Below are 121896 nucleotides of genomic sequence, written 5' to 3'. Positions count from 1 at the left end.
AATGTCCTATAAATATCAATTAAGTCCATCTTGTTTAATGTATCATTTAATGCTTGTGTTTCCTTATTTATTTTCATTTTGGATGATCTGTCCATTGGTGAAAGTGGGGTGTTAAAGTCCCCTACTATGATTGTGTTACTTTCGATTTCTCCTTTTATGGATGTTAGTATTTGCCTTATGTATTGAGGTGCTCCTATGTTGGGTGCATAAATATTTACAATTGTTATATCTTCTTCTTGGATCGATCCCTGGATCATTATGTAGTGTCCTTCTTTGTCTCTTCTAATAGTCTTTATTTTAAAGTCTATTTTGTCTGATATGAGAATTGCTACTCCAGCTTTCTTTTGGTTTCCTTTTGCATGGAATATCTTTTTCCATCCGCTTACTTTCAGTCTGTATGTGTCTCTAGGTCTGAAGTGGGTCTCTTGTAGACAGCATATATATGGGTCTTGTTTTTGTATCCATTCAGCCAATCTGTGTCTTTTGGTGGGAGCATTTAGTCCATTTACATTTAAGGTAATTATTGATATGTATGTTCCTATTCCCATTTTCTTAATTGTTTTAGGTTCGTTATTGTAGGTCTTTTCCTTCTGTTGTGTTTCTTGCCTAGAGAAGTTCCTTTAGCATTTGTTGTAAAGCTGGTTTGGTGGTGCTGAACTCTCTCAGCTTTTGCTTGTCTGTAAACGTTTTAATTTCTCCATCAAATCTGAAGGAGATCCTTGCTGGGTAGAGTAATCTTGGTTGCAGGTTTTTCTCCTTCATCACTTTAATTATGTCCTGCCACTCCCTTCTGGCTTGTAGAGTTTCTGCTGAGAGATCAGCTGTTATCCTGATGGGGATTCCCTTGTGTGTTATTTGTTGTTTTTGCCTTGCTGCTTTTAATATGATTTCTTTGTGTTTAATTTTTGACAGTTTGATTAATATGTGTCTTGGTGTATTTCTCCTTGGATTGATTCTGTATGGGACTCTCTGTGCCTCTGTACTTGATTAACTATTTCCTTTCCCATATTAGGGAAGTTTTCAACTATAATCTCTTCAAATATTTTCTCAGTCCCTTTCTTTTTCTCTTCTTCTTCTGGAACCCCTATAATTCGAATGTTGGTGCATTTCATGTTGTCCCAGAGGTCTCTGAGACTGTCCTCTGTTCTTTTCATTCTTTTTTCTTTATTTTGCTCTGCAGCAGTTATTTCCACTATTTTATCTTCCACCTCACTTATCCGTTCTTCTGCCTCAGTTATTCTGCTATTGATCCCATCTAGAGTATTTTTTATTTCATTTATTGTGTTTTTAATCGATGCTTGATTCATCTTTAGTTCTTCTAGATCCTTGTTAACTGTTTATTGCATTTTGTCTCTTCTATTTCCAAGATTTTGGATCTAGGAAATAGAATCTTGGATCATCTTTACCATCATTATTCTGAATTCTTTTTCAGGTAGACTGCCTATTACCTCTTCATTTGTTAGGTCTGGTGGGTTTTTATCTTGCTCCTTCTCCTTCTGTGTGTTTTTCTGTCTTCTCATTTTGCTTATGTTACTGTGTTTGGGGTCTCCTTTTTGCAGGCTGCAGGTTCGTAGTTCCCGTTGTTTTTGGTGTCTGTCCCCAGTGGCTAAGGTTGGTTTAGTGGGTTGTGTAGGCTTCCTGGTGGAGGGGACTAGTGCCTGTGTTCTGGTGGATGAGGCTGGATCTTGTCTTTCTGGTGGGCAGGTCCACGTCTGGTGGTGTGTTTTGGGGTGTCTGTGGACTTTTTATGATTTTAGGCCACCTCTCTGCTAATGGGTGGCGTTGTGTTCCTGTCTTGCTAGTTGTTTCGCGCTGGGAGGTCTCTTGTGGACCAGTGTCCTGAAGTTGGCTCTCCCACCTCAGAGGCACAGCACTGACTCCTGGCTCCTCAATTTGGGATGATTTGTTGTCTATTCATGTATTCCACAGATGCAGGGTACATCAAGTTGATTGTGGAGCTTTAATCCGCTGCTTCTGAGGCTGCTGGGAGAGGTTTCCCTTTCTCTTCTTTGTTCTCACAGCTCCTGGGTCTCAGTTTTGGATTGGGCCCCGCCTCTGCGTGTAGGTCGCCGGAGGGCGTCTGTTCTTCGCTCAGACAGGACAGGGTTAAAGGAGCAGCCTCTTCGGGGACTCTGGCTCACTCAGGCCGGGCGGGAGGGAGGGGCACGGAGTGCGGGGCGAGCCTGCAGCGGCAGAGGTCGGCGTGACGTTGCACCAGCCCGAGGCGCGCCGTGCGTTCTCCCAGGGAAGCCGCCCCTGGATCCCGGGACCCCGGCAGTGGCGGGCTGCACAGGCTCTCGGAAGGGCGGTGTGGAGAGTGACCTGTGCTCGCACACAGGCCTCTTGGCGGCGGCAGCAGCAGCCCCAGCGTCCCACGCCCGTCACTGGGCTCCGCGCTTTCAGTCGTGACTCGCGCCCGTCTGTGGAGCCCCTTTAAGCAGCGCTCTTAATCCCCTCTCCTCGCGCACCAGGAAACCAAGAGGGAAGAAAAAGTCTCTTGCCTCTTCGGCAGCTCCAGAGTTTTCCCGGACTCCCTCCCGGCTAGCTGTGGCGCATTAGCCCCCTTCAGGCTGAGTTCTCGCCGCCAGCCCCAGTCCTCTCCCTGCGCTCTGACCGAAGCCCGAGCCTCAGCTTCCAGCACCGCCCGCCCCGGCGCGCAAGCAGACAAGCCTCTCGGGCTGGTGAGTGCCGCTCGGCACCGATGCTCTGTGCGGGAATCTCTCCGCTTTGCCCTACCCAGGTATGTGGGAAGTTTCTTGCCTTTTGGGAGGTCTGGGTTTTTCTGCCAGCGTTCAGTAGGCGTTCTGTAGGAATTGTTCCACGTGTAGCTGTATTTCTGGTGTATCCGTGGGGAGGAAGCCATTATTTTTAAATTTCAAAATATTTAAAGTTTTGAATTTGCTCTTGAGCAGATCTTTAGATGATGTATTTCATGTTTTAATATGAAAACTTCATTTTTATTTTCTCTAAATAGTATGAAGTTGAGTCTGAATTGTATTTTACATCCAATAGTAATTTAGGTGATTGTGCATAATAATTTAATTTTAAAATGTATACAAATTTTAAAATGATTGACTTTGTTATCGAAATATCTGGCCTTTGGGTATAATTTCTTTAGTTAGTTGGGTGCTTTATAGTATTCTAAAATTATTGCTTCTATCAAGTTATCTGTATATTTCTAACACCTTTTTACATGAAATATTGCAAGGTTACATATTCTGCTAAAATGGGTCATGACTATTATATGGTCATTGTGAACCATGCTTATTGATATAAAATTATCTTGCTTAATGATTTGTCTTGAATTGTCTTTTCTTTGAAATTTAATATTTCTTCCTTTGCTTTTTGTTTCTACTTGCCTTATTACTTTTCATCATCTTTTGTTTTTTAATCACCTGTGTCACTACTTTAGATATGCTTTTACAAGCAGCCTGTTATTGAAATATCCTTTTTAAATCAATATGAAATGTTGCTTTGTTATAGGGGAAATTAAGCTATTTGTATCCATTTTCATAACTGATATAACAGTTCTCTTATTTCATACTTCCTCTTTAAAAAAATACTTATTTCTTTTGCATTTTATTGCATAGGCTAAACATTCTTAGCTTTTATCTACTCCAGTGATTTAACAATGATATATCCTGCTTTAAAATGTGCTGCTAATCACATTAAGATTAAAAAATAGAAATACTATAATTTTCTGATTACCAAAATCAATAATGAATTTGCCCTACCACACTCCAAGTAAAATGGGAATTTACTTATTTTTTTCTCCCCAATCTATATTTGTAAATATAATCTGGGAGTTCAATATATATTAGTCATATCAAATTATCATTTTTAATATTACATGTGTTTTCATTTAAGAATTACTTTTGATATTTACATATTTTAAAGCAATATTTTAAAATAATTGCTTATAATTTATTTTATATTGAAATGTTTTTCACACTCATCCCATTCCTCTAACACCACAGATTACTCATTTTGGGGTTATAAACCTTTATTTATTTTTGTGTTGACTTACATATAACTTGAAGTATTTCTCAAAAAGTATCCTTTTAGGGTAAATTCTCTGTACTATTGTGTATCTGAGTTTATTTTTTCATTAGCAACTCACGTGACCAACACCTTGACTGGATATAATTTTCTTTGATCAAAACTTTTCTCTTCAAAATTCTGTAAATATTGGTCCCAAGTGATGTCTGATGGGCATTGTTTCCACTTTTTGGTGATACATTTATGTACAAGTTTTTGTTTGAATACCTGTTTCAATTCTTCTGGGTATATTCTTAGAAGTGGAGTTGCTGGGTCATATGCTAATTCTATGTTTAGTCTTTTCAGAAAACTCCAAGCTGTTTTCCATAGCAGTTTCCCCATTTTACATTCCCACCACAAACTTCTCTACATCCCCACCAACACTTGTTAATCCTGGCTTATTATTATTATAGCCATTTTAGTGGGTGTGAAATGATATCTTATTGTGGTTCCACAAGGTTTTAATTACTCTAACTTATAATAAATTTAATACTCTCTGCTTTAGCAAGTATCTTTTCTATTTTTTGAAACAATCAGGTTAATTTTGTTTATTTTTAAATGACCTTTATATTAATTTTTTCAGATTGAAAAAAATTGATGTAATGATGTAATTTTCATTAATATTGTGCTAGTTTTAATGGTTAACTTAGGGAAGATTTACAACTTAACAATTTTCAAATATTCTTTGGTGTCTCTCAATAAGACTTTGTATTTTTCATTTAGATTCTGGACATTTTTATTATGTTTATTCCTAGTTACTTGACACCAACTGGTCTGGCTATCTTACAGGAAAGGCATTTACTGACATTGTAATTTTATTTTATTAACTGGTAATCCAAAGACTGAATCCAGACTAAAAGCAATCCATACTAAATACAATTATTTTGAATACTTTATTTTGAAAACTTCAATTAGCAATATTCCATGTCCTTTTGAAAAATTAAGAGATCTAGACAATTCCCAGAAATTACCAATAGGCTGGAACTAAGTTGCACTGTCCCCTTTGCATAGGAAATAATCTTTACTTTCCTACTTTCATCTGCACTACTTTCATCTGCACTACTCCTTGTTTTATTCAAAAACTAGGGCTGAGTAGGAAGGGATAAACATCAGTGTTCTTATGCTGTTGTTGATATAGTTTTTCTAGTAACAGAGTTAGAAAAGTAGAACTTTTTTTGTAAATGTGAGTCTTGGTTGGGTTTCTCAGAAAGCACAGCCTGTGACAAGGAGTTGAACGCAGAGAGTTTATTTGGGAAGGAATGAAGGAAGCAAGAATGAGGGAGTTAGGAAGACTGAGAAAGCGAAGGAGAGAAAAACAAGGCAATATCCTTTGCTGAACTGGTTACTGCAATAAACAATGGAGGCACAATCCTCCCCAAGGACCTCTGAGAACTGTGAAGATGTCACCTCAGAATTTTTCCTTCAAAACTGGTGTATTCATCCACTGCTTCCCCCTCTCTACATTAGTTGAGGGCTGCAACTAGGGACACTTCATTCCACCACTCCACCCCCTGCCCCACCCAACTCTGGGCAGAATCAGCTCCCTTAACTTTGGGGAAAGCCCTGAGGCAGAAAAAAACAGCGATACTGCTGGGGCTTGAAGTAGGATCAAGGAAGTATCCACCACAGTCACTTCCAAAATCAAAGGGTGGAGAGGTTGTGGCTGGGGAAACCCAGCAGCATCGACAAAGCCATTTTCCTGTCAAAAGTGGGAAAATCAAGATAAAAATCAAATGAATGCATGTTTGAGTAAAGTATCTCTGTGTCAAAAAAGACACAACTTAAGACTCCATTGTGAAGAGACCTTCAAGATGGCAGAAGAGTAAGACGTGGAGATCACCTTCCTGCCCACAAATATATCAAAAATACATCTACATGTGGAACAAATCTTACAGAACACTGACTGAATGCTGGCAGAAGACCTCAGGCTTCCCAAAAGGCAAGAAATCCCCATATACCTGGCATGTAGTTGACACGGTTTTGGTGCTCCGGCTGGGTGTCAGGCCTGTGCCTCTGAAGTGGGAGAGCTGAGTTCAGGACTTTGGTCCACCAGAGACCTCCCAGCTCCACATAATATCAAACAGTGAAAGCGCTCCCAGAGACTCCATCTCGATTAGATCCAGCTCCACTCACCAACCAGCAAGCTAGAGTGCTGGACACCCTATGCCAAACAACTAGCAAGACAGGAACACAACCCCATGCATTAGCAGAGAGGCCTTCTAAAATCATAATAAGGTCACAGACACCCCAAAACACACCACCGGATGCGAGCCTGTCTACCAGAAAGACAAGATCCAGCCTCAACCACCAAAGCACAGGCACCAGTCCCGTCCACCAGGAAGCCTACACAACCCATTGAGCCAACCTTAGCCACTGGTGGCAGACACCAAAAACAACAGGAACTACAAACCTTCAGCCTGCAAAAAGGAGACCCCAAACACAGTAAGTTAAGCAAAATGAGAAGACAGAGAAACAGCAGATGAAGGAGCAAGGTAAAAACCCACCAACCCTAACAAATGAAGAGGAAATAGGCAGTCTACCTGAAAAAGAATTCAGAATAATGAGAGTAAAGATGATCCAAAATCTTGGAAATGGAATGGAGAAAATACAAGAAACGTTTAACAAGGACCTAAAAGAACTAAAGAGTAAACAAACAATGATGAACAACACAATAAACGAAATTTAAAATTATCCAGAAGGAATCAATAGCAGAATAACTGAGACAGAAGAATGGATAAGTGACCTGAAAGATAAAATAGTGGAAACAACTACTGCAGAGCAGAATAAAGAACAAAGAATGAAAAGAATTGAGGACAGTCTCAGAGAACTCTGAGACAACATTAAATGTACTGACATTCGAATTTCAGGGGTCCCAAAAGAATTGAAAGAGAAAGGGACTGAGAAAAAATTTGAAGAGATTATAGTGGAAAACTTCCCTAATATGGGAAAGGAAATAGTTAATCAAGTCCAGGAAGAGCAGAGGGTCCCATACAGGATAAATCCAAGGAGAAACATGCTAAGACACATATTAATCAAACTATCAAAAATTAAATACAAAGAAAACATATTAAAAGCAGCAAGGGAAAAACAACAAATAACATACAAGGGAATCCCCATAAGGTTAGTAGTTGATTTTTCAGCAGAAACTCTGCAAGCCAGAAGGGAATGGCAGGCCATATTTAAATGAAAGGGAAAGGGAAAAACAACCAAGATTACTCCACCCAGAAAGATTTGATGGAGAAATTAAAACCTTTACAGACAAGCAAAAGCTAAGAGAATTCAGCACGACCAAACCGGCTCTACAACAAATGCTAAAGGAACTTCTCTAGGCAGGAAACACAAGAGAAGGAAAATACTTACATTAACATACCCAAAACAATTAAGAAAATGGTAATAGGAACATACATATCGATAATTACCTTAAATGTAAATGGATTAAATGCTCCAACCAAAAGACGTAGACTGGCTATATGAATACAAAAGCAAGACCCGTATATATGCTGTCTGCAAGAGACCCACTTCATACCTAGGGACACATACAGACTGAAAGTGAGGGGATAGGAAAAGATATTCCATGCAAATGGAAATCAAAAGAAAGCTAGAGTAGCAATTCTCATATCAGACAAAATAGACTTTAAAACAAAGACTATTACAAGAGATAAAGAAGGACACTACATAATGATCAAGGGATCAATCAAAGAAGAAGATATAATAATTGTAAATATTTATGCACCCAAACATAGGAGCACCTCAGTACATAAGGCAAATGCTAACAGCCATAAAAGGAGAAATCAACAGTAACACAGTCAAAGTAGAGGACTTTAACACCCCACTTTCACCAATGAACAGATCATCCAAACTGAAAATAAATAAGGAAACACAAGCTTTAAATAACACATTAAACAAGATTGACCTAATTGATACTTATTGGACATTCCATCCAAAAACAACAGAGTACACTTTCTTCTCAAGTGTTCATGGAACATTCTCCAGGATAGATCATATCTTGGGTCACAAATCAAGCCTTGGTAAATTTAAGAAAATTGAAATCGTATCAAGTAACTTTTCTGACCACAACGCTATGAAACTAGATATTAATTACAGGAAAATAACTGTAAAAAATACAAACACATGGAGGCTAAACAATACACTCCTTAATAACCAAGAGATCACTGAAGAAATCAAAGAGGAAATCAAAAAATACCTAGAAACAAATGACAATGAAAACACAATGACCCAAAACCTATGGGATGCAGCAAAAGCAATTTCAGTGGAAATTTCAGTCTTTTTTCTGGTACATTAACTTTTGTAACATGCATATTTTTGTACCACAGTTGTAGTTGACACTATGGTTTATTTCACAATGGAGTCTTTTTTTTTAACATCTTTATTGGAGTATAATTGCTTTACAATGGTGTGTTAGCTTCTGCTTTATAACAAAGTGAATCAGCTATACATATACTTATATCCCCATATTTCCCCCCTCTTGCATCTCCCTCCCATCCTCCCTATCCCACCCCTCTAGGTGGTCACAAAGCACCAAGCTAATCTCCCTGTGCTCTGTGGCTGCTTCCCACTAGCTATCTATTTTACATTTGATAGTGTATATATGTCCATGCCACTCTCTCACTTCATCCTAGCTTACCCTTCCCCCTCCCCATATCCTCAAGTCCATTCTCTACATCTGCATCTTTATTCCTGTCCTGCCCCTAGGTTCTTCAGAACCTTTTTTTTTTTTTTAGATTCCATATATATGTGTTGGCATACAGTATTTGTTTTTTTCTTTCTGATTCACTTCACTCTGTATGACAGACTCTAGGTCCATCCACGTCACTACAAATAACTCAATTTCGTTTCTTTTTATGGCTGAGTAATATTCCATTGTATATATGTGCCACATCTTCTTTATGCAAAATCCTTTAATAACTTTTAAATAACATCAGACTAATGGAATTCTTAAAAATGATTTCAATGTCCAGTCCTATAAATTAGGTAATTCATGTGGCTCTTTAATTATACCACCACATTAAAAATTATTTTTCACAGCAGCAATGTAGCCTCAATTTTAAGACTGGTGTTTTAATACTCTCTCTGTGCTCTTAAGCAAATGGTTTCACCAAGTTATAGATTTTTTCTATTTAAAATGACATAATAATATAATGGAATAATAATACAAAGTAAAGATCAAATTAGATCACTGATAAGCTTATGAATAAAATTTCAGGCAAGAGAATCCGATTTTCAGAACTTGATAAAGAGGTCTACTTGTGGTCAGATTCAATTAGTCTCAGAGTACAAGAATAGTTATTGGTAAAAACCTCTGAAAATGATAAAAGGAGACTCAGAAATCTCAGCGAAGACAGGATGGTTTATAGGATTGCTCAGACTCTCCAGAAAAGATCCACTATAGACACGATAGTGAAGAGCTTTGTTTGTCATGCTAAGTAGTTTGGACCAAATTTGAAGGCAAAGAAGAATGGAAATAATTCAAAAGCAGGTAGGTAAAATAGTCATAGTTATTTTTAGAAAGAAAATTCCACACTCAGTGTAAATGGTCAAAGTGGTGACTCTTTGGGAAACAAAGTGGTTTAAAAAAACAACAGCTAGGCAGCTATAGATCAGGTAAAATGTGATACTTGACTTGCAGTGATAATTGTAATGAAGAGCAAAATTTAAAAGCTTACATGATGGGACTCAGCAGCCATCTACCCTCTCCTAATCATCAGAGAAAGAATGGTTTATATCCATAAAGAAATGTGTCATTGGGCAAATGAAGTTTGAACCACACAGGCTCAGATGGTATTAATAGTTACAAATTTAATAATGGCACTCTTACCTACTTGCAAAATTTACTCAGCATTACAAGTGAAATGCTGAATTTCAGGGGGGTGGTCATAATTTTATAAAGAATTACTGGCAATGCTTATGAGAGTTGAATTATTTCCAAGAGCAGTGTTGTAATGTGATGGTGGATCATCTTCCATTCTTGCAGATGTTTTTCTTCTGAAGTTAGAGACATTAAAATCATTATTTTCCCCTCATGCTTACTCCACACAAATCAAAATTATGGGAAGTTTCTAAACACGTACAGGTGAATGACTGCAATGCCAGCCTGTAAGCTAAGTGGTTGATGCTGCTTCATTAGGTCAGATTGAATTGCTGAATCAGTTCTGAACCGAATCACAACCGATGATAGGTTCTCTTGACAGGTAAAGGCAAGCTAGTCCAAAATGTATTTCTATTTTAGTTGGACATGGCTATATTGGACTTAAATCAGTAGAGGGCCAACAACTTACCCTCAAAGCCAGTTGATACATCTTTATTATAGCACGAAACTACAACCGCCACACAGATCCAAGCTGCTTTTCACATCAAGGCCCTGGCACATGGAGGTCTTCTTGGAACACTCTTCCCAAACACCACAAGTTTCTGATTAGTGCAATTAATAAGGGCTGGGAGGTGTGTACCACAAACCAGAAAGAAGGTAGTATCCACAAGAGCCTCAGCTAGATCATCTGGCAAATGCTACCTCATGAGAAATGCCATTGTTTCTTAAGGCATTACTGAAAGCATCACTAAATGACAATTTTAATATCTGCCCAACCACAAATTGGAAAGCAAATAGCTATGTAGTGCTTCTAACTTTAGCTTCTTTAATTCTCAGGACATTTTTAAGCTCTCTGTTTTGCATTTTCTTTTGAGCATTGCTGTGAGGAAATCACTAATCTTATAAAACCAAAATCATAAAGTGATGACAAATGTCACAGTCTTCAGGAAACTATATCCAGTTGCTGTTTTTCACTCTTTTAATAGTCCAAGTTTTATAAATTAGTACATTTGGCACTGAGATTTCAGAATGATATATTTATTTAAAGAAGTAGCTAATTAAAACATTTTTATCTGTGTTTATGTTTGATATTCTTTGTAAGTCTCCCAGTAACCAATGATATATTATTCTTAAGAGGGAGAGGAACTGTCCTAGGTAGAACTGTGTTTTGAAAAAGCACAGCCTGGGCTTTTGCTTCTGTAGCTTTTTTCCCCTTTACCTTAGAAATACCATTTATTTGGACTTGTATAAAAGACCTTGTATTTTAATGCCTTTAGAATGAGATTTTGTGTTCAAGTGTTTTTATTTAGTTTTGGTCTATTTATTGTCTACTGTTATTCTAAAAATAAAATAAATAAAAACAACTCTTATAATTTACTTGACCCAAAAATATTAATGTTATATTTTATTTGGAAACTGAAAAGTCTCAGTACCCTCTGGGAAGCCAAAAAACTGACTGAAGATTTATTTTACCAGAGCAGGGAATTATTGTAAGATCAACTGGACTCAAACAAGAATGGAAAACACAAGGATCAAAAAAGATTATAAACACTGAAAGTGTGGGGAGGGAAATATAAAATTTATCCAAACAACCTTGTTAAAAGCTTTTGGTTAGAATTAAAAGGTAAGCAATATTTTCAGACTATGGGAATTTTGCCAGTCTACAACATAACACAAAAATTCCTTTGACACCAGTAAGAAATTTATAGCCATCTAAACCATGGCCTCACGTAGGTCTGCTTTGTCTTTTTGTATACAATTTTTACTGTCAATCTATATTATCCCATGTTCTAGCCACTTTCTGGATAGTTCTTACATTTTTCAGGTCAAATTTGTTTGGGGTTGGAGCAAAAAAAGTGTTTAGGAAAAGAATTAAAATACCAGTACTAAAACAGTGGTACAGTTTTGCACTGTCAAAAAGCTTCATGGTTCTTTGTGTGTTTCATATCATGCCATTTGTGGCTAGTTAGCCTAGTTGATTAGGCCAGTGATTCTCAAAGTGTGTTCCTTAGACCAGCATTGCCTAGGGACCTTCCCCTGGGATCTTGTTAAAAATGTAAATTCAGTGGTTCATCTCAAGACCTACTGAATCAGTCACTGGGATAGGGTCTGGCAATCTGATTTAGCAAGACCTCCATGTAAAAGAGATGCATACTAACATTTGAGAACCACTGGATAATAAACGTGAGGTAACATACTCAACTCTTATATGGTCCATCTACCATAACTTTATCTTAATGTCTCAGACTATACTCTTGTTATGGGTTGAATTGTGTCCCTCCAAAATGCGTATGTTGAAGTCCTAATTCCCCAGTCCCTCAGAATGTGGCTGAATTTAGAGATAGGGTGGTTAAAGAGTGTCATTAAGGTTAAATGAGAACTCTAAGGTGGTCCTTAATCCAATATTACAGTTGTCCTCATCAGAAGAGGATATTAGACATAGCAAAAGACCATGTGAAGATAAAGGGAAAAGACAGCCATCTACAAGGCAGGCAGACAGGCCTTAGTAGAAATCAACCCAACTGACACCTTGATCTCAGACTTCTGCCTTCCAGAAATGTGAAGAAATAAATTTCTGTTGTTTAAGCCACCCAGTCTGTGGTCCTTTGTTATAACGGCCCCAGCAAAATAATACACCTCCTCATTAACCCGCTTAACCTTAAGCTGGAAACTGTTGATGGTCACAGAAAACATATGGCAAACAGGAAAAATGACATTACATAAAATTATATTCTTTTCTGGAAAAACAATTGAAAGGCTGAGTCCTACTAATGATAGGTCTTAGTGGTATTGTTGAATACTAAAAGTAGTATTACTTTTGTGTGCTCTAGACAACTGTTTTCCATCCTGAGTTAATAATAGAGACCAGGTGAGCTGAGTGCAATATTTTAAAAAGCCTAATAGAAATCTACCCAAGACAAGACTTCAAGAATATAACTTAAAAAAAAAAATTCTGAAATTGCTAGCATGATGTTGGATCTATTGGTTATACATCTGGGATTTAAAAAGAAAAGTTAGATACCCATCTCACATGACATAAAAATATAAATTCCATGAAAACTACACAATTTAAAGATAAAAAACAAAATGTGAATTGTAGAAAGTGACATAGGGGAATATATTTATAACCTTTGAGGACAGAAAGACTTTCTAAACAAGAAACAAAAGAAGGAATCCATAAAAGGTTAGTTCTACCTAAGTAAAAATGTAAAATTCTTGCATAGTGAAAGACACCTTCAATGCAGAAGAAAATGGCAGCCTGGTACAAAGGTATTTGTAACATATATCAAAAAGTATTAATACCTGCTATGGACTGAATTGTGTCTGCCCACCCCCCAAAATTCCTATGTTTAAGCCCTATCCCCCAATGTAATGGTATTTGGAGATGGGGCCTTTGGGAGGTAATTAGGTTTTGATGAGGTCACGAGGGCAAGGTCTTCATAATGGGATTAGTGCCCTTATAAGAAGAGACCAGACAATTTGTTCTCTCTCTCTCTCTGTCTCTGGCATGTGAGGATACAGAAAGAAGATGGCTAGAAAGAGAGCCCTAGACCAGTTATCTAACTGACTGACACCTTAATCTTGGACTTCTCAGCCTCCAGAACTGTGAGAAATAAATTTCTGTTGTTTAAGTCATCCAGTCTATGATACTTCATTAGAGCAGCCCAAGCTGACAAAGATAATATCCTTAATATACACAGTCTTCCTGCAAGTCAAGAGGAAAAAATGAGTGTATTAAAAATAGATAAAGGTCAGGAACAGGAAATTTATAGAGGAAGCACAAATGACTAATAAATGTATGAAAACATGCTCATCTTCATTAGCAAAGTGAAATGCAAGTAACCTAAAGGATGACTTAAAATATGCTTTATTTTTGCCAATAAGATTGGTGACAATAAAAAGATTGCTGGAATACACAGTAGATGATGTCAGGAATAGGGCATCTTCTCTTAGAAGAGAATGGCTGAACACACTGCACAATTTAGCAATGCATATGAACATTGAAAATGAGCATGTCTTAAGCCAGCAATTCCACAACATACACACACACAAAGTAGAAAGGTGTGCATATCAAAATAGCATTATTTGAAAAAGGGAAATAACTGGAAACAAAAACAACGCTCCTTCAATAGGAAAATTGTTTATTTAAGTTATGGCACATTTATATTATGTAATACTATTTAGCTGTTAAAGAAGAGTATTCTGAATATATTGACATGGACAATTGAAATTAAGTGAAGAACACAATAGATGTCTCATTTTTTAAAGCTAAGGTGATGTTGTTGTATACTAGTGTTGAATTGCCTCCTTTAATGTGGGAAAGGTAGCACTGTAACAGCAGGATGCACTTTGTTAATTTGGAGTTTACCAATCAGACATTAAAAATAATTCAAATGAAATTAAATATGAAACTCTAAGACTGAGTTTACATCCTAAGTAAAAATGTAAATGGCACTTCAAATCCAAAATATAGTTCCTTTAGATTTCAATAATTCTACCTTTCCTTTTTATGAATAAGATGTATATAAAACAGTATTTTCATTATTCTTTCACAAACTATCTAGATTATTAACTAAAAAGTATACTTTAACAAATATGAGATTTTTGATAATGTAAAAACCTTCCAACTATTTTTTCATAATTGCATATCATATCTTTATCATATTACTTTCAGTTGATATTTTTGCAGGGCAGAAAGACAGCTCTGCTGGAAATTCTTTGCAATAACTCCCTACAGAATCTTTGAACAGGACACTTGGTATATATGAACTTATATCTCAAGATTCCTAAGATTTAAATTTAGCCAAGTTTCTGATTCATTTCATATACTGTCATGTTTGGGTTCAAAATGAATAGACTTGGAGAAAAAGAAAAGAAATGTAGTTTAATCTTGTTCTAGTGCTATTATACTACTTTGGGTTTTCTGACAGTTCGATAAAATTCAATGGCAAAGAGTATATCAGGGTATCAAAATATTCAATTATAAGGAGACTGAAAATTCAAAGGCAAAAATAAATTTCAAATATCCTCATCTATTAGAAAAGCAACTATTTCAGACAGTGTTGCAACTAAGTTATTCTTAGGCATTGTACAGAAAGGTCCCACTCCCTGCATTTTTAAGAACCAAGTTTTTCACTTTTTATTCTATGGTGTTTTGTTTTGTTTTGTTTTGTTTGTCATCTAAAATTTCTATTAATTTCAAAAAGCTTGTGGAATATATAATGGCATTCATTCTGTCTTATCTTTATAGATTACAAGATTCTTAGATTACAAGATTCTTAGGTGAATGAGATCTAAATGTTTTTAATCCCACGATGTTTCTAAATAAAAAAAAAAATTTTTAACCTGGTTCCAGTTTGAATGCCGTTAGAAAGGCAATAATGAAAAAAAATTACCTAATGTGGAAATCACTAGTGCTATCTACCAATTATTTTCAGTTCTCCTCCTGGACATTTTATAGTATTGCATTTACCTGCCCCGCTTGAAGTTAGTGGGACCATATTATTTGCTTTGGCCAGAAATGTGTGAGCAAAAGTAATATGTATCACCTCCAGGTGTAAGCTCTAAGAGCCAGTGCATGATTCACCAGGCTGTTTTTCCCTTTAGCACTGCAGACAGCAACATATAAGATGATGGCTGCTTTGTCCCCTGAGGTCTCTGAGTGGTTACGGTAAGCAGAGCTCCCCTTCTGAGTGGACAGCATCCACAGGTGAGATACAAACCTTTCTGGGTTTATGGCACTGAGATTTGCAGGTTGTTTGTTATCACAGGTATATTTGGGCCACTGTGTTTTGGAAATGATCAGATTCCCATCAGAATTATGACCTACCTACATAAAATGAGGCACAGGTAAAAGAAAGAAAGCAGATGTCACAGAAGAGTGGACAGGAAAGGGATAGCAAAAGGTAATAATGGAAAACAAGCTGAAATTCTTCCCATCTAATAGCAGGTAAAAATGGAAGTTTAGGTAGGTTCAAGAGTTCCAAGTTTTATATGATCTTCCTAAAAATAACCACTCTTGATAAACATTAGTCCAAGTTTATTTTTTAAAAATCATTTGTTTAAAGTTTTAAACTAGTCAAAGCACTAAAATTACATGAATTGCATACTGATGGAAGCCACAAAATACACATATCACTCTACTCTCTTATACAATCCAACAAGTATGAAGAGAACAAAATACATTTATTCACGTAACACATTTCATCTACTGTTAAAATATGTCAATAACAAGTTGAAGTCCAACACTATTCTTTACCAGGTGGTAAAATATTCTGACCTCCAGATGAAGAAGAAGGAAAATGTACACTCCCATCCTTTATATTCTCACCTTAGACAATTAATTTAGAGCAATAATGGTGATATAGGTGATGCTAGCAATAAGTTTCACAAAAAGTTCACTTTATTTATTTAACAAATAATCTTATTTGGATTCTAAACTCAGATTAGCACAAAACTAAAGTAAGTTTTTCATTTTAAGACTGAAAATAATCAAACAAGACCATCTGTTTTACAAGACAGATATATCTGTGTATGTATGTGTGTGTGTGTGTGTGTGTGTGTGTTTTACGTATTTTCCACTTCAGCAATACAGATAGTTAGAAGCAACTTTCTGCCTTTAGAAAAAATGTCTAAAGAACATATTTCTATCACCTGGTTAAATCCATCAGCAAAAAATCTGATGTTTTGGGATACACTTACAGCTAATTATGAATCAGCATTATCTGTCTCTGCATTCACAAGCATAAAAACCCATGTGCCGTTGGGGGTTTTTTGATCTCATTTTTTTTAGAGTTCACTAACACCAGAAAAAGTCTGGTATTTTCAAGTAATTTGCCTAGAGTAATATAATTCCTCAGAAATAATTTGATCAAACTACATGTGAAGTTGCCTAGCTACTACTTAATCCAATGAGAAGGGAAATTCAGTTACTCTGATGGTCTAATGATAAATTTTAAAATAGAGTGTAAAACTTCAAAACTGGCAAACTTGCTGAACACTATTTACTTTGAACAAATATATGAAAGTTATTGGTAGATGCTCCATTTATTATTCCTTATATAATAAATTGTCAAACTACACTGAAATACATATAATAACAGAAATAAAATTCTGAAGTCAGATATGCATATTGTTGTGTTCACTTTATTTCATTTTCTGTGGACAAAAAAGCCTAACACAATGTAAACACACATATTCTTTGACTAATTGTTTTTTCAATTTTTGGTGTTTATTTTTTGAGTTTAACAGCATCATAAAACCAATTTAGTTACCCTAAACCTACGCTCAGATAATAGAGATAACCCTTCCAGGTTATGCAGAGAATGACCACCCTGTCACTTCCCAAAATCTTGCATGCTAAGCTCATACTCTCCCACACATGGGCATGTCACAATATCTCCTCAATGCAGACACACATGGCCAGAGTGACATCATGACCAAGGGTCATGAAACAGAGCAACAATTCTGTCATTTGAGTAGAAGCCACAAGGAGAAGAGGCCTAAAACTCTGAATGAGGGTTTCTCCTCCACATCTCTCCCAGATCAGGCTCTATGGGAGTGTTCGCTGCAGCGTGCTATCCAGCCTGAGAAGAAAGGATGGAGCTTTGGTGCCTTGTGCCTCTTCTCACAAAACGCCAACACTCTCTCAAGCAACTGTAGGAGATACATATCTCCTCTAAACCATCTACAAGTTCTTTTAGTCTTTAAGTGCTCCTAAAACACATGAGAACATTTATGTAATACAACAACGATAACAAACTGCAATGGCTTTTTTTTAAGTATATACACTGAAGATATATATATCTTAAAGTAACCAGTATGTAATCGCCAGTTTAAAAATGAACAAAAACTTCGCACATCCATGCTCATTTGCACCAAGAAATTCTTTCCAGTTTTGGCAAGTATCAAGCACCTACTCGGTACTCTATATATGAGAATGACCTGCATTTGTATGATTCATCATTTACTGGTCATAAACTAAGAATATCATATGCCAATGTGTATATGTATGTTGCCCTACTTTAAATTCATTGGGAAAAAAAAGATAGTTGTCTTTAAGTCTTCACTGAGGCTATTTGCTTAATTTCTTTTTTTTTAATTAATTTATTTATTTTTGGCTGCGTTGGGTCTTCGTTGCTGTGCACGGGCCTTCTTTAGTCGCGGCGAGCGGGGGCTACTCTTCGTTGCGGTGCGCGGGCTTCTCATTGCGGTGGCTTCTGTTGTTGCGGAGCACAGGCTCTAGGCGTGCGGGCCTCAGTAGTTGTGGCACGCAGGCTCAGTAGTTGTGGCACACGGGCTTAGTTGCTCCGCAGCATGTGGGATCTTCCCGGACCAGGACTTGAACCCGTGTCCCCTGCATTGGCAGGCAGATTCTTAACCACTGCACCACCAGGGAAGCCCCAATTTCTTTTAATGTATTCATTAGAATTTACCAACATTGACCAAAGTTAACAATAACTTCCAATGTAAATTACCAGTCAAAAGCAAAAATTTGTGAAAATAATAATTTAAGTCTAATTGAACTGCACAGATTTCCTAGAGAATCTACAATCAGTCTCACGGGGAAGATTAATTTTAAAACAGACCCCAGTTAATGAAGGGACTCTTTTTACAGAAATGCATTTCCCTATTATAAAGCAGAACTAGCTACCCTATGCTGTGATAGACCCACTACATTTTGAATGATTACTAAAATTCTTTGGGTTAAGTTATACAAACAAGCAAAAATAAAGTTTAAAATATCACTGAGAAATTTGGGGAAAGATTTCAACCCTTGATCTCTTGGTTAGCCATTATAAGGGTCTCAAAATGCCTGCTAATTGCCAACCCTCTCCTTGGCACTGGTAGCACAGGCTTTAGAAGATGCCACATTACAGATTTAAGGAGCCCTCTGAAGTTCTTTGTGTGTGTGTGAGTGTGTGTGTGTGTATGTGTGTGTGTGTAAGTGGAAAGAACCACGCTAGCTGCAGGTGGTCTTTGAATATTATTCTCTAGAGGTTGTGTTTCTTTTGTTCCCTGACATAGAAATGACACTGTGTCAATGACTCTAAAGGTAAAGTGCATTTGCCAATGTTCTTTGCACCTATCACTTGGGGTTTAAGTTCTGTTTTGCATTATCTATGGCAGAGCTTCTTAGGAACTGCTATAATGCATGTCACCTATACACGTGCTCACAGAGCCTTTGTTTCTCTAAAAATGATTGACTATACACTAGAATTTTCAGAGGAAATGGTGATTACTTGAAAACTATGACTTAACAAGAATATCTTCAAACAACACTTGACCTCCATAATAATAAATGCAAGCAGTCATATCTGTCAAATATGACAAGGATAGGCTCATTCTAAACAGGCTCACAAGATCAGGCAAACTGACAGCCACACCTCACATACGTGGAAGTCATTATAAAAAGCCACAACGAATCCACTGTGACATGACAACACACTAATTGAGGCTACATAATCTGGGGTAAAACAGACCAGATCAAAAGAGGGCGCTCTGCTTCACTGTGCTTAGTCTATAAGGAACTGCTATAGAGCAGTGACACCCCCAAATAGCCATTTCACTGCACAGGTAGTAGGCCAAGTAAATGCTACAGGCGTCAAGAGAGTCACTTGTTCCAAAAGCATCAATAACACAGATAAGCCCCAAATTGTTTTCAATTTGACTCCTGTGGCATTATTTCATCACGTTTACCTCCAGTTGACAAAAACATGTGAAAATGCACAATTATACAGTTAATTTAACAAATTTCAAAAGCCAAATCTGACATAAGTGCCCCCCAAACTATCTGGCTGAGGGTTGATTTTTCCAGTTAGGCTTTCTATATTTATACATTAACTGAAATATTGCCAAAACTTTCCTTAATTTGGTCCTAGACCTACACTGATTTACCATCCTACTGAACTAGGTGCTTGTTTGCTGAGTTACTTTCTCTGTAACTGGTGACTCAGAAATAGCAGCAACCTTTAAGGAATTTTTAATGGAGCTAAGCTCCCAAACATGTAAGCTGATGATATGTACTCCACAACAGCGTCTGGTAAATGTGTAGAGACTCTTAAGGACAGCCTTCCGAAGAAGAATATACACCCAGGGATCTAAGATTTGATTCCATGTTGCCATTCGAAGAGTAAAAAGGGTTCTTTCACAGGCACCCATAAAATCTTGCCTATTCATTCCAATGCTGGCCATTGTCACCTGCAAAACAAAATACAGAAATCAGCTGAGAGACATTTTCTCAGTCCTATAGTTTTGTTTTTTAACATCTTTATTGGAGTATAATTGCTTCACATTGTTGTATTATTTTCTGCTATATAACAGTGAATCAGCTATACATATACATATATTCCCATATCCCCTCCCTCTTGCGTCTCCCTCCCACTCTCCCTATCCCACCGCTCTAGGTGGTCACAAAGCTCATTCCTATAGTTTTTTAACTGAACAAACTGCTTTATGCTACTCATTTCACTTTCCACAATGTGATGTTATTTTGCAAAATACTGAGAAAAAGAAATGAACAGTCACAGAAACATTGATGTAGACATCTGAATCCTTTGAATTCAAATTGACATCAGAACTACAAAAATGTTAACTTATCTGGCAAGTCAAATGTGCACAAATAGGTATGTGCACATATACCCAAGAGAGGACAAACACTGATCCTAGTAACAGACCTTTTCTTACTTCTGGGAAGAGAAAATTCAAAGCCAACACACATTTGTAAATTTCAATGAAAAAACTAAAGTTTATTTATGCAAATAAAGTATAGATAAGCTAAAGTTTGGATAAACTACAGAGTTTTAAAATTTTTATTTAGAGCATCTGATACTAATTTGCACATGGTATGTTATATTCTGGAATGTTACTTTTAGAATTTTCTGCTTGGTAACTACAATGATACCAATGTTTTCTCTTTCATATTCCCTTTCCTTCATCTCTTACCCTAACCTTAACTTGGCTAAAATATTCCAAAATGCAATGGGATTTCCTAAGGGCTTTGAGGAAATGGGTTCCCCTCTTCATTACCATTGAGACTTAACAATAACAATGTAGATTTTGGTCTCATGTGTCCATTTCCTGACCACTCATGATGTTAAAGAGATCATTTTGTAGAATAAGTTCCATAAACGGTCCCAGCTATAGGTTAGAACTAGTCTAATCACTGAGCCCAGCTTTAACTTCTAAATGAACAACTGCAGAGCAAACAAGATATCTTTGAAAACACCTAGGATATAAAAACAAATAACAAATAAATGAACAAAAGGTAAAACTGAAAACTTAAGGGAGACAGATTATTATGCCACCAGGATTAAGAGAATATGTAAAAGCCTAAAACCCAAATGAAAAGAAAATCAAGTCTTCTTGGTCTTCTTGATGGATCATTATCAAGAAGAAATATCTTAATTTGGCCTGGTGATACTAATGGTTTAAGGAAAAATGTCCCTTACCAAAACCTTCATTATCTACACAACAAAGTAGAAACTCCTTAATTGCCTTTTTGATGATGCATCTGAAATCCTCCTCTAAACCTCATCTCTCCTGCCAACACCCTCTGCTCCAACCGCTGTAAAGGCCTCATCTGTCCCAAATGCACCATTCCCTTCTGAACTTTGGCTTGTGTAAGTCTCTTCATTTTGAACTTCTACTCCCCCTTTCTCTGCCTGACAAACTCCTACGCATCTTTCAAACCCCATGTCAAAATGGGCTCACCTCCATGAAACTTTCTCTGGCTTCACCGAGATGAATTAGCAATTGTGCTGCCCCAGCACCCTGTCTATACCCAATTGTATCACTTGCCACACTGTCTGATAATTATGTATTATCCTGTATATCTATGATCATCTCTTCTTTGTATTTTTATTTCTAATATCTGGTACAAAGCTGATACCTAAGATGTTCTTAGTAAGTGCTGAAATGAATAAAATTGTATTATTTTTATTCATTGAGGCTATTTCTAGAAGCAAAGCAACTAGTCATCAGAGAAACATCTGCTCATCCATCACAAAGGTCTAATATTTTGAGGCTTAGAATGCTTCTAAAAGTTTTAACACAACACCATCCACTAGTAAAGGATTCCAAGCTGGTTTGTTGCCACTAAAAGGAACAAGATCTTGCAGTCCACACAGATCCTTTGGGAAATGGTTCTTTCCTTTATGGGTCCTTTTGTAGGGGAAAAATGTATCAAAGTGCAGGCTTCATGATTCTCTAGCTAAATAAGGCCGGCCAAGTTTCAACACAGAGAAAATTAGTCCCCATACAATAGTACCTGGGTCAGGTTCAGAGTCCTGTATCCCTGCTCCCCAAGTTAGCCAGCAGGATTGAAGAAATAAGCCTATATGAGCCCTGTTCCTCTCAGAAGAAAGCAGAGCCAAGCCCCAGTTGGCTATCGGATTGAGATATTGGGTTGGCCAAAAGTTCATTCAGGTTCTCCATAACATCTTACAAGAAAACCTGAACAAACTTTTTGGCCAACCCAATATTTTCACTTCATGTTTTTTCTTTATTCATCAAATAAGTGTTGATTACCTGCTATGTGCCAGGAAATGTGCTAGGCACTGAGGACACAGTGGCAAACAAAGCAGACATTCCCTGCCCTTATGGAACTTAAAATCTATTTTCTGAGTTTTGGGAGGGTTTTTTTGGTTCAAGAATGAAGGAATCAATCTTTCTCTTGCTTCATGAATATTAAGTGAATGCATTTCCTATTAATGACTAGGTGTGTTCCTGGAGATCTCAGAACCCAGCCAAGACATGGCTCTGTGTAGTCGGGAAAAAAGATGCTTGGTGCAATTGCATGGAACAGCTGGGCCTAGTTTAGAAACAACCTGAAACTAACACAACATTGTTAATCAACTATACTCCAATATAAAATAAAAATTGTTTAAAAATGCCTGAATTACATGACACACACTTCTCTGACTTGACTCTTCTCCCTCCCTGCAAGCAGCAGTGTGGTCACCAGCCGTGAAAAGCCATTGAGTCCTCTGCTGAGGGCAGCCAGTACTCAGGCTTCTCTCCAGAACACCAGAGCAGTGACCAGGCATTCCCTCTCTCTCCCTCCCTTGACCCCCAGCCCCAACCTGGAAGAGAGGTTGCTTTAGGGCCTAGCTTGGGAGAAGCACCAACCACTTACCCACCAGTAAAGACGTGGGTGGAGTGTTCATGTTAAAGAAAGATCATAGTATATTGTTGACAATAGTATATTATTGAAAATTCAGGACAACCAAGTATGCAACAAAGGATAAATTATGGTAGTTTCATGTAATGGAAAAAAATGAAAGCATTGATGTTTGTAAGATTCAGTTTGTAAGATTCAGTCTTAATTTTTTTTAAAGCAAGTTACCAAACTTCTCTGTACGGCACATGCGGCATCTTAGTTCCCCAACCAGGGATCGAACCCGTGCCCCCTGCAGTGGAAGCAGAGTCTTAACCACTGGACCGCCAGGGAAGTCCCACAAGTTACCAAACTGTATTCACTGTATGATCCCAATTTTGAAAAAAAAAAAAACAAAACATAATTTTGTGCATGCATAGAAAAAGAAACCTGGGGTGTAGTTCAATGTTTTCCTTTGTTAACTCCAGATAGTAGAACTACAGAGGATTTTGATTTTCTCCTTTGGTTTGTCTCTAATTTACTAATTTGTTGGATAGATTGTGCATTGCTTTTGTAATCTGTATCTTTTTTTCCCATGTAATTTGTTGAAATATACAGGCGTACCTTGTTTTATTGCTCTTAGCTTTATTGTGCTTTGCAGATACTGCATTTTTTTCTTACAAATTAAAGGTTTGTGGTAACCTTGTGTTGTCAGGTGATGGTCAGCATTTTTTTTTGTAATAAAGTATTTTTAATTAAGGTATGTACATTGTTTTGTTAGACATAATGTTATTGCTCAGTTAATAGCCTACTGTATAGTGTAAATATAATTTTGTATGCCTTGGGAAACCATAATTTCATGACTCATTGCGATATTCAGTTTATTGCAGTGGTCTGGAACCAAACCCATGATATCTCCAAGGTAAGCTTGTACTATGGTACTAAAGAATCAGAGCTATTGTTAATCATTTATGAATGTCTATGTGTATGTGAGAGAGGTGCTGCAGAATTGCTGGGGAATTTCAGCCCTTATAAGCCTGGTAGAAGGTTGGGAGTTGGGGTAAGAACAGGAATGTCTACCATTTTCCCGAGGCTCCATCAACATCCACCTCACAAGCCCTGAAAGCATTCTTCTCCAGCCAGCCCACCGGAACTTGGATTCCAGAGAGCCGTGCACAGATTCTCATCACACACGCAGCCTTTCATCTAGGTTCTAAGAGCTACCCGACACGTAACTATTGTGTGTTATTTTCTAAAATATTTTCCATTGGACCTTGGCAGGTTACAGTTGGTCATGTTTGTTTATGATTAGAATTCTAACTGAGAAGTGGAAAGGCCAAATGTTTGGATACTCTATGAAAACATAAGTGAATTAACCTGATACTTCTCAAGACACTCAACATTAAGACAATAGAGAAATAATGGAATCAAAGATGTGTATGGGCCAGAGTGTTTATGTTCATTGCTAGCTTCAAAGAGCAAAACAGACAGATGTTACAATACAATCTCCATTTATTTGGGCTCCATAGTACAATTATATCAACTGTTAAGGTCACCAAATTAATGAATCTACCAGGCTACTTTACTCACAGATAATAGAGCTCATGGTCACTAAAGTTTTGTTCTGGAAGTTACTCCATCATCCCCTACCCTAAGTCTGTATATTTGTTGACTGGTATCAGCACTCCAGTGGCTGTTCACAATTAAAAGCAATGGTAAATTCAAGAATTATAATTCTGTTCCTTTGAGTAATCACGAAAGTAAATCAAGCCAGCAGTGAGTAGTTTGAGTGTCTACTATGTCCAGGCCTTGTGGTAGATGCTAGTGATGCGAAGAACAATATTTAGAGAAATCCCAACATATGATATATTTTGCTTTGTCTAGTTTTTACTTCTGTCTCTGCCACTAAAATATCATCTTTAAGGCATGTATTTTTATCTGGTTCTCTGCTGTATCCCCAGCACCTGGCATAGAGTAGGGCAGGCCAATATTTGTTGAATGAATTAAATGAATGAAGTCCCTATGATGAGAGACTGACAAGAAAGCAAACAGTTATAATTTGTAAGTAATATAATAAAGACATATAAAAGGTACCACAGGCAGAGCTATTTGCTGGTATATGATCACAGATGCAGTAATTAAAATAATGAGTTTTTGCAACTTTTCTAGTACATCAAAGCTTCATTTACTCAGACTTCACTAATTTTGAATTTTGTTTCTGCTAAAGTTTGTATTTCTCCTTGGCACCATTTTTTAAGGAAATTTAAATGAATACATAATAAAAACATTTCTGGTAGAATGTCCAACTTCTTTAGATACGAGGCCATTTTCTAGCATTTTATTAACATCTATTTTCATATGAACAGTGTCTATGACAACTATACATTGTTCTCATCTAGTCACTAAAGCAGGTATTTTCACACATAGATTTCTTTTCTTTTTTTTTTTTTTTTTTTTTTTTTGCTGTACGCGGGCCTCTCACAGCTGTGGCCTCTCCTGTTGCGGAGCACAGGCTCCGGACGCGCAGGCTCAGGGGCCATGGCTCACGGGCCCAGCCGCTCCGCGGAATGTGGGACCCTCCCGGACCGGGGCACAAACCTGCGTCCCCCGCATCGGCAGGCGGACTCTCAACCACTGCGCCACAAGGAAAGCCCCTCACACATAGCTTTCTTATTCCAAGCAGACCATTCCTTTCCTCCTTTCTGTCATCATAAAAGACTTAGTTCAGGGACACTTTCTTTGGGGACTGAAAGCATACACAGAAGTACAGTTCACTGATTTGCAAGTTATTGTCCCCTATAGCATGGTCATCCAGAGACTGATCTTTAGGGTTGGCACTTGAATAACCACAGAGGTGGGGGCTAATTGTGATTATGTGATTACAACCCAGTCTTACCCGATGATGACAATGGTCCATCTGGAAGCTTTACCAAGGAACCATTTCATTACATCTCCAAGTTTGAGAAGTTCAATCTATGTGATAATTTGGATAACTAGTGAATAAAGAACCAGGTATAGATGAATGATTTTTAAATGTCACAGCACCTATGATTATTGCAAATTAGAAATTTCATTTAATTTAATTTCATTTTCATTTAAATTGCCTTAATGGCAATTTTGGAAAAGGTACATTATATAAATCACTGAATCCATCTCAGTACAACAGGTAACTCTTAGAGTTGAATATATTTGTGGTGATTTAACTCTAGCATTTATTCTTAAAATATAATATTTTATCTCTGCAACAGTGACTACAAGAACTTTGAGAAAAAAACTTACTCTAGTGTAACTCCCAAATAATAGATTTTTTTTAAGTAACAAATTGAAATGTAGAGGCTCTAACAGGATATATCTTTCAACTATGAACTTTTCCCATACCTGAATTTTATAAATTTCTACATTGTTGAATATAGAATCATGTCCTATTTATTGAATACTCATTAAAATTAAGACAGTATTTGCACATGGTGAATGATTCAGATATAAGTAAGACAGAAATATTATAGTGCAGGGAGAAATGGACAAAAACATGTGGTATTTCTTATACCACAACTCTAGAACAGCTGTGAAATGTTGTCTACCCCTAAAGTATACATCAGTGCTGCAAAATACAAACAGCTGTGAAATGTTGTCTACCCCTAAAGTATACATCAGTGCTGCAAAATACAAACACATGTACAATAATATTTTTTTTCTGTTTGATGTGTTGATAGAGGATTAACCAATGGTCCGACTGACAGCACATTTTTGTCTCTGCCTAAAGACATTGACAGTTACAAAGAAGTGAGAAAACAGGGCATGCTATATCAAGATAGCTCACCTTAGAATGGGGCTATCCTAAATCATAATATTTTGTATGCATCTTTGCTGCTTCATGCCGGCTGAGGAAATCAGGTTCAAAATGAAGAGCAGGAAAAATTTTCAACTGAACAGTACATAGAGAAGAAAAAAATTATAATACTTGAAAAAACAAATATTAATCTTTCTAGAGAATGTTCATTTGTAGAATCCGTGTATTTTCATTTTCTATTCCAGTATCTTCTCCCAGGCCTGCACTTTTTTTGAGTCTGTTTAGAGGGAAATTTTATGCCAGAACTCCTAGGACTAATCGTCCACGTGGTCCCCTGCTGCTAGGCCTTACAAAAAAAAAAAAAAAAAAGTTGTATTTTTTTCTGACACTTTTCAAAGGAATAAAATACAGTCATTTATTCCAGAATACAAAATATAACAAAAAAATTAAATAAATAAAATGTTTATACACACACACACACACACACATATACATGTATATCACATGTGATTTCTTTAAGGAAAAAAATATAGGAAATGTGAAATGAGTACAATCAAAAGATATGTTCTACAAACCAAATAGAGACTGTATTGAGCTACAATGAGAGAAACTTACTCATAAATGAATGAGAACAAACTATACAGTTAAGAGAACATCTTTATTACAACTGCAGACTCTATCATAGAACTGGACCACCATCAAAACACAGGCCAGGGCTTCCCTGGTGGCTCAGTGGTTGAGAGTCCACCTGCCAATGCAGGGGACGCGGGTTCGTGCCCCAGTCCGGGAGGATCCCACATGCCGCAGAGCGGCTAGGCCTGTGAGCCATGGCCGCTGAGCCTGCGCGTCTGGAGCCTGTGCTCCACAACAGGAGAGGCCACAACAGTGAGAGGCCCGCGTACCGCAAAAAAAAAAAAAATACATGAAACACAGGCCAGCATCAGGCCATAAGAACTGATCTTCCTGGCAGTTATGGGATCCTAAATCATGGGAAAGGCAGAAAGTCTCCTGTAAACCAGAGCAACATGCTATGCCACCTATGAGTGAGATACAGCCACAAATAATAACAACTAAAATTAGAACTGAGTACTGCCCTGTGTTAGGAAAGCTCTTTTTATGTATTAGGTCAAATAAACCTCACAATGACCATATGACATATGTACTATTGTTATCTACACTTTACAGATAAGGGAACTATGGTTCAATAAGATAAAAGACCAGTCCATGTTAAGTGTCAGGGCCTGAATGAAAGCATGTCCAGGGCCTGTCCTTCTAATTACTACACCAGACTGCCTAAGGGCCCTGCAATTTACTTGCTCAATATTCTTACCAAACTTCACTCTGGAGAGTAATCAAAGCTTCCTAGGGAGTGGGAGACACTGAGAGAGACACTTGCCTGAGGGAACAGAGATCTCACCACAACCAGGCCTGGAGAAGGCGGCCCCTGGAATCTGCTGCTCCAGCTGACCTCTCCGTCCACCCTGAGGCAGTGGTGGGGATGGAAGAAGAAAGCGGGGCAGGATTGAAGCCCTGTTCCAGTTGAAAAATACTTGAAGAAGCCCTTCTCTTTTTCCCTTCAGATTAACAGATATATCCAACTTGCCCCTATGAGAGGCCAAGAATAAGGCAGAGGCCATAAAACAAGGTTTAGGATTGATGTCTCTGAGTCAGAGGGGTCCGAGGTACTATGCTAAAGTTTCTCGGCCCAAATCTAGTCATGAGCTACAGTAAATGATTATGTGTTTTTGTGATCACTACCTCTAAGGCCTACGTTCATGTTTCAAAGAAAGCAAAAATATAATTTAACTGATCCTGAGAGAAGGGAAAACAAAATGTGCTTCATTTATTATGTACACATGTACCTGTCTACATCACTTCACCTGAGAAGACAGAATCACAAAATCTTAGTGAACACAGGAAAGTTTCCTTTATCTAGTCCAGTCTTCTTCACAAAGCACAAATTCCTTGCAAGTGTCCTTAAGTAACTAGTGGGAAAGACTCAGCACTACTCATGAAAGAATCTCTGCCATTTCAGGGCTTCCCTGGTGGCACAGTGGTTGAGAGTCCGCCTGCCGATGCAGGGCACACGGGTTCGTGCCCCGGTCCAGGAAGATCCCACATGCCGCAGAGCAATTGGCCCGTGAGCCATGGCTGCTGAGCCTGCACGTCCGGAGCCTGTGCTCCACAACGGGAAAGGCCACAACAGTGAGAGGCCCGCGTACCACACACACAAAAAAAATCTCTGCCATTTTAACTGTGTGAGTTGTTGAACATTCTCTATTATCACAAGCTAAAATTTACTCTATGTATCTTAATGTTTCCTCTCCGGAGCATCATAGAATAAGTGCACTTATTTAATGTCAGCCTTTCACATACTTTAAAGATAGCGCTGGTCTTATATTTTCTTCATTTCTTCAATTGCTCCCCATACAACACAGTTTGCAAACTCCTGGCTGTCTACTTCTTATACCCTAGTTTCATTCTTCCTTTTAAAAATTGCACTGGCCAGAAATAAAATTAACATTCTATAAATGGTCCAGTAATTACAAAGCTCAATGGAACAATCATTTCCTGTGATCTGGACAGACTACCTACCTGTGCTTCCAGGAGTATGTCAGCTAGTTTCTCCTTGGCATGCAGCTTATGAATGGATCCTAACTCCTAGCACATTACAGAAAATAAGCTTCTTACTTATTAATTGTACTGTTAGTGAATATGTAGAGTAAGATAACCTTCACTTTTCCCTGCTTGTTTCCAAATTATTCACACTTAGATGTATGAATGTATAAATATACATCAATATATTCATACATCTAAATATATGCAGAGTTAGAGCCACAGATTTATGACTCTGTCTGGATTTACTTCATGGTATAAACATCCAGTTCCAGAGCCTCACATGTCAAACCTGAGGCAGCACCAATGCATACGCTCTTTGACCCACTTTGATGATGTCCCTCAAACCCGCATCCTGCTCCCTCTTCAGTGTCCTATCACTTAAAAACCAGAACATTATATTACAGGCTCCTAACTGGTCTTCCAGACTCAACTTTTTTACTTATTCATTTATCTTATTTCAATTTCTTTATTCTTTTATCAAATATTTCATAAATGCCAAAAACATGTCATTTTCCTATCTTTCCCTCACTGGGAATGACCTATCCTTCTATCCTTCCTACCCCACCTACTCCAGGAAGCCTTCCCTAAGCTCTCTATAGCTTGGTAATCTCTCATTCTAAATACATTCCCATCATGCTTGGCACCACTTCATGAGCATTGACAGACATAGTATCAGTGTAATATGAAAAATATAATGAGATAAGGTCAGTATATGTATAATAGTCCTTCAATTATATTTTAAGTGCCTTGAGGGTAGGAATTATGTTTTTCACTTTCTCAAATCCTTCTCCTCCACCTTACATAGGACAATAGGGAAAAGACTCCCACAGCTTAGGTGAGAAAGACAAGAAGAAACAGGCAATTTCAAGAACAGAAGTTCAGAGATTTAAGCAGAAAGCAGGCCTGACAACCCCAGATCCAAGTCAAGCATTCAAAGTGAGAAACAACAGACATAAAAGAAAGCTTATGTGGACATGTGTTTCAAGGAATGCCTCAGATATTTGAGACCATTAAATTTTAGTCTGCCCAAAAGTGCTTATTTACTTAAAGGGAACTGGTTAGTTACACTGAGTTTTAAATATTTAATTTTTTAAGGTTAGAAATCAAACATCTCCCCAGAAATCTTTCCTGTCCTTAGGGAAGGGTCATAGTCTCTGGTCAAAACTGAGAATGATATGGGAGGGTGAAGAGGAGAGATACAGATGCAGAGATTTCCACTGGCCAGATCCCAGAAGGACTTGGGAGCTTGGAAATGGGAGGCAGGGGGAATGGGTGCATTCAAGGTGCTACAACAGAAACTTCTCTGTCTTAGAGGTTAAAAATCTTGTGCCGATTATCATACTAAGTGAGGTAAGTCAGACAGAGAAAGACAAATATCATATGATAGCACTTATATGTATCTAAAAAGATGATACAAAAGAACTTATTTACAAAACAGAAATAGAATCACAGACATAGAAAAGAAACTTATAGTTATTAAAGGGGAAAGGGGGAGAGGGATAAATAGGGAATTTAGGATTAACAGATACACACTACTATACATAAAATAGATAAGCAACAAGGACCTACTGTATAGCACAAGGAGCTATATTCAATATCTTGTAATAACCTATAATAGAAAAGAATCTGAAAAAAGAATATATATAAGAGTATATAACTGAATCACTTTGCTGTACACCTGAAGTATTGTAAATCGACTATACTTCAATTTAAATCAATAGACACCAAAAATACAAACAAAAAAGAAACATTGTATATCTATACAAGAAAGTACTGTAAGAAAAAAAAAAAGATGTGAGACACTCGATATTTTCTAATAGGGCTGTCTCCATGGCACATTGTTGGGGGTAAAAAAGCAAGGTGCAGGAAAGCATATATTACATTTTGTATGAAGGGGAAAATAATTTATACATATATTTATGTTTACCTGCATATTCATAAAATGTCTTTGGAAGAATAAGTAAGAAACTAATATCCGTGGTTGCCTGTCAGGGATGGGACAAGAGTGAGAGAGACTTACCTTTTTAAAGTTTTTGAATTTGAACCAAATCAAAACATAATGCAAACAGTAATTCCAAAGGAGACAAAACAAATAAAACTGAAAAAGTCAAAATTAAAAACTTTTCTGAAGCCCTGATAAAATAATTTTACCTTCTTTCAGATAAATTGTATAATCTTTAAAAATTGTGAATCACTGTATTGTACACCTGTAACTTACATAATATTGTACATCAACTATAACTCAAAGAAAAGATTTCAAAAATTGCCTAAAAAATTAGCTTGTCTAAAAAATTATCTCATTCTTTGAACAAGAATGTAATGTTTGCTACCATTTAAAAAGAGAGAGAGAGAGAGAGAGAGAGAGCTTGTGCCATTCCCGCACTTTCTACATAATAAGTTGTTAGATTCAACCACTGTTGAATCAAACTCACTGGTAATCAGTTTGATTTAATTTTAGAGAAGCCACCTACTGCTGGCCATTGGATATTCCATTCAGTGTCTGACACCCCCAGTCACAAGAGTGGTACAGGAAGACTAGGCCCACCTAAGGTGGCTTGGGCATAGTAGGAATAATGGAATTCCTTTACCCCAATCTATCTTCAATGGACGGTAGAAAGGGAAAGGAAAAGTCATGTTGGCACTAGATATATATTAACAAAACTCCCAACGGTAGTTACTATTTTTCTGATACTGCAGATAAGAAAACTAAATCACAAAGACATTAACTTGCCCAAGTTTGCACTGCTGGTAAATTGCAGAGGCAGGATTTAAATCCAAGTCTATCTGGCTTCAAAGCCTGTGATCTTTACCATTCCCAGTAATGAGACCAGTAAGTGCTATGCTACATTCATGAACAAGAAGATAAAAAGAGGGGCTTCCCTGGTGGTGCAGTGGTTGAGAGTCCGCCTGCCGATGCGGGGGACACGGGTTCGTGCCCTGGTCCAGGAAGATCCCACATGCCGCAGAGCGGCTGGGCCCGTGAGCCATGGCCGCTGAGCCTGCGCGTCCAGAGCCTGTGCTCCGCAATGGGAGAGGCCACAGCAGTCAGAGGCCCGTGTACCGCAAAAAAAAAAAAAAAAAAAAAAAAAAAAGATAAAAAGAAAATAACAATTAACATTTAGTGAGTAGTCACTATGTTCCAGGCACTGTTTTAACACTTTATACCTAATATCATTTTTAAACCTGTTAACTCTTTGAGGAAAGCAGTATTATCCCTATATTAAGATGAAGGAACTGAAGCACTGAGAAGTGAGGCAATTTGCCCAGGTCACCCAACTAAAATGTGGTGGGGTCAGGATTTGAGGAGTGGGATATGGTGAATAAGGATTCATGTACTAGTCTCCCTGGCATTGGTAGGTCTCATTTTTAAATCTTTAGGTTTCTATTTCTGTCTGCCTATGTCTAGTTGTCTTTCTATCTTATTCTAGCACTCTCTCACCTGGTATTTCTATTAATATACTTTCACTAGTAACTTTTATTTAAATCGGGAACATATGCTTATAAATGTATTGCTCCAAATCTCTTGTGCCATAACAACAGATGCAACTGACAGGTAAGTCATATGAGTTGGGTACCAACTGAGACTTAGAAGGATGGTTGTCAAAAGGCTGCAAGGGCAGAGGAGAGCTATTTATCCAGAAGGGAAAGGTATTTTTTTTTAATATTAACTAATAGATGTAAAGTGATAGAATAGACAAAGCTCAGCATTGTTTTTTTTTCTTTTTCTTCTTCTTCTTATCTACCCCATGATAAATGGCATGATTATCATTTTATTAGTCTCTTTCTTCTCATCCTTTTGACTGGTCATCAAATACCCTTTTGGATTTTTTTTTAATTATTTTTTTAATCCACACTTCTAGTTGTTATCCTTAGTCGATCATTTCTGTTCTTAGGCAACATTGAAAATAAAAAATCAGTAGGAAAAACTTTTAGGTCTTAGAAAAAGAAAACGTGTATGAAAATATGTATGTTTCTTTATATGTCCTACCTTGTTATAAAAGTGATTTGAGGCATTTTACTTTGAATTATGCTTTTAGCAGTATTGTAAACTCTGGTTTATTCTAGCTATGATTATCTACCTTAAACCCATAGTTAGGCTAAAGAAATATTGGTTATGCTATAAACATTAGCAACGAGAGATGCATAAGATATTTTCATCCTAATCAAGAAATGTTTATCTAAAATGTCACGACTAAGATAATTATTAACAACTCACCTATGATTTAAAGAGAGAACAACTGGTTGGAAATCAATTGTAATATTGGAGGTGCACTGTTTGGGGAATAAAAGACTATTTTGTTTGACTGCTGGCAACACTGGTTTTTTTTAACGTCTTTATTGGAGTATAATTGCTTCACAATTGTGTGTTAGTTTCTGCTTTATAGCAAAGTGAATCAGCTATACATATACATATATCACCATATCTCCTCCCTTTTGCATCTCCCTCCCACCCTCCCTATCCCACCCCTCTAGGTGGTCACAAAGCACTGATATCTCACTGTGCTATGTGGCTGCTTCCCACTAGCTTTCTATTTTACATTTGGTAGTATATATATATGTCCATGCCACTCTCTCACTTCGTCCCAGATTACCCTTCCCACTTCCCGTGTCCTCAAATCCATTCTGTACGTCTGTGTCTTTATTCCTGTCCTACCCCTAGGTTCTTCAGACCTTTTTTTTTAGATTCCATATATATGTGTTAGCATACTGTATTTGTTTTTCTCTTTCTGACTTACTTCACTCTGCATGACAGACTCTAGGTCCATCCACTTCACTACAAATAACTCAATTTTGTTTCTTTTTATGGCTGAGTAATATTCCATTGTGTATATGTGCCACATCTTCTTTATCCATTCATCTGTCGATGGACACTTAGTGGCAACACTGTTTTAATAGCAAAAGCAGACTGTAGCAGTAAGGTGTTTCAGGACGGATGTTAAGGTGTTTCAGTAAAACATCTGCCCTGAAACACATTATGTTTTTCCAAAGAGAAATTTCCTACAGGCAAAGTTGTTTTATTACTACAGAAGATCAGAAAGATTTTCTAAAGCCTTCTCTAGGTCTAGCACAATAATTTATTATGTAATGGGAATTTTTAATGAAATGAGTGTCCCTTTAAAGAGAAAAAACATCCACCATTTTTAAGAGAAAATCAGTCATTGAAAAAGGCAACCTAAGCCCACAGACCAAATGCAAAGGCTCTCAGCAACCTTATGAGTAAGTTTGTTACAAACTCTTTACAGATGAACAAATTGAGACACAGAACACATAATAGGTAGAGTCTGGGTCAGGATTATAACCAATGTCTATTTAAATCTAAAGCATAATATGAGTATAGTTCAAAATGAAATCAACATATACTTCTGGTCAGGAAAAAAAATCAGGCCTCACAGATTATCCAGTCAATTTAATTAAAAATAATTTCATTTCATGGCAGCACTTGCGTCAGTCTGGTTGTTTGGTCACCAAGATAAGACAACTCATTAATCATTGAGATTTCTTTTTTTACTTTCTGAACTTAATTCTCTGGAGTGATGTAGTTACACTTTTAATTTTTCTTTGAGGTATCTAAGTAGCAAACTGAAATTCATCTTCCTTCATTGTAAATCAGTGTATACACTAGCATTCTCTAGACAACAGTCTACTGGCCTAAATCCAAACAAGTTCACTCCCATGTGATTTTCAACACTTAGCCATAAAGCTCTGTTCCAAATCTGTTTCCTCTATGAAACAATCTAGTGCAATCATTATACTCCACATGGTTCTTTCTCATCACACTTTGTTAGGTATTACCCAATTTTCAACTGTTTCAGAAGCACATACCATGGATCCACTAAACAGTAAATTCTATCAAGAAAAAGACTTTGTCTTGTGGACTCCTTTATCCCAAGTGCCTTATTCAGTGTGTGGTACATAACAGGTGCTCAATAAATACCAAAAGAAAGAATGAATGAGAAGAAATTTTATGGTCCATGGAGGCCACAAGCCATGACTCTTATTTTACACTGTGCTGGGCACATAGTGAGTGCCTAACTGTGAATTGGTATACAATCTTCTCAGTAATGCAGAAAACCATCCCAATTTGCTGCAATGGCCACATCATATCATAAATAAATGAATAGCCAACACTCATCAAGTTCATGTTACTTTTATGTTCAACATCCAATAGAAGCAGAATTAATGGGTTGTAGGGTTTGGGGAAAGGGGATCTTTTTAAATTTATTATTTTATTTTATTTTATTTTAGGTAAGAGATTCAGTTATTTGAAGTGGTAAACTTAGACCTTAAAAGTTTGGCATAAGCCTGTCATTGATGTGTCTCTTTGACATGATTTTGGGAATGCAATTAAAATGACATTTTTGCATTCCATTAATCATCACTTCCTTAAGACCTCAGAAAGGCTGTCATTTACTGGTGTATTAGCATCATCGTCATCATCATAAAAAATTACAATAAATGTTAGTTTAAGATACAGTTAAGACTCAGAGGCCAGCAATCATTGTCTAAAAACTAAACCATTTTATGACAATATGAAAAATTACTGCATTTATACCATTTAAACCTTTAATCCCATAGCTCTTTTAAAAGTCATAAAAATTCAACTTTTAAATAAAACCAAAACTCTACAACGCAGTATATACAGTTATTAGGTTTAGTTGATGTTCTTTCTGAAATAAAGTACTGACTAGGGGAGCTTCAAGATGGCAGAGGAGTAAGACGCGGAGATCATCTTCCTCCCCACAAATACATCAGAAATACTTCTACACGTGGAACAACTCCTACAGAACACCTACTGAACGCTAGCAGAAGACCTCAGACTTCCCAAAAGGCAAGAAACTCCCCCACGTACTTGGGTAGGTAGAGCAAAAGAAAAAAGAAAAAACAGAGACAAAAGAATAGGGACGGGACCTGCACCTCTGGGAGGGAGCTGTGAAGCAGGGAAAGCTTCCACACACTAGGAAGCCCCTGCACTGGAAGAGAAGGGGCGGGGGGCTAGGGGGAAGCTTCGGAGAGACTGAGGAGAGCACAGCAACGGGGGTGCAGAGGGCAAAGGGGAGAGGTTCCCGCACAGAGGATCAATGTCGACCAGCACTCACCAGCCCGAGAGGCTCGTCTGCTCAACCGCCAGGGTGGGTGGGGGCTGGGAGCTGAGGCTTGGACTTTAGAGGTCAGATCCCAGGGAGAGGACTGGGGTTGGCTGAGTGAACACAGCCTGAAGGGGGCTAGTGCATCACAGCTAGCTAGGAGGGTGTCCGGGAAAAGGTCTGGAGCTTCCGAAGAACAAGAGACAACTTTTTCTTGCCTCTTTGTTTCCTGGTGCGCGAGGAGAGGGGATTCAGTGCACCGCCTAAATGAGCTCCAGAGACAGGTGCAAGCCGTGGCTATCAGCACGGACCCCAGAGACGGGCATGGGACGCTAAGGCTGCTGCTGCCGCCACCAAGAAGCCTGTGTGCAAGCACAGGTCACTCTCCACACCTCCCCTCCCGGGAGCCTGTGCAGCCCGCCACTGCCAGGGTCCCGCGATCCAGGGACAACTTCCCCGGGAGAACACACGGTGAGCCTCAGGCTGGTGCAACGGCCCGCCAGCCTCTGCAGCCTCAGGCTAGCCCCGCATCCGTACCCCTCCCTCCCCCCGGCCTGAGTGAGCCAGAGCCCCTGAATCAACTACTTTAACCCCGTCCTGTCCGAGCAAAGAACAGACGCCCTCGGGCAACCTACATGCAGAGGAGGGGGCTAATCCAAAAATGAAGCCCAGGAGCTGTGCAAACAAAGAAGGGAAAGGCAAGTCTCTCCCAGCAGCCTCAGGAGCAGCAGATTAAATCTCCACAATCAACTTGATGTACCCTGCATATCTGGAATACCTGAATAGACAACGAAACATCCCAAAATTGAGACAGTGGACTTTGGGAGCAACGATATATATTTTTCCTTTTTCTCTTTTTGTGAGTGTGTATGCATACGCTTCTTTGTGTGATTTTGTCTGTATAGCTTCACTTTTACCATTTGTCCTAGGGTTGTGTCTGTCCTTTATTATTTTTTTTTAGTATAGTTTCTAGTGCTTGTTATCATTGCTGGATTTGTTTTCTGATTTGTTTGCTCTCTTCATTTTTTTATTATTTTTTATTTTTTTTAATTTTTAATAATTATTTTTTGCTTCAATTATTTTTTCCTTCCTTCCTTCCTTCCTTCCTCCCTCCTTTCCTTCCTTCCTTTCTATCTTTCTCTCTTTCTTTTTCTTTCTTTCTTTCTCCCTTTTTTTCTCAGCCATGTGGCTGACAGGGTCTTGGTGCTCCGACTAGGTGTCAGGCCTGAGCCTCTGAGGTGGGAGAGGCGAGTTCAGGACATTGGACCACCAGAGACATCCCGGCTCCACATAATATCAAATGGCAAAAGCTCTTCCAGGATCTCGATCTCAACACTAAGACCCAGCTCCACTCAATGACCAGCAAGCTCCAGTGCTGGACACCCTATGACGAACAACTAGGAAGAAAGGAACACAACCACACCCATCAGCAGAGAGGCTGCCTAAAATCATAATAAGGTCACAGACACCCCAAAACACACCACCAGACACGATCCTGCCCACCAGAAAGACAAGATCCAGCCTCATCCACCAGAACACAGGCACCAGTCCCTTCCACCAGGAAGCCTACACAACCCACTGAACCAACCTTAGCCACTGGGGACGGACACCAAAAACAACAGGAACTACGAACCTGCAGCCTGTGAAAAGGAGATTCCAAACACAGTAAGTTAAGCAAAATGAGAAGACAAAGAAATATGCAGGAGATAAAGGAGCAAAGTAAAAACCCACCAGACCAAACAAATGAAAGGTAATAGACAGTCTACCTGAAAACGAATTCAGAATAATGATAGTAAAGATGATCCAAAATCATGGAAATAGAATGGAGAAAACACGAGAAATGTTTAACAAGGATATAGAAGAACTAAACAGCAAACAAACAATGATGAACAACACAATAAATGAAATTGAAAATTCTCTAGAAGGAATCAATAGCAGAATAACTGAGGCAGAAAAACGGATAAGAGACCTGGAAGATAAAATAGGGGAAATAATTACTGCAGAGCAGACTAAAGAAAAAAGAATGGAAGACAGTCTCAGAGAACTCTGGAGCAACATTAAACACATGAACATTCGGATTATAGAGGTCCCAGAAGAAGAAGGGAAAAAGAAAGGGACTGAGAAAATACTTGAAGGGATTATAGTTGAAAACTCCTCTAATATGGAAAAGGAAATAGTTAATCAAGTCCAGGAAGTGCAGAGAGCTCCATACAGGATAAATCCAAGAAAAAACATGCCAAGACACATAATAATTAAATCACAAGAAATTCAATACAAAGAAAAATATTAAAAGCAGCAAGGGAAAAACAACAAATAACATACAAGGGAATCCCCATAAGGTTAAAGTTGACCTTTCAGCAGAAACTCTGCAAGCCAGAAGGGAGTGGCAGGAAATATTTAAAGTGATGAAAGGGAAAAACCTACAGCCAAGATTACTCGACCCACCAAGGATCTCATTCAGATTCAATGAAGAAATTAAAACCTTTACAGAGAAGCAAAAGCTAAGGGAATTCAGCACCACCAAACCAGCTTTACAACAAATGCTAAAGGAACTTCTCTAGGCAGGAAACATAAGAGAAGGGAAAGACCTATAATAACAAGTCCCAAACAATTAAGAAAATGGTAATAGGAACATACATATCGATAATTACCTTAAATGTAAATAGATTAAATGTTCCAACCAAAAGACATAGATTGGCTGAATGGATACAAAAACAAGACCCATATATATGCTGTCTACAAGAGACCCACTTCAGACCTAGGGACACATACAGACTGAAAGTGAAGGGACGGAAAAAGATATTACATGCAAATGGAAATCAAAAGAATGCTGGAGTAGCAATTCTCATATCAGACAAAATAGACTTTAAAACAATGACTATTACAAGAGACAAAGAAGGACACTACAAAATGATCAAGGGATCAATCCAAGGAGAACATATAACAACTGTAAATATTGATGCACCCAACATAGGAGCACCTCAGTACATAAGGTAAATGTTAGCAGCCATAAAAGGGGAAATCGACAGTAACACAATCATAGTGGGGGAATTTAACACCCCACTTTCACCAACGGACAGATCATCCAAAATGGAAATAAATAAGGAAACAAAGCTTTAAGTGACACATTAAACAAGATGGACTTAATGGATATTTATAGGACATTCCATCTCAAAACGAAAGAATATATTTTCTTCTCAAGTGCTCATAGAACATTCTCCAGGATAGATCATATCTTGGGTCACAAATCAAGCACTGGTAAAATTAAGAAAATTAAAATCGTATCAAGTATCTTTTCCAACAATGCTATGAGACTACATATCAATTACAGGAAAAAAACTGTAAAAAACACAAACAAATGGAGGCTAAACTATACATTACTTACTAACCAAGAGATCACTGAAAAAATCAAAGAGGATTTCAAGAAATACCTAGAAAAAAATTACAATGAAAACACGATGACCCAAAACCTATGGGATGCAGCAAAAGCAGTTCTAACAGGGAAGTTTATAGCAAAACATTCCTACCTCAAGAAAAAAGAAACATCTCAAATAAACAGCCTAACCTTACATATAAAGCAATTGGAGAAAGAAGAACAAAAAACTCCAAAGTTAGCAGAAGGGAAGAAATCATAAACATCAGATCAGAAATAAATGAAAAAGAAATGAAGGAAATGATAGCAAAGATCAATAAAACTAAAAGCTGGTTCTTTGAGAAGATAAACAAAATTGATAAACCATTATCTAGACTCTTGAAGAAAAAAAGGGAGAAGACTCAAGTCAACAGAATTAGAAATGCAAAAGGAGAAGTAACAACTGACACTACAGAAATACAAAGGATTATGAGAGATTACTCCAAGCAACTATATGCTAATAAAATGGACAACCTGGAAGAGACGGACAAATTCTTAGAAATGCACGACCTTCTAAGACTGAACCAGGAAGAAATAGAAAGTATAAACAAACCAATCACAAGCACTGAAATTGAGAGTATGATTAAAAATCTCCAAACGCAAGACCACAGGCTACACTGGTGGCACAGTGGTTGAGAGTCTGCCTGCCGATGCAGGGGACAAGGGTTCGTGCCCCGGTCCAGGAAGATCCCACATGCCACGGAGCGGCTGGGCCCATGAGCCATGGCTGCTGAGCCCGCGCGTCCGGAAAAAAAAAAACACAAGCCCAGGAACAGACGGCTGCACAGGCGAATTCTGTCAAACACTTAGAGAAGAGCTAACACCTATCCTTCTCAAACTCACCCAAAATATAGAAGAGGGAGGAACAGTCCAAAACTCATTCTACGAGGCCACCATCACACTGACACAAAACCCAGACAAATATGTCACAAAGAAACAAAACTATAGGCCAATATCACTGATGAACATAGTTGCAAAAATCCTCAACAAAATGCTAGCAAACAGAATCCAACAGCACATTAAAATGATCATACACCATGATCAAGTGGGGTTTTTCCCAGGAATGCAAGGATTCTTCAATATACACAAATCAATCAATGAGATAAACCATATTAAATTGTAGGAGCAAAACCAGATGATCATCTCAATAGATGCACAAAAAGCTTTTGACAAAATTCAACACCCATTTATGATAAAAATCTTCCAGAAAGTAGGCATAGAGGGAACTTACCTCAACATAATAAAGGCCATATATGACAAACCCACAGCCAACATCATTCTCAATGGTGAAAAACAGAAACCATTTCCACTAAGATCAAGAACAAGACAAGGTTGCCCACTCTCACCACTATTTTTCAAAATAGTTTTGGAAGTTTTAGCCACAGCAATCAGAGAAGAATAATAAATAAAAAGAATCCAAATCGGAAAAGAAGAAGTAAAGCTGTCACTGTTTGCAGATGACATGATACTATACATAGAGAATCCTAAAGACTCTACCAGAAAACTAGTAGAGCTAATCAATGAATTTGGTAAAGTAGCAGGATACAAAATTAATGCACAGAAATCTCTTGCATTCCTACACTAATGATAAACATTCTGAAAGAGAAATTAAGGAAACACTCCCATTTACCACTGCAACAAAAAGAATAAAATATCTAGGAATAAACCTACCTAAGGAGACAGAAGACCTGTATGCAGAAAACTATAAGACACTGATGAAAGAAATTAAAGATGACACAAACAGATGGAGAGATATACCATGCTCTTTGATTGGAGGAATCAACATTGTGAAAAGGATTATATTACCCAAAGCAATGTACAGATTCAATGCAATCCCTATCAAACTACCAATGACATTTTTCACAGACTGCAACAAAAAAAATTCACAATATGTATGGAAACACAAAAGACCCTGAATAGCTAAAGCAATCTTGAGAAAGTAACGTAGAGCTGGAGGAATCAGGCTCCTGGACTTCAGACTATACTACAAAGCTACAGTAATCAAGACAGTATGGTACTGGCACATAAACAGAAACATAGATCAATGGAACAGGGTAGATAACCCAGAGATAAACCCACACACATATGGTCACCTTATCTTTGATAAAGGAGGCAAGAATATACAGTGAGAAAAGACAGCATCTTCAATAAGTGGTGCTGGGAAGACTGGACAGCTACATATAAAAGAATGAAATTAGAACACTCCCTAAAACCATACACAAAAATAAACTCGAAACAGATTAAAACCTAAATATAAGGTCACACACTATCAAACTCTTAGAGGAAAACATAGGCAGAACACTCTATTACATAAATCACAGCAAGATCCTTTTTGACCCACCTCCTAGAGTAATGGAAATAAAAACAAAAATAAACAAAGGGGACCTAATGAAACGTAAAAGCTTTTGCACAGCAAAGGAAACTATAAATAAGACAAAAAGACAACCCTCAGAATGGGAGAAAATATTTGCAAATGAAGCAACTGACAAAGGATTAATATCCAAAATTTACAAGTACCTCATGCAGCTCAATATCAAAAAAACAAACAACCCAATCCAAAAATGGGCAGAGGACCTAAATAGACATTACTCCAAAGGAGATATACAGATTGCCAACAAATACATGAAAGAATGTTCAACATCACAAATCATTAGAGAAATGCGAATCAAAACTACAATGAGGAGACTTCCGGGGAAGATGGCGGAAGAGTAAGATGCGGAGATCACCTTCCTCCCCACAGATACACCAGAAATATAGCTACACGTGGAACAACTCCTACAGAACACCTACTGAACGCTGGCAGAAGACCTCAGACCTCCCAAAAGGCAAGAAACTCCCCACGTACCTGGGAAGGGCAAAGCGGAGAGATTCCCGCACAGAGGATCGGTGCCGAGCGGCACTCACCAGCCCGAGAGGCTTGTCTGCTCGCCCGCCGGGGCGGGCGGCACTGGAAGCTGAGGCTCGGGCTTCGGTCAGAGCGCAGGGAGAGTACTGGGGCTGGCGGCGAGAACTCAGCCTGAAGGGGGCTAATGCGCCACAGCTAGCCGGGAGGGAGTCCGGGAAAACACTGGAGCTGCCGAAGAGGCAAGAGACTATTTCTTCCCTCTTGGTTTCCTGATGCGCAAGGAGAGGGGATTAAGAGCGCTGCTTAAAGGAGCCTCAAAGACGGGCGCAAGCTGCGGCTGAAAGCAGGGACCCCAGGGACGGGAGTGGGACGCTGGGGCTGCTGCTGCCACCGCCAAGAGGCCTGTGTGCGAGCGCAGGTCACTCTCCACACCGCCCTTCCGGGAGCCTGTGCAGCCCGCCACTGCTGGGGTCCCGGGATCCAGAGACGGCTTCCCTGGGAGAACGCACGGCGCGCCTCGGGCTAGTGCAACGTTACGCCGGCCTCTGCCGCTGCAGGCTCGCCCCGCACTCCGTGCCCCTCCCTCCCCACTGGCCTGAGTGAGCCAGAGTCCCCGAAGAGGCTGCTCCTTTAACCCTGTCCTGTCTGAGGGAAGAACAGACGCCCTCCAGCGACCTACACGCAGAGGCGGGGCCAAATCCAAAGCTGAGACCCGGGAGCTGTGGGAACAAAGAACAGAAAGGGAAATCTCTCCCAGCAGCCTCAGAAGCAGCAGATTAAAGCTCCACAGTCAACTTGATGTACCCTGCATCTGTGGAATACATGAATAGACAACAAATCATCCCAAATTGAGGAGCCAGGAGTCAGTGCTGTGCCCCTGAGTTGGGAGAGCCAACTTCAGGACACTGGTCCACAAGAGACCTCCCAGCACCACATAATATCACACGGCAAAAATCTTCCAGAGATCTCCATCTCAACAGCAGCACCCAGCTTCACTCAACGACCAGCAAGCTACAGTGCTGGAAACCCTATGCCAAACAACTAGCAAGACAGGAACACAACGCCACCCATTAGCAGAGACGCTGCCGAAAATCATAAAAAGTCCACAGACACCCCAAAACACACCACCAGACGTGGACTTGCCCACCAGAAAGACAAGATCCAGCCTCATCCACCAGAACACAGGCACTAGTCCCCTCCACCAGGAAGCCTACACAACCACTAAACCAACCTTAGCCACTGGGGACAGACACCAAAAACAATGGGAACTACGAACCTGAAGCCTGCAAGAAGGAGACCCCAAACACAGTAACATAAGCAAAATGAGAAGACAGAAAAACACACAGCAGGAAAAGGAGCAAGATAAAAACCCACCAGACCTAACAAATGAAGAGGCGATAGGCAGTCTACCTGAAAAAGAATTCAGAATAATGATAGTAAAGATGATCCAAGATTCTATTTCCAAGATCCAAAATCTTGGAGATAGAATAGACAAAATGCAAGAAACAGTTAACAAGGACCTAGAAGAACTAAAGATGAATCAAGCATCGATTAAAAACACAATAAATGAAATGAAAAATACTCTAGATGGGATCAATAGCAGAATAACTGAGGCAGAAGAACGGATAAGTGAGGTGGAAGATAAAATAGTGGAAATAACTGCTGCAGAGCAAAATAAAGAAAAAAGAATGAAAAGAACAGAGGACAGTCTCAGAGACCTCTGGGACAACATTAAACGCACCAACATTCGAATTATAGGGGCTCCAGAAGAAGAAGAGAAAAAGAAAGGGACTGAGAAAATATTTGAAGGGATTATAGTTGAAAACTTCCCTAATATGGGAAAGGAAATAGTTAATCAAGTCCAGGAGGCACAGAGAGTCCCATACAGAATCAATCCAAGGAGAAATACGCCAAGACACATATTAATCAAACTGTCAAAAATTAAACACAAAGAAATCATATTAAAAGCAGCAAGGCAAAAACAACAAATAACACACAAGGGAATCCCCATCAGGATAACAGCTGATCTCTCAGCAGAAACTCTACAAGCCAGAAGGGAGTGGCAGGACATAATTAAAGTGATGAAGGAGAAAAACCTGCAACCAAGATTACTCTACCCAGCAAGGATCTCCTTCAGATTTGATGGAGAAATTAAAACGTTTACAGACAAGCAAAAGCTGAGAGAGTTCAGCACCACCAAACCAGCTTTACAACAAATGCTAAAGGAACTTCTCTAGGCAAGAAACACAGCACAAGGAAAAGACCTACAATAATGAACCCAAAACAATTAAGAAAATGGTAATAGGAACATACATATCGATAATTACCTTAAATGTAAATGGACTAAATGCTCCCACCAAAAGACACAGATTGGCTGAATGGATACAAAAACAAGACCCATATATATGCTGTCTACACGAGACCCACTTCAGACCTAGAGACACATACAGACTGAAAGTAAGCGGATGGAAAAAGATATTCCATGAAAATGGAAACCAAAAGAAAGCTGGAGTAGCAATTCTCATATCAGACAAAATAGACTTTAAAATAAAGACTATTATAAGAGACAAAGAAGGGCACAGCATAATGATCCAGGGATCGATCCAAGAAGAAGATATAACAATTGTAAATATTTATGCACCCAACATAGGAGCACCTCAATACATAAGGCAAATACTAACAGCCATAAAAGGAGAAATGGACAGTAACACAATCATAGTAGGGGACTTTAACACCCCACTTTCACCAATGGACAGATCATCCAAAATGAAAATAAATAAGGAAACACAAGCTTTAAATGATACATTAAACAAGATGGACTTAGTTGATATTTATAGGACATTCCATCCAAAAACAACAGAATACACATTTTTCTCAAGTGCTCATGGAACATCCTCCAGGATAGATCATATCTTGGGTCACAAATCAAGCCTTGGTGAATTTAAGAAAATTGAAATTGTATCAAGTATCTTTTCTGACCACAATGCTATGAGACTAGATATCAATTACAGGAAAAGATATGTAAAAAATACAAACACATGGAGGCTAAACAATACACTACTTAATAATGAAGTAATCACTGAAGAAATCAAAGAGGAAATGAAAAAATACCTAGAAACAAATGACAATGGAGACACGATGACCCAAACCCTATTGGATGCAGCAAAAGCAGTTCTAAGGGGGAAGTTTATAGCAATACAATCCCACCTTAAGAAACAGGAAACATCTTGAATAAACAACCTAACCTTTCACCTAAAGCAATTAGAGAAAGAAGAACAAAAACCCCAAAGTTAGCAGAAGGAAAGAAATCATAAAAATCATATCAGAAATAAATGAAAAAGAAATGAAGGAAATGATAGCAAAGATCAATAAAACTAAAAGCTGGTTCTTTGAGAAGATAAACAAAATTGATAAACCATTAGCCAGACTCATCAAGAAAAAAAGGGAGAAGACTCAAATCAGTAGAATTAGAAATGAAAAAGGAGAAGTAACAACTGACACTGCAGAAATACAAAAGATCATGAGAGATTATTACAAGCAACACTATGCCAATAAAATGGACAACATGGAAGAAATGGACAAATTCTTAGAAATGCACAACCTGCCAAGACTGAATCAGGAAGAAATAGAAAATATGAACAGACCAATCACAAGCACTGAAATTGAAACTGTGATAAAAAATTTTCCAAGAAACAAAAGCCCAGAACCAGATGGCTTCACAGGAGAATTCTATCAAGCATTTAGAGAAGAGCTAACACCTATCTTTCTCAAACTCTTCCAAAATATAGCAGAGGGAGGAACACTCCCAAACTCATTCTACGAGGCCACCATCACCTTGATACCAAAACCAGACAAGGATGTCACAAGGAAAGAAAACTACAGGCCAATATCACTGATGAACATAGATGCAAAAATCCTCAACAAAATACTAGCAAACAGAATCCAACAGCACATTAAAAGGATCATACACCATGATCAGGTGGGGTTTATTCCAGGAATGCAAGGGTTCTTCAATATACGCAAATCAATCAACGTGATACACCATATTAACAAATTGAAGGAGAAAAACCATATGATCATCTCAATAGATGCAGAGAAAGCTTTCGACAAAATTCAACACCCATTTATGATAAAAACCCTGCAGAAAGTAGGCATAGAGGGAACTTTCCTCAACATAATAAAGGCCATATATGACAAACCCACAGCCAGCATCGTCCTCAATGGTGAAAAACTGTAAGCATTTCCACTAAGATCAGGAACAAGACAAGGTTGCCCACTCTCACCACTCTTATTCAACGTAGTTTTGGAAGTTTTAGCCACAGCAATCAGAGAAGAAAAGGAAATAAAAGGAATCCAAATTGGAAAAGAAGAAGTAAAGTTGTCACTGTTTGCAGATGACATGATACTATACATAGAGAATCCTAAAGATGCTACAAGAAAACTACTAGAGTTAATCAATGAATTTGGTAAAGTAGCAGGTTACAAAATTAATGCACAGAAATCTCTGGCATTCCTATATACTAATGATGAAAAATCTGGAAGTGAAATCAAGGAAACACTCCCATTTACCACTGCAACAAAAAGAATAAAATACCTGGGAATAAACCTACCTAAGGAGACAAAAGACCTGTATGCAGAAAATTATAAGACACTGATGGAAGAAATTAAAGATGATACAAATAGTTGGAGAGATGTACCATGTTCTTGGATTGGAAGAATCAACATTGTGAAAATGACTCTACTACCCAAAGCAATCTACAGATTCAATGCAATCCCTATCAAACTACCAGTGGCATTTTTCACAGAACTAGAACAAAAAATTTCACAATTTGTATGGAAACACAAAAGACCCCGAATAGCCAAAGCAATCTTGAGAACGAAAAATGGAGCTGGAGGAATCAGGCTCCCTGTCTTCAGACTATACTACAAAGCTACAGTAATCAAGACAGTGTGGTACTGGCACAAAAACAGAAAGATAGATCAATGGAACAGGATAGAAAGCCCAGACATAAACCCACACACATATGGTCACCTTCTCTTTGATAAAGGAGGCAGGAATGTACAGTGGAGAAAGGACAGCCTCTTCAATAAGTGGTGCTAGGAAAACTGGACAGGGACATGTAAAAGTATGAGATTAGGTCACTCCCTAACACCATACACAAAAATAAGCTCAAAATGGATTAAAGACCTAAATGTAAGGCCAGACACTATCAAACTCTTAGAGGAAAACATAGGCAGAACACTCTATGACATAAATCACAGCAAGATCCTTTTTGACCCACCTCCTAGAGTAATGGAAATAAAGACAAAAATAAACACATGGGACCTAATGAAACTTAAAAGCTTTTTCACAGCAAAGGAAACCATAAACAAGACCAAAAGACAACCCTCAGAATGGGAGAAAATATTTGCAAATGAAGCAACTGACAAAGGATTAATCTCCAAAATTTATAAGCAGCTCATGCAGCTCAATAACAAGAAAACAAACAACCCAGTCCAAAAATGGGCAGAAGACCTAAATAGACATTTCTCCAAAGAAGATATACAGACTGCCAACAAACACATGAAAGGATGCTCAATATCTTTACTCATTAGAGAAATGCCAATCAAAACTACAATGAGATATCATCTCACACCAGTCAGAATGGCCATCATCAAAAAATCTAGAAACAATAAATGCTGGAGAGGGTGTGGAGAAAAGGGAACACTCTTGCACTGCTGTTGGGAATGTGAATTGGTACAGCCACTATGGAGAACGGTATGGAGGTTCCTTAAAAAACTACAAATAGAACTACCATATGACCCAGCAATTCCACTACTGGGCATATACCCTGAGAAAACCATAATTCAAAAAGAGTCATGTACCAAAATGTTCATAGCAGCCCTATTTACAATAGCCCGGAGATGGAAACAACCTAAGTGTCCATCATCGGATGAATGGATAAAGAAGATGTGGCACATATATACAATGGAATATTACTCAGCCATAAAAAGAAACGAAATTGAGCTATTTGTAATGAGGTGGATGGACCTAGAGTCTGTCCTACAGAGTGAAGTAAGTCAGAAAGGGAAAGACAAATACTGTATGCTGACACATATATATGGAATTTAAGAAAAAAAATGTCATGAAGAACATAGGGGTAAGACAGGAATAAAGACACAGACGTACTAGAGAATGGACTTGAGGATATGGGGAGGGGGAAGGGTAAGCTGTGACAAAGCAAAAGAGCGGCATGGACATATATACACTACCAAATGTAAGGTAGATAGCTAGTGGGAAGCAGCCGCATAGCACAGGGAGATCATCTCGGTGCTTTGTGACCGCCTGGAGGGGTGGGATAGGGAGGGCGGGAGGGAGACGCAAAAGGGAGGGAATATGGGAACATATGTATATGTATAACTGATTAAATTTGTTAAATAAAATAATAATAATAATAAAAATAAAAAAAGAATAAAAAATAAACTACAATGAGGCATCACCTCACACCAATCAGAATGGCCATCATCAAAAAATCTACCAACAATAAATGCTGGAAAATGTGTCGAGAAAAGGGAACCCTCTTGCACTGTTGGTGGGTGTGTAAATTGATATAGCCACTATGGAGAACAGTATGGAAGTTCCCTAAAAACCTAAAAATAGGACTACCATACGACCCAGCAATCCCATTCCTGGGCATATACCCTGAGAAAACCATAACTCAAAAAGAGTCATGTACCACAATATTCATTGCAGCTCTATTTACAATAGCCAGGACAGGGAAGCAACCTATGTGTCCATCGACAGATGAAAGGATAAAGAAGATGTGGCACATGTATACAATGGAATAGTACTCAGCCATAAAAGAAACAAAATTGAGTTATGTGTAGTGAGGTGGATGGACCTAGAGTCTGTCATACAGAGTGAAGTAAGTCAGAAAGACAAAAAACAAATATTGTATGCTAACACATATATATGGAATCTAAGAAAAAATAAAGGTTATGAAGATCCTAGGGGCAGGACAGGAATAAGGATGCAGACATAGAGAATGGACTTGAGAACGTGGAGAGGGGGAAGGGTAAGCTGGTATGAAGTGCGAGAGTGGCATGGATATATATACACTACCAAATGTAAAATAGATAGCTAGTGGGAAGCAGCTGCATAGTACAGGGGGATCCTCTTGATGCTTTGTGACCACCTACATGGGTGGGATAAGGAGGGTGGGAGGGAGACACAAGAGGGGGGAAATATGGGGATATATGTATATGTATAGCTGATTCACTTTGTTATAAAGCAGAAACTAACATACCATTTTAAAGCAATTATACTCCAATAAAGATGTGAAAAAAAAAAGTACAGACTGCAACATTTCTGTGTTTTATAAAGCATTTTATCTTACCTAAAATTTCATAGTTGATAATATGAATTATATCAGCTGCCTCTGTGGCTGAAGTGTATGGCTTTTGGTAAAGTATAAGAAGAAGACTTTGAGAATTTGCCAAAGTGTTCTACTAGAAAAGAAACATGAGCCATGCTATCATTAATCCTTAACAAGAGCTACACGGCCTTGTGAGATCTGCCATTTATGAAGCAGATTGCATCCTCCACCTATTTTATGGGTAAGTCCTGGTTATCTCTACAATGAGCACAAGTGCATTCTATCCCTTTTAATGGGAACAGCAACCCATCCATGAAACATCTCCTTGACTCACTACTGACCCCAAACTTTTGCTCCACCAAAGACACTTCACTCACGTTACTCTCACAAATCACGGTGTTTGTTATGAGCATTTCCTTGCCATGCTACTGACTGAGGTATTGCTTACTGCCTCGCTGGTAGCTTGCCAAAGAATGACATAGGTGGTGACCCCATTCTTTCTATTTGTCCCAAATGAGGATCTACATCACAAAGAGTATACGAATATGCTGGTGACCTGGCTTCATTCCAATAAAATCATTGGTGTTCTTGTCATGACCCTCAGTGTTCAGGAGGACCTATAGGTGAAACTGTTTGGGACCCTGGATGTCTGTGGCAAACTGGATGTTAGCGCTATCCAGGCTACCTCTACTCTGTCCACTCACACCACACATTTCTATCATTCCTTGCTGACAAGTGACGTCAAACAAAGCAAAAGGCAAGAGCACTAAGACATGCCTAGCAGGATTCAGTCACCTCATTTAAGAATATCTGTAGAAATGCATCATGCCTATAATGGAGGTTCAGGAATGTTCCTGCCTTCCCCACTCTCAGTGTGGTGTTAAACTTGATGCTACATCAACCCTACTCTTAAGTAGCCTCTCGGAAAAATGTATTGGTTGTCTTCAATTGTTTATCCCTGAATAGGACACCACTTTGAAATAAAGATCTAGCAATAAGTTTTTAGTTCCAGTGAATAATTTAAATTGTGTATAGTTCTTGCAGTATGGGGCAGGACCTGGGATTTTTTGTTTGTATGTTTTTGCTTTTAAAGGCATATTGCCAATCTAATATAAATAAGTCTCAGTAATAGACCAAAATCAACAATAGTACTCCTTGGTGTGATCATTATGTAGATTTATTATATAAGCCTATCACTAATTTCAGAAGATGGCTTACAATTTATAACTAGCGAATTGAAACAGTTTCTAAGATTTCAAAATAGCAAACAAAATATTATAATACCACATTTGGTCTTGTAATATAAAAAAGAATTTGGGTTGCCATTGTCCCCTGGTTCCTGGGCAGGAGCCTCTAAGCCCTTAGAATTTCCCAAATGATAGATTTGTCTTTATTATTCATGATGGGCCCCTGGAATCAGGCCTGAGTTATGCTAATGAAGTGATTCATGGTGAACCCATAAATAATTTCAGGATGGGGTCAGGCCATGCTGGAAAGACGACTCATGTAATTAGTGGGTTGGAGCTTTGAACCACATGAGATCATCCTGATGTCCTGGAGATTGACAGGGTCAATGATTCAATCAATCATTACTAAGTAATGAAATCCCATAAAAACTCTGGACATCGAAAGCTTGGGTGAGCTTTCCTGGTTGGTGCAGCACCTTGATGTATTGGGAGGGTGAAACATTCTGAGGACATGTAAACTTGGTGTTTAGGACCCTCCCTGATCTTGCCCTATGGGTCTCTTCCTTTGGCTAGCCTGATTTTTATCCTCTACAGTAAAACATTAAACATAACACTTTCCTGAGTTCTATGAGTCATTCTAGAGAATTATCAAACCTGAGGAGGTAGTAGGAATGCCTGAATTTATTTCCAGTTGGTCAGAAATGAAGGTGGCCTGAGAATCCCCAAGCTTGCAGTTAGTGTCTGAAGTAAGGGCAGTCTTGCAGGGGACTGTGCCCTTAATCTGTAAAATCTGAAATAACTCTGGCCAGTCAGCATCAGAATTGCATTGCAGGTCCCTTGTTACATCTTCAAGCACGCTGGAAATATTATAACAGCCATGGACTGCTTCATTTTAGGCATCCTGATATTGATCTTACATGCTGGAACTGGTGATTGGGATACTATTTTCATACCATTAAAAAGCAGCCAGAGGATATACATGAACTTTTCAATTAAGCCATGTTGGATACCCTAGGCATAACTAGTAGCAAAAAAAATTCTTGCATTTGTTCAAAGTATAGAGTTTTAGATAAAGTTATTATGATCCCCTTCTGACTGACATAAGACAAATACTTTATTATAGAAAAGTAAAAGGTTAGAATTAGAAAGAACCTTAAAAATCATGTAACTTAAGTTGTTCATTTCACAGAGAAGAAAACAAATGAGGCCAAGGAGATAAGTGATTTGCCCAATAGATATTTAGTGTCAGAGCTGGGACTAGATCTGCGACATCTCAAATCATACTGTGACTCCCAAGCTCCTTGTGGCAAAACATATTCAGTTACTGAGGCAGATCTATTTTAGTCTAGTTGTCTTGCCAGTGAGAGAGAGAGCAAAAAATAGCATGCAGGATACAATCACATGTTTTGCCTTTCTTCTATTGATCATTAAAGTAGCCCTTTTCATGTCTTCTTTATATTTCTGCTGACTTACCTAACAAAAGAGGTAGCCAATGCAGATATTCACTCATTTCATAAGCATTTATAAAGCATCTATTATAAATCAGTACTAGGTACTTAGAGATATCAAGATTATTAAGCCCCTCTTTTCTAGTGAGAACTTCATCCTTCATTTAAAAATAAACACAGCTGTATAAGTCCTGTGATCAAAAGCTGGGGATATCATGGGTGGGTCTTTTCTGGCTGACTAAGGAATTTGGCCATTATTCTGTAGGCCTGACAAGCCATTAAAGGGTTTTAAGCAAAGCAAAACAAAAAACAGAAAAAAAAAAAAAACCTTCCCTAAGCCATACATGGGACATGACCTTGCCAACTTGCTTGAAGATCACAATAGAAATGCTTCCTTGTCTTGTTGCTTTTCTTTCTACATGCCTCAGCAACCACAATGGTTTTGCCAAAACTGTGAAGATGGCCAGATACACTCTAACTTAGTATTGTTCAGCCGCTATTATAGAAGTCTTATGGTAAAGGAGGTATAACAAATTCCTTGTCTGAACAGTTAAAACTCAGTTCTGTAATTCCTGGCTCAAGTGAGGGCCATGAAGAAATTTGAGCCAGATAGTAAAGGAATAAGGCACCCACTTGAGCATGTAAGCACATTTGACATCCCTCACGGACCTTCAGCCCACTGAGTCACTGAGGCACTGTCTGGGGGAAAAACAAGGAAAAGATTTCTGGCTGCAGGAGTCCTTCCAGCATGGAGTTCTCCAGTTCTATAAGAAACAGTGGGAGGCATGTTACCACTTATGTAATCCTTGGGTAGCGTCTCAGGATTCCAGGGACAAAGAGTGACACAGTCCATCAAAACAAACACACAAGTATAAATTAATTATACAAAAAAATGAATTCAATCTTTGTTAAGAGAACTAGCAATTAAGACTATCAGTTTACTATCCAGAGGCAAAGCCAAATTGAGGGGCATCCTACAAAATAAAGATAAGAATACATCAAAAGTGTCAAGGTCAAAAAAGACAAGGAAAGACTAAGAAATTGTCACAGAGACTAAGGAGACATGACTAAGGAGTCACAACAATGTAATGCTGGATCTTGGATTGGACCCTGGAACAGAAAAAGGGCATAGTAGAAAAACCATGATCCAAATAGAGTCTATATTTAAGTTAATTATCTTGTACCAATGTGATTTTCTTAGTTGTGATAATTGTTCTATGGTAAAGCAAGATGTTAACATTAGGGGAAGCTGGGTGAAGGGGATAGATAGATAGATAGATAGATAGATAGATAGATAGATAGATGATATAAACTCTCCTTAACATCTTTGCAGCTATTTAGTAAATCTAAACTAAAAAAAAAAAAAGCTTGTATAGTTTTTTTTGGTTTGTTGTTTTTTTTTTTTTTTTAAGGAATATAGGTTTTAGAGTCAGAGTCTTGGGTTTAAAACATAGTTTTATTTCTTACTAGCAATGTAGCCTTGGGCAACTTCCTTAATCTCTCTGTGCTTTACTTTCCTCATCAGTAAAATGGGAATAATAAAAACAAGTTTAGGGCTTCCCTGGTGGCGCAGTGGTTGAGAGTCTGCCTGCCGATGCAGGGGACACGGGTTCGTGCCCTGGTCTGGGAAGATCCCACATGCCACGGAGCGGCTGGGCCCGTGAGACATGGCCGCTGAGCCTGCACGTCCGGAGCCTGTGCTCCGCAAAGGGAGAGGCCACAACAGTGAGAGGCCCGCGTACCGCAAAAAAAAAAAAAAAAAAAAAAAGTTTATAAGTGAATAAGGTTAAATAAAATATTTAAACACTTAGTATTATGTCAGGTACATAATAAATTCCTAAAAAGTTACATCTAGTATTTGCTTATGAGCATTAGCATAATTATTAAAGATGTCATTATTATTGTTGATATTATTAGGATTTTCTGGTTTCCTGGAGTCACTTCAAGAACTAATAAAAATGCAGTAATACTATAGATAGCATGTATTTACTCTCTTCCTCATTCTGTTGGAGTCAGATGGAGTAAACTGGCTCTAATACCTTCTGGGGTAAACTAACTCATCAAGCCTGGGTATGTGCAGTTGCTGAGTGTGCTGAGTGTGGAGGCTGAAGAGGGCAAGTACAGAGATGGAGACGGTTTCACCAGCCTCTAACAAGTGCCCTCATCAAGTTATATCATTCTTTTTCAATGAATAGATGATTTTACTCAATAAGCTACTACACCAGCTGCCTAAAAGGCACCATCAAGATTAAGGAATCCATACACTGTTTTATGCTATCAATTACAACCAGATCTTTGTGTTCCAAAGAGCTGTTGAGATTTTGTTTCCAGAAATCTGATATTGATATTTTTGCTGAATTGGAGGCCACTTTTATACATGCTAGGAATACAGTTCCCAAGAGTTAGAAGTGTATCAGTACAACATTTGAACTAATGAGTGATCTGAGTACTTTAAAAACTCTCTGGATCACTTCTTTAAACAACGAACCAGAGACAGTCCCTGATTTACAAACTTTTGAAATAGCATTCATTTATCAGTTACTTTTTAGAACACAGAATACAGCTCACATAACAATGTAGAACCTACTTACTATATAAGCTTGTTTAAAATATTGTGCCATTGACACACAAAAAATTAACTAAAATAAAATTCTGTTGCAATGTTAGTAATCCTCACACACACAAAAAAAAGAGTTATTTTCTAAATGGAACTTTATGTCATATCTGAAAGCTATGTAGGGTTCTGACCCCTAGATTGCCAATTTCCTAGGTAGTCCAAAGGTACTCATACTTGTCTTTCACATTTTCCTTTTCCCCAGGTGCTATTCTCCAACACAGACTTCTATTCCTGACCACTTCCCCATGAGCTCTGAATTGTACTAATTCTCCCCCTTCCACTGCTTCAAGGTACTGACTACCCTGAGCTCACTCCCTAAAGATATTATTCCATAATTTTAAGTTTTATAAAAGGTAAGTCAGACTTCTGGGAGAAAGGAGAGGGAAATGTACAAACTAGTTCAATCTTTCTGTAGGACAACTTGGCAAAATACCTCATACATCTTCATAAGATATTTCCCCTTGAAACTATCAATTCCACGTCTATGAATTTATTCTAAGGAAGTAAATAGAATTAGTGTGCAAAAATCCACAGGATGCACACCTCAAAGTTGTTTATAAAACAGAAAAGCAGAAGCAGCCTCCAATAAGCAGGGATTTGTAAAATAGGTTATAGGATACCTACACAATGGAACAGTTTGTAGCCATTAAAATGATGTTGCCTAAGAATGCTTACAGATAAGATAAAACATTTATATTGTAGTTAAGCAAATAAAGATTACAAAATAGTAGCATTTTAGTTTGATTACTATAATAATTATAATAGCTGAAACTTATTGCATAATTACTACATACCTTCTGAAATAGGTACTACTAATATCCCCATTTTAATTATAAGGAAAAAGAGACAAAGTTAATTAACATTCCCAAGGTCAAATGGTTAGTAAAGATAATCTGGCTCCCAAAATCACACCCTTAATACAGCCTCTCTAATACCTGTGTATATGCTTTGAGAAAAGCATGGAAGAATATCAACAGTACTTAAGAGAGGTTCGTATGTAACTGTCGTAAGCAAAATTTTTACAATAGAATGATTCCCTAAAGATGTCCCAACACAATCCCTGAATACAATGAGATATGTCTCCCATGATTATGTTATATTAAAAGGCACAGTGGACCTTAACACAGTACAACTATCACAGGTGGACCTAATCTAACCACAGGAGCTCCTCTAAAAGCAGAGAATTTTCTTCAGCAGGTAGCGCGAGAAGCCAGGGAAGATTCCAAGTGTAAGGAGAATTCAGTACACCATTTCTGCTTTGTTGATGGAGGGGACCACATGAGAAGGGAGTTCAGCTGCCTCTAGGACCAGAGAGCAGCCCCCAGCTGACAGTCAGCCAGAAAATGGGGACCTCAGATCTATAGCTACAAGGAACTGGATTCTGACAACAACCTAATCAGCTTTGCAGAGAATTCTTCCCCCAAGCCTCTAGGTTGGGGCCCAACATCACTCTTACCTTGATTTCAATTCCCTGAGCAGAGAACCCAGTTGAACCCATCCAGACTTCTGACCTACAGAACTGTGAGATAATAAAGTGGGCAATTTTATGCTGCTAAGTTTGTAGGACTTTGTTATCTAGCCAAAGAAAACTAATACAGTACTTATGAGGGACTTAGAATTAGGAAACTAAAATTTGTGTATTAAAAACTTACAACAGCATTATACTTGATGGAGAAAATATAGATGCATTTTAAGATCTGGAACAAAATAAGAACATCTATTATTACTACCATTGCCTAACTTAGTATTATAATTCCTCACCAATGCTATTTTTAAAATGAGGTATATAAGAATTAGAAGAAAAAGGGTCAAACTTTGTTGTCTAGAAATGATTAGAATCAATAAATGACTGAAACCAATAAAAGAGTTCAGCAAGTTGCTGAATACATGACCAACTCAGAAAAATTAAAAACACTTCTCCTCACTAAAATTAGCAACCACAGAATATAAGAAAAATAAAAAAAAACATTCAAAATAGCATAGAAATTATAAACTATCTAGGAATTTACTTAATCAAGAAATAAACAAGCCCTTTAAAGGGGCTTACTTTTTTTTTTTTTTTTTTTGCCCTACGTGGGCCTCTCACTGTTGTGGCCTCTTCCGTTGCAGAGCACAGTCTCCGGACGCACAGGCTCAGTGGCCATGGCTCACGGGCCCAGCCACTCCATGGCATGTGGGATCTTCCCAGACCGGGGCACGAACCTGTGTCCCCCTGCATCGGCAGGCAGACTCTCAACCACTGCGCCACCAGGCAAGCCCAACTATATTTAAAATGGATAGCCAAAGAGGTCAAATTGTTTTCACTTTATAAACACATTCAAGGAAGGCAATAGAGACAACCTCTGTATACTTTAATCATGATTGATCCCAAACTGAAGGCAGTTTGTTGCCAGATGGCACTATTGATTCATTCATATCACTAAGAAAGGTCTAGTAGGTCTGAAAATGACCATCAAAAGTATCAAGACTGTTCTTCCCTTAGGAGACTGTCAGCAAATGCTCAGGAAATTTCATCCTTGCAGTACTGTCAAACTGGTTCCAAAGCCACTCCCTTCTTTCCAGTATATAAATTCTCTGTTATTTTTTCCATCAAGCTACCAAGTTTTGTGGTATTATTTGCAATACCAGAAAGCCAAGCCCTTCTTCTGTGGTTATATAGAAGACATTGGATTCCTAAGCGGTTTTGTAAATAACACCACAAAAATGGCCTTGCTTAAAAGAACATGATTTTTCCCAGAAATAAACAATAGGAGATAAACATATGTAATCAACAAGAAATTAGGCTTTGCATTCAGGTAAGTGTTTTGATAAAGAAGAGCTGAACTAGCCTCCAGATTTCCCTGATTGGGTTAACCAGTGAAAGATACAAGATCCAAAAACCTGAATTGCAAAGGTCCAAAATCCCAAAAGGTGAGATGATATCAGGTTGGCATCTTCAAGAAGAATTGACTTTATTAAATACATTCATATTAAGAAGCACATCATGAAAAGAAAGGAGGCAGTACAAACCAAAAATGGTGTTTACTACAAGTTTATGGAAAATAAATCAATGTAAGGAAAAGATGCGACCATTTAATACAAGGAAGAAAAGAAAACAGAAAGTTTATAAATCGATTGAATCAAAAGACAAGAATTGCAATTCTAGAAGAGAACTCTGTCTCATGATTGGTAGTTAAGCAGCTATTTCACTAAACCCAAAGACCACCAGAGACCACATAAGCCTGAAGTCAAGGGGGCTTTGGTCAAGAAGTCTCTACCTTCCATTGTTTGGTGTAGACTAAACATAGATGAAGTTTCCAGCAAAGCTGCTCCTTGGAAGGTCATGGGCACTTGCTCACAGAGTTCTTTTGTAATAGAGCCAGTTCTGCTCCTGCCTCCCCAAATAAACTACAGATTCCTTTGAAGTTAGGATCTCATTTTATTCATGTTTATATACCCATGTAGCACATGTGCAAATAAATGCTCATTGAAAGCACTTAGTGAATGTTTTTCAAATTACCACTGAGTTTTACTAGAGTATCATTTGGAATAATGGTCATAATAATAATCAAAACAATCAGCACCTTTCACTGGGTGCTTACCAGATGTCATGTGAAAATTCACAGGTTACTTGATTAAATCAGTATATAGATATAATCAATACTGTTAACCATATTTTAGAGAAGTTAAAATTGAAGCCTACAAAACTCCATAATAATTTGTCAAAGGAGATGTGGCTAGCATATCCAAACTTGGGTAGTGAGAAATTTCTGCAAAAGAACGTATATATATATATATATATATATATATATATATATATATATATATATATGTAACTGAATCCCTTTGCTGTATAGCAGAAATTAACACAACATTGTAAATCAACTATACTTCAATAAAATTTTAAAAATTTTGAAAAAGAAATTTCTGCACACTACAATAGGCTATGGGAACTCACCTAATTAGAAGTAGAGATTCAAGTATAGGCTACGGAGACTTAGTATAGTCATTATGCTGTGGAGTCAACACTGATGAAGATGCTCATTGATGTAGACAACATAAAAAATCAAGACATCTTTGACTATAGTAGGTGCCTGCTAAATATTTGGGAAGTGAATGCAGAACTAAAGTGGGAAACAACAATTTTTCCAAGTCAAAGAACTGTACTGAAGTCCTAACTATGCCATTCAACCGGGAATGAATAATGATCCTTTCTTCCCAGCAACAGAAGCTAGAGAATAGTTAAGCACCTTGACTCAGAAAACACAGCCTCTTCTCAAGTCAGAATTTGCTGAGGCTTGTTACGGTGGGGCTTGCTCTCTTTCTCTGCACTTAAATACTTTAAGGTCCTGTAGAAAAGCTCTGTAAAATAAAAGGATATGCCCCATTCCTGCTTTATACAGTTTAAACAATGGGAACTATAGTATTAAAATCAATAGTAAAAAAAAAAAAAAGAAAATGGGGCTTCCCTGGTGGCGCAGTGGTTGAGAGTCCGCCTGCCGATGCAGGGGACACGGGTTCGTTCCCTGGTCCAGAAAGATCCCACATGCCGCGGAGCGGCTGGGCCCGTGAGCCATGGCGGCTGAGCCTGTGCATCCGGAGCCTGTGCTTTGCAACGGGAGAGGCCACAACAGCGAGAGGCCCGCGTAACGCAAAAAAAAAAAAAAAAAAAAAAAATGTTTTTAATTCCAGAGTCAAAACCTAAAAACCCCAAACAAGGGATATGTAAACTCCTGGCCCATGGTCCGTCTGACATGTAATACACACTGTCCTAGAAATGCATGTACATGTGTGTCCTTCATACTGTTATCATAGACACAATAATTGCTGAACATTTTTCTTTTGTTGTAAAATAATTATTAGGGCATTTCAAAGCTGATTTCTCTTTGCAGCGGTCCCCATCCTTTTTGGAACCAGGGACTGGTTTCGTGGAAGACAATTTTTCCATAGATGGCAGTGGGGATGGTTCAGGCAGTAATGCAAGCAATGGGGAGCGCTGGGGAGCGGCAGATGAAGCTTCACTCACTCGCTCACCTCCTGTGTATGGCCCGGTTCCTAAAAGGCCGCGGACTTGTACCGGTCCCCAGCCCAAGTGTTGGGGACCCCTGTTCTAGGGTCAAGAAACAGAAAATCATTTGTAACTAAAGCATGGAGTTATCAAATTTGTGAGTGTGAGTGTGTGTGTGTGTGTGTGTAGCTATGCAAAACCAAAACCAAAAAAGATTACAATAATAAAGAGAATTAAAAGAGAGCCAAATAACCTCATCTCAAAAGCAAAATAGCATGGATAATTGCTTATTTCAACCAAATGAATGTTCATCAAATTGCCCTTTGCTAAGGCAGCAAAGAAGATGTACTGAGATTATAAACAAAGTAGAATAGATAAGATGTAACTAAATGTTTCCTTTAAAACTTTTGCCACACAATATAATTGTATTTTAAGCCTTAAGGAGAATTGTTTTGAAAGTGTTTCCTTTGTTACTCACAAGCTAATCTTTATTTAATAGTGATTTATTATTTGCCTTACTTCCCAATATAAGTTCTAGAAAAGCAATGTATACATTACTAATATTTCAAATGAGATTTTTCAAACAACTTTCTGCTATATTCCTGCTCTGTTGTAATCCATTCTCTATGTAGCAGCCAAAATGATCTTTTAAAGCCATACATCAGATCATATCTTTCTCTTGTTAAGAAAGCATTTCAACCTAATTTAATCCAAACTCACAGTGACCTAAAACGTCCTCGAAAATCTGACCCTTGCCTTCCTCTCCAGCCTCAAATCCTACCACCCTTACCTGTGATTAGGTAAACCAAAACAAATGGTTTTGTTTCTCATTACAAGAAGCTTATACCCACCACTGAGTTTTTTGTGCTGGTTGTTCCCTCTACCCGACCACCCTGCCCATGTATCTTCCTGTGGCTGACTCCTTTTTGTCATCCAGGGCTAACCTTATCATGAGGCCTTCCCTGACCATCCAATCTAAAAGAGCCCCAGCCTACCCTCTGTCATAGCACATACAGCTATAAGAAGTCATTCTGTTTATTTCTTTACTTCTTCTTCCTCTCTCTCTCCCTGTCTCTCTGTCTCTCTCTGTCTCTCTGTCTCTGTCTCTCTCTCTCTCTCTCCCTCCCCTCCCCAAATAGTCCCTACCCCTGGCTACCCCCACCCTCAGGAGAATGTAACCTCCATAAAAGAGGGAATATTGCCTGTCTTATCCAGCACCATGCTCCTAGAACACAGAACAGTCTCTGACACATGAAAGGCTCTAAGAAAAATATTTATTGAATAAATGAACATTTCTAAACATATTATATTTACGGATGCATTTTAGTTTTTTTTTAGAGTGAATTTTCACTAAGGCCATATCTTCAGCTCTCTCTAACAATGAAGGACCATGGCTTCTTCCAGCTGCAAACATGCCTGGTTATGACTGCAAGACATTCAGAACAAAGAGGCTGTTCACTGAGAGATAAACACATTTTCAGGATGAAAGTTTGTTTCACTGTAATCAAAATTCTGAAACTGGCTCTTCATGGCATGCTATTCTTGATATGCAATACCAACTAACAGAGCTGCTATTTTTTTTTTAATTTACCCAGATAAATTAGGACCCATTTAGCTTGGGGACAGCAGGGAAAGGTAGGAGACTAAGGATATTATCAATAGGAAGAAGAGAAGCAAATTTTTTTTTCTAATTTTTTGAAGGCAGACTTTTTTAGCAAATTTGTTCAAAGACTTACTCCCAGTCAGGCCTATGTCAGAAAAATAGTAGAGTACAAAAATAATCCTCCTTTTAATCCTGTCCATCTTTCTTCACAAATTACAACCATCTCAATGTCTTTGAGCTATCTTCATGTCAGAGCTCTTCTCTGTGAATCTTGACTTAAATCTGAAGATATCTTAATTTTATCTATATAAAATTTGCATTGTAACACATGGCCAGTGATGTTACAACTGCTCATGATGCTAAATGCAAATAATGTCCAGCTAAATGCAAATAATGTCCAAGAATACGATTGTATTCTTTGGGTAAACCTTCTGAACATACAGAATCGTAAATAGTTTCCACGTCTGAAGAAATATACAATTGAAAACGTAATAGGGATTCAGTGAGTTAACATCTGTAAAGTGCTAAGAGCTTTGTCTGGCATATGGCAGGAGCTATATAGATGAGAGGTTTTAATTAATTCTTCCACTACAAAACGAAATTTCTAGGCAAAAACTTTACTTTTAAAATGATCACCACAGTTATAGTTTCTAGTTACATTTCAAGAACTTTACTGCTTTTTTCCAAAACTAACCTTTAAAAATAAAATCCTTATGTGACATCATATGCATTTAATAACCATCATTATAAGGATGTTGCCTCATTCACTAATTTCTTTTGTGATTAAAGGATTCTAATGGATGAGCTGCATTTTCCTTGAACCTCTCCAAGTAGTGTACCATGCACCGCAAGAAATAGAGTAGAAACATATGGCCTTGACTCTGTCATTAGGGGCTCCCTGTCCATTTGATATATTAGACAGTCACAAGACAAGTAGTGCAAATTTATGACTATATAGAATTTGATGCTATACTTTATCCATAGAAAGAGAGATAAATGTGGGTTAGAATAATCAGAACAGGTTTCATGGAGAAAATCATTACAGATATAAATAAAAACAAATCAAGACTTCCAGAATTGTAATTTCTCTAATAAAAAGAAAATCAGATTTGCATCAGTGTAACATGCTATAGTGACATATTCTCCTAGAGAGATGATCTTTAGCCACGAGCCATATATACATTTGACTATACTTCATGCTAAACCATGCAATTTTGGCATTTCATTTATGAAATGTTAGACTTTCTTCAAGAAATTTTGGAAGGAAAAATACTTAAGTTACTTAATCAACATTCATATATGAGTGTTCTGATTTTAATTATGAAAGCATTACTTAAGGAACTGTATTCACCTGTACTTAAAGTCATGCTAGCATATTTATTCCTCCGTCCCCTCCTCAGGCTGGGTAGTAATCTGTCACTGAATAGGGAGGCCAAACTTCTCCCTCTACCTACCACAAAGAAAGCTCCTGTTTCCCACAGATGCCAGTGGCATTCAGTGGACAGGAAAAATGAGCTTAATTCCAGAATACAAACCTTCATCCTTCAAGCTGAAACGTTTTGGTTTTGGCTGTTGGAGAAGGGTCGGTAGTGGGGTGGAGGTAACAAAGAAACTCCTCAGGACCCACGAGGCTTTGTTACTCTGCTCAGGACCTGAATATAGAGGGCATCCTTCAGAAATCACTGTGATGCGTGATTTTTAACTGATTGCTTACTTGTCCCATTATCCTGTTTAGCAGACAAATAAGCTCTGGGCGAGTTGAATTGACATGAACTTGAGCTTTCAGCAACCATGTAAAACAAACCAAGAAGTCCAAGAGAAAGGTGACTCCAATGCTGTGGTTATAGCTTAAGTCAATTCATACTCAAAGCAGGTATTCGAGACAAGGGCACCGATATAGGTAAAGCTGGTTATTCATTGATCATAACAGCCAAATATAAAATGGCTTGCCAAATTAACCGTGAAATCCACGTCAATCTAAAACCATTGAAATAAGCAGGCTAGCTCTTGTATTACTACCATTTATTTTAGACAGACAAACCTAAAGTGGGCAATCAGGAGAAGGTCAAGAGCACACAACGGAAATGACTCCTAGACATACTGTTGTCTTCTCCATCATCCAGGAATGCTTTTAGCAAGCTGGCCCTGGCATCGTATCCACAGATGAGCCTGATACAAGCTTAGAGAGAAGAACTAGAAAGGCAAAGATGTCCTCTAAATGTCATGCATTTAGAACTGCCTAGTATTTTTTTTTCTTGATTGAAAACAGCAATTCTTTATATTCCCTTGAAATAAGAAAGTCTGCCTTAGCTGTCTTTGGACTTTCAATGGAAAAAACAATCACCACACATCCTATAATAGCTTCAAAACCACCTCATGCTAGCAAAGATTATAAAGACTATGGAATTTTTTTTTTTAGCTCTTTTTTATGTCAGGTCATTTTTTGATTCAGAAATAGTATATGAGAGAAACACTGAAATGGTCAGTCACAAAAATGTCATTATAGAAGCATATAAATATTAAACTGTATCAGAAACTAATTTTCTGTTCACTGCACTGAATTCAAGCATAATGATAGAAATATGTGTTGTTACTTCTGTGTTGCAATTTGGAAATAAGCTTTCATATTAGGATATGAGGAGAAAGAAGGCATTCACAAAGTTTTTTCTTTCTATATGCAATTCTAATCTGGCTTTCCCCAAAGAATCTGGCATTTCTAATTTAAGCCTATCCACAGGATATGCTGGGTTGGAGAAATATTCTCAGAAGTTTCTTCCTAGTGCATAGGTCTTGGGCAATTCCAAACTACAACCTGGAGCAGGGACAGGCCAGTTACAGGTGCTGAGGTCCACTGTGGTCTGTAACAAATTTGTGGGAACAGGTAGAACTGACCTACTTTCTAAACTGGAAATTAGCCATGCTCTTCCCTTCACTGACCCCCCTTCTGATTCAACTTCATGCTTCCCAAATTAGCAGAACCATCCACCAGAATACAGACTACAGAATATCAGAAAATGTACTCCCCATGTTGTATTTTCTTCAATGTCAGAATTCTAGAGCTCAGCCAAGAGGTATGGGGGGCATGACAGAGAGGGAGAGAAAAGCTCTTCTTGTTCTGTTTGAATGTTATGATGATGCTGTATTCCATTAATAAGAATGGCACAAAAAGATTCTTAGACTATCCCAATAATAGTAAACGCACAAACAAAATGCAAAATACCCGAAAAGTCTATTGCTTTCATTGCACTAATAATGCTCACCTTCAGTATAAGATAAAGAAGAATTCAAGGCAAACTGTTTTAAAAGTGAGAGGGAAGGTCGTTTTATGTTTATAAAAGGAATAATTTACAACAAAGAATTAAAGAATTAATGAATTAATTAATGAATTAATCCCGATGACATTACGTTGAAATCTAAATCATCGAAATCCAATGAAAACCATTAGAAATACAAATATAAACTAACAAAACACAAATATAATAAAATTCCAAGTTCTCATACACATTATTTGACAGAACAGTTAGAAAGGAAAATAAGAAAATAAGATTCTATAACCAAAAATCTTGATTTAATACCTATGTATTGAACTTTGTAACTTAAAAAAGAGTGTAAATTATTTTCAAATGCCCATGGGATATTTACGAAATCTGATAATAAGAAGTTAACTAAAAAAAAAAAAAAAAAGAAGAAAAAAAACCAAGAAGTTAACTAACTTGAAAACAGTAAGATTTGTAAGTTGATGTAAGGCATTTTTTTTTAACATCTTCATTGGAGTATAATTGCTTTACAATGGTGAAGCAACTGACAAAGGATATAAGGCATTTTTATACTGTTAAACTAAACAGCCCTATGGAAAGACTAATTTTACAAGAAAAATTTCAAATTTTGTGTTATGATGAAACTACAAAATTATTATACAAAACATGATTATGATCATGAAAGGGGACACTCTATATTGTAATTGATAAACTGAACACAAGTCTAAATAAAATGTGAAGAAAATGGTAATTGTACATAAAGTTAAAGTTAGATCAACAGGATGAAATGAAGAGTATAGAAAGATCCAAACACATTTAAGAATTTCATATATAACAAAGGTAGGAATTTAGAACAGCTGCAGAAAGACCATTTAATAAGTGATTTGGGATAACCGGCTAATCATTCAAAAGAAAATTCATGTTATTAACTTGCAAATTAAACCAACATAAACTATGAATGTATTAAAAACGTAAATACAAAAAAATGAAAAAGCAAAAGTGCTAGAAGAAAAAAGAAATGAATACCAATGTCATCTTAGCCTGAAAAAGTATCTCTTAACTTGAAACAGAAAGCAGTAACTACAAAAGAAATTATTGATTCATTCACTACTTGTATAATTAAAGTACTAAGTTAAAAGGTGAACAATGAATATGGAAAAACAATTGCTTTTATAACAATTGATTTTATAATTATTTTTATATATGAGCATTATCTGGTCTTTGTTATCCAAAAAGTTTTTGAAAATCATTTACAGATACCCACACATTCACAAAAGAAAGGAGATAACGCCCAATAATATAAGAAAAAAAATTCACTCCTTAATCAAAGAAATTAAACTAATATGTATTCTGTATCAGATGAGTAAAAGAATGCACCCAGTATGTTAATAGTGTTTATCTCTGGGTAGTCAGATTTGGAAGACTTTTTAAATTATAATGTGTAGTTTGCTGTACTTTCTTACAATAAAATTTTATAGTTAAAGAAAACATTGCATTATTTCAAAGTAGCTTGAGGGAATATAACACATGAAATTTAATATTCCTTAATAAGGATAAGATGTCCGTGGAAATAAAGGGAGGTCTTTCCTTTCCAACAGAGTTCCTATAACATGAGAACGCCTCTCCACCCTCACACCTATATATGTCAGCTTTCTGCTGCCTTCGCTGCTTCATCCCTGCTTCACTTCTCATTCTGCATTCCGTCTCTCTGTCATTTGTGTGGTTTTTATTTTCCTTGTTTTCTGGTCCTCTGCCGTGAACAAAAGTGCAAGAAGCAAAATAGGGGAAGATGTAATCAAAGTAATAACAACAATTACTGTTGCTGCTGCTGCTACAGCAATGTTATTATTTATCATTTAATACTAATACACTTTTGGGCCCTGAGGTTCCTCCACTATTACTAAAGCAATTAACCCTCTATCCTCCTCCCAGGCAAGGTCAGAAAAATACAAATAGTTTTATTTATGTCATACTAAAAGAAGAAAGAGAAGGAAAAGGAGGACACACATAAAAGAGATTGGAGGAGCGAGCACAAACGTTGTGGGTAAATTGAAGGAGCTAGAAAATATGATTCCTAGAATTTGGCTCAGGAAAATTTTCCCAGGTCATGTCTCTGTCTCTGTGCTTTACTATCCTCCTGGAGAGACACCCAGCCTTTTGTTCAGTAAAAACCTGCTCAAAGAATAAATCAGTGAGTAAATTAACAAGTAGATTAAAGAATAAATGATTTTTATATTTTCTTCATTTATATTATTAATGTTCATAGCAACTTGGTTTTCTTTATCTTCAGTCCTTGCTAACACTTTCTTAACCTAAATTCTTGGAAGGAATTATTGGGTTTTGTGATGCTTCATTTCACCAACATTTATTTCTCTTCTATACCCTGAGTCACTTCCCTTGTCAGAAGATAGTATAAAATACTACTTTGAATTATGCAATTTTTATTATCTGATTTAATTTTTCTACTACTCATATTTCATTACTTGAAAAATCTTCTAGCTTTTAATATTAATTTATTACAACCTGCTGTATTCTAATCTTGTTCGAGCCTGTCCCCAATACTAAAGAGTTTGTTATTCGTACACTTTTATATCTCTAGAAATTATATACATTATTATCTCTTTTCTCCTTGTTTTACCTTACAATTTACATTACTTGACTTTGGATCACAATTTTTTCCAGTAATATTTCCTTCTAAATGATATGCTATAGATATTTATAAGTTATCAAAAATAATCTCATCTACTACATTCATAACAGTATGCCTGCTACTTTTTTTTTTTTTTTTTTTGCCCATAGTTATTTTATTGTATTTTTTTCAAGCAAGAGCATTTATTTGGTTATCCATTTTAAACATAGCAGAGGGATAGTTTGGGAGTTTGGGATTGACATGTACCTGCTATTTTATTCTAACATAAATTATAATCAAATATCTTCATATTTCAATTTCCTATATATGTCTTCCTTTTCCCTTTTCTATAAATACTGTTAATTAAGGCCAGAGATATAGTGACCAATTAAATCACAGAGATTGTTATTCTGCATCTAGAACACTGCCTGGCACCTGGCAGGTGCTCAATAAACGTTTGTCAAATAAGTAGACAAATAATTCCTTGTGGACCACCAAATTGGAAGTAACGGCTTCCTACTACAGCAGGCTTATTCATTTAATAACTAATTAAAAAGTGCCTTTGATCAGCTTGTTGACAGATGATCTTTTGTTGGCTTTTATTGGTCGGCAGCATTAATATTTGCCAGTAAGAGCAACATAACGATAATAGTATAATAACCGAGGCATATGGTACTAGGTCAGACACTATTTTAACTTACATCTATTCATTTATTTAGTCCTCACAACAACCCAGTGAAGCGATACTATTACTCCACCTATTTTACATGTGAGGAAATTGAAGCACAGAGTGGTTAGGGACACACAGGAATCAGAAGAAACAGGACGTGAAACCAAGTTCTTAACTACTACATGACACTGAGCTAATATTTTAGCTCCTCGAGTATATCTTTTACTCCAACTAAGTTGTCAGCTCTTCGAGGAAAAAGCTTTATCTTTTAACTCCTGGAATGGGCACAGCCCCAATAGTAGTACTTTATACATAACAGTCTCAATAGTTTTTTGCTAATTTTAGCTTGGTTCAATAATGTATAAGTTAATACCTAATACATTATTATAATTATAATACTACATTATTAGATTATTTGAGTTCATATAAGATGTGAAAGATTAGCACAAAACGTCTTTACTTCTGGTGAGACAGTGAAATGAGGCACAATATCTGACCCTTCGAGGGACATTGTTCAGGAAAGTTTTCTGATCCCAGTGTGACCAAACCTTCTCAAGAGAGGAGAAATGGAAAACATCTGGAGTAAACACAGATGACTCTTTCTAATTGAGATGGCAGGTGGCAATAACAGCAATAGATGCTTGAGGCTCTGGGGACTGTGTTGAGCATCTACTGTATGCCAATCACTATGTTATGAGATTGTAAGGAGGACAAATCATATTTTCCAGTGGTACTTTTAAGTAAGATCTATTTTTATAATCAGTTCACGGATGTACAAAATTGGCTTAGAGTAACTGCAGGTCACAGCTAAGAGATGGTGGGGCTGGGACCCTGCCCCCGGCCTGTGCTTAAATAACTAGAGCATTCTAAAAGGAACGCTTGATTTGGGACTGTGCACTAAAAGCTAAAGGGAATCTTTTACACAATCCAGTTGTCTCTGTCTCCTTTGCCCTCACACCGCAGCCACACTCTGTTTTGGCATTTCACAGTCTGAATTTAATTTGGGGATTCAGTAGCTTAGAAGGAGTGAGAAAAACCATCTCCCTGTCTGTATAAAGCCACAACTGTACCCACTCCTCTGTGGCATTACCATCCTGACACCCAGGACGGAGGACTGACAGAATAACAAATTTACACAAGCTTTGAAAGGTAATATTTGCAAATATCAAAAGATAAAATTCTCCTACTGAATGAAATCCTCTCTAAATACAGATAAATGACATTGAAATAACAGCTAAAATCTGGTGTGGCTGTAAATGATTTCCGAAGCAAACATAAATGCAAATGCATTTTATATACCTCCTATAAGGATGAGACTAAGCAAATAAAGTTAAAACTGGCAACCCAGAGAGATTTGGGGCAAATCAACATCTTGAATTGTTCTTGAAATGTTTGGGGGCTTAATTTAAAACCCCAAAACACATTAAGCCAGAGGAGTTTTAGACCCATGAGGGTATAAATTTAATCCACATGTTTCTGATTCATTTACACTTGAATCATTCAAGTCATGTTTTGTAAGTGCCGTCTCAATGTCTGATATGTTTGGGAGTTTTTATGTCTCTCTCCTTAAAAACAGGAAGCCATATTTTGCCAAGAGTAAATAAACTTAAAATACCTAAGTATTCCAGACAACCGTGCACAACTAAATCAACAGATTTTTGTGTAAATTCTCAACGTAGTAGTGTCTTTTTTTTTAATTGATTGACTTTTGGTCCAATTTTGCACCACACTTTTCCTTGAAGGGAGATCATATACTCAAATGAGTTCAGTTCCAAAGGCCTATGCATAACTCAATATATTTACCAAATCACACTGTAAACCTATGTGTAATATACTTTATATTTAGATAATGTGTGAACAAATGGACTTCTAGAAAATGGTCCTAAACCGGATTCTGTGGGAAGCAGACTTTGAGACAGAGATCTACATGCAGGCATTTTTCTGAGGACAGTGAGGTGATGAGGAAAACAGGATTTGGCACAGGGAGAAACAGAGCTGGAATGGAGCTACAAGCTCTGAAGCACATATGACCCTTCAGAAATGTCCCAAATGAGGCAAGGGGGTAAGTGCTTTGGATCCCCACACCCACCTGTCACTGTACACAGAATGACCAAAGAGAGAGGGGCACAACCACGGGCAAGGCAGCTCCCTTGGCTGAGGGTATTTTCCCCAGGGGCAAAACTCACTCCAAAGGGGATCTGGGTGGGGCACCAGTGTCTACTAAGCAGGTCTGTTGGAGTTCTCTGAGAATTAATCCTCCATGAATATAAGACCTAATCAATCTTTTAGTCTGATTAGCAATACAAATTGAGCCATGTAGTCACTCAATCAGCTGGCAAAGGCTTGAGGTAAGCAAGCCCATTTTATAGAGAAATTTCAACATTTACTATGGAGATTTTATGACAATGAACAACCAGTATCTGCAGGTCTTTACTCAAAGAAATTTTTTCCTTCTGTCTCCTGAAGTGACCCCGTCAAAGATAAAACACCAATAAAAAATACATACATTTTGGGAGAAAAAATGTGTGCATGTAGAGAAAAAGGTGGTGCTAAAGATAATCATGGGGCAAAAATAACTATGAATAAGTTATATCACCTAATTGTTTCCTTTGCCTTCAATACTTTGTATTTAATGCTTGGTTCCTTAGTTCATTCATTCAATTAATATTGGTTTATGACCTACTACTTGTAGAAACTAAAACACAAACCAGTAATATAGCTCCTAACTACCAAGGACCACTGAGACTACCAGAGGAAATTGGCATGAAACATCATAACAAAATAATATCATTCCTAGTTTATCCATGATGCTGACAAAATTCCTAAATTCTAGCACCAGATGCAAATTGTAGAATGTTCAGGATTCTCCAGGACACCATTTCCAACTAATACTCCTGGGGAACCTCTGAACACACGTTCCCCTCTCAGACTTCTCCAATCCAAACCCCAATTCAAAGTATTGGAAGTATTCCCGAGGCTGTCCTGACCTCATCAGCAGACTGGGTCCAAACTGGAAATGAGGGCCATTATCCACTGAGCCCTCCTTTATGTGAGATTCATTTAGCAAATACTTACTGAGCTCAACTCTGTGCCAGGCACTGGTCTCAGAACTGAGGACACAGCAATAATCGTGGTCCCCTCCTTCAAGGAGCTTATATGCTAGAGGCAGAAGCCAAAAAACAACCAAATAAACAGAGAAATGTACCCCATGTTATCCGATACTGCTAAGTGCTATGAGAGTAAATAAAGCAGAGCAATGGAGGAGAGAAGAGAAAGGGTACTTTTTAAGATAGACTCCCTAGACAACATGATATTTAAGAGAGGAGTCGGGGGAGAGCCACATGGATGTCAGGAGGAGAGTACTCCAGGCAAGAGAACACCAAGGCTTCGGGGACAGGAATATGTTCCCAAATCTCTCAGAGCTGCTCCTCTGCCAGCTCCTGTCACTGAACTCACACCATGTACTCCATGTCCACCCAAACACAAGAGCAGTCTGAATTCCTATCATAGAAACTACATTTAATGTATCTCTAAAACATACCTTTTCGTCTGGATATGAATTTTGAGCAGCATGAGTCTGAGTTTTTTATGAATTTCCTAAAAGTAGAACCTAAGTCTTACCAGTCCTTTCTCCAGACATCATGATTGCTGCTTTCACATTCCAAACCGGGGAGCACTCCCACTTCACAAAGGAAACCAGCTAAAACAATTTCTTACAAATCACCTCTAAGATCAGCAGCAATGCAAGAAAAACCAGAAAGATCTGACATAAAATTATATGAGAGTGAGAGTCCATTTTGTTTTTAATTTTAGAATGAAACCCATTCGAAGCCCTTTTTATTTGGTATAATTAGATCCAATGATGGATATAATTAGTTAAATTTTTTAACTAATTTAAAAGTTAGTTAATTTTTTTAGTTTGGGAAATCATTCAAACATGTACACATTATGTATATACATATTTATACATTTTTCGTATTTTTCTTTTCACTTGAAGCATGTAACTATACATCTGTTCACCATCCTTTCGGTGTAGAGGCAGGTGCACAAGACACATACACAGATTTCTATTACACAGGTCTTAAATACAATAATGAGAACCAGCCTCTCCAAGAAAGCAATCTTTACTAGTAGTCAAAGTGTTCTATTCTGTTGTGTTGTTCCATCATTTGCCACTAGCCCTGTAAGACCTGGTCATTATGATGCCAATACCTTTAGTAATTCAGTAGAATTCAATTAACCATTCGTTTTTTGATTTATATCTGACAAACATCTTAGTGACCAAATGTTTAACCATATGACTAGCAGAAGAGTAACAACCTTAGAAAAATCAAATTCAAACACTACCTACACAAGGAAACACATTTTTTGGGTAAACTCACCTACATAAGATATCATTTTGCTCTTCATATACTTTATACTTCTTTTCCCAATTCAAAATGAACCTCAACCCTTGAAGAGAAGGTAAACAAACTAAATAGCCTTCCAGAAAAGATCCCTGAAGTTTAATTGTGTCATAACTCTACAGTTGCTGACTTAAGGAACAGATTAAAAATTACCATTTGGTTTCAATATTTGCTTAATTAACGCTCACCTACAGAACTCAGAATCCACATTCTGGTCAATCATTTCCAATCTCTTGACATTCATACTACTTAAGTTACAGTCAAGCAGTCAACAAGTATTTAATGCTCTGCCAAACTAGTGAAATAAGCATAGCAATAATAATAAATTCCTTTTAGGACTACATATTCTAGAAATGGAACATTAAAAAGAATCAGTACCTGTAGAAAGACAGAAGCAAAGACTATTTAGGAAATGTTACTTAGAAGTGCTGTTAAATGTCTTCATTTTCCCTGTCACTCTAGAAACATCAGAAAAAATCTTCAAGATTTATTTATTTGGAAAAAGTGATTTACCTAGAATGCATGCAAGACAATTTTATAATTGCCATTTGACTCTCAAAGATTTTTGTATTAACTTGTTGCTAAATGGAATTGTAAGCTAATAAGTACCTACTGTATTTTCCTGGACTTTTTAGTTGGGATTGTAATTAAATGAATTTATATGAGTTAACCATGTTTAAAACTATAAAATTCAGATATTGAAATTTTTTAAAAGTCATTAACAAGTTATATTTTAAACTAATATTACAATTGTACTACATTTCTAAATTTCAGTTCCTGAAAATACACACACACACACACACACACACACACACTTCTCCCTCTGTGGGGGAAAAAAAAAAACAAACATTAAATTTTAAAAAAACACCATAAGGGATTTTTAAGGTGGTGAAACTATTCTATATTATACTGTAATGGTGGACACATGTCAATATACATTTGTCAAAACCCACACACTGTACAACACAAGGAGAACCCTAATGTAAACTACAGACTTTAGTCAATAATAATGTACAAGTATTGGCTCATCGATTGTAATGAATGTACTACATCAATGCAAGATGTTAATAATAAGGATGACTGGGGGGTGGAGGGGTGGAGACATGAGGAGCTATATGTGAACTCCGTGTTTTCCACTCATTTTTCTGTAAACCTAAAACTACTCAAGAAAAATGAAGTCTATTAAAAGAGAGAGAGATTTCTAACAAACATCATGATCATCTTACCTTTGTATTAAAATCAATCATCAAACTTAATAAAGTATCCCCCTTTTCATCAGCTACAAATTTTAAAAGTTTTAGAAATTATGCCACTACTGATGTTTTGATGCAGTAAATCCTGCCAAACCCAGACACCATCATCTGCATTACTCACTTCCTCCTTTTAGTGTATGCACCTGTACCCCATTCCAGTTTGAGGCTTGAAAATGACAGTGAACACAGGTCAAAGAGTGTCTTCAGATGTTCATTCAAATGACAAATCCAACATTTCATCCTCATCAATTATAGAGAGAAGGCACATGGTGTAAAGTAGGCCATTGAAATGGAAGATGTCACAATTATAGTGCATCTATGGGAATTTAGAAGCTTGGTTTCAGAGGTATTTTTTTTAACTAAGAAGCTTTTAAAATATAGGGTGGAGAATAATGGCTCAGTCATTAATACCTATGCAGTTCCTTCTGGGCACTTAGGTGGTAAAGGAGAAATGGTTCAACAGAGGAATCAGTGTTGGGTATTATTTTGGCATTCCCAAGCCTAGGTTTTTCACTCAGGTTCCATTTAGAGCTGTCTGGTGGTCTTAATGTAATGTGCAAGGCACTTATGTCCAGGCCACAAGTTATAAATCCTTCAGCCAGAACTTGCCATGAAGACCCAAGACTCCACAAGAGAAACTGAAAATAATGCTTGAAACAACTTAAAACATCAATCCAGCAAGGGGTATCTGTGGTAGACCTACTACACATCTAATGCAGAAACAATTTCCACACTAAAAAGCATTTTAGAAGTATTGATACATTGGTGTCATAGGTGTAGCAATAATTCACAGTTAAATAGAACACAGACCTCAGAAGATGTTTCACAAAAATAAAATTATATTCCACTAGGAAATATGTTCAAAAGATGAATTAAATTGTAATATCTATTTTAACAGTAAAGAAAACCAAAAATTTAGGAAAAGAAATTAGAGAAAAACATAAATTCAAAATATCATGGTGAGGATGAAATTTTGTTACTTTCCATTCCCTTACCGTAGTTAACCTATAACTCCTATTTCTCAAAGTCAAAAGCCAGAACTAAGTAGAATTTAAAGGTGACTCAGAACAAGCAAAAACCAAAACACCAGTGATTAGCCCAGTTGTCCAGATTATCTGTGTCTCATTAAGTTCACTATTTCATGGTTTTCAGGTTTCCTCCAGAGCTAGGACCTTCATTTTTACATTTTCTTTAAATATTTTCAGCTACCTCTTTTCTCCCTTTCTTAGTATTCCCTTTCCAACCCTCAAATTAATTTCATTTTTGCTCAGACTCACTGTTTATTTTAAAAAGTTACTCTATTTAAAAGTTTAAGAAGAAGAGGAGCATTATTCTAAGGGAATTTCCTTTGTCAAGTAGCATAAATTAAACTCTCTAAGAATGAACACTGAAATAACTCGAAGTGTTGACAGAACTCGTCTCTGCTATTCAGATTCAAACAACTGAACTATGAGCTCAGATGAGACCCCTAACTGGGGTCACCCAAGGCCTCCTAAATTGACAATAAGCCAGCCTCAAAATGTTGACTTGCCATTGACCGATGTAGCCTATCCTATCCTCGGTTGGGCCCCTAGGACCAGTTCTGGAACATCACGAAAAAAATATTTAAATGATACAAAAATTCCAGAAGCCAAATTCAAATTGTGAGGAAATAACAGGGATAGAAATAAAGAAATATTTTAAAAGTAGAAATCTTTTTGCAGAATAAAATCAACTACCATAGGATCTGTCTACAGCAACAGCTCTCAAAGACTTTTCTGTTCACCAGGACCAGCAGGATTGTTTATTAAAACTCTACTGGCAACAGTTCTTGGACAATGGACCTAAGGGGGCCTAGAAGAACTGCATTATTAACAAGCACCTGCATAACACGATGCAAGGTATGACCATGGCCTTTGTGTTATGTCTACCTTTGTCTCACCCTTTTGCTTTACCTCTACCTGGGTATCACCTGTATTACTATCTTTGGATACCAATCTGTTTCACCACTGGTACAAAAAAAGGGATGAAAATAATCTTTACTGCCATCAGGAGCTACATACAGAAGGATGTTTTCTCTTTCGTTGTATGTTGTCACTTTTTCCTTCATAAAGTAAACTGTTGTAGAGAGTTATGGTCATACTTATCAATCATAAGTATTTTGTCTTCTACCTAGAAAGTCATATAAATGACTTATGTTTGTTGCTAATTCTTTAAACTTAGCCGTCATTTCCAAATAAAAATACCAAGATGTTAAATATAGCTGCTGGCTAAATTGAAAAAGAGGAAGGAATGAAATGATAAGAGAAGAATCCCTGGTTCTCCTGCCAGTCATACCCCTCCCTGCATTACTATTATCCTGGGTTAGTGAACTAGTGATTCCTTACCTTATCTACCCATCTAGTTCACCTGCACTATCCAACTATCTCAACTCATCACCTCCCTTTGCAAGCTGAGACCTGGTCATTGTGTGTTGAGAAGCAGCCAGTCTATAAATTACAAGTCCATGTGATTTTCTATCAAGACTTACTGGAGTCCATTCTAATATTGTTTTATAACCATTTTTTTTCACATTTTAGAAACTAGTCATATTCAGTATATTAAAACTATGTTACTTCTGTGAAAATTACTTTATACCACACTGCAACAGGTAACACTATGGTTAGAATTGTTTAGGGAGATATTTCTTTTAATTCTGGGCTTGTGGGGAAATAACCATCTATGTCATAAATAGCTTAATTCTCAGCCAGAGCTGAGAACTAAAGTAAGTTCTGAGTAGAAGTAAATTCCAGCATTTAAAAGATGAAACAGCATTGCCCATCAAGACTACCAACTTTGAAAAGACAAGAAACCTTGTATTGAATATCGATTAACTGAACAAAGCAAAAATTGTCAAAACCATAGGTCCTTACCAGAAACGGACTCCAGCAAACGCAGGAGACACACATTATACCCAGGAGCTGGATGACCATTTCAAAATGATGAGACCTGCCTTGTCTGTGCTGCTGACTTTTAAATTTAACTCTTAAAAGTGAAATTCCTGTGATGGCATTGCAAAAAAATGAAATACCAAGGGCTAGGAGCCCCAGAAATGAAAAAAGTAAAAGATAAAACCTATCTTCCCAGTCTTTGATGTGATCTGTTTTGTAGAAACACCAGGTCTTCGATGCTTGAATTTTATAGTCACGATGCCCAAGGATGGGCAGCAAAGCTACGAAAACAGCAAAGAAGCACACTCCACTCAACATCATTTTAACATGTTTGGATGTAATTTTCGTAGAGTGAAATATTGGTTGGGTGACTCCAATACATCGCTCAATGGCCATCACACTGCCTAGAAAAAGTGGGCACAGACCAGAGAATACCATGCAGATACCAAAAATACTGCAAAGGACATTTGATTTGTCAAAATGGATCCAGTCTTTATCAGAAGCATATACAAAGACTGCTATAGCTCCATTGATGAGGTGCCCAAAGAAATCTGTGATTACCAGAGCACTAGCTAAAAGCAAAAACGATGACTTGTACTTCTGTCTAAATCTCTGGTATGCCTTCATGAGAATAGCAATAGCAAGGCTGTTTGATAAGATTCCCACTGTCATGAAGGTTATCGAAAAAGATATTGAAAGCTCTTCTTCCATTTGGCAAGTTGTATTTGAAAGGAGCCCAGCTGCAGGAGACACTGGCTGTTTGGAATTGTTCGTGGACATTGTGGTGGAGATAAGAGCTGGCCACTCAAGTCATCTCCCTCTCAAAACAGTGCAGGCTTGCGGTCCAGAGATCTGCAGCATAAAGACAGAGAAATTATGAGCCCTGGATAACTGTTCATCCGACATTGAAGGCCAAAGCACCCCAGCACCCTGTGGTGGGAATCAGATTTATCTGGCCTGTCATGAGCAAGGTCGCATCATAATGAAAACAGCACACATCCGCCTGCAGTTCCACAGTTCATTTTCAAGGTAAAGAAGCTACCAGAATTGAGACCCCTTGGTTAACCTCTATGGCTACTCTGCCACTGGGCACCTCCTAAACTGCCTCCTGACACTTCACTGACACCTTAAAACTCCTAAGGTTTACGAAGTCGCTTAACAAGGCTAGATTTAAACCCAGTTGAGTTTTTAAAGTATAATAGTCTATTTTAATAACTAGGTGACTTTCTAAAGTTTCTGCTTTTTTCTCTGATGAGCTTTGTCCCCAAAGTGCAGATTATTCCTTTGAGACCTATGACTGTCAGGCAGACAAAATCATCTTCTCCAAACTTTGGGAGGGTGCAAAGTGGAACCACAAGCCCGCTGACGCTGCATGGGGCTTCTCTGAATAAGTTCTAAAACTATTTGATTTAGGTCAAATAACAGCAAACCACACGCATCAGTGACCCATGGAAGGCTCAGTGTTGAGTCTCTAGGAAGATTTTCTGGTCCAGCTACCACCTGTGCAGAAATGTTGGCTGATGAGAGCAAAGAAGGCGGGCCGCCCTCACTGTGGGCGCATCTGCCTAGATGCTGTTGATCTAAGTTACAGCTTCAGGGTAGCTACATCCCAGGCGAATTATTTATTTGTCGCTCTTTCCCTAGTGAGTTGAGGCCTGAGTCACAGACCCTCTATACCCGCCACCACTGCCACCCGCCCCGAGCTATTTCCACCGGCGTTTCCCCAGCAGCTTTCCGGGAGGCTAGGAATTCCGGAGCCAGCCTTTCCAGGGACCTGCCCAAGTGGGGCCTCCCGGGACTGCCCGGAGGGCGGCCGCCTCCTCCGGTCTTACTCACAGCTTGACTTTCGATCACTACTACCCCACCGCCCCCAGGCCTCTGCTTGCAACATCCTTCCCAAACCTCTTAACTGCCTGAAACTTTCTGCGATTGCTCAAACGCCAGGGGCCGGTTTCCCTCCCACCCCGGGGGGCGCCAAAGGCCTGCGCTGGCCAGGATGCCGGAGTCGAAGTGTCGCGGGCGGGGAAGCAAGGAGAGGGAAGGGGATCTTTTTCTTTACCCGTTTCCCTCCTCTGAGATCCGTTCTACCCGGTCCCCAGGCGCGCACCTCAGGCTCCAGACGGATCAGACATTGCTCTGCGGGTCTCCCCAGCTTGGGTCATCTGGTCCAAACTTGTTGGCCAGCTCAGGCTAAGGTGCCCTCCGGTGCCGCCGGCTGCTGCTGCCGCCGGGCATCCGAGGTGGGGTGGCTAACCCTCAGTCGGGTGGCCAACGCGTGGGAATCCAGCCGCTGAAAGGGTGTTTACCTTGGCATCCCGGGCCGCGGGCAGGGCTCTAGGTGGAGCAGAAGAGCGCGCGGGTCCGTGGGCCATCCCGCGCCCGGCTCCGCTCCGTCGCTGCCGCCGGTTCCTGGGGCGCTGCGCCGCGCTCTCGCTCCGGCTCCGGCCCGGGCTCCGGCCCGGGCTCCGGCCCGGGCTCCGACTGTCTCGCCGCGCGTGCTTCCGCGCGCTCGCCCAGCGCGGAACCTGCCGGGTGCGCTGGGCTCCTCCGATCCTTTAGCACCTAGCGGCGCTCACCGCCTGGGCGGGGTGGAGGGCGCGGTTGACCTCCGCCCCTTGCTCTCCGCCCCTTTTGCGTTGAGTCCAGAGCCGGACCCGGAGGGACTTGAACACCGCGCTCGGATGCTACGTCCCCCTCCTCAGCATCAGAGCGGCCCTCTCAGCTGCCCGACCACTTAAGGAGAAGTTTTGTTTTAAACTCATTCTCCAGCTAAAGGCGCCATCTCTACGGCTGTAAAATAGGAACCAGGAGAGCTGAGGAAAGCCTGCAGAAAGCTGTCGTGACAGCGTCTTGAACTGTCAGATTGCAGTTTGCAGACAGTTCATCCCAAATCCAGCTCAAAAAGGAAAAAGAAACCAGGTAGAAGGGAAGAGATGGTGTATTTGGGCTTAGGGACCGATATCCCCAGGAAGTTAAAAACAGGTATTCGGGCCACGTGTTGTCAATGGAAAGTCACTGCCTTAGGATTCACTGTCACTTAGAGGACTGGACTGTTCCTAGCTTTCTAAAGAATGTGAGAAGGGAAAGGGATAAGCAGTATTCTCACAGGACACATGCAGATAAAGCATTAGTAACATTTTAATGATCAAAAAAGCCCGATGGTGAGAGAATTTCTAGTGGTATGTTTACCCAAAGAGATGTGACTCTTAAATTTTGTGGAGATTATTTTTATGATCAAGTAAAGAAAAATCCACTACTTCATTAGCAATTATAATTTGAGCCATTTTAATGCTGTAACCACTTTTTGCTAATATTGTTTTGATCTGTACCTATTAACTATCTCATTTTTATAGCTAATCACTTATGGAAATCTATTACTGACCTTTGCTCTTTTTATCAGTAAAATATTGCCACAGCTTTTGTGAAAAACCAATGCCACATGGAAATAAACCCTCTTTTCTCCATTCTAAAATCAAAAAGGGCCTCTAAATTCCTAGAAATTGGAAAGGATCATAAAGTGCTACAGTGAGATAAAATAAATTAGCCATTAACTGTAGAAAAGAATGATTGCACAGCTTTCCCCTGTGGTAGATATTGAGGGTTTTTTTTTAATGATATGATCATAACTTGTAAAATAAACTGTTACTCAGGTATGGTCAGGGAATTGAAAAATTTGGTTAACCAAATATTCTGCTTAGTAGAGAAATATTACATCTGGATGAACAGTGTCCAAATAACAACTATGTAATAAACCACATGGAAAATGTGCATGACACAGAGAACTATTCTTTCCTTTAGTGATTAACAGCACTTAATCACATTAGATGCAATTACCTATTTACTTATGTCTCTCCCACTGAATTGAATTCCTGCAGAAGTCTCATTCATATCTCCATCCTCACCCAGGACTATGCCTGGTCACTTATCCAACGCTGTCTGAATTCATCAATGTTACAACCAACATTTCCAGTATCACACTTCAAAATCTTGAACAGTTCCCATCTCTCGCTGGCACATCTCACTAACAACAGCTGCTCAATCTACTGGGTAAAAAAAGAGAAAATTCGAGCTTCCCTGGTGGCGCATTGGTTGAGAGTCCGCCTGCCGATGCAGGGGACACGGGTTCTGCCCTGGTCCGGGAGGATCCCACATGCCACGGAGCGGCTGGGCCCGTGAGCCATGGCCACTGAGCCTGCGCGTCCGGAGCCTGTGCTCCGCAACGGGAGGGGCCACAACAATGAGAGGCCCGCGTACCGCAAAAAAAAAAAAAAAATTGAGAAAATTCTCGTTAATGCAATTTCAAGTCGTAATATTTATTATGTAATATATTCAAAACATTATTAATTTATTTTTCAAAGTACTAGATAAATCCTATTTTTTTTTAAAAAAAAAGCATCTACTTCACATGTATTCTTGGAGTTCCTTTTTTAGAATCCATTCCTTAATCAAGACACATTTCACCTGAGTCTCAATAAAAGATTCTAAAGCATCTACATCTCTTCTCAAGATAGAAAAAATACATTAGTATCAGTAGAGAAGGCTACTAATTTATATGGAAGATTAAACAACTAACTAACTACTCTTAAAAGAAAAAAATATATGTCTGGCCTTATCACACCCAAATCTGATCCCCTATTCCAAGTTCCCAATGGCAACCTCTGACTGCTTATATAAGGAAGAAGAACTGGCCAATCAGCAGATGAGAGAAGCAAACAGATCAAAAAATGTGTGTGGGGGGGAGGGGATGGTTGATAAACTCTTCTGAAAAGTGGTAGTTGGTATTGTTACTGCTAAGTGAACGCACATAAAACTCTTAATTTATACATTCATTCAACAAATTTCTTGAGCACCTACTTTGTGTCAAGCACTGTTTCTAAGAGACAGAGGTACAGCTGTGTGGACAAAGAATCCAAGCCCCTGCTCTGGTATGGCTTCTAGGCTGGGGGAGCGTACTTACTTTTGTGGAGCGTGTGTCCAAAGCCCTGATGTGATTTGGTGGCTTCCCTTTAATGGAGGCAAAGCTGATGTCAGCCTGTCTACAAGGAGATAACATACCATGACAGGTGTGTACCTGGCAATCACCTTCATTCAGGATTAGATGCAGAACACTTTGTTCAGAAGAGTGTGCACATTATAATTAAAGTCAGAGAAACTGGGACTCAGTGATGACACTGAGGCTGAAATTAAAACTCCATAAAAATCAAAGGAAGTGTTGGAAGTTGATTTTTATAGTTTTAATAAAACTGTCTAGGAAACCTTTTCTGGAACTTGCCATTGACATTAATACTAGAAACTAGGCGCAGTTTGGTAGTAATGAAACTAATAACAACTTCTTTTGTCTTTTTATTTTTATTATGTAACTCTTTGAAACACGAAAAGTAACATACATAATGCATTTGTAAGTTGTGAATTATAATATAAAATAAACACCCATGCACCTACTATCTAATTTAAGGACGGCATTAATTTCCTAAGACTGTTGTTACAAAGTACCGCAAACTGAGTGGCTTAAACAACAGAAATGTATTGTCTTATAGTTTGGAGGTTAGAGTCCAAAATCAAGATGTTGGTTAGTTCCTTCTGAGGGCTGTGAGGGAGAATCTGTTCCATAACCCTGGCCTAACTTCTGATGAATTTCTGGCAATTTTTATCGTTGCTTGGCTTGTAGATGCCTCACTCCAATCTCTGCCTTCATCTTCACAGGCCATTCTCTCTCTTTGTCCTCACATGGCCATCTTCTTATAAGGAGCCCAGTTATATTGGATTCGGGATCCACCCTACTCCAGTACGACCTGATCTTAATTAATTACATCTGCAACAACCCTATTTCCTAATACAGCCACACTCTGAGATACCGGGGGTTGGGATTTCAACATATTTGAGGGGTGGGGGAGTAATTCCATCCATAACAAGGGCTATACTAGAACATTACTAATATCGTTACATCTATCTGCATATTTCTGCCTCCATTTCATTCCTCTGTATCCCTCCCCCAGAGATAACCCCTATCCAGAATTGTTTGTCATCATTCCCTTGCCTTTTATTGTTTTATCACATAAATAACCAAATGAACCAACATGTAATTTAATTTTCCTTGTTTTGTAACTTAACCTTCTGTAACTTGTTTGTTTTTTGTTTGTTTGTTTTGCGGTACGTGGGCCTCTCACTGTTGTGGCCTCTCCCGTTGCAGACCACAGGCTCCGGACGTGCAGGCTCAGTGGCCATGGCTCACGGGCCCAGCCACTCTGCGGCATGTGGGATCTTCCCGGACCGCGGCATGAACCCGCGTCCCCTGCATCGGCAGGCGGACTCTCAACCACTGCGCCACCAGGGAAGCCCCAGTAACTTGTTTTTTAATGCAAGATTTATAAGATTCACACATATTGTATGCAGTAATAGTTATTCATTTACAAAATTCTATAGTCACTCAATGTTTGGATATCCAAAATTTTAGAATATCATCCTATTAATAACCATTGGGATTATTTCCAGTTTTTTGTTCTTAGGAAATAATCTACTATGAGTAATCTTGTATTTATCACTTTGTGTAGGAGTTTCTCTAGGATATATACCTAGAGTGAAATTACTGGGTCATAGCATATGAGAATGTCTAACTTGCCAAGACAAAGCTGTGCCTAAAAGTTTTCCTTTACATTTGTGATAACACTTGGAATTGTCTATCTCTTTAATTATTACCAACCAGATGGTTGTAAAGTGATATCACATTGGGGAACTAAATTATATTTCTCTTTGCATTCCTGTTTCTTCTTCTGTGAAATATCTGTTTGTCTCTTTTGTCCAAATTTTTACTGGGTTATTTGTCTTCTTATTAATTCTTTATGTGTTCTAGATACTAATCCTCTATCAGTTGTAGAGCAAACATCTTTTTCCAAATCACAGCTTGCCTTTTCATTTTCTTTACTATCATTTCTTTGCTATCATTTTTTTACAAGCAGTGCTTAATTTAATGGTGTCAAATTTAAATATTTTTAATCTCATATTTTATGTTGTGCTCTAGCATTTTTTGTGTCCCATTTTAAAACGCCTTCCAGAAACTTGATTATAAAGATATTCTACTATATATTTTCTAAATGTTCTAACATTTTTACCCTCCACATTTAAATCTTTAATCCCTCAGACAATTATTTTTGAGTATTTGTGAAGTAGGAATCCAGGGTTTTTCTCCATATGGATAATCAACATTTGTGGTGCCATTATTAAATAATCCCACTATTATGGGTTGAATTGTGTCCCCCAAAATGCAAATATTGAAGTCCTAACCCCCAGCACCTCAGAAAGTGACCTTATTTGGAGATAAGGTCTTTACAGAGGTAATCAAGTTAAAATGAGGCCATCAGGGTGGGACCTAATTCAATCTGATTAGTGTCCTTATAAAAATGGGAAATTTGGAGACAGACACACAAGGAGAACACCATGTGAACATGAAGATGACCCAATTACATGCCATGGAAAGAGGCCTGGAAGAGAATCATAGCCCTCAGAACAAACCAGTGCTGCCCTCAGCAGCCCTCAGAACGAACCAATGCTGCCAACACCTTGATTTTGGACTTCTAGCCTCCAGAACTATGAGACAATACATTTCAGTTGTTTAAGTCACCCAGTTTGTCGTACTTTGTTATGGCAGCCCTATCAAATTTGTACATACTCCCTTCCCCACTAATCTGAAACATATATCTCTCACGGACCGAGTTTCCATATATGCATGGGGAAATTATTATTCATTGACAGACCTAACATGCTCAGTGGTTCCCACTGGACTCCGGTCCCCCTCAGAAGTACTATTTGGGAAGTGCTATTGTCATCCTTAGGATAAACTCTGAATTCTTTAAGGGTGGTTTTCAAGGCTCTTCCTAATCTATCCCCCTACTTCTGCCCCAAGGTTTAACTCTCATTCCTCACTGCTCGACTCTTTACCTCAGCAACACTGTCATTCTCAACTCCTACAACCTGTCCCTTGGCTTTTTGCCACCTCTATCTTTAGCAATCTTCCTCCAACCCCTCACACATTGCCTGATCCCCATTCAGGCTTCAGTGCTCAAAAGTTGTTGTGGTTTCTGTACATCATGCTAACTGCATGTCTATCATTGCCATTGTATTTCCAGCACCTTGCACATGCTGTGGAAGTGCTCATGAATGAGTGAATGAATGAATGAATGAATGAAGTAGACATACTACAGAAGTGGAAACCCAAGCACAAAGAAGTAACTTGCCTGATTAGAGTGGCAGGTACATGTGACAAAACCAAGTCTGTCTGACCACAAAACCCATACCCTTCCCAACTCTTCATACTGCCTCCGGGTTTAATAAAACATAAAGTGTTGTCCTTTATGCACAGGGTTTGTTGCTGCTAAGCCTACCACAAGAAGGACAAATGCCTGTATTGTTTTTCTTTCGGTGCAAGAAGTTTTTCAATAATCCATCTACACCCTTTCACAAGATCCAAGACCCACAATGCCACTTTTTTAGCACTGATGTTTTTGTTAACTCTTCAAGACAGGCAGAATGGAAAGTCTATGAGGTGAAAAGATGGGAAAGGTTGGAGGGAAGCAGAAGAGCAATATAATATTTATCGATTTCCTGCCCTGTGCCCAGCACTGTGACAGGCTCTTTAAATGCACACATCAACACCACCAGATGGTCATTTTATCCTCATTACACAGAGGAGAAATGAAGAAACTGAAGCCCAGGGCTTCCCTGGTGGCGCAGTGGTTGAGAGTCCGCCTGCCGATGCAGGGGACACGGGTTCGTGCCAAGGTCCGGGAAGATCCCACATGCCACGGAGCGGCTAGGCCTGTGAGCCATGGCCGCTGAGCCTGCGTGTCTGGAGCCTGTGCTCCACAACGGGAGAGGCCACAGCAGTAAGAGGCCCACGTACCGCAAAAAAAAAAAAGAAGCATCTTGATTAGTTGCTAATAAAACTCTTTAAAAAAAAAAAAAAAGAAAGAAAGAAAGAAAAGAAACCGAAGTCCAAAAAACATAAATTCTTTGTCCAAGATCACACAGCTATGACGAAAGTGAGATGCAACCCAAACCATGAGGTGCTCAGCAATTTCTGCTTCATTCAGGGACAGGGGGCCATGCAGTTCCTCTTAAAACTCCCGTCTATTCTCACACCTCTCCATGAGCCTGGACCCTGCCCCTGGCTAGTGCCTCTGGAGCCGTGGGTGCCTATCACCATTCACTATTTATTCTACAAGTTTATTAGACTCAAACTGAGCAAGGTGTTATGCTAAGGACTTTTCAGATGCAGGCATCATGTAGCCCCAGCTTCTGCCTTCAAGAAACTTAAAATCTAGATTAGCATGCTAGTTCTTGTTAATGACCGATTTTTCACTTCTCTTTCCATTTCACCTTCATCCTTTTCCTGGCTCCCATTTGCCCTTTTGATACTTTTCTTCCTGATTTTTATTTGACTTCAATATTTCATATAGATAGCTAGGATCCAACAAAGAAGCAAATTTAATCTACCCAGTAAACTATCATTTTTAAGTGGCCCTGAGCAGGTGAGACACAAGACATATAGTGTTTGACAAAAGTGAAAGTGGCAAGCAAGAGTTTGCATCAGGGGAGAGAATGGACCAGATGCAGCATCACAGAAATGCCTGAAGGCACTGGGGAACCCACAGGGGCCAAAAAGGAAGACAGTGTTATGCAAATAAGCTTTGTCTCCTTCACTTTTTTTTTTGCATGCTTGCATATGAAAAGATATAGAATTTACATCTGTTGAGAATTGGCTGTGTCTCAATGCTAAACACTTTACATATATAGTCAATTAACTTGCCCTAGAACTCTATTAAAAAGGGCAAAATCATGATCTTCATTTTGCACAGAGGCAACTGAGGCACAGAAAGATTAAGGGGTTAAATTGCTTAACGGCGGAGGAGGAACTCAGTACCAGGTCTGTTCAACTCCTTGACCCTAACCCCTGGCCCGACCGCCTCCCTGAAAATGATAAGCAGTCAAGACGCCCCCGCACGCTGTGGTTGGACACGCAGGGTTTTCCCAGTATTGGCAGCTGTCACGGAATGTCCTTCTGTGGCTAAGTAGTTATCAGGGGTCATCTTGATTCCTCATCTGCATTCAGTGTTTGTCCAGAGTTTTCACGTGAATGTTGCTTCAGTGAAGTTTCAAAACACCCGCACCCAAATCCAGAGCAAATCTGAAACCACCATGAAAGATGATGAGACCGTCCTTGCTAAAGTAAAGAAAACCTCCCCTTAAAAAAACATTAAAAATGAGTCCCTTGAACTGCAATTTAAGTAAAGGGAGCTTGAAGAAGAAAATAGTGATAGGTTCACTGTTCCTCCAGCTCAGCAAAAAAGGGAAACTGCTTTTCTTGAAAGATGGAGCCATCTCAGCTGTGGAAACAATAGCCACAAGCTGAACTCCAGCGTAGGACTGCCTTCTTGGGCATGCAGCCAGTGCGAACTTGAAATTTCTTAATCATTTATCTTTGAACTTGTGTATTTAAGTGAAGTCCAGTGGGACAACGGAGCCTGCACCAAGGGCTTAGACCTCCAAATCCTGTACAATCCCACCTCCCTGGGATGGGCCTCCCTGGGATGGGTTCTTGGCCACCCATTCCCCTGTCCCAGACCTCAGCCAGTCTCCTCTGACACCCCCAGCAGGTGACTGCTGCCACTCTTTACCTGGGAAGGGGCCTGGCCACGAGCTTTGGTAGGGTGGAGATCAGGCACACACTCTGGCATCTCTGGGCCAAGCATGGCTGCTGCCATTCCCACTCCAGGTGAGACTTGTCTGGGCCAGGGCAGGTCAAGCCTCTCACCCCCTCAACCAGGTACTGAGCACATCCTGGCACAGAGGTTTAAGATCTTTAGGGGTCTCCCATCTACCGTGGGTTGGGGCAGTGGGCTCGTGGAAACAGGGAGCCACCTGGCTAGACTCCCATGGCCCAAGTCCCCTACTGGGACACTGCACATGGGTCCCTTGTTTGAGGGGAGGAGGAACCCAGTAGCCATCAGGCCCCAGCAAATGCACACACACCTCAAATCATGGAACAGGACCCTTGGGTATCTGTGAGGGTTTTGCACTGGCCCCTATGCCCCGAGGGCTCCCTCAGCCAGCTCCAGGCTGCCGGATTTTCTCTTCTTCCTTCCAACCTTCCTCATTCAGTCTTGAGTTTGTCTCTGACCAGCTAGAGGCACCCTTGAAGGACAAGCCACTAAATACAAACTGTGTAATTTCGGTGACTCCACCCTGAAGTGAAATGTGATATTTGAATTTGAATTGGCATTGCACCATATACAGAACAATAAAATTCATGCTAGTAATGTAATATTTTAGTTTCTATTTTCTTAGAACATCAAATAGCAAATAAACAATGCCAAGACAAGGCCAGAGACAGACCACAAAAGAAGGAAAAGCTTTATATTTTAGTACCTTTGCCCTTTTTTCTGCTTTTTGCATTTCTTTCTCAGCTTACACACATCAAATACTGGATCCTAGTCATCTGGGTACCCCTAGGCTATGACATACAATCAATAAATATTTGGTAAGTGAATGAATAAATTCCTGTAACAATTTTTCCCTTATGGCACTAAAAGCTTTCTACCTGCTAAACTGACAGAGAGGCTGTGTCATCTATATTTTTGTATCTTCCCTAAAACTTAGCACATTTCCTTTGTTGATGATCATTAGAGTGTATTGAATCACCACATACATTTGTGTTTTCCCTTGTCTCAGTAACCATTATCTCTCTAGACAATGTGAAGTGGAGATCAAAACTATAGACTGAATAAATTAAAACCAAAAAATACTCTCAAGTTATCCAACACACAAGGCAGAAAAAAAAATTGAGAGGAAAACTCATTCTCAGACTGAAATGTGCAACTAATTAGCCACGTTCTTCACAACATGTTTCCTACCCAGGCAGAGCTGAGGCATCACATCTCTTTTTCAAAAAGGCCAGTTAGAACTTATTCTAATGTGGTTGACATTGTTTCTTTTTCTATTGTAAAATTTTTTAAAAATCAAATTGCAAGTTGAAAGCTCTGTATGGTCATGAATTTTTTTTAATTCAAAAACATTTTGGCTTTCAGAGTGTGACTTTTCTGACTGTAAGAGGCTCTCGTCTTGTGAAAGTGTCAGCCAGAGCCATTTTTCACTAATCAGAGGGAACAATGCTGCTGTTAGAATGCTGCAACCTTGACAAATAGAAACTTGGCTCTTTTCACACATGCTGAGAGTTTGTTCTTTCACATCATCATAATTGAGAATAAATCTCTATTCTCAATAGGACAATCATCAGACAGAGGTGTCTCCCTTTCCGGAACACCTCTCTTGCACATTGACTACCTTCTGCGTCTCTGCCACAGCAGATGGTTTAAACACAGTTGAATGAGGGTCAAACTTTGTCTCAAAATGTGAACATTCTCATCATATCTCTGTTCATTTAGACAATCCCAGGTATCCAGCAGGTCAATATATTAGTCATCTTTGATGCCCTCTCTCTCCCTACCCCACCGATAGCTCAACATACCAACTCACTTAATTAGCTGATCATCTTGGACAAGTCACTGGCCTCCTCTGATCTTCAGATGTCTCATCTACACACTGGAGAACAACAGGCAAGGGAACAGAAAAGAGAAATGACTAGGTTAGAATGCTATTTAGGATTCTGTATTAGTTCTCCAGAAAAACAGAATCAATAAGGTGTGTGTGTGTGTGCGCTTGTATATGCGTGTGTGTGTGCTTGTATATGCGTGTGTGTGTGCATATATACATTATATATATATATTACACATATTATATATATAAATTATATATAAATATATATTATATACATATATATGTAATATACTACATGAGTGTTCAGCCCACAGGCAGAGACACAGAAGGACCATGCTCCAGTTCCAGTCTAAAGGCAGACCGCTGGAGAATTCCCTCTCACTTGGGGACGCCTGCCTTTTTGTTCTATTCAGGTGTTCAGTGTATATACATATACACACACAACTTAGTGGTTCTGTTTCTCTGGAGAACCCTGATACAAAATCCTAATCCTACTGCTTGGCCTCTACGTGAAAACAACCCTCTCATACATCATGCGGGTGGTCAGGGCACCAGCAGTTACATAGCATTCCATACAGAGAACCAGTCACACAAGGAACTAGAGGACAGAATAAGAGACCAAGGGAAAAGCCTGTTTGTAAAGAGTGGGTGAATGAAGTGGAATTAGTGTAAGTCAGCCCACCGGACACGCAAGTGCCTAGGACTCTTCCCACGTACCCCATGGGCAAGGTCCACTCCAGTTCCCCTTTGCTTGTGGTCTGAGTCCACTGACTGCTCCATCAGAACAAGCCCAAGAATCTGCTAGAGAATATTCCAACAAAGAGAGACACTCCCTGCTAATTCTACCACTGGTTTACTAATTTATTCAACAAATGTTTATGTGTTTAGCTTGAACAAAATTCTGGATACAATTCCAGACTTTCTGGAGTAAGTTTGCCATCAAATTATACAGCTAAAATTTAAGTGGGCAAGAGATCTTTGATAGAATTGGCATGGTAGACATCACCCAAATATAACATGTGAAGAAGAAAGAGGAGTTGAGCTCATAATCACACCACATCTACAGGTGATTTTAGAATTTAACCACATCAGGGTGTGGTATGGAAAACACTTTGGGTAAACCAGGCTGCCACTGAAAGCCTGAAGGTACTTGGAATATGAAATGAACCACTGGGCCAGGATTAGGTTGGCAGTCACTGTGTCATTGTGCCTTCAATTTACCAAGACATCTGCTTAAATTGGTCAGTCCAGGCTGTTCGGTCATGAGGGCCTGAGGCTGACCCATCCAACTAATATGTATTGATGGTTACCCCTGCCTCACATGTGGAATCTGCCAGTTTCAGGTACATTAAATCCAGATATAGACTATACCAAAACTGCACACTGTAATCCAAAAGCATATGCTAGAAGAAGAAAAAAAATTAAGAAGAAATTATTTCATCAGAATTGTGAAGTTTGACCTTAAAATAATCAATCAAAACTTTATAAAATAAAAACAGGCAGTGATATCTGCTGAAATTCAGTTTAAGTACAGTCCTTATGTATTTACACTCAAAAGCAATGGAAAACTATTGTCTCACACACATCATCGCTTAATTGATTTCACTCTTCCAAGCTGGTGTTTCGAAATTAATTTAGAAGAGGTCTCTGGGTCTAGGGTTATCCCCTAGTTTACCCTATCAAAATTTTTTTCAATTGAAGCCTATTTAACTTAACTGACCAGATATTTATTACCTTCTAGAAAATACCTTCTAGCAAACCTGTAAAATGGTTTCATTTTCCTAACAGTAGACTTTACGGAGGCTTACATGATCAGCTTGCAACTACCTCTCTAATCATCCTTCTCTACCTCGTCATCTTAATCACCCTGGCTTTTTTTCCTACCTTAGGGCATGTGTACTGTTGTTCTCTCCGACTGGAATAATTTTCCCACAGATATCTGCTTAGCCAACTCCTTTACCAACTTCATGTCTTTGTTGAAATCTCCCCTTCTAAATGAGTTCTATTCCTAGTTATACTGTAAACTGTTCCCCCCATGCCTCACCAGCACCCCTGCATGGATCAGACCCTCTCCATCCGTCTTACCATGCACTACTTTTCCTCTTATCCATAGTACTTATTAACTTCTAACATAATATATGATTTCTTTCTTTATTGTAAGTATTATTTGCTCTCTCCCCCTCTAGAATGACATCTCCATGATTGCCTTAGTATCCTATGGCTGCAATAACAAACTACTTCAGACTTGGTGGCTTAAACAACATAAATGTGTTCTCTTATGGTTCTGGAGGTCAGAAGTCCAAAGCCTGTTTCACTGGGCTAACACCAAGGTATCAGCAGGGAGGCTCTGATGAGAGGATCCATCTCTTTCTCTTTTTCAACTTTTAGAAGCCACCCTCATTTCGTGGCTTGTGGGCCCTTCCTATATCTTCATAGCACATCACTCCAATCTCCACCTTCTCCTCTCCTGAAGGAAAATCTCTCCCTGCCTCCCTCTTGTAAAGACACTTGTAATCACATTTAGAACTCACAGGGATAATCCAGGCTAACCTCTCGTCTCAAGGTCCTTAACCTAATCCTACCAGCAAAGTCCCTTTGCCACAGAAAGTAACATATTCACAGCTTTCTGGGACTATGATGTCAACTTCTTTGGTGGGCATTTCTCAGCCTATCCCAAAGAGGATAGGAATTCTGTCTGTTTTGTTCCCTCAGCTTATCTCAACCCAAACCTGGAACACAGTAAGGACTCAATAAATACCAGTTGCATTAGTAAAGTTAAACTGTATAAGGTGAAATCATACAAGTAGTTTAAAATATTTAGTTGAGAATTTGACTGCATCATATGTGATCTTGAGAAGCATTCACAGAGAATTTCACACTGTGGTAAAAGCACCCAAAGAAGCCATACTGCCTAGCTTTATTCACACAATTACTTTACCTCTGCCATGTCTTAGAACATTTCTTTCTGTGAAAGAAATGAAGTCTCTGTTGAATTGAATCACCCCTGAATGATTAGATTGAAATATGACCCCCTTTTGTTTCCTTTCTTTAAAATTATTCCACATTTTTGTTTTGTCTACGTGCTGTACAATCTCTGTGAAGGACTACTTCTCAGGGTACATACATTCAGAGCTACTAATTCAGAATGTTTAACTAACAAGTCAACAGTTATTGAATGACATATTAGTCTTGGCATGCTCTTAAAATGTTTATTACCTCACAGAATTCCAACTCCAGATAATAACCCACACTATTGACCCTCAAAAATGTATATTTTACAGTTGATTATTTGAGATTCATAAACCTTGTGGAAACAACCAGGAGCAGTGGTCACTCTCAGTTAATAACTATTGGATCTTTAATCCACCCTGTTAAGCAATTTATCAAGCTATGGATATAGGCTTTATTTAGTTATTCATTCATCTTGCTCCACAAAAGATCTGACTGTAGCCTAAAGGGGGTTGTTTTAATAAACAAATGGCTAATAAAAAGGCAAGTTTATTTTTTAACTTATTTTTTATTGAAGTATAGTTGATGTACAATATTAAATAAGTTACAGGTGTACAATATAGTGATTCACAATTTTTAAAGATTATATTCTATTTATAGTTATTATAAAATATTGGCTATATTCCCCGAGTTGTACAATGTATCCTTGTAGTTTATTTTATATCTAATAGTTTGTTAAATAAAAAATGCAAGCTTATAGTGGGAAGCAGCTACATAGCACAGGGAGATCACCTCGGTACTTAGTGACCACCTGGAGGGGTGGGATAGGGAGGGTGGGAGGGAGGCTCAAGAGGGAGGGGATATGGGGATGTATGTATACATATAGCTGATTCACTTTGTTATACAGCAGAAACTAACACAACTTTGTAAAGTAATTTTACCTCAGTAAAGATGTAAAAAAAAAAAAGACAAGTTTAGAATTAAAAATCAGGGCTGGGCAAAATACAAATAAGAGAGTAGGATAGCAATACCAGGGAAACTTATCAGCATTATAATGCAATTTATCAGCATTATAGAATTACTATATTTGAGTCTCATATTTGGATCTAAGCTTCTTAGTTGGTCTCTTGTAAAGGAAGAAATAGTCATATAGTTGTTTCAGACAAAGAAGGAAGGGAGAAATGCCAGTTCTTTAAGGTGGGGGCGGACTGTTCCTAGCACGTGAATGAGAGATACCATGATGGGAGATGCATAACATGATGTGACATGTAATGTGCAAAGGTGAATAAGCACACTAGAGTCATAAAGGTCTGGGTTTGAATACTGGCCCCACTACTTAACCTCTGTAAGCCTCAGTTTTCTCACCTGTTAATAGAGGTTTGTTTTTTTAAAGGCCCTACCTAAGAGTATTATTGTAAAGAGTAAATTATGTCTTACGTGAAAAGCAATTGAACATGGATAGCAATATCTACCTTAAAGTATTGCTGTACAGACTACGTGATGCAAGTGTGTCAGGCACAGTGATAGACACTGCACCAAAAGATTCAAGCAATCTTGGCTATTATTAACATCCACTAGCATTTTATGTCTAAGAAAAATGTCCTACCTGGGAACCTAACTGGAAGCTTAAAGTTTAATGTGAGTTTCTAGTGTACGGTTTTGTGTTAATAACAATGGGCTGGAATTAATTTGACAATTTCTAAATATATTGCCAACTTTGCTATAAATAACGGTAATATCTAATATTATTGAGTGTCTGCCATACAGCCAGACATTGTTCCCAGTAATTCATACATACCATATCACTGAATCCTCACTACAACCCTATAAGGAAAATACTTTTCTGTTCCTCATTGCACAGTTAAAGAAACTGAAGTTCGAGGAGTCTAAGTAGCTTGCCTAACCAAGCCCAGCAAGGAAGTAACTGATAACTCTAGTTCTCTCCAAATTTGATTGAACAAATTGTCACAACCTTATAATAATAGCAGACTGGAAAGTTCAATGAGAGAACATCTAATGTAACTCCTCATTTTAAAGATGGAGAAAGAAGTCCCAGAAGACACTGGGGACTTGTCCAAGATCCTCAGGTAATTATGGCAAAACTAACATAAGAAGATCTTCACTCTGTGGGGGAGAGTGTGTGAGTGGGGAGGTAGCCAATAACTCTCCAAGGCTGGGAGTGCATTCAAATGTATGAGGAGAATGGCTCCAGTACTGCTCTGCTGCAGCATACACTTTACCTTCAAAAACAATTCAGTGAAAAGAATTAATTAAACTTAATGTTTGACTAAATGTGATGCTTCTGTTCTAGTGGCTCATTTGATCTCCTCATTAGGCAGAGCCATTGTCTTATTATCCGCACGAACTTAGTAATGAAACACAGCCTTAATCATCAGGAGCACAGTAAGCCAGACCCTGTTTTGACACTTTGTCTTGATCTCCTGCTCTGCGATTAACAAGATGGCTAGATCTCATTCAATTAGAGCAGTCTCTTTATTTCTCTCAGTCATTCATCAGACATCTAATAATGGTTCTCATAGAGTATTGCACACTTTTCAAATTCTTAACATTGCCTGTTTTCTTAAGTAAACTTTAGGTGGTCATCTGCCTGCTTGGACTTTCAGAAGTAATCAACATTTTTGAGCATTTTCTATGGTCCCAAGAACTTTCTTAAGTACTTTACTTATATTAACTCGCTAACACATTTTATTCTCAGGACTGTACTATGAGGCAAGTGCTATTATTATCACAATTTTGCAGATGAGGAAATTACCAAGAGGATAAGTAATGTGTCCAGGGTCTCAAAGTTGGTAGGTGGTGGATTGAGAGACAAGTTCAGGCAGTAATATCCAGAGCTTGCATTCTGATTCAAATTCTGCTAACTAACCCCACAGCAAATATGTCAAAAGAAACTGGAATATATTATTACTGTCATTTTGTTCTAACAAAACTGAAATGATCAAAAGAGAAAAAGGCAATATGTAAGAATGGAATTCTCACTGAAGAATTTGTACATTGTGCCCTGAAAGGTTAGCTCATCTGCCTCTGTGTTGATCCGAAATTTTCAAACATTTGTACTTGGAACCAGTATTTATAGAGCACCCACTAGCTAGGCGCTGTGCTAGACATGGGACATGATAATGTCCTCTCGTAACAAATGAGTCCACAAGCTAAGACACTGCTTGGTGCTCCCTCAGAGCTTAACCTCACACAGAGCAGCTGCGCTCTCATTCTCTCTAATAAATCCAACATGGGATCAAGGATGAAATAATACACGGTCAGGAGGAGTAAGAATTAAAGGATCTAGCAAAACTTAGAGCACAATCACTGCATGTTGTTACCCATTTTATGATATACAACACTTTACGAATTCATATTATTTCCTCACATTAAAATTTTAATGATGGTGTTTCCCTGGTGGCTCACTGGTTGAGAGTCCGCCTGCCGATGCAGGGAACACGGGTTCGTGTCCCGGTCTGGGAAGATCCCACATGCCACGGAGCAGCTGGGCCCGTGAGCCATGGCCGCTGAGCCTCACGTCCAGAGCCTGTACTCCACAACGGGAGAGGCCTCACCTGTGAGAGGCCCGCGTACCACAAAAAAAAAAAAAAAAAAAAAAAAAAATTAATGATGTAATGTAAATTATTTATATTTAATATACATTATATATTCATAACATTTCTCACATTACAATTTCATTGAAAACTTTAATAACCTTTTCTCAATTTTTTTAACATCTTTATTGGAGTATAATTGCTTTACAATGGTGTGATACTTTCTAACAAAGTGAATCAGTTACACATATATATATTTTCCTGTAACTCTTCCCTCTTGCATCTCCCTCCCTCCAACCCTCCCTATTCCACCCCTCTAGGTGGTCACAAAGCACCCAGCTGATCTCCCTGTGCTTTATGGCTTCTTCCCACTATCTATTTTATGTTTGGTAGTGTATATATGGCCATGCCACTCTCTCACTTTCTCACAGCTTACCCTTCCCCCTCCCCATATCCTCAAGTCCATTCTCTAGTAGGTCTTTGTCTTTCTAACCATCTTGACCCTAGTTTCTTCATGAACTTTTTTTCTTCTTAGATTCCATATATATGTGTTAGCATATGGTATTTGTTTTTCTCTTTTTGACTTACTTCACTCTGTATGACAGACTCTAGGTCCATCCACCTCACTACAAATAACTCAATTTCATTGCTTTTTATGGCTGAGTACTATTCCATTATATATATGTTCCACATCTTCCTTATTCATTCATCTGTCGATGGACACTTAGGTTGATTCCATGTCCTGATTATTGTAAATAGAGCTGCAATGAATATTTTGGTACATGACTCTTTTTGAATTCTGGTTTTCTCAGGGTATATGCCCAGTAGTGGGATTGCTGGGTCGCATGTTAGTTCTATTTTTAGTTTTTTACTGAACCTCCATACTGTTCTCCATAGTAGCTGTATCAATTTACATTCCCACCAACAATGCAAGAGGGTTCCCTTTTCTCCACACCCTCTCCAGGCTTTAGTGTTTGTAGATTTTTTGATGATGGCCATTCTGACTGGTGTGAGATGATATCTCATTGTAGTTTCAATTTGCATTTCTCTAATGATTAATGATGTTGAGCATTCTTTCATGTGTTTCTTGGCAATCTGTATATCTCCTTTGGAGTAATGTCTATTTAGGTCTTCTGCCTATTTTTGGATTGGGTTGTTTGCTATTTTGATACTGAGCTGCAACAGATGCTTATAAATTTTAGAGTTTAAACATTTGTCAGTTACTTCATTTGCAAATATTCTCTCCCATTCTGAAGGTTGTCTTTTCATGTTGTTTATGGTTTCCTTTGTTGTGCAAAAGCTTTTAAGTTTCATTAGGTCCCATTTGTTTATTTTTGTTTTTATTTCCATTTCTCTAGGAGGTAGGTCAAAAAGGATCTTGCTGTGATTTATGTCACAGAGTATTCTGCCTGTTTTCCTCTAAGAGTTTGATAGTGTCTGGCCTTACACTTAGGTCTTTAATCCATTTTGAGTTTATTTTTGTGTATGGTGTTAGGGAGTGTTCTAATTTCATACTTTTACATGTAGCTGTCCAGTTTTTCCAGCACCACTTATTGAAGAGTCTGTCTTTTCTCCACTGTATATTCTTGCCTCCTTTATCAAAGATAAGGTGACCATATGTGTGTGGGTTTATCTGTGAGCTTTCTATCCTGTTCCATTGATCTATATTTCTGTTTTTGTTTCAGTACCATACTGTCTTGATTACTGTAGCTTTGTAGTATAGTCTGAAGTCAGGGAGCCTGATTCCTCCAGCTCCGTTTTTCTTTCTCAAGATTTCTTTGGTGTTTTGGGGGTCTTTTGTGTTTCCAGACAAATTGTGAAATTTTTTGTTCTAGTTCTGTGAAAAATGCCACTGGTAGTTTCATAGGGTTTGCATTGAATCTGTAGATTGCATTGGGTAGTAGAGTCATTTTCACAAGGTTAATTCTTCCAATCCAAGCACATGGTATATCTCTCCATCTATTTGTATCATCTTTAATTTCATCAGTGTCTTATAATTTTCTGCATACAGGTCTTTTTTCTCCTTAGGTACGTTTATTCCTAGATATTTTATTCTTTTTGTTGCAGTGGTAAATGGGAGTGTTTTCTTGATTTCACTTTCAGATTTTTCATCAATAGTATATAGGAATGCCAGAAATTTCTGTGCATTAATTTTGTATCCTGCTACTTTACTGAATTCATTGATTAGCTCTAGTAGTTTTCTGGTAGCATCTTTAGGATTCTCTATGTATAGTATCATGTCATCTGCAAACAGTGACAGCTTTACTTCTTTTCCAATTTGGATTCCTTTTATTTCCTTTTCTTCTCTGATTGTTGTGGCTAAAACTTCCAAAACTAGGTTGAATAAGAGTGGTGAGAGTGGGCAGCCTTGACTTGTTCCTGATCTTAGTGGAAATAGTTTCAGTTTTTCACCATTGAGGATGATGTTGGCTGTGGGTTTGTCATATATGGCCTTTATTATGTTGAGGAAAGTCCCCTCTATGCCTACTCTCTGCAGGGTTTTTTATCATAAATGGGTGTTGAATTTTGTTGAAAGCTTTCTCTGCATCTATTGAGATGATCATATGGTTTTTCTCCTTCAATTTGTTAATATGGTGTATCACATTGATTGATTTGCGTATATTGAAGAATCCTTGCATTCCTGGAATAAACCCCTCTTGATCATGGTGTATGATCCTTTTAATGTGCTGTTGGATTCTGTTTGCTAGTATTTCGTTGAGGATTTTTGCATCTATGTTCATCAGTGATATTGGCCTGTAGTTTTCTTTCTTTGTGACATCCTTGCTGGTTTTGGTATCAAGGTGATGGTGGCCTCGTAGAATGAGTTTGGGAGTGCTCCTCCCTCTGCTATATTTCGGAAGACTTTGAGAAGGCTGAGTGTTAGCTCTTCTCTAAATCTTTGATAGAATTCGCCTATGAAGCCATCTGGTCCTGGGCTTTTGTTTGTTGGAAAATTTTTAATCACACTTTCAATTTCAGTGCTTGTGATTGGTCTATTCATATTTTCTATTTCTTCCTGGTTCAGTCTCGGCAGGTTGTGCATTTCTAAGAATTTGTCCATTTCTTCCAGGTTGTCCATTTTATTGGCATAGAGTTTCTTTTAGTAATCTCTCATGATCCTTTGTATTTCTACAGTGTCAGTTGTTACTTCTCCTTTTTCATTTCTAATTCTATTGATTTGAGTCTTCTCCCTTATTTTTCCTGATGAGTCTGGCTAATGGTTTATCAATTTTTTTTTATCTTCTCAAAGAACCACCTTTTAGTTTTATTGATCTTTGCTATCATTTCCTTCATTTCTTTCTCATTTATTTCTGATCTGATCTTTATGATTTCTTTCCTTCTGCTAACTTAGCGGGTTTTTTGTTCTTCTTTCTCTAATTGCTTTAGGTGTAAGGTTAGGTTGTTTACTTGAGATGTGTCTTGTTTCTTAAGGTAGGATTGTATTGCTATAAACTTCCCTCTTAAAACTTCTTTTGCTGCATCCCATAGGTTTTGGGTCATCGTGTTTTCATTGTCATTTGTTTCTAGGTATTTTTTGATTTCCTCTTTGATTTCTTCAGTGATCTCTTGGTTATTAAGTAGTGTATTATTTAGCCTCCATGTGTTTTTAATTTTTACAGATTTTTCCCTGTAATTGGTATCTAGTCTCATAGCGTTGTGGTCAGAAAAGATACTTGATACAATTTCAATTTTCTTAAATTTACCAAGGCTTGGTTTGTGACCCAAGATATGTGCTATCCTAGAGAATGTTCCATGAGCACTTGAGAAGAATGTGTATTCTGTTTTGTTTTTTTGTTTTTTTTTTTTTGGATGGAATGTCCTATAAATATCAGCTAAGTCCATCTTGTTTAATGTATCATTTAAAGTTTGTGTTTCCTTTTTTATTTCCATTTTGGATGATCTGTCCATTGGTGAAAGTGGGGTGTTAAAGTCCCCTACTATGATTGTTTTACTGTCGATTTCCCTTTTTATGGCTGTTCATATTTGCCTTATATATTGAGGTGCTCCTATGTTGGGTGCATAAATATTTACAACTGTTGTATCTTCTTCTTGGACTGATCCCTTGATCATTATGTAGTGTGTTCTTTTTCTCTTGTAATAGTCTTTATTTTAAAGTCTATTTTGTCTAATTTGAGAATTGCTACTCCAGCTTTCTTTTGATTTCCTTTTGCATGGGGAAAGTGGGTTTTTTGGAAGTGGGTCTCTTGTAGACAGCATATTTATGTGTTTTCTTTTTGTATCCATTCAGCCAGTCTCTGTCTTTTGGTTGGAGCATTCAATCCATTTACATTTAAGGTAATTATTGATATGTATGTTCCTTTTACCATTTTCTTAATTGTTTTGGGTTTGTTATTGTAGGTTTTTTCCTTCTCTTGTGTTTCCTGACTAGAGAAGTTCCTTTAGCATTTGTTGTAAAGCTGGTTTGGTGGTGTTGAATTCTCTTAGCTTTCATTTGTCTCTAAAGGTTTTAGTTTCTCCATCAAATCTGAATGAGATCTTTGCTGGGTAGAGTAATCTTGGTTGTAGGTTTTTTTCCTTCATTACTTTAAATATGTCCTTCCACTCCCTTCTGGCTTGCAGAGTTTCTGCTGAAAGATCAGCTGTTAACCTTATGGGGATTCCCTTGCGTGTTATTTGTTGTTTTTCCCTGGCTGCTGTTAATATTTTTTCTTTGTATTTAATTTTTGATAGTTTGATTAGTATGTGTCTTGGTATGTTTCTCTTTGCATTTATCCTGTATGGGACTCTCTGTACTTCCTGGACTTGATTAATTATTTCCTTTCCCATATTAGGGAAGTTTTCAACTATAAAGTCTTCAAATATTTTCACAGCCCCTTTCTTTTTCTCTTCTTCTTCTGCGACCCCTATAATTTGAATGTTGGTGCATTTAATGTTGTCCCAGAGGTCTCTGAGACTGTCCTCAGTTCTTTTCATTCTTTTTTCTTTATTCTTGTCTGCCATAGTTATTTCCACTATTTTATCTTCCAGGTCATTTATCCGTTCTTCTGCCTCAGTTATTTTGCTATTGAACCCTTCTAGAGAATTTTTAATTTCATTTATTTTGTTGTTCATCACTGTTTGTTTGCTCTTTACTTCTTCTAGGTCCTTGTTAAATGTTTCTTGCATTTTGTCTATTCTATTTCCATGATTTTGGATCATCTTTACTATCATTATTCTGAATTCTTTTCAGTTAGACTGCTTATTTCCTCTGCATTTCTTAGTTCTGGTGAGTTTTTGCCTTTCTCCTTCATCTACGGTGTGTTTTTTTGTCTTCTCATTTTGCTTAACTTACTGTGTTTGGGGTCTTCTTTTCGCAGGCTGCAGGTTTGTAGTTCCCTTTTTTTTTTGCTGTCTTCCCCAGTGGCTAAGGTTGGTTCAATGGGTTGTGTAGGCTTCTTGGTATAGGGGACTAGTGCCTATGTTCTGGTGGATGAAGCTGGATCTTGTCTTTCTGATGGGCAGGTCCACGTCTGGTGGTGTGTTTTGTGGTGTCTGTGGCCTTATGATTTTAAGCAGCCTCTCTGCTTGTGGATGGGGTTGTGTTCCTGTCTTGCTAGTTGTTTGGCATAGGGTGTCCTGCACTGTAGATTGCTGCTCGTTGAGTGAAGCTGATTCTTGGCATTGAGATAGAGATCTCCGGGAGATTTTCACCGTTTGATACTAGGTGGAGCTGGGAGGTCTTTTGTGGTCCAGTGTCCTGAACTTGGCTGTCCCACCTCAGAGGCAAAGACCTGATGCCTGGCTGGAGCACCAAGAGCCTTTCATCCACACTGCTCAGAGTAAAAGGGAGAAAAAAATAGAAAGAAAGAAGGAAAGAAGATAAACTAAACTAAACTCAAATAAAGTTATTAAAAGAAAAAATAATAAATAATTATTAAGAGAAAACTTTTAAAAAGATTATTTTTTAAAAAAATGGACACACAGAACCCTAGGACAAATGGTAAAAGCAAAGCTGTACAGACAAAATCACACAGAGAAACACACACATACACACTCACAAAAAGAGAAAAAGGGAAAAATATATATATATCATTGCTCCCAAAGTCCACCTCCTCAATTTGGGTTGATTCCTTGTCTATTCAGGTATTCCACAGATGCAGGGTACATCAAGTTGATTGTGGAGATTTAATCTGCTGCTTCTGAGGCTGCTGGGAGAGATTTCCCTTTCTCTTCTTTGTTCTCACAGCTCCCGGGACTCAGCTTTTGATTTGGACCCGCCTCTGTGTGTAGGTCGCCTGAGGGCATCTGTTCTTCGCTCAGACAGGACGGGCTTAATGGAGCCGCTGATTCGGGGACTCTGGCTCACTCAGGCCGGGGGGAGGGAGGGGTACGGACGTGGGGTGAGCCTGCAGCGGCAGAGGCCAGCATGACGTTGCACCAGCCTGAGGCGCACCGTGCATTCTCTCGGGGAAGTTGTCCCTGGATCATGGGACACTGGCAGTGGCGGGCTGCACAGGCTCCGGGAGGAAAGGTGTGGATAGTGACCTGTGCTCACACACAGCCCTCTTGGTGGTGGCAGCAGCAGCCTTAGTATCTCATGCCCGTCTCTGTGGTCCACGCTTTCAGCCACGGCTCGCACCCGTCTCTGGAGCTCCTTTAAGCAGTGCTCTTAATCCCCTCTCCTCACGTACCAGGAAACAAAGAGGCAAGAAGAAGTCTCTTGTCTCTTCGGCAGCTCCAGACTTTTCCCAGACTCCCTCCCGGCTAGTCGTGGTGCACTAACCCCTTCAGGATGTGTTCACGCAGCCAACCCAAGTCCTCTCCCTGCGCTCTGACCGAAGCCCGAGCCTCAGCTCCCAGCCCGGCCCACCCTGGCGGGTGAGCAGACAAGCCTCTCGGGCTGGTGAGTGTTGGTCGGCACCGATCCTCTGTGTGGGAATCTCTCCGCTTTGCCCTCCACACCCCTGTTGCTGCACTCTCCTCCGTGGCTCCGAAGCTTTCCCCCTCCGCCACCCGCAGTCTCTGCCCGTGAAGGGCCTTCCTAGTTTGTGGAAACCTTTCCTCCTTCACAGCTGCCTCCCACTGGTGCAGGTCCTGTCCCTATTCTTTTGTCTCTGTGTTTTCTTTTTTCTTTTGCCCTACCCATGTACGTGGGGAGTTTCTTGACTTTGGGGATGTCTGAGGTCTTCTGCCAGCATTCAGTAGGTGTTCTGTAGGAGTTGCTCCACATGTAGATGTATTTTTGATGTATTTGTGGGGAGGAAGGTGATCTCCGCATCTTATCTTCTGCCATCTTGAAGCTCCTCCCTTCTCACTTTTTTTTAACTCAACATGTTTCCGTATGAAATATGGACTTACATAAATAGTCTTCCATACTTTTGCAAACTAAAAAAATATATACCAGACATCATTCTATTGCAATTTTCTCCTTCTTGGTTTCCGACAGTCATTTCATAACTGAATTTCTTATGGATGTCATTTGGGGTAAAGAATCAAGAAGCTCAATGTCCATTTTAGAGTCCATTGGTCTCCCTTCCACTCAATCCCTGCACTGTTTATTGAAGCTTAGGATAAGCATGAGACTCCCCTGGTGGTGCAGTCATTAAGTATCCACCTGCCAATGCAGGGGACACGTGTTCGAGCCCTGGTCCGGGAAGATACCACATGCCATGGAGCAGCTAAGCCTGTGTGCCACAACTATTGAGCCTGTGCTCTAGAGCTTGCATGCCACAACTACTGAAACCTGTGTGCCTAGATCCTGTGCTCCACAACAAGAGAAGCCACCACAATGAGAAGCCTGCATGCCACAATGAAGAGTAATCCCCGCTCGCCGCAACTAGAGGAAAGCCCACGTGCAGCAACGAACACCCAACACAGCCAAAAAATAAATAAATTTATTTTAAAAAGATAAGCATAACGCTAATTCTTAGAGAAATGCAAATCAAAACTACAACAAGGTATCACCTCATACCATTCAGAAAGGCCACCAACAAAAAGTCTACAAATAAATGCTGGAGACGGTGTGGAGAAAAGGGAACCCTCCTACATTGTTGGTGGGAATGTACATTGGTGCAGCCACTATGGAAAACAGTATGGAGGTTCCTTAAAAAGCTAAAAATAGAGTTACCATATGTTCCAGTAATCCCACTCCTGCGCAAATATCTGGAAAATACAAAAACTCTAATTCAGAAAGTTAGATGCAACCCAGTGTCATAGCAGCACTATTTATAATAACTAAGACATGGAAGCAAACTAAATGTCCATCGACAAATGAATGGATAAAGAAGATGTGGTATATACATTCAATGGAATATTACTCAATCATAAAAAGAATGAAATAATGCCATTTGTAGCAATATGGATAGACCTAGAGATTATCATACTAAGTGAAATAAGCCAGAGGAAGACAAATATCATATGATATCACTTATATGTAGAATCTAAAAAATGATACAAATGATCTTATTTACAAAACAAAAACAGACTCACAAACATAGGAAACAAACTTATGGTTACCAAAGGGAAAAGAGGGTGGGGGAGGGATAAATTAGGAGTTTGGGTTTAGCAGATACAAATCACTATACACAAAATAGATAAAAAACAAGGTCCTACTGTATAGCCCAGGGAACTATATTCTATACCTTTTAATAACCCATAATGGAAAAGAATCTGAAAAAGAATATAGATATAAATATATATAAAATATATATAGAGAGAGAGATCTGAATCACTTTGCTGTACACCTGAAACTAACACAACATTGTAAATCAACTATACTTCAATTTAAAAAATAAATAAAGCAAAATTTTAAACTGAAAAATAAAAAATAAAAGGATAAGCAGCACACATTTCTCTGAAGCTGTATTACACACTAAGAGCACAGGTCCTGGCACCAACATTCCTGTTTCAACTCCAGCTTCATCATGTATTAGTTGTGACCTTCAGCAAGGTACTTGATCTCTCTGTGCCTTGATTTCCTTAACTGCAAATTGGGGGATAATAACAGAGCTACCACTAGTACTAATACTCTTCAACATGCACCAGTATGGGAGATCTGGCCCTTAAAACATTGAAATACTTTCATGCCAGTAGATAACTAGCTGCCAACTCAAGCATTACAGTGCCCATGCACACAGCCTCCACCCAGGCCACACCCCCTGGGTCGCCTCTATATCGTTGAATTTATACATTGAAAAGCTAACGCTTTAAATAGCAGAAACCTGACTACCCTGCTCCAGCTCTGTGCCCTGAATCCATTCCAATGGGCCAGAACCCATACATAGCATCAATTCTTCAGGCTATTTGAAAGACAAAGAAAGTGCTTCTCAGACTAGTGAAAGTCAAGCAGTGAGAAGAATCCCTCTGAGAAAAGCTCAGTTGTAAATATGTGAGCTTATTAATATTAATAATACAAAACAAATAGCTTTTCTTAGAATTACAAATATGAAGGGGTTAAGAGTACATCCAATAACAAGTGATGCTGCTATGTGTAGCTATAGTTATATTTCTCAGAGTGTAAAATATGATCTTTTCAAACATAATAAATGCTTAATTAAAGTGTCTTTTCTCTAGAGCCCAATAAGAACTTAATTAACTAGTAAGAGCTCTTTAACACCAATAAAAAGTAAAAGTAAAGTTTTAAAATAATAGTTCAGAGAGGTTTTTTCTAAGTATTAGATTGAATATTTGAGCAAAAAAAAGTTGACTTGTATAGCTCAGTCTTTAAAAACATTTCATTTTAAAATTACTCAAAAAACTGTATTTATAACGTGACACCATTTTCTCTCTCCTACTGGTTCCCAGGGATCTAAGTTCAAAAACAGAATTTGCATAAGTTTGTGTGTGCAGTGTGGAGGGTGAGGTAGGCTGAAACTGGTACAGGCTAAAGTAACCAGCTACAAATAAGAAGTAACAACCAATGGCTCAAATGAATTCACTTTCTTTTAAAACCAAATAACAATTAAGGAAAAGATTTTTAATTACTGAAGCAGTAACAATCTTAACTGTGAAGCTATTACTATGCCCACCAGCATTTTCTGTCTATAAGCACTGAAGACAGATTTTATGATTCATAGCTCTCAAAATTCTTCCTTGGTATTTTTATGAGGTTCAAGATGATAATTTTATAAAAACTAAAGTCTAGATTCTCTGGACATCTTCCAGAAAAGAAAGGTTTAGGGATAATACGAAAAACAATGTTAGCCATTCACCAGCATCTGTAGAAAACTCAGGAATGTAGACCGAGTGATTCAGAGGGACACAAAGCAGAAGTCCAAAGACTCTGGGAGGACCCCCCCCCCAATTCGGGCTGTTCCCAGCAGCTGCAGGCAGCTGACCTGGCAGGGCAGAAGTCTGGCACTGAGCGGTCCCATTCTCCCAACCCACAGGGCCCATGGGGAGAAGTGAGTATTAAACGTCTCTGAACTGACTGTGCAGAAGGTTCCAAACAAATGCTTGGGTTTTATTCTCATTTCCCTGATTAAATAAAGGAAGAGATGAAAAAGTTCCATTTGAAAAATAGTCATTTTTCATTATTCATCAAAGGAAAACCTGAAAATATATATGATTCTAATTAGATTTTCTATTTTGTTGTTTAAAAAACACAGTTTATCAATGGCTAATGGAAACTTAGGAATTTTAGCTAATAACAATATGTTTTACTTATTATTTTTTAAGTAGAAGTCCAAAAACTTCAAAATAAAAATATATATTATGATTAGATTGAAAATATTTCCCAAGAAATGACAAGATAAATGTTCACGAAGAAAAAATATGTTCATGAAGATAAATTTTTTTTAACTTTTCCTATTATGTTTTAATGAATATTACAAATCTTAATATGCACACTTAAGAATAAAATATCAAGTTGCAAAAAAATTGGATCACAAAATATCACTCCCCTACTTCTCTCTCCTTCCCTTTTTGAAGTAAAAAAATAGTTGGTGGAAAGATCATAGAAATATAAAACATACTAGAAGGTAGAATAAAAAAGAATAAGATAGTCAAGGTAGAGAGAAGTAACACTGACAAAAATAATTATTTGCAAAATTTTCATAACTGTATAAAAAATTGTACAACAGAAATCCATAGGTTCCCTGTCATAAGATATCATTAAAAGTGAAAATTTATTTACTTAACAAATAATTTTTGAGGCATTGCTATGGCATTGGGTAACACTCAGAATATAGCAGTGAACAAAACACCAAAATCCCTTCCCTTTGGGAGCTTTCATTCTAATGGGAGGTGACCTGGACCCTGGAACTAGCTGTTCCCTCTGGCATAACTGCTCTTACCGTGTTTACTGTCGACTCCCTCTCGTACTTCAGGTCTCCAGTTTGGAGGTAACCAGACTAGCTCAGGAAAGATATGATGGTAGCTTGGAACCAGGTGGTGGAAATGTGAGAAGTGGTTGAACATATTTTGAAGGTAGAGTCAGTAAGATTTACTGATGGATTTGACACAGAGTGGAAAGAAGAGCCAAAATGCTTCCAAGATCTTGGCCAAAGCAACTAAAGGATGGAGTTTCTATTAGCTGAGAAAAGTAAGACTAGGGGTAGAGAAGGTTTGGTGAGGGAGACAGGAATTCAGTTGCAGATATGGTAAGTTTTAGATACCTGTTAGAACTATAGGTAAAAGTGTTGATCAGGCAATTGAATACATAAGCCTAGAGATCCGACTGAAGATGTAAATATGGGGAATGTCTACCTATAGATTATACTTAAAACTAGGGAACCAAATGTGATCACCAAAGGAGTAATAAGTATAGACAGAGGTAAGAAGAGGAAGGGCTTTTACACTGAGTTCAGGTTGATGACGAGGGAACAGAAAAAACAAAACAAAGATGCAGCAGATACGTAGAAGGCAAACCAGACAGATGTGATATTCTTGGGGGGGCGGGCAAGTAAAGAAAAAAAAGTAAAGGTAAAGGACAAAAAAGTAATCAACTATGACAGATGCTACCAGGGGGTCAAATAAAGTTCTAAGAATTGATGTTTAGGAAAGTAGAAATATCTGGTGACTTTGACAACAACAACTAAATACTATATTAAACTAAATATTATACTATTACTATGTATATTAGTATACATACTATACTAAGTACCGTATATTATGAACTACATACTATATATAAATCAATATATATTAAATACTAAATACTGTAATTTGTTCTTTGTGCCGTATTATGAGAAAGTCTAGAAAGTGAGTTATGAAGTCAGGTCTCAAACCCAAGTCTTCAGACCTCAAATTTTGTTTATACAATTTATATAATCTTAGTATGTATAGATAAGTGCCAACGATATTTTGATCTGCAGGTCATTCGTATGTGGCTGTTTAGGTGCCCAACAAAGGGAGCAAGTGGGGCCCTAACTGTGTGAATTTGCAAAGCTGGGATCACACTGTGCACTATCGTGTAGGCTACTTTTCTCTTGTACCACATTGCAAACATTACTCATGCAGTCACATTTGGAGATTGTTGGCATGTAGACAGTGTTTAAAATCATAGGTGAGGGCTTCCCTGGTGGCTCAGTAGTTGAGAGTCCGCCTGCCGATGCAGGGGACACGGGTTCATGCCGCGGTCCGGGAAGATCCCACATGCCGCGGAGCAGCTGGGCCCATGAGCCATGGCTGCTGAGCCTGCACGTCCAGAGCCTGTGCTCCACAACGGGAGAGGCCACAACAGTGAGAGGCCCGTGTACCACAAAAAAAAAAAATCATAGGTGAGAGTGAAATAACCTTAGAAGAAATAAAGATAAGTAAAAGAGGAAGGCTACTAAGATGTTGAGCATAAGAGAAACAAAGAAAAATCAACATAACATGGAGGTCTTTGGTGAACTTAACAAAAGAAGTTTCAATAGGTGATGGGGCTAGAAGCCAGATTGGAAGAGGTTTAAGAGTAAATGGAGGTGAGGAGGAAGAACATGTGTAAAAATGTCTTTCAAAGAGTGCTGTTTTACATGCATTAACTTATTTTATTCTCTCAACAACCTTATGAAATAGGTACTCTTATTACCCTCATTTTACACATGAAGAAATTTGCCCAAGGTCACACAGCTATTAAGTGCTAGAGTTGGAATTTGAAACCCGGTCACTATAACTCTTAAGCCCATGCTCTTAACTATTATTCAATATGGCAAGCTACATAGCACAAGATGAAATACAGATTTTGATATACAATCATTCATTTGTTTAATGTACAAGAGTTAAATCAGACTATAAATTCTTAGATGTTTACCTAACACAGAAGCAATTTTGAATATCTGAAAAACTAGATTTGGTATTCAAAAACTGGTATCTATAATAGGGGACTGAAATGTTAATAAAATCATCAAATATTCACTCATCACTTCCTGTGTACTTAACACAATGGTGAGATAACACTAAGTATAAGACTTGTCTGTTCTCAACTAGCTGAACCCACTTGGCTACTGCATTGCTAAAATGATGAGCCAAACCATCAACACTGTGCTTAATCTAGATAGAATTTGCTTATATTCCTATGTGGGACAGTGGAAAGAGATATTTGTAGGACTATTATGAACTCATTTTGAAATACTCAAGTCTAGTTTATTTTCCAGGCACTTTAAAAACTGTGAAATGTTAATGTTTCAACACTCTTTACCCATTTTTCTCCTTTATCATCTGATGACTTCAAAATCATATATATTAGGTATATACTCACACTTTACATGTGATGTGATTATAAATTATGTAGTACCACATTGTTAAATGATTCTTATGTCCTGACTTTCCAACTTGGATTTCAAGAGGTATACAATTGAGTGCTTTATTTCCATTCCTATGTTCTTGAGAAGAATTTCCTTCAGTGTTAAGTTGTTCCAACAATTATCACACCACAGTGTGTCCATTCTACTGCACCAATCAAAATCACAAAGTTCTTTTATTAAATAAATCTGTAAATTTTTATATTCTTCCTTGCGTTGCCCTAATGTTTTTCCAGACCTTTTAATTTTATCACAAGATTTTTCCATGAGTTAACTTCAGCCAAATTCTTAACATTCATGTTTGGTTTTTATACAGCATTGCTTCCCAAATTCTCCACAAGTGATTTACTACTGGAGTGACAAACTAGAAAATTCTCTAGGAATTTATGTGTACTTACAAATAGCCTCTGCAATATATGGTGTGTGTATGTTCAACTCCACTAACAATTAGTAATATATATACATATATATCAATATATATGAATAATAATATTTTTATTAGTAGTAGTAGTGCCATGTTCTCTGACACGTATTTGGAAATAACAAATATTCTCAGAAAATAATTCAATATAAAATTGATAAGAATCTAATTTATAAATCAAGGTAGAACAATGCAATTGCTCTATTCCACTTATGTATATATGGAATATGCTATATTCCAGTTATATATAGTTATATTTGTTTATTTTAAAATTAATTTATTTAAATTATATTAATAAGTTTAAATTAAATGAATATATACTGATTTAATATATAATTATATTATATATTTATGTATATATTGTTAGTGGACTAGAGCAATTGTATTGTTCCACCTTAATTTAGATTTCTGACTGTTATCAATTCTACAAGTTGGATTATTTTCCAAGAATACTTGTTATTTCCAAATAACTGTCAGAGAATATGGTGCCTCTATATAAACAGAATGTTGCTGAGCAACCAGAGTTTGGTATCTTTCTTGACGGGGGGGATGCTGCCAGACTTTATCAATCAGCTGAATAACAACTGAGCTTCTGCTGATGCTGGAGATCAACTCCCAACAAAAGCTCCCAACACAGGTCCATTGTCATGCTCATATCATTTAAGGAACAGCATGCCCCTGAGATTATGCTCACCAGATCAAGGATAATTCAGGGACTTAGTTGAGAATTGGAAAGGGATTGCAGTCCTCTTTGCAACCCCAGTTATTGGCACACAAAATACTCCACAAATGTTTGCAGAATGAATGAGGATAATGAATAAAAAGGCAGGGTTAATTTAACAGTGTCTCTAATACTCCATTATAATTCTGTACCTCCTTTCCACCAACAGAATAATTTGAAACTGTCTCAGTTTCCTTAATTCTTCTAACTCCCCAATCCCTTTTATCTAATCCATTGGTAAATTTAGTTGGTCCCACTTCTACTGTAAACCCTGACTCCATCTATTCCTCCCCACTCCTCTGCCCCACAACATAGCTCAAGCCGCACTCTAAGTCTCACCTGGAATACTACAGTAGCCTTCTTGCTAGTCTCCTGCTTCCACTTTTGTCTACCTCCAATGTTCCGTACAACTCCCAGAACAGGTTTTTAAAATATAAATCTAAATAATGCCACTGACTTGCGTGACATGCACCAACATCTTCCCAATATGCTTAATGAAAGCCAGCCTCTCACCCCCAAAACTTCGGCATGATCTAGGTCCTGTCTACCTCCCAACTACATCTTCCACCATTCTTCCCTGAGCTCACACATCTCCAAGCACACGAGCCCAGTTATAGTTTTCCAGATACACAAAGATCGTCAAGATTTGCACACATACTCTTTACTTTGCCAGTTTGAAAACATAAGAGAAAACCCTTCCCCAAAAAGGGCTTGATTCTCTAATGTCAGGAAGGATAGCTAGACATTTTCTGATGAGATTTTTTTTGACTCCATAGCTATAAAGAAAACGCTACATACTTAAAAAAATATTTTTTAAAAAATTATCCCCAAATGAAAGCGAATCAAATAGGTGTCAGATTTCTATTCTATATTATTAAATATAAGAATTTGAAAAATAGATCCCTTAGCAGCTACTAGAAAAAAATAGAATTCTGAGAAAAAGAACTGTGACCTCAGAAATATTTGTTAGATCAAGGAGAGAAAAATTAAATAAGGTAACAGAGGATTAGAATAACTCGATAAGCTTGATTTACTAGTATGTAGAATTTTGTACCCAATAAAATACTCATTCTTTTCATATATCATGGAATTATCTTAAAAATTAATGATATAGCAAACCATAAAAGCAATCATAATAAATTCCAAAATGTATAAATATTACAGTGTGCTTCACTAACCACACTGCGATAAAAGCAATTATTACTAGCAGGTGTCCTCCACACCCCCACCATCCAGTTAACCATCTGCGACTTTAAAAATCTTCCTCCAAATAATTTGGGTTAAATAGAAATTGATTCAGAAATTTATAGAATTTTTAAAGTGAAAGGCAACGATAACACATTGAAACAGTAAGATGAAATCGAGGCACATGGAATAAAAATAATATAACCCCAAACGTATTTATTAGAAAATAAGTAATATCAAACAAGTTAATTCACCATTCTTCTAAAGGAGCTAATGAAGGAATAAGTAAGTAAGCCAAAAGGGAGTCAGAAGAAAGAATTCGTAGAGATAGAAGCAGAAATTAATAAACTAGAAATGTAATATTTCTAGAAATTGTGAAATGAAACCTTTTCTAGCATGAATAAGATGACAAATATCTAGCAAATTTGAAGAAAAGCAAAAAAGAGAAAGAAAAAATAATATGCAAAATTAGCAATAAGAAAGCCAATATAGTCACAAATACAGATGAAATTGAAAATCTAGATGAAATAGGTGATATTCTAGAGAAAAATAAATTATCAAAATTGGCCCAAGAGGGATTGGCTCAAGATGGCGGAGTAGGACATGAGCTCACTCCCTCTTGCAAGAGCACTGGAATCACAACTAACTGCTAAACAATCTTCCACAAGAAGACACTGGAACTCATCAAAAAAGATAACCTACATCCAAAGACAAAGGAGAAGCTGCAGTGAGACAGTAGGAGGGGCTCAATCACAATAAAATCAAATCCCATAATCACTGGGTGGGTGACTCACAAACTAAAGAACAATTATACCATAGAAGTTCACCCAATGGAGTGAAGGTACTGAGCCCCACGTCAGGCTTCCCAACCTGGGGTTCTGGAACTGGGAGGAGGAATTCCCAGAGAATCAGATTTTGAAGGCTAGTGGGATTTGATTGCAGGAATTCAACAAGACAGGGGAAAACAGAGACTCCACTCTTGGAGGGCACACACAAAGTAGTGTGCACATCAGGACCCAGGGGAAGGAGCAGTGGCCCCATAGGAGACTGAACCAGACCTACCTGCTAGTGTTGGAGGGTCTCCTAAAGAGGCAGAGGGTGGCTGTGGCTCACCATGGGCACAAGGACACTGGCAGCAGAAGTTCTGGGGAGTAATCTTTGGTGTGAGCCCTCCCCAGAGTCCACCATTAACCCCACCAAAAAGCCTGTAGCCTCCAGTGCTGGGTCACCTCAGGCCAAAAAACCAACAGGGAGAGAACGCAACCCCATCCATCAGCAGACAACTGGGTTAAAGTTTTACTGAGCTCTGCCCACGAGAGCAACACCCAACTGTACCCACCAGCAGTCCCTCCCATCAGGAAGCTTGCACAAGCCTCTTAGATAGCCTCATCCACCAGAGGAAAGACAGCAGAAGCAAGAAGGACTACACTTTTGCAACCTGTAGAACAGAAAGCACATTCACAGAAAGATAGACAAAATGAAGAGGCAGAGGACTATGTACCAGATGAAGGAACAAGATAACACCTCAGAAAAACATCTAAATGAAGTGGAGATAGGCAACCTTCCAGAAAAAGAACTCAAAATAATGATAGTGAAGATGATCCAGGACCTTGGAAAATGAATGGAGGCAAAGAACAAGAAGATGCAAGAAATGTTTAACAAAGACATAGAAGAATTAAAAAACAAACACCAAGAAGAAGTAAAGAACAAACAGAGATGAATAATACAATAACTGAAATGAAAAATACACAAGAAGGAATCAATAGTAGAATAACTGAGGCAGAAAAATAGATAAGTGACCTGGAAGACAGAATGGTGGAATTCACTGCTGTGGAATGAAATAAAGAAAAAAGAATGAAAAGAAATGAAGACAGCCTAAGAGAATGCTGGGACAACATTAAATGCACAAATATTCGCATTACAAGGGTCCCAGAAGGAAAGAGAGAGAGAAAGGATCTGAGAAAATAGTTGAAGAGATTATAGTTGAAAACTTCCTTAATGTGGAAAAGGAAATAGCCGCTCAAGGCCAGTAAACACAGAAAGTCCCAGGCAGGATAAAGCCAAGGAGAAACACACCAAGACACATAGAAATCAAATTGACAAAAATTAAAGTCAAAGAAAAATTATTAAAAGCCACAAGGGAAAAATGATAAATAACATAAAATGGAACCCCCATAAGGTTAACAGCTGACTTCTCAGCAGAAACTCTACAAGCCAGAAGGGAGTGGCACGATATACTTAAAGGAATGAGAGGGAAGACCTACAACCAAGATTACTCTAGCCAGCAGAGATCACATTCAGATTCAACAGAGAAATCAAAAGCTTTACAGACAAGCAAAAACTAAGAGAATTCAGCACCACCAAACCAGCTCTATAATAAATGCTAAAGGAACTTCTCTAGGTGTGAAACATAAGAGAAGAAAAGAACCTACAAAAACAAACCAAAAACAATTAAGAAAATGGTAATAGGAACATACATATTGATAATTACCTTAAAAGTGAATGGATTAAATGCTCCAACCAAAAGACACAGGCTTGCTGAATGGATACAAAAACAAGACCCATATACATGCTGCCTACAAGAGACCCACTTCAGACCTAGGGACACATACAGACTAAAAGTGTGGGGACGGAAAAGAGATATTCCATGCAAATGGAAATCAAAAGAAAGTTGGAGTAGCAATACTCATATCAGATAAAATAGACTTTAAAGTAAAGAATATTACAAGACACAAGGAAGGACACTACATATGATCAAGGGATCAATCCTAGAAGAAGATATAACATTATAAATATATATGCGCTCAACATAGGAGCACCTCAATACACAAGGCAAATGCTAACAGCAATAAAAGAGGAAATCGACAGTAACACAATAATGGTGGGGAACTTTAACACCTCACTTACACCAATGGACAGAACATCCAGACAGAAAATTAATAAGGAAACACAAGCTTTAAATGACACAATAGGCCAGATAGATTTAATTGATATTTATAGGACATTCCATCCGAAAAGAGCAGATTACACTTTCTTCTCAAGTGCACATGGAACATTCTCTAGGATAGATCACATCTTGGGTCACAAATCAAGCCTTGGTTAATCTAACAAAACTGAAGTCATATCAAGCATATTTTCTGACCACAATGTTATGAGATTAGAAATAAACTACAGGGGAAAAAAAGTAAAAAACACAAACACATGGAGGCTAAACAATATGTTACTAAATAACCAAGAAATCACTGAAGAAATCAAAGAGGAAACCAAAAAATAGCTAGGGACAAATGACAATGAAAACACGATGATCCAAAACCTGTGGGATGCAGCAAAATCAGTTCTAAGAGGGGAGTTTATAACAATTCAATCCTACCTCAAGAAATAAGAAAAATCTCTAATAAACAATATAACCTTACACCTAAAGGAGCTAGAGAAAGAAGAACAAACAAAACCCAAAGTTAGTAGAAGGAAAGAAATCATAAAGATCAGAGCAGAAATAAATGAAGTAGAAACAAAGAAATCAATAGCAAAGATCAATAAAACTAAAAGCTGGTTCTCTGAGAAGATAAAGTTGATAAACCTTTAGCCAGACTCATCAAAAAAAAGAGGGAGAGGATCCAAATCAATAAAGTTAGAAATGAAAAAGAAGTTACAACAGACACCTCAGAAATACAAAGCATCATAAGAGACTACTACAAGCAACTCTATGCCAATAAAATTGACAACCTGGTAGAAATGGACAAATTCTTAGAAAGGTATAATCTTCCAAGACTGAACCAGGAAGAAATAGAAAATATGAGCAGACCATTCACAAGTAATGAAATTGAACTGTGATTAAAAAATCTTCCAACAAGCAAAAGTCCAGGATGAGATGGCTTCACAGGTGAATTCTATCAAACACTTAGAGAAGAGCTAACATCCATCTTTCTCAAACTCTTCCAAAAAATTGCAGAGGAAAGGACACTCTCAAACTCATTCTACGAGTCCACCATTACCCTGATACCAAAACCAGACAAAGATACCACAAAAAAAGAAAATTACAGACCAATATCACTGATGAATATAGATGCAAAAATCCTCAACAAAATATAGCAAACAGAATCCAACACATTAAAAGGATACACCATGATCATACACCATGATCAAGTGGGATTTATCCCAGGGACGTAAGAATTCTTCAACATATGCAAATCAATCATTGTGATACACCACATTAACAACGTGAAAAATAAAAACCATATGATCATCTCAATAGATGCAGAAAAAGCTTTTGACAAAATTCAATACAAATTTATGATAAAAACTCCCCAGAAAGTGGGCACAGAGGGAATCTACTTCAAAATAATAAAGGCCATATACAACAAACCCACGGCAAACGTCATTCTCAATGGTGAAAAACTGAAAGCATTTCCTCTAAGATCAGGAACAAGACAAGGATATCCACTCCCACCACTATTATTCAACATAGTCCTGGAGTCCTAGCCATGGCAATCAGAGAAGTAAAAGAGATAAAAGGAATACAAATTGGAAAAGAAGATGTATAACTGTCACTGTTTGCAGATGACATGATACTATACATAGAGAATCCTTAAGATGCCACCAAAAAACTACTAGAGCTAATCAATGAATTTGGTAAAGTTGCAGGATACAAAATTAAGGCACAGAAATTTCTTGCATTCCTAGACACTAACAGCAAAAGATCAGAAAGAGAAATTGAGGAAACAATCCCATTCACCATTTCAACAAAAAGAATAAAATACCTAGGAATAAACTTACCAGAGGTAAAAGGCCTGTACTCAGAAAACTATAAGACACTGATGAAAGAAATTAAAGATGATTCAAACAGATGGAGAGCTATACCATGTTCTTGGATTGGAAGAATCAGTACTGTGAAAATGACTATAATATACAAAGCAATCTACAGATTCAGTGCAATCCCTATCAAACTATCAATGACATTTTTTACAGAGCTAAAACAAAACACCTTAAAATTTGTATGGAGACACCAAAGACCCTGATAGCCAAAGCAATCTTGAGGGGAAAAAACAGAGCTGGAGAAATCAGACTCCCTGACTTCAGACTAAACTACAAAGCTACAGTAACCAAGACAATATGGTACTGGCACAAAAACAGAAATATAGATCAATGGAAAGGATAGAAAGCCCAGAGATAAACCCACGCACCTATGGTCACTTAATCTATGACAAAGGAGGCAACGATATACAATGAAGAAAAGACAGTCTCCTCAATATGTGGTGCTGGGAAAACTGGACAGCTAAATGTAAAAGAATGAAATTAGAACACCATACACAAAAATAAACTCAAAATGGATTAAAGACCTAAATGTAACACCAGACACTATAAAACTCTTAGTGGAAAACATAGGAAGAACACTCTTTGACATAAGTCACAGAAAGATCTTTTTTGACCCACATCTTAGAGTAATGGAAATAAAAACAAAAATAAACAAATGTTACCTAATGAAACTTAAAAGCTTTTGCACAGCAAAGGAAACTATAAATAAGATGAAAAGACAACTCTCAGAATAGGAGAAAATATTTGCAAAAGAATCAGCTGACAAAGGGTTGATCTCCAAAACATACAAGCAGCTCATGAAGCTCAATGTTATAAAAAGCAAACAAACCAATCAAAAAATGGGCAGAAGACCTAAATAGACATCTCTCCAAAGAAGACATACAGATGGCCAAGAAGCACATGAAAGCCTGCTCAACATCACTAATTATTAGAGAAATGCAAATCAAAACTACAATGAGGTATCACCTCTCACTTGTCAGAATGGGCATCATCAAAAAATCTACAAACAACAAATGCTGGAGAGGGTGTGGAGAAAAGGGAACCCCTTGCACTGTTGGTGGGAATGTAAACTGATACAGCCACTATGGCTTCCCTGGTGGTGCAGGGGACATGAGTTCATGCCCTGGTCCAGGAAGATCCCGCATGTCACGGAACAGCTGGGCCCGTGAGCCATGGCCGCTGAGCCTGTGCATCCAGAGCCTATGCTCCACAATGGGAGAGGCCACAACAGTGAGAGGTCCGCATACGGGAAAAAAAAAAAAGACACATGCACCCCAATATTCATTGTGGCACTTCCAGAGCCAGGTCATGGAAACAACCTAAATGCCCATCGACAGATGAATGGATAAAGAAGATGTGGTGCATACATACAATGGAATATTACTCAGCCATAAAAAAGAATGAAATTTTGTCATTTGTAGAGACGTGGATGGATCTAGAGACTGTCATACAGAGTGGAGTAAGTCAGAAAGAGAAAAACAAATATCGTATATTAATGCATATATGTGGAATCTAGAAAAATGGAATGTAGAGAAATGGAATCTAGAACCAGTTTGCAAGGCAGAAAGAGAGTCACAGATGTAGAGAACATACGTATGGACACTAAGGGGGGAAAGGGGAGGGTGGTGGTGGTGGTGGGATGAATTGGGAGATTGGGATTGACATATATACACTAATATGTATAAAATAGATAAGTAGTAAGAACCTGCTGTATAAAAAATAAATAAATAAATAAGAATAAATTTAACTTAAATCCACAAAAAAAAAAAAATTGGCCCAAGAAGAGTCAGATGACTTGAAAGTGCTAATCCTAAATAATAAAATCAAAAAGCTGTCAAATTTGTACCATCATAAAAGTCACCAGGCTTTTAACAGCTACCACTATTAATATTCAACATAAGCAAGAGGAATTGTTAGCAGTTACACTTTTCAGGCACTGTCCTGAGCACTTCACGTTACTTTGTTAGGTAATGACTACCTTACTCCATTTTATAAGCAAAGAAGCAGAGATGGGCAAAGTAACTTGTCGGCTTTCACCTGGCTAATAAGGGGTAAGCGTGACATTGGAAGACAAATACATACATACATAGTGTGTGGTATGTAGAGACCACAAAGCCTAACTTGTTAACCTCTAAATTATATGCACGAGTGATTTCACTTGAAAACAGGGTATTATTTTTAAAAGATAGAGAAGAAACATTGATCTTTTCAATAAGAGTAGAAAAGACTTTGATAAAATGCAATATCAATTCCTGAGTTTAAATAGAAGCATTCAACTTCCAGGATAAAGAAATATTTCTCAGAAGCCACCTGCGGACACAATAGTCAAAAGTGAAACAAGAGAGCAGAGTTCCTCAAACTGGTATTAAGGGAGATGTCCGCAGGTTTGTTTAGAAAACTATCGTCTTCCCCAGAACATATAAGTTGGTTGTTTAGTTATTAAGCAAATTAAACGGGTTTCTATTATACTGGGGTATTACTCGGGGGCTTTAACATGCTAACATGTTTGTTCTGTGACTCCCCTGGAAGGGAATTTGCTGTACTGTTTTCCAAGCTTCTTTGACTACTGAACTCTTTGTTCTCCCCTCTGGGAACTAGTGTCCACACCTACACAGTTTAGAAAAGGCTGGTCTAAAGCCTGATCACGCTGAGGGAATCTGTAAAATTACTAACAAAATAAGGATTCCCGCTGACAGCTACTATTCACCATTACTCCAGATGACCTAGCCAATGCATAAAAGGAAAAGAATAAGAGGTAAGTATTGGAAAGGAAGAAAAAATAGTATTTGCAAATGATATAATTTCCTACATAGAAAATTCAAGATCAAGATTGTCCATTAAATTATGTGTATAAACTGGTCTCTACACTCAATGAACTCACAATTTATCCAAGCCGATGTATATGTAGTCAGAAAGAGGTGAAAAATAAGGATAAGAGAAGGAAAAAATCACTGAACTTAAATAAATCAGTTAATAATTTCCCCATTTTATCTCAAGAGTAGCAACAAGACTAGAGGAAAAACACATTTCCCTTGTTCTGAATTTTGTATTCATGGAAAATTATATCAATCCACATGAGTGGATAATACAATTAGAAGTAAATCTGCTTATAATTAGCTCTGTGACCTTTGACGTGGTAACTTACCTAGGTGCAAGGTTTGGTTGAATCTCAGGATTAAGAAGAAAATTACAAATCACCTAATATGAACCAAAAGCCTTATAAATATTTACATTGCTATAATATATCCACTTCAGAGAATGTCTCATTAGAAAGAAGTCAAAAATATGCACAATGATGCTCACATCACATTTTAAGAGTGCAACATTGCAAACTTCAATGCACACAAAAGACTATTTGCTTAAAGAAATTACAGTACATCCACACTGTGTACCTAAACTGTGTTTACTAAACTGACCTTAAAAATACCATGACCACATGAGAAATGTTTGCAAAGTGGTACAAGAGAAAAGTAACCTACAAAAGAGTGTACTGTGTGATTGTAGCTTTGCAAATTCACACACTTAGGGCCCCACTTGTTCCCTTTTCTGGGCACCTTTGAGCAGAAATAACCTAAACAGCCACATAGGGATGCCCTATGGATCAAAATATTACTGGTGCTTATTTTCACATACTAAGATTATATAAAGATAACTTGTATTTTCCTCTTAGGCTTCCCATGTCTGCAAAATCTACACAATTCTTTGTAACCAGAAAAAAGTTAATAAATGGTATTTTAACTTATGTACGTTAACCACAACACCTGTTTTTAGTCCTCTTGAATAATACTCCCGGTGCCTTCTTCCCTTCCATGTTCAAAGTTCTCCAATGAGGAGACCTAAGGATCCCCAGGAAGACTTCTCAACTGTGAGAGAATTTGTTCTTGTGTTTAGCTGTAATCTGATTCCCTATAGCTTCCATTCAGTGGTCATGAAGAATAAGTTTATTCCTGTTATAAACAATAGTTCTTCAAAAGTTTTTAAGATATCAAGCATGGAGCATTTATTCTTCTTTTCTCCAGACAAAATATCTCCTGGTTTTTTACATCTTTCCTCTTGGTGGCATAGATTTGTAATATTTCCCTCAATGTGTGAAAAGATCTTTCAAAATATTTAGAGGGTGAAAGAAGTGAATATAGTCTTGGCCATTTTCTCCAACAAGAATAGGCATGGTAAAAATAATAGCTGGAATATCACTTTATGATGTAGCATTCTTGCTACACTGCCTTTGCTAATTTAAAACAGCAATGTTGTTCAAATTATCAATCTATTTTTGAAAGAATAAGTGCCTGCTTATCAAGTATGTAAGCTGGGGCTAGGATAAGTCACAGCCTGAAAGTTGTTCAAGTAGCAAAAACTACATTCTTCGTCATTTTGTTCTGTTGTTCAAGAACTCTCATAATGACTCCATCTCTTGGGTAAGGAGTCACCAAAAAGAACTGTTCCACCCATTTTTATGTGGGAGATGAGAGAGAGAAAGAATGAGGCTCATTATTAATGAGAAACTTCTCAGCCCCAAAGATTTATAAAGATTCCTCGTAACAGACTGTCTTAACAAAAAAGTTCCAATAAAAGAAAGCAAAAGTATATAAAGCATCCATGCAGGCTTGTAAAACCTACTTAGTCATACAGGAAGACTTACAGTATAAAGTAAACAGCAGGAAACAGAAGTATGGAATTGAAATATGGGATTGAGGAAAATGTGGTAACATTCAAGTATGACAAAGGCTAAAGGCGTTACCACAGTCACATCTCTGGACAAAGAGTTGGGTGACAGCCATTGGAGGAGGAAGGAGGAAAACATAGCTGTCCTCTCTCACCCTGAAGTCCTTGACTGTCCATCACTGAGACACTTTGGCATATAAGGAAGATGACTCCAAAAAGCAAGGTCCTGAATTGTCTTCAGTTCCCTGTGATAATTTTTCAACTGGGAGATTAAGACACGAGAATCTTCCCCAAATTTTGTTTCTGCAGTTATCCCCTTGTCCTGCACTGTCAATCTCACCACGTC

At 38.2% G+C, this 121896-nt stretch overlaps 1 protein-coding gene across 1 annotated transcript; it reads right to left on the bottom strand.

Annotated features, from left to right (window-relative positions):
- Positions 1–19774: 19774 nt before the first annotated feature.
- Positions 19775–77813, bottom strand: PTGFR (prostaglandin F receptor; the record flags this gene model as incomplete). Its single annotated transcript, XM_079728506.1, has 2 exons — positions 19775–20065; positions 77016–77813. 2 exons carry the CDS (start codon positions 77811–77813, stop codon positions 19775–19777), a joined length of 1089 nt encoding a protein of 362 aa, XP_079584632.1.
- Positions 77814–121896: the final 44083 nt, after the last annotated feature.

Source organism: Hyperoodon ampullatus (genome assembly GCF_949752795.1).
Source record: "Hyperoodon ampullatus genome assembly, chromosome: 2".
Lineage (NCBI taxonomy): Eukaryota > Metazoa > Chordata > Mammalia > Artiodactyla > Ziphiidae > Hyperoodon > Hyperoodon ampullatus.
The sequence above is the reverse complement of the archived record's forward strand: the minus strand, read 5'-3'. Positions and strand labels throughout refer to the sequence as shown.